Genomic DNA, 144179 nt, shown 5'->3' with positions numbered 1-144179 from the left:
CGACTATCATCATGTCTGGATCCATGATGAGGATATCAAGAAGATGGCGTTTCGAACGCGATATGGGCACTACGAATTTGTGGTAATGCCCTTTGGTCTTACGAATGCACCCGCGGCATTCATAGACCTTATGAATCGGGTGTGTCAAACAATGTTAGATAAATCGATAATTATGTTCACCGAAGACATACTCTTTACTCTAAGAGTATGAAGGAACATGAACATCACTTGCGTGAGGTGCTGAGAATGTTGCAAAAAGAGAAGTTGTATGTCAAGTTCTCTTAATGCGAATTTTGGCAAAGAGATGTGCAATTCCTCGGTCATATAATTAATAAAGAGGGGATTCAAGTGGATCCGGCGAATATTGAAGCGATAGAGAATTGGGAGCAACCGACTACGCCTACGGAAGCCTGGAGTTTTCTCGGATTGGCCGGTTATTACCGTCGGTTTATTCAAGATTTTTCCAAACTCGCTTCTGCTTTAATGAGGTTGACGAGGAAAAATGTTAAATTCAATTGGGGAAGTGAGCAAGAAATTGAAGATATGATGGTGTTTTGTGATGCCTCTATTAATGGGCATGGTTGTGTTCTTATGCAAAGAGGTAAAGTCATTGCTTATGCCTCGAGACAACTGAAGGAGCACGAGAAGAACGAAACAACCCAACCCGTATTTAAACCGGCCTGTAAAAATTTTTCTTTAACACATTAATATTTATGTCCCAATTATGTTTCCGAAAACATCTTTAATACAATAATAAGTTCAATAAACTTTTAAAACATTTAATACATAGTTTAAATGTCCGAACGGGCAAACACGACCCGACTATTTTAATGTCCAACAAAACCAAGCATGGTGATTGGGGATACGCTACCCAATCCTAATCGATCCAAAAGCACATCTTCTAAAGCAAATTACGCAAGTGCACTAGTCCCCACGCTTACCTGAGCCACCGCCTCCATGCAAATCTATAAAAATGTAAACAACGAGAGGGTAAGCTAACGCTTAGTGAGTGAGAATATACTACATACATATATATGCATAAAATGGATATGCCACACAAATAATCAAATAACGCATACCGGAGCATCCAAGCATAAAGGCAAGCTAAGCTAAGCATACCGTACGATCACTAAGCAACAAGCTAAAAATAACAACAAATATAGGTTCACCAACGATGATGTGAACAACGCCAATAAGCTACACCTGGAGGGTTAGCTACATCACAACAATACGAAAATATATAAAACAATATACAAACGTCCAAGGTTAACCCCTTATCCCAATACTGGAATCGACTACAAATTACCAACATGAACATTGGTTGAACTACACGAGCCTTAGTAAATCCGCATCCACACGAGACTACTATCTTCAATAACACAACAACATCGAAGTTGGCCGAACTACAAGAGCCTTAGTAATCTGAAACCACACGAGATCACTACCTCAATAAGATGACCGAACTAAACGCGTCATCGTGAATCCGAACTACACGAGACTCACTTCCGATAAGATGACCGAACTACATGCGTCATCGTGAATCCTCATCTACACGTGATCCACTTCTCCAATCACAACCCACATCATCGGGGTATTCCAATCCACAACACAATATCAACCCTTCGCCATTGGGGTTATGTAATCCACATCACAAGCACATGTGATAACGTACACATAAAATGTGCACCTCGCCAAAGGTGGTCAACCAAAATGCACAACCGTGCTAATTGGACCTATACGCAAGTCCATCAAATCCACCTATATGTGAAGTGAGCTCTATAGCCGAGAATCACTTCACTCGACCAGCACCCATCCTACACATACATATGCATATAGAATATTAACACTCACCTTGTCGCCTTGATGAATGCCACCGAATAATCCGCAACTCGCCGATGGAATGTACCTATTCAAATATCACAAATACAACAACACAATTAGGGAGGATTTACAAACCAACCCAAATTGACAACTAGTGCAATCTCGACCCAAATGCACCTTCAAGCACAAACCGCGCCTAAACTAACCAATAATCACTAACACTAGTGACAATGGTCCTAATAAGCCAATTAAACCCGAACATAAGTGTTAAACACTTGTCTTGCCCAATTTGACACCAAAACCCTAATTTGACCCATTTCAAAATTAGTCAACCAAACACACCCAAATGAGTTCCAACACTTCCATAATCACTAATCATAGTGATTACACTCAATTTAAAGCCCTAAACAAGGCTAAATCATCAACCAACCCAAAACCCGCCTTCATCACTAATAAACCCGAATCCTAGTTATTATCTTCCATTAACAACTAGTGGAGTTCCATCTATGAACACATAATCAAAAGCCCTAAATTTGAATGATGAACATGAATATGAAATTCGGAGTTAGAGCTTACGCTAGTCTCACCTTGTAGCTAAAAACGAGGAGAACAAAGTTGCCTCTTACGCTTAAGATCGAATCCCGCTCCTTCCTTTCCAAATCTCACTTTGAATCAAATGGGGTTTTAAAGTTTTGAGAGAAAAATAGAAAGAAAAGGAAAAAGAAATGAAAGAGATGAAATGAGTGGATGGGATTTAAGATACCAATCTGGCACTCACGCGAAATGACCAAAATGCCCTCGAACCCTCTTAAAATTACAAAATCAGGAATAAGCTTGCCAGCATCGCCGCGCCGCAGCCCACTTCCTCGTGCTGTGACATACAACGCGATCTGGTATCTTGTTTACCTGCCTTTTGAATCTAAAATGCTTGAAATTCCGCGCCGCAGCCCCTTCCTTCGCGCCGCAATCCAAAATGTGGTCTGGTGCCCCTTTATCCTTACAACGTACATCCAAATAAAAATACCTAAATATCATATACGGGGAAAAATGGGGTGTTACAACTCTCCCCCACTTAGATTCGATCACGTCCTCGTGATCCTAGTCACTTAACCAATCCGAACCGACACGCTATGGTTCTCGAACAAAAATTCCAATCCGACTTCCAACACATTTCTCATTAACCCGAAGATTAATCCATTAACTAAACACACTTGCATGCATTTCAAGACGTGCAATACACACAACATCCGAAATCTATAACGATTACTTAAAATACGCGAAACCGCCACGTGTCCTTCCAACTCCTCTAGGTAATTCTTCTTAAAGAGTCACCATTGACAACCAAATCGTCACCCGCGATTTATTAAAATCCACAAATCCGCGCACAAGAACTTGCTCAATCCCTCACATCGGGAAAACTCAACCAATCTCGTACCGAGATATCAACTCCTTAGCGTACCCTACCAAGTACAATGCTAAAAGTAAACACGTCCCAAACTAAAGTCAACCATCTAACCGATGAAGACCAAATAAAAGTGAAATCTCACGGATAACAGTTACCACTTAACATCCCTTATAGTGCGCAAACACGTCTAATACGTAACTACCGCAAATACGTGAGCAAAATACGACTATTGCATCACAATTCACACCAAAATGGTCCTTACGACCCCACCATTGGCGTATAAAACAACCAATAGATCACACAACATGAAGGCTGGCCGAAAATAACACACGCCTTAGTGAATCCGCACCACACGCGACTCACTACCTCCACCGCACAACAATCGAGATTGGTCAAACTACACGTGCCCTAGTGAATCCGAACTACACGAGAATCACTATCCCAAAAGAATAACCGCATCCACATGTGTCATTGTGAATTCGAACTACACGAGACTCACTTCCTCAAAATATAATGACCGCATCCACACGAGTCATTGTGAATCCGAGCTACACGAGACTCACTTCCACAATAAGATGACCGAACTACACGTGTCATCGTGAATACGAACTACACGCGATCCACCTCCAAAACTCAAAACAGGAATGGTACTCGCATTTCCCACCAGTACTCGCATTTCCCGATAATGTTATACCATGCCTATATAACACTACTCCCATCACACACGCTCTTTTGGCCTCCATCACGACGAGTAGTGTAACATCGCGCACTGCTACACCATAGTGAATCCTAACGGAATACACTAACCATCAACACACGCTCTTTTAGCCTCGAATAGCGAGCAGTGCAACATCGCGCACTGCTACACTATAGTGAATCCTAACGGATATCACTAACCAACACCATACGTACGCGTACACAACGCTGTAGTGACCCGAACTTTTTCATGTTAATATATTTATATATTAGATGAAATTGATATTTACATGATTAAATGTTTCCAACATGTTAAGCAATCAAACTTATTAAGACTTGATTAATTGAAATAGGTTTCATATAGAAAATTGACCACCCAAATTGACCGGCGATTCACGAACGTTACAAATTCGTAAAAACTACATGATGTTATATATATAGACATATATATGGTTAACATGAGATTATGATAAGTAAGTATCTCAATAAGTATATTAACAATGAGTGATATACATAAAAAAATGAGTTTATTGAATTAAGAAACTCAAAACGATATATATAACGATTATCGTTATAACAACGTCTTACTAAATACATATGAATCATATTAAGATATTGTTACACTATGTTTAGATATGATAAGTGATAAGTAAACATATCATTAAGTGTATTAACAATGAACTACATATGTAAAAACAAGACTACTAACTTAAGGGTTTCGAAACGAGATATATATGTAACGATTATCGTTGTAACGACATTTAAATGTATATATATATCATATTAAGATATATTAATACATCATATTATCATGATAATATAATAATTTAACATCTCATTAGATATAATAAATAATGGATTAACAACATTTAACAAGATCGTTAACTTAAAGGTTTCAAAACAACACTTACATGTAACGACTAACGATGACTTAACGACTCAGTTAAAATGTATATACATGTAGTATTTTAATATGTATTCATACACTTTTGAAAAGCCTCAAGACACTTATCAAAGTACTTCTACTTAACACAAATGCTTACAATTACATCCTCATTCATTTTCATCAACAATTCTACTCGTATGCACTCGTATTTGTACTCGTACAATACACAGCTTGTATTTACTATTAGCATATACACTCCAATGATCAGATCTTAGCAGCCCATGTGAGTCACCTAACCATGTGGGAACCATCATTTAATATCTAGCATGAAATATCTCACAAAATTACAAACTAATGGAGCCAATATGGAGACTACAAAATCACGTGTAGAATGGTACTCACAAACACATTCACTTTGCAATTTTCTTGAATCAAATTAATCTCTATCAAGTGTTCTTCCATTGTTCTAAGTGTTCTTCATCATCTTCATCAAAATCTAGCTCAATCTAGCTCAAAAATCCAAACATAAAACAGCTTACAAAACAATAACTCAAGATCACATCCGGAACACTTTCAAGTTTACTAGCTTACTTCCAATCTTGCAAATCCATTTCAAGTGATCATCCAATCTCAAAAAATCTTTCTTATTTACAGTAAGATATCTTTCTAATTCAAGGTAATACTCATATTCAAACTTTGATTCAATTCCTATAACTTTAACAATCTTATTTCGAGTGGAAATCTTACTTAAACTTGTTTTTGTGTCATGATTCTACTTCAAGAACTTTCAAGCCATCCAAGAATCCCTTGAAGCTAGATCAATTTTTGACACTTCCAGTAGGTTTACCTACTAAACTTAAGATAGTAATGATGCTCATAACATCATTCGATTCATATATATATATAACTATCTTATTCGAAGATTTGAACATGTAATCACTAGAACATAGTTTAGTTAATTCTAAACTTGTTCGCAAACAAAGTTAATCCTTCTAACTTGACTTTTAAAAGCAACTAGACACATGTTCTATATCTATATGATATGCTAACTTAATGATTTAAAACGTGAAAACACGAAAAACACTTTAAAATCGGACATACGCCATCGTAGTAACACCGTGGGCTGTTTTGGGTTAGTTAATTAAAAACTATGATAAACTTTGATTTAAAAGCTATTCTTCTGGGAAAATGATTTTTCTTATGAACATGAAACTATATCCAAAAATCATGGTTAAACTCAAAGTGGAAGTATGTTTTCTAAAATGGTCATCTAGACGTCGTTCTTTCGACTGAAATGACTACCTTTACAAAAATGACTCGTAATCTGTATTTCCGACAATAAACTTATACTTTTTCTTTTTAGATTCATAAACTTAAGTTCAATATGAAACCATAGCAACTTGAATCACACAAAACGGATTTAAAACGAAAAAGTTATGGGTAAAACAAGATTGGATAATTTTGCTTATTGTAGCTACGTGAAATTTGTAACAAATCTATATAAATCATAACTTAACTAATTTATATTATATTATACATGTATTCTAACATATATTATGTAATCATGGGATACCATAGACACGAATACAATGTTTTGACATATCATACCGACCCATCTATATATATTTCGGAATAACCATAGACACTCTATATGCAGTAATGCTGGAGTTAGCTATACAGAGTTGAGCTTGATTCTAAAATAATATATATACTTTGACTTGTGATCTAGCATGAGACTTGTATACACTGGGTTGTGAATTGATTCGAGATAATATATATTGCTTTATTTCTGTACATCTAACTGTGGACAACTAGTTGTAGGTTACTAACGAGGACTGCTGACTTACCAAATTCAAATCATTAAAACATAATAAAAATGTTGTAATTATATTTTGAACATACTTTGATTTATATGTACATATTTGTTATAAGTTAGTGAATTAACCAGTGGCCAAGCTTTACTTCCCGACGAAGTAAAAATCTGTGAAAGTGAGTTATAGTCCAAATTTTAAAAATCTAACATTTTTGGGATGAGAATACATGCAATTTTATAAATGTTTTACAAAATAGACACAAGTACGTGAAACTACCTTTTATGGTTGAATGATCGAAGCTGAATATGCCCCTTTTGCTTGGTAACCTAAGAATTAGTAAACCAGTCTACTAATTGACGCGAATCCTAAAGATAGATCTATTGGGCCCAACAAACCCCATCCGTTGTAGCGGATGCTTTAGTACTTCGAGTTTTTATATCATGTTCGATGGATGTCCCGGAATGATGGGGATATTCTTATATGCATCTTGTTAATGTCGGTTACCAGGTGTTCACCATATGAATGACTTTTATCTCTATGTATGGGATGATGTTTATGAAAAATGAAAATATGAAATCTTGTGGTCTATTATTACGATTGATAAATATATAGGTTAAACCTATAACTCACCAACATTTTTGTTGACGTTTTAAGCATGTTTATTCTCAGGTAATTGTTAAGAGCTTCCGCTATTGCATACTAAATTAAGGACAAGATTTGGAGTCCATGCTTGTATAATATTGTTTGAAAACTGCATTCGAAGACATATATTGTTGTGTAATATTATTGTAAACCATTATGTAATGGCCGTGTGAAAACGCTATATTTTTTATTATCATTTTTAAACCTTTAACGATAAAATAAAATAAAGGTTATGGTTTGTTTTAAAATTGAATGCAGTCTTTGACAAACGTCTCATATAGAGGTCAAAACCTCGCAATGAAATCAATTAATATGGAACGTTTATAATCAATATGAATGGGACATTTCAGTTGGTATCAGAGCGTTGGTCTTAGAGAACCAGAAAATTGCATTAGTGTGTCTTACCGAGTTTGTTAGGATGCATTAGTGTGTCTGGACTTCGACCGTGTTTTCTTGAAAAACGATTGCTTAACATTTTTTGTTAGAAAGTATATATTATTAACATGTAAATATTATGTAATATATAAATCTCTTAACGTGTTTGATATTGTGTGATAGATGTCTACCTCTAGTACAAATCCCATCGACTCACCTAATAATAATGAAGAGTCGAATATATTTTGGGAAGATTCACAAATTCCTGAGGAAGAACCGGAAGAGGAAGAACCGGAAGAGGAGGAACCGGAAGAGGAGGAACCGTAAGAAGAAGAGGTTTCGGAGGATGAAATATTAATACCTACAGTGAAACGATTAAACAAAAGAAAATCCTCAACCAATGGACCAAAGTTAAAAATGGTCAATGGTGTTTCCGCCAAGGAAGCAAAATATTGGGAAAATTACCAATTTTCTGATGAATCGGATCCCGACGAGGATTTCGATGATGTTATAGAAATTACCCCAACTCAATTTAACAAGGCAAAAGAGAATAATAGGGGAAAGGGCATCAAAATAGAGAAACCTGATTCCGACCCCGATGAACTTTATATGTATCGTAAACGCCCGTATTTTTTAGATTTTAACAATAATCCGGGAACATCTAGACCACCAGGTTTTTCTAAACCATTTGTGAAAATGACGGCTCGTATTAGAGGATCACCATGTATCCCTAGGAAATTAGCCAAATGAACTAAGTCCGAAGACGAAGAAACGAGTGAGTCGGAATAAAGAGTTGTAATCATGATGTGTAATATATGTATTGTAGTGTGTTGTATTTTTATGTTATATGTAAAAATTGCTTGTATTGTTTGTTAATTACCCTTTACAAATCTAATCCTTGTTTATTTTACAGTATAAAAACAAAAATGGACGTTAAGGATAGACAACCAAAAATTTTAGAAGACCTACCAGGGGATATGATTGATGAAATCTTGTCTAGAGTCGGGCAGAATACATCAGCACAATTATTTACAGCAAAATTAGTTTGTCGAACATTTGAAAGACATTCCAGGCATGCCTTAGTATATAAAAGGTTTTCCTTTGAAAGATGGGGTATATCACATTGGGAAGACTTTAAGTTACGTCAAGTTTTCTTTAAGGCATTTAGTGCGGGAAACCCAGATGCAATTTTACGCTACGGGTTACGAACCTATTTTAACTCAACATATCCCAACATAGGACTCCGTTCTTTAGAAAGAGCTTCTAACATGCAACATAAAGAAGCATGTTATGCTTACGAGTTAATAATGTTCGCTTCTCACCAAATTGAGACAAAGAACATTGGGTTGCAACTTTTAAATAAAACATTCCCACAAGTGACGGACTCGGTAGTTGAGGTGAGAAACAAGGTTTTTAGATTGTTAAGGGGCTGTTGGGCATTACGTAACCCTCGTCCTTTTGACGACATTACAACATGCTGCCTGGTCAACGGTCACAACGGTTATTTTCCACAAGATGAAGGATGGGAAATAGTCTTAGTAAAACCAGAATGCATGATTTGTTTTTGGACTTATGAATTACGTGTCTTTATTGCCTTTACTGAACGACTTGCGTATTAATTAGAATTACCTTTATAGCTGCCGTGTAGCAAAGTTATTATGTGCTATATATCATCCTATATGTATAATAAGTGGTATTGTATGTTTGTAAAAGATTGTATAAAAGATTGAATGCCAAATATTATTGTAATAAGTTTTTCATATAGAATCGTAGTAGTTGAATTGTATAGTAGTTACTAAGTATGAACTTAACGGGTAGGTACTACCCGAATTAAAACTATAAAATGCTAATATGAAGAAAAAGCTTTTATAAATAAATTCATATTATGCTACGAAATACTATTAACTACTCTTAAATTCTATATGATTAACTCCATTCTTTTGGCTATCTTTGAAGGAAATGGCACCGACGACTCGTCAGAACTTGAGCATGAGTGGGGAAGACTTCCATGTTGTGAAGACCCGTCCTAATCCATCCGGACAAAGTCCATATCGATTATAAACATTTCACAACAGTTGATTACATCACGAGGTACTTGACCTCTATATGATACATTTTACAAACATTGCATTCGTTTTTGAAAAGACAATCTTTCAACACATCGAAAGTTGACGGCATGCATACCATTTCATAATATATCTAACTATAATTGACTTAATAATAATCTTGATGAACTCAACGATTCGAATGCAACGTCTTTTGAAATATGTCATGAATGACTCCAAGTAATATCTCTAAGATGAGCAAATGCACAACGGAAGATTTCTTTCATACCTGAGAATAAACATGCTTTAAAGTGTCAACCAAAAGGTTGGTGAGTTCATTAGTTTAACATAAATAATCATTTCCATCATTTTAATAGCCCACAAGATTTTCATTTCTCATAAATATACGTCCCATGCATAGAGATAAAATATCATTCATATGGATTGAACACCTGGTAATCGATATTCACAATATACATATAAGAATATCCCCATCATTCCGGGATCCTCCTTCGGACATGATATAAATTTCGAAGTACTAAAGCATCCGGTACTTTGGATGGGGCTTGTTGGGCCAGATAGATCTATCTTTAGGATTCGCGTCAATTAGGGTGTCTGTTCCCTAATTCTTAGATTACCAGACTAAAAAGGGGCATATTCGATTTCGATCATTCAACCATATAATGTAGTTTCAATTACTTGTGTCTATTTCGTAAAACAGTTATAAAAGCAGCGCATGTATTCTCAGTCCCAAAAATATATATTGCAAAAGCATTTAAAAAGGGAGCAAATGAAACTCACATTACTGTATTTTGTAGTAAAAATACATATGACGGCATTGAACAACTGAACAATGCAGGGTTGGCCTTGGATTCACAAACCTATATCAATTGTATTCCTATTAAAACTCATGATGACAATTAACCTGTTCTTATATTTATATTATTAATATACTTCTTATATTAATAATTTATTTACTATATTCATTTATATATTCTAGATATTTAACAATTTATGTATATATTAAAATTTTGAAGTATATGATACATCGTTTGTTATAAATACCCTATAATGATGTTTAGAAATACCATATTATGTATTAAAACTTTATATTAATACATTTGTAATATTTATTTGTAATAATAATAATGATATTACTAATCATTTTATTAATGATAATATTTATATAAAATGTTAATTTTAATAAAGGATAAGATAATATCTTTACTAATAATGTTAAGTTTTAATAAAAATGACAGTTTTGATAAAATGATAACTTTGAAAATTTTAGTCATAATGACACATCCAATAGAATTGATAATAATAATCATAATTTTAATAATGATGATAATAATAATAATATTAATATTAGTAATACTCATAATAATAATAAAATAATAATAAAATAATAATAAAATAATAATAAGAATAATAATAATAATAATAATAATAATAATAATAATAATAATCATGAAAATTACTAATAATAAGGAAATAAATAAAATGAGAGAGTATACCCCTTTCCAAGCCTTTTATAAAAACAGTGCCCCAAACAGGACTCGAACTTGTGACCTCTCGCCTAGCACCCCACTCCCTTAACCACTTGTCTATATCTATTTTTCTGTATTATATTGCGCCCCAAATAGATATAACCCGTATAACAAAGCAACAGCCCAATTCTAAAAACGAATCCCTCAATAGTTCACAAGCCCAATAATGTTTTAAGGTCCATTAATAAACACGCTAATGTTACAGCTCAATTTCAATTTGAAATTGTTTAGACTTTGCAGCTTAATCAAAACCAATCATCTTTATCAATTTCTTGTGTTATTACTATCATGTACGTGATACCAATAACATTAAATCATCGGCCCTACTTTTGTGGTTCTTGGAGACAAGGCAATCTAAGATGACCCACTGCTATGCCCCAATGTATAATATTAAAACCACTTGCACATTAATAAATATATATATATGGGGTTAGTGAAAAGTACACCATGACTAAACTTTTGTATTCTATTTTCCTTAAAGCTCAAAGTTTAAAATCAATAGAACATGGTGAAGGTGGTTGCTAATAGCAGCAAATAAAAAAAAGAAAGATTTTTAGAAGGTTATAACTCGACTAATAGAGTTTAAAATGAATATTGGTGATCGGTTTTTAAGTAACCCAAAGGTGGTGAAGTTTGAAGTTTATGGGTGACAATATTGATGATTGTTCATTGCGATCTTGATGGGGAATGTTTATGGTGGTCGTGTAAGTGATGAGGGTGATGGATGATGATAGTCATACGTGTTTGATAAGGAAACGGAAACATAGAGAGTGGGGGTCTCGATGATTTGCATATGGGTTTCACGAAAGAAAAGAAGAACAAAAATATATACAAGGTGTTGGATGGTGTAAGGTGTCGGTTCTTTCTGGTGATAACGAGGTGGAGATAGCAGTGATCGATGGTTTTGGAGCTTGAGTGGTAGTGATCATAGGTGAAGGTGATGATTGTTGTTTGGTTTGATCAAAACGGAAATGAAACACATAAAGGGTTTCGGTGATGATTGGTGGTTTGCGGTTGTTGCAACAAATCAATATCTCTATATATGCATGATGACGATGGAGGTGGATTAAACGAAAGAATATGGTGGTGATGGCTTGTGGTGTTTCTTGGTGGTTCTTGAAACCCAATACCATGCATGTAAATACATATAAAGTACTAATAGTGTTATGCTAACAAGGAATGACAAGAAACGTATTACTATCATTAAGTGAGATGTGGGGTAACCTTCAATCAAGGAAAGAAGTTTATGCTGCCTTGCATTGATTGAATCATTGGGTCGACAGAATATTTGCATTAGACAAAAGAACTTAAAGAAAGAAAAGGACCTTCAACGGATTTTGTAATCTTCTATGTTAATAATCGATTCCTAAATAGTCTCATACGAATCCAGAGAACAAAGAATAAAAGTTTGATGTTGATATCAAACTGAATTCACAAAATTTTGTCTTTCTAATTTATATTACTAATAATTAATAAATATATTAATATTAATAATAATAATAATTAATGATAATATAAATAGTAATGATAATCATAATTATTAATAATAATAATAATAATAATGTTAATAATAATAATAATAAAAATGATATCTATCATAATGATATTTAATAAAAATGATAATAATAACTAATAATTTATTTAACCTATAACTAGTTTATAATTTCAACTTCTCATAAATTCGAGTTTAAACTTGTTTAATATCGATCATAAAAGTTGACCTGTCATTTGAGCTCAATTCCAACTAAAATATACAAATTAATTTAAAATTCAAAATAAGATAGTAAATGTATCTTCAACTAGTATGAAGTTTACGTAGTCTATTAATGAGCTTTTGTTTATTTTAAAATCACATAAGTTTGAATCACTTATTTAAATATCAACGAATCAACAAACGAGTATTACTATAATTGAATATTTTTTTTATATATACCTTTATTTATATATAGACATGTTTTAAATAATAATTATTATAATATCATATTTTATTTTATTTTACAAAATAAATTTTTAATGATAATATCATATACTATTTTATTTCAATTTATTATATACATACACATATCTATTTATAATTAATTGTTCGTGAATCGTTGAGAGCAGTGGGAGGTCAAATGAATGTATGAAACAGTTCAAAATTTTCAAGACTCAACATTACAGACTTTGCTTATCATGTCTGAAACATATAAATATTTAGTTTAAATTTAGTCGGAAATTCCCTGGTCATCACAGTACCTACCCGTTAAAGAAATTTCGTCCCGAAATTTGAGTGAGGTCGCCATGGCTAACAATAAAAATGTTTTCCTGGCGAATATGAGTTGATAAATAGAGTTTTATCATCATTGAGTAATATAGATAAAATGATTCGATTAGGTGAAACGTACGAATGAAACTGTCACAACAGATTGAGATAGAGATTTAACTTTTGACGTAGTCAAGGTGGAATTTAGAAAATAAGGCGCGTCTTAGCTTTTGACGTAGAGGGTTGAATTCCGAAATTCAAGGGATTTAAAAGAAAATCTTCGAAATATAAAAGATTTGATTTTTCGGTGAATAAGGAAATTAGTATCTCTATAATTAAATACGGTGATCTGCCTTGATTACTCTGTCTGATATTTTCATTATAAATTTACCTTTTTCGTTCCATTAGTTTCCACCACTTCTATACCTTCTTTCTCAGTTCATATATCTAAAAGATCATAACAATGCTTAATCCGGTTCTAATCCTTGTTCTTATTATGACTATCGCAATGATCGTTCTTCTTTTCCAACTCCCACCGAAAGAATCTGTTTATTTCTACTATGCTCTAGGGATTATTGTATTTATAATCCTCCCGTGTCTTTATATTGCTATACGCACTGATATCCACAGTTTGTAATTTCGGTGTTGTTGTTGGATTTTATACCTTCCCTTATATTTCAATGTCCCTGCTTCTGTCTGTTATAATTATTGTCATCCACAGTTAATACTCCCTCCTATTTGCTGCGATTTATACTCTAATTTCTATTTCAGAGCTTTGTCCCTTCGTTTCTTCTTCTGACGATTTGGCATCTCTTGTAATGGTCCAGAATTCGCAGATATAATTTTTAGAATGAACATTGTTAATGTTCTAAATACGAATGAACGTAATAGCACGATTTGATTTTTCAAATTACCAGATTCACTGAGAATAGAACTATCAAGAATATACTTCCTTGATATGTTCAGAAATTAAGCAGAATGACAGAGTTATGTAACATGGCACATGATGACGTTATGATCTGTGAATCATCACATTCCATTTAGAAACTCAGCATGAATTACTGTAATATAATCACATTGATCAAGTGTCATTATATTGTACTAATCATGCATCAGTTCCCAACATTACTTCAATAACATTCATATTTTAAGCTTGAAAGTTTACAGAATATAGAAACTAACAGTTTCTATATGATGTAACACTGATAACACGAAGAGATTAATGATTCCAGATAAGAGTAGTTATGAAAATATCTTCAGAAATATGGAGGATATTTATAATAAAAGATACGATGATATCTTGGAATTTCTAATATCGATGGTTGATGAAGAAAGATTTTTCCGCAAGATTTTAACATGAGTACGGAGCAAGATATTCGATAAACACTTCAGTAGGCATTGACTCATTTGGATTCTTTGAAGTCAAACTTATTCTTTGTGATATGTCTACGGTTTCCTTCATAGTTTCGCATAATCTGCTTTTCGGTACTAAATTTTCTATTGAGTGTTTCCAATACTCCATCCTTTATCATCAAACTTTCGACGGTTAAGGTCGTGTACAGTTTTTGCTGCTGTATTCAGCTTTTTCAGAATTTGCGGTATTGATTTGTAGACTGGGTGCTTTTCAAAATTTCAGAATAAGAGACCATAATTCTAAAAAATAAATGTTATACATATATCTGTTGATGTAGATATGTTGTGCGTTTTCAAAGTACTGATTGCTGACTCCCGATAATTGGCATGGCAGTTCTCGTTACAAGATGCGGATGAGTATAAGATAAGGTTTCAATGAATAAATATAATGATTTATCGGAGAGATTTAAACCAAGAAGCAACGAGGTTGCTGGTACGTCTACTAGTAATATGGTAGAATATGAAAGGTTCCTTGGTAACTTTAAAAGAGCACGCATATATATCAATGTTATAATAAGGTTGTTTCGAACGAAAAGTCGAAGTTGTCTTGCTGGAGCTGTGACAAAATTCGCTACTTTGAAAAGGGATAATCAAGTTATTTTGGGTAATAATAACACTAAAGAATTAGCACAACTACGTGTTAAACGTTTACTCAGGTTCCGAATGTTTTTAGGTACATAATTATATGCATCGATCTTTTCTTTCGTAGATGAAGTGCGGTTGGTTTATCCTCTCGATTGATGTGTTTTCAAGTATCATGAAAAGTTTGAACGCAGATCGTAATTGTCAAGATATAATTTGAAGTTTAGGATGAAATCAAGTGGCAAACTGGAAGAATTATTTAGTTTCATATTTTATAATCAATATTTTAATTCATTTTAATTGTCCAACATTATTAGTCCACAGTTAACAATTCAATAATTCATATATATATATATATATATATATATATATATATATATATATATATATATATATATATATATATATATATATATATATATATATATATATATATATATATATATATATATATATATTCGAATTAATTAATACGTATCGTGACCCGTGTACATGTCTCAGACTCGATCAGAACTCAAAGTATATATAGTATTATAGAATCAACCTCAACCCTGTATAGCTAACTCCCGCATTACTGCATATAGAGTGTCTATGGTTATTCCAAATAATATATATAGATGCGTCGATATGATATGTCAAAACCTTGTATACATGTCCCGATATTTAAAGTGCGTAAAATAAATACAGAAATTAAATGACGATAAATAAAATGCATAAAGTAAATAACAGAAATTAAATGACGATAAATAAATTTGCGAGAATTAAAATTGCGATAAAATAAATTGCGATAATTAAATTGCGATAAATAAATTGCGATAATTAAAATGTAATCAGTTAGCTAGGAACAGTTAGAGTGGATTCTTAACAAAAATTTTCTCATAGTTAAATTGTTTGTTTCTAACAAATTTTATTTTGTCCAATGTTTACTTCATTATGCCACTTGTTGGATTCTGATAGGTCAAAATCCAAATATGAAATTGAATGAAAATAGTTATTATGTGGTGAACGAATACGTATATCGGTGAATGTAAATAGGATAGTAAACGACTGTTGAATCAGATTCGAAGAATGTACAGTGTAACTCTTTAATGTGAAATCTAAATATTCCTCGGGTATTACCTACCCATTAAAATATTTTCACCATTAATAGTTTGTACGAAAGAAATTTGTAATTACAATCTTTATGAAAACATATATACATATATATTTTCTTCAGATGTAATCATAGATTTAATGAGTTAATATGATATTAAACTCATTTGCTTTACCATTAGAACAAGAATATATAATCTCTAAAACATTAGAGATTACATAATCGCCATGTCGTATGAAGATAAATGATGTAGAACGAAGATAATCGATGTAGGACATCATGTAGTATGATGATTATGCTGGAGGTACAGACTGAGAGTTTGAGACGTGTAGTGTTGGGGCTTGTGCTGTGATGTTGTTGTTGGTGGTACTGGTGTTGCCGGTGCTGTTGCTGATGGTACTGTTGGTGCCGATGATGTTGTTGAAGCTGGTAAATTTTGCACCATATTCTCCAAAAATCATTACTCAGGAGCGAAGCTCGTTGACTTCTTCGATTACTTCGGGATGATTGTCGGTAAGAACGAGTGAATGAATAAGGTTTAGAATTGTGGATAGAATATAATTGTGGCGAGATACTCTGGGAATGAGTGTGAAAATGGTGCTTCAAATGGGTTCGCCGGTAAGTGCTTCAGGTTCTTTGCCAAGAGGTGAATTTGGTTGATGGAAAGGATCGCCTTCTTCACGTCTCTATTGATTAAGTCAACTACGAACCCATCAGATGAATTGGTTGATTCATTCTGGTGACACTGCTTTCGGAGCTTAGATGAAACTCCATATCGTAATAGCTATCGGAATCCGAGGAATTCGAATTGGTTGAGGGATTCATCTCGTACGATCAGATGAAGGATTTTCGATAAGAAATAGATTATAGGATATAGATTAGTACCCTGCAATACATAATTTACATATGCATATATAATACTAAAATCCCATAAGTTACGGAGGAATCTACAGAATCTGTCAGGCAAATGTAACAATAACAGATAATCTAAGATATAAATTGCCAGATACGCTAAGATATGAATTTTATCTATACACTATTCATGCAGTCAATGTAGTAAAACGTGTCTAGACTAAGAATAATGAGCAGGTAATTTTCTAAGGATGATAAGCAGATGATTTCCGACAAAAATGATAAGCAAAACTTTTGACATACAGACACGGTCAAAGTCCAGACTCACTAATGCATCCTAACGACTATCAGTTAGATACACTAATGCAAGACCTGGTTTGCTAAGACCACCGCTCTGATACCAACTGTGAAGATCCGTCCTAATCCATCCGGACGAAGTCCATATCAGTTATAAACGTTTCACAACAGTTGATTACATCGTGAGGTACTTGACCTCTATATGATACATTTTACAAACATTGCATTCGTTTTTTAAAAGACAATCTTTCAACACATCGAAAGTTGACGGCATGCATACCATTTCATAATATATCTAACTATAATTGACTTAATAATAATCTTGATGAACTCAACGATTCGAATGCAACGTCTTTTGAAATATGTCATGAATGACTCCAAGTAATATCTCTAAGATGAGCAAATGCACAGCGGAAGATTTCTTTCATACCTGAGAATAAACATGCTTTAAAGTGTCAACCAAAAGGTTGGTGAGTTCATTAGTTTAACATAAATAATCATTTCCATCATTTTAATAGACCACAAGATTTTCATTTCTCATAAATATACGTCCCATGCATAGAGACAAAATATTATTCATATGGATTGAACACCTGGTAATCGACATTCACAATATACATATAAGAATATCCCCATCATTCCGGGATCCTCCTTCGAACATGATATAAATTTCGAAGTACTAAAGCATCCGGTAATTTGGAAGGGGCTTGTTGGGCCCGATAGATCTATCTGTAGGATTCGCGTCAATTAGGGTGTCTGTTCCCTAATTCTTAGATTACCAGACTAAAAAGGGGCATATTCGATTTCGATCATTCAACCATATAATGTAGTTTCAATTACTTGTGTCTATTTCGTAAAACAGTTATAAAAGCAGCGCATGTATTCTCAGTCCCAAAAATATATATTGCAAAAGCATTTAAAAAGGGAGCAAATGAAACTCACATTACTGTATTTTGTAGTAAAAATACATATGACGGCATTGAACAACTGAACAATGCAGGGTTGGCCTTGGATTCACGAACCTATATCAATTGTATTCCTATTAAAACTCATGATGACAATTAACCTGTTCTTATATTTATATTATTAATATACTTCTTATATTAATAATTTATTTACTATATTCATTTATATATTCTAGATATTTAACAATTTATGTATATATTAAAATTTTGAAGTATATGATACATCGTTTGTTATAAATACCCTATAATGAGGTTTAGAAATACCATATTATGTATTAAAACTTTATATTAATACATTTGTAATATTTATTTGTAATAATAATAATGATATTACTAATCATTTTATTAATGATAATATTTATATAAAATGTTAATTTTAATAAAGGATAAGATAATATATTTACTAATAATGTTAAGTTTTAATAAAAATGACAGTTTTGATAAAATGATAACTTTGAAAATTTTAGTCATAATGACACATCCAATAGAATTGATAATAATAATCATAATTTTAATAATGATGATAATAATAATAATATTAATATTAGTAATACTCATAATAATAATAAAATAACAAAATAATAATAATAATAATAATAATAATAATAATAATAATAATAATAATAATAATAATAATAATAATAATGAAAATTACTAATAATAAGGAAATAAATAAAATGAGAGAGTATACCCCTTTCCAAGCCTTTTATAAAAACAGTGCCCCAAACAGGACTCGAACTTGTGACCTCTCGCCAAGCACCCCACTCCCTTAACCACTTGTCTATATCTATTTTTCTGTATTATATTGCGCCCCAAATAGATATAACCCGTATAACAAAGCGACAGCCCAATTCTAAAAACGAATCCCTCAATAGTTCACAAGCCCAATAATGTTTTAAGGTCCATTAATAAACACGCTAATGTTACAGCTCCATTTCAATTTGAAATTGTTTAGACTTTGCAGCTTAATCAAAACCAATCATCTTTATCGACTTCTTGTGTTATTACTATCATGTACGTGATACCAATAACATTAAATCATCGGCCCTACTTTTGTGGTTCTTGAAGACAAGGCAATCTAAGATGACCCACTACTATGCCCCAATGTATAATATTTACGGCACTCTAAACCACTTGCACATTAATAAATATATATATGGGGTTAGTGAAAAGTACACCATGACTAAACTTTTGTATTCTGTTTTCCTTAAAGCTCAAAGTTTAAAATCAATAGAACATGGTGAAGGTGGTTGCTAATAGCAGCGAATAATATCAGTTTAACAGTAAAAAAAAATAAGGTTCGTGGTAGCTTATGGTAGTTGATGGAAAGTGGTTATTGGGCGACGGTAGTAGCGAAAACAGAAAAAAAAAAAAAAACTGCACCGTGTACAGTGGTGGTTTCATGATAGTGTTCAACTTGCAGCAGTTTGGAATATTTTTAGAAGGTTATAACTCGATTAATAGAGTTTAAAACGAATGTTGGTGATCGGTTTTTAAGTAACCCAAAGGTGGTGAAGTTTGAAGTTTATGGGTGACAATATTGATGATTGTTCATTGCGATCTTGATGGGGAATGTTTATGGTGGTAGTGTAAGTGATGAGGGTGATGGATGATGATAGTCATACTTGTTTGATAAGGAAACGGAAACATAGAGAGTGGGGGTCTCGATGATTTGCATATGGGTTTCACGAAAGAAAAGAAGAAAAAAATATATACAAGGTGTTGGATGGTTGTTAGGATGGTGTAAGGTGTCGGTTCTTTTTGGTGATAACGAGGTGGAGATAGCAGTGGTCGATGGTTGTGGAGCTTGAGTGGTAGTGATCATAGGTGAAGGTGACGATTGTTGTTTGGTTTGGTCAAAATGGAAATGAAACACATAAAGGGTTTCGGTGATGATTGGTGGTTTCCGGTTGTTGCAACAAATCAATATCTCTATATATGCATGATGACGATGGAGGTGGATTAAACGAAAGAATATGGTGGTGATGGCTTGTGGTGTTTCTTGGTGGTTCTTGAAACCCAATACCATGCATGTAAATACATATAAAGTACTAATAGTGTTATGCTAACAAGGAATGACAAGAAACGTATTACTATCATTAAGTGGGATGTGGGGTAACCTTCAATAAAGGAAAGAAGTTTATGCTGCCTTGCATTGATTGAATCATTGGGTCGACAGAATATTTGCATTAGACAAAAGAACTTAAAGAAAGAAAATGACCTTCAACGGATTTTGTAATCTTCTATGTTAATAATCGATTCCTAAATAGTCTCACACGAATCCAGAGAACAAAGAATAAAAGTTTGATGTTGATATCAAACTGAATTCACAAAATTTTGTCTTTCCAATTTATATTACTAATAATTAATAAATATATTAATATTAATATTAATATTAATAATAATAATAATTAATGATAATATAAATAGTAATGATAATCATAATTAATAATAATAATAATAATGTTAATAATAATAATAATAAAAATGATATCTATCATAATGATATTTAATAAGAATGATAATAATAACTAATAATTTATTTAACCTATAACTATTTTATAATTTCAACTTCTCATAAATTCGAGTTTAAACTTGTTTAATATCGATCATAAAAGTTGACCTGTCATTTGAGCTCAATTTCAACTAAAATATAAAAATTAATTTAAAATTCAAAATAAGATAGTAAATGTATCTTCAACTAGTATGAAGTTTACGTAGTCTATTAATGAGCTTTTGTTTATTTTAAAATCACATAAGTTTGAATCACTTATTTAAATATCAACGAATCAACAAACGAGTATTAGTATAATTGGATATTTTTTTTATATGTACCTTTATTTATATATAGACATGTTTTAAATAATAATTATTATAATATCATATTTTATTTTATTTTACAAAATAAATTTTTAATGATAATATCATATACTATTTTATTTCAATTTATTATATACATACACATATCTATTTACAATTAATTGTTCGTGAATCGTTGAGAGCAGTCGGAGGTCAAATGAATATATGAAACAGTTCAAAATTTTCAAGACTCAACAGTTCAAAATATCAACTAAATCTTTATATGTTTCAGACATGATAAGCAGTACAGGATGTTCCTATAAAGAATTCACTGCCTACAAACATTTGGAATTTGATGGAACCGAGGGTCCAATCGGATTGAAACGGTGGACCGAGAAGGTTGAATCGTTGTTTGCCATAAGTAAATGTACTGAAGAGGACAAACAAAAGTACGCTACGCATACCTTCACAGGTACGGCGTTAACATGGTGGAATACCTATCTCAAGCAGGTCGGACAAGATGCTGCTTACGCACTACCGTGGTCAGCATTCAAGCAATTGATGAACGAGCAGTATCGTCCATGAAATGAGGTCAATAAGCTCAAGGTAGAGCTTAGAGGTTTACGAACGTAAGGTTTCGATATCACCACGTACGAACGACAATTCACAGAGTTGTGCCTATTGTTTCCCAGAACGTTCAAAGACGAAGAAGAGAAGATCGACGCATTTGTAAAAGGGTTACCGGAAAGGATTCAAGAAGATGTGAGTTCACACGAGCCCGCCTCCATACAAAAGGCAAGTCGAATGGCTCATAAATTAGTGAACCAGATCGAAGGAAGGATTAAAGAGCAGGTGACCGAAGAGGCTAACATGAAACAAGTCAACAGAAAGTGGTAAGAAACCAATGACAAGAGTCACCAATACAACAACAACAATCACAACCACAATCACAATAACTATCCCAAAAATCGCAACATCAATCGCAACAACAACTTCAACAAATGTCCCAACAACAACAACTACAATAACCGTCCCAACAATAATAACAACAACAACAATAACAACAATCTCAATAACAACAATGGCAACAAAAACCAAAAACAGCCATGCCAAAAGTGTGAAGAGCATCACCCGGGGTTCTGCACGACATTTTGCAACAGGTGTAAAAGAAATGGTCATAGCGTGACGAAGTGCAAGATCTACAGACCAATGCATAACAGAACTAAAAGAACAAATAATGTCGGAACAAATAACACCGCCATAGTTTGTTTTGGATGTGGAAAACTGGGCCACTTTAGTAGAAATTGCCCGAATCAGGGGAATACTAATGGGCAGGGCCGCGGAAGATTTTTCAATATTAATACGGTAGAAGCACAGGAAGACCCATAGCTTGTTACGGGTACGTTTCTTATTGACAATAAATCTGCTTATGTTTTATTTGATTCGGTGCGGATAGAAGCTATATGAGTAGAGATTTTTGTGCTAAACTAAGTTGCCCACCGACGCCCTTGGATAATAAATTTTTACTCGAATTAGCAAACAGTAAATTAATTAGAGCAGATAATATATGTCGGAATTGAGAAATTAAACTGGTTAGCGAAACATTTAAGATTGACTTGATACCAGTAGAGTTAGGGAGTTTTGATGTGATAATCGGTATGGACTGGTTGAAAGAAGTGAAAGCAGAGATCGTTTGTTACAAAAATTCAATTCGCATTATACGAGAAAAAGGAAAACCCTTAATAGTGTACGGAGAAAAGAGCAACGCGAAGTTAAATCTTATTAGTAACCTGAAGGCACAAAAACTAATAAGAAAAGGTTGCTATGCTGTGCTAGCACACGTCGAGAAAGCCAATTCCGAAGAAAAGAACATCAATGATGTTTCCGTCGCAAAAGAATTTCCCGAGGTATTTTTGAAAGAATTACCGGGACTACCTCCACACCGATCCGTTGAATTTCAAATAGACCTTGTACCGGGAGCTGCACCAATAGCTCGTGCTCTATACAGACTCGCACCCAGTGAAATGAAGGAACTTCAGAGACAATTACAAGAACTTTTAGAGTGTAGTTTCATTCGACCAAGTACATCACTGTGGGGAGCTCCTGTTTTGTTTGTCAAGAAGAAGGATGGTACATTTAGGTTGTGTATCGACTACCGAGAGTCGAACAAACTTACCATCAAGAATCGCTACCCACTACCGAGAATCGGCGACTTATTTGATCAACTACAAGGCTCGTCAGTTTATTCGACGATTGATTTACGTTCTGGGTATCATCAAATGCGGGTGAAGGAGGATGATATTCCAAAAACTGCTTTTAGGACGCGTTACAGTCATTACGATTTTATGGTTATGCCGTTTGGGTTGACTAACGCACCAGCTGTGTTCATGGACCTCATGAACCGAGTGTGTGGACCATACCTTGACAAGTTTGTCATTGTTTTCTGAAAGGACCCGTCCTAATCCACCTGGACGAAGTCATCAGAATTTGGTTCCATTGCGAGGTGTTGTCCTAAATATGCCATGAATGACTCCATGTAATATGAGCAAATGCACAGCGGAAGATTTCTTTCATACCTGAGAATAAACATGCTTAAAAGTGTCAACCAAAAGGTTGGTGAGTTCATAGGTTTATCATAACAAACATTTCAATATATTAATAGACCACAAGATTTCCGTTTATAAATATATGTACACTCGCAAGTGTATAAAAGTATTCTATAAGATGTAGGCACCTGGTAACAAGCCTTAACGTTCATGTTTTACCCTCTGAAGTACACCATATCATGTATGTTTAAAATAACCTCGAAGTACTAAAGCATCCCATAGTCAGGATGGGGTTTGTCAGGCCCAATAGATCTATCTTTAGGATTCGTGCCTACCGTACATAGACAAGTAGTTTAATGTTACCAAGCTAAGGATATATTTCTGGTTTAAACCCACATAGAATTAATTTTAGTACTTGTGCCTATTTCGTAAAACATTTATAAAACAGCGCATGTATTCTCAGCCCAAAAATATATATTGCAAAAGCAATTAAAAAGGGAGCAAATGAAACTCACTATACAATGTTTTGTAGCAAAAATATGCATACGACGGAACTGAACAATGCAGGGTTGGCCTCGGATTCACAAACCTTGATAAATCTCTAAAGCTCACAAGTCAGAAAGTTCCTCCAAAATTCTCAATAACATCTTTGCATATAATTTATCTTGCGACGATTCCCTGATCGTTCTCACTCGGTTCTACTCTTTCTATTTTTTTTTTTAATAATTTCCTCTGTGAATCATAAGTATTTATTTGGTTGGATTGGTGAATGGGTTTCTTGTATACATAATGAGTTTTAAGTTGAACAATTTTTGTAGAATATGGAGTGCGTGACTTATATGTACATATATATAGCTGTAATAGATATATGTAATAGATAGAATATAGATAATAAAAATAATAATATATAGAGATAGTGGGGTGGTTATGAGTATGGGGGAAACATGTGCAATATAGATGAAATAAGATATAGATAGAATATGAATATAGTGAAGACTTTGGAATCTAGCTTTGTAGGTTTGTAAGATGGAGGATGGTTTGTCGAGTAAAGTAATATCACAGTATCATATATTTTTCAAAAGTGATTCATTATGCATGTGTATATATATTGCTAATATATTTAGAAAGAAAACATACAGTATCAAACAAAAGTGAAAAGGAAAAAAAAATAGTGATGTGTGTAGTTGTTAGAACAAAACAAAAATATAAGACTACATCTATATATGCTCTAAACGTGTATGACAAAATATCTAGTCATCATTCAACATCCATGTGATTAAAGAGAAAGATGGGGATCCATCTTATTTGTTTCGTCTGTCACAAGTTCCACAACAAAAAGAAAAATTATTGAAATTCGGTGTATGTATGAAACAAAGTTTAATATATAAGTGTAAAAATTTACATGTGCAAGAATAATAATATTACATTAATTATCCATCATCATTTGTAATGACAACAACTCATAAAGACAAGCCCAAATTAGATCTGTGATTTTAATTTGGATTTATTGTGTCGACACTGTTATCCATCATGAATTACGGACTGGTATCTCGGGTTCCGTTGCTAATAACTGACGGTTAAATATAAATAAAAAAATTCCTACTTTTTATATGTTAATACAAATATTTATTTTTGGGTCTAAGCTTATTAAACTATCAATAAAAAGGTTTGTCTACCTATAAAATTTATTTATATATATATATATATATATATATATATATATATATATATATATATATATATATATATATATATATATATATATATATATATATATATATATATATATATATATATATATATATATATATATTTATAAACAACTGTTCGTGAATCGTCGGAATCAGTCAAAGGTTAGATGGTATAATGAAATAGTTCCAAAGGTTTTTTTTTTTTTCGAGACTCAATATTACAGACTTTTCTTATCTTATCGAAATCATATAGGATTTAAGTTTAAATTTGGTCAAAAATTTCTGGGTCGTCACAGTACCTACCAGTTAAAGAAATTTCGTCTCGAAATTTGATCGTTGTCATCATGGCTAACCATAAGAATATTTTCATGACGAATATGAATTGATAACTAGAGTTTTATCATTATTGAGTAATATAGATAAAACAATTCGATTTCGCGAAGAGTATAAATGAAGCTATATAAAAAAAATAGTGAAACGAGAAAGACAAGTTCCATCATAACTTTTGACTAGTCATGGTTGAATTTAGAAAATAAGGTTCGTCTTAACTTTTGACGTCGCCTTGGTTGAATACCGGAATTCAAGGGATTTAAAAGAAAATCTTGGAAATCTATACGATTTGATTCTTCGGCGAATAAGGAAATTAAGATCTCTCTAATTAAATACGGTGATCTGCTTCGATTATTCTATCTGATATTTCCATTATAAATTAAACTCCTTCGTTCCATTATTTTCACCATTCCTATACTTTCTTTCTTAGTTCATACATCCAAAAGATTGTGAAAATGCTTAGTCCAGTTCTAATCCCTAATATTTTCCTAATTATCATTTCTGTCATCCTTCTTTTCAATCTTCCACCAAAAAAATCTGTTTACTTCTACTATTACCTTGGGATGATACTATTCTTAATTATACCATGTCTTTATATTGTTATTCGTATTAATATTCACAGTTTGTAACCTCCGTGTCGTTATTGGGTTTTATATTTTCTCTTATATTTTGGAGCTCTTTGCCTTTTTATTATCCTCCCGACCTCTAGTAAAGCGAGTAACGGTCCAGAATTCATAAGTATGGAATTTCAGATAAACATCATGTTTTAAATAAGAAAGAATGTATTAGCACGATTTGATTTGTCAAATTACCAGAATCACTGAGAATAGAACGATCGAGAATATATTTTCTTGATATGTTCAGAAGTTAATCAGAATGAAAAAGTTATGTAACATGACACATGATGACGTTATAATCTGTGAATCATCATGTTCCATTTAGAAACTCAGCATGACTTACTGTAATATAATCACGTTGATCAAGTGTCATTATATTATACTAACTCATGCATTAATTTCCAACACTACTTCAAAATCATTCATAATTCAAACTCAAATTTTAAAGAAATTTAGAAACTAAAGTAGTTTCCTTTATGATGTAATATAGATAGAAGGAGGAGATAAATAATTTCGGACAAGAATATCTATGAAAATATCCTCAGAAATATCGAAGATATTTATGATAATATTTTGGAATTTCTAAGTTCGATGGTTGATGGAGAAAGATTTTCCGCAAGATTTTAATATGAGTACGGAGCAAGATATTCATTGAAGGTTTCATCGGATCCAGAATTACTTGGATTCTTTGAACATATGATATGTTACTTGTATTTGGCCTTGGTCTCCTTCATGGTTTGCTCAATCTGTTTTTTTTTCAGCACCAAATTTTCTATCGAGCGTTCCTAACACTCCCTTCTTTATCATCAAACTTTTGGCCATTTAGACCATCTACAATTTTTTTCTGTTTCCTCTGCATTTAATGCTACGATATCTGAATCATTGGTTATCAATCCGAGGTGGTTTTAGGAGAATTGTGTTTTTAGATGATTAAACGCTGATGGTTATATGGTGGAATATAAAAGGTTCCCCGATAACAATAAAAGAGTACACATATATATCAAGGTGTTAATAAGGTTGTTTCGAACAAAAATTCGAAGTTATCTTGCTGGAGCTATGACAAAATTGACTAATTTGGAAAGTAATTGCAATGTTATTTTCGGTAATAGCAATGCCAAAGGAGCTAGCACAGATACGTGTTAAGCGTTTACTCGGGTTCCAAGTGTTTTCAGGTGTATATCTATATGCATCAATCCTTTCTTCCGTAGAAGAAGTGCGGTTGGTTCATCCTCTCGATTGAGATGTTTTCAAGAATCATGAAAGGTTTGAACGCAGATTGCAATTGAAAGGTTTGAATGCAGATTGCAATCGTCAAGATACAAATGAGGTTTAAGATGAAATCAAGTGGCAAACTTGAAGAATTGTTTAGTTTCATATGTTATAATCAATATTTTAATTCATTTTAATTGTCTAATATTGACAGTCTACAGTTAGCAGTCTAATATTTCATATATAGTTTAATATATAATATTAGAATTAATTAATACATATCGTGACCCGTGTACATGTCTCAGACTCGATCACAACTCAAACTATATATATTATTGTAGAATCAACCTCAACCCTGTATAGCTAACTCCAGCATTACTGCATATAGAGTGTCTATGGTTATTCCAAATAATATATATAGATGCGTCGATATGATATGTTAAAACCTTGTATACGTGTCCCGATATGTAAAGTGCGTAAAGTAAATAACAGAAATTAAATGACGATAAATAAAGTGCGTAAAGTAAATAACAGAAATTAAATGATGATAAATAAAATTGCGAGAATGTAAATTGCGATAATTAAATTGCGATAAATAAAATGTAATCAGTTAGCTAGGAAAAATTAGCTAGGAACAGTTAGCATGGATTCTTAACAAAATTTCTCATAGTTAATTTGTTTGTTTCTAACAAATTTTATTTTGTCAAATGTTTTCTTCATTATGCCACTTGTTGGATTCTGATAAATCAAAATCTAAATATGAAATTGGATGAATATGGTTATTCTGTGGTGAACGGATTTGTATATCGTGGATGTAAGTAGGATAGTAAATGACTGTTGAATTAGATTTGAAGTACAGTGTAATTATTATTGTGAAACCTAAATATTCCTCGGGTATTACCTACCCGTTAAAATATTTTCACCATTAACAGTTTGTACGAAATAATTTTTAATTACAATCTTTATGAGAATATATATACATATATATTTTCTTCAGATGTAACTATGGATTTAATGAGTCAAATGATATTAATCTCATTTGATTTATCGTTAGAACTAGAATACATAATCTCTAAAATATTAGAGATTACCTAATCGCCATGCCGAACGAAGATAAATGAGGTAGAACAATACGTAGAACGATGATTATACTCGAGGTATAGTGTGCGATGTTGAGGCATGGATTGTTGATGGTACTGGTGCTGCTATTGATGGTACTGTTGGTGTCGGTGATGTTGCTGAAGCTGGTAAATTTTGCACCATATTCTCCAGATTTATTACTCGAGTGCGAAGTTCGTTGACTTCTTTCATTATTCCGGGATGATTGTCGGTAAGAATGAGTGACTGAATAAGGTTTAGAATCTAAGATAGTATGTAATCATGATGAGATATTCGGGAAATGAGAGAGAAAATAGCATCATGAACAGGTTCGAGGGTAAGTGCTTCAGGTTCTTTGCCAAGAGTGCAGGTTGGTGGGTGGAAGGGATCGCCTTCTTCTCGTCTCCATCGGTTAAGTCGACTACGAACCCAGCAGATGAATTGGGAATGGCTGATTGGTTGATTCATTCTAATGATGCTGCCTTCGGAGCTTAGGTGAACATCCATGTCGGAATAGCTGTCGGAATAACTATCGGAATAGCTATCGAAATCTGAGGGACTCGAACTTGTTGAGGGATTCATCTCGTACGATCAGATGAAGGATTTTCGATAAGAAATAGATTATAAGATGTAGATTAGTACCCTGCAATACATAATTTACATATTCATATATAATACTAAAATCCCATAAGTTACGGAGGAATCTACGAAAGTTGTCAGGCAAAGTCTACAGTAACAGATATGCTAAGATATGAATTATCAGATACACTAAGATACGAATTTTATCTATACACTATTCATGCAATCATTGCAGTAAGATGTGTCTAGACTAAGAATGATAAGCAGGTAATTTCCTAAGGATGATAAGCAGATGATTTCCGACTTGAAATGATAAGCAAAACTTTTGACATGCAGACACGGTCGAAGTCCAGACTCACTAATGCATCCTAATGACTTATCAGTTAGACACACTAATGCAAGACCCGGTTCACTAATACCACTGCTCTGATACCAACTGAAAGGACCCGTCCTAATCTACCTGGATGAAGTCATCAGCATTTGGTTCCATTGCGAGGTGTTGTCCTAAATATGCCATGAATGACTCCATGTAATATGAGCAAATGCACAGCGGAAGATTTCTTTCATACCTGAGAATAAACATGCTTAAAAGTGTCAACCAAGAGGTTGGTGAGTTCATAGGTTTATCATAACAAACATTTCAATATATTAATAGACCACAAGATTTCCGTTTATAAATATATGTACACTCGCAAGTGTATAAAAGTATTCTATAAGATGTAGGCACCTGGTAACAAGCCTTAACGTTCATGTTTTACCCTCTGAAGTACACCAGATCAGGTGTGTTTAAAATAACCTCGAAGTACTAAAGCATCCCATAGTCAGGATGGGGTTTGTCAGGCCCAATAGATCTATCTTTAGGATTCGCGCCTACCGTACATAGACAAGTAGTTTAATGTTACCAAGCTAAGGATATATTTCTGGTTTAAACCCACATAGAATTAATTTTAGTACTTGTGCCTATTTCGTAAAACATTTATAAAACAGCGCATGTATTCTCAGCCCAAAAATATATATTGCAAAAGCAATTAAAAAGGGAGCAAATGAAACTCACTATACAATGTTTTGTAGCAAAAATATGGATATGACGGAACTGAACAATGCAGGGTTGTCCTCGGATTCACAAACCTTGATAAATCTCTAAAGCTCACAAGTCAGAAAGTTCCTCCAAAATTCTCAAGAACATCTTTACATATAATTTATCTTGCGACGATTCCCTGATCGTTCTCACTCGGTTCTACTCTTTCTATTTTTTTATAATTTCCTCTGTGAATCATAAGTATTTATTTGGTTGGATTGGTGAATGGGTTTCTTGTATACATAATGAGTTTTAAGTTGAACAATTTTTGTAGAATATGGAGTGCGTGACTTACATGTACATATATATAGCTGTAATAGATATATGTAATAGATAGAATATAGATAATAAAAATAATAATATATAGAGATAGTGGGGTGGTTATGAGTATGGGGGAAACATGTGCAATATAGATGAAATAAGATATAGATAGAATATGAATATAGTGAAGACTTTGAAATCTAGCTTTGTAGGTTTGTAAGATGGAGGATGGTTTGTCGAGTAAAGTAATATCACAGTATCATATATTTTTCAAAAGTGATTCATTATGCATGTGTATATATATTGCTAATATATTTAGAAAGAAAACATACAGTATCAAACAAAAGTGAAAAGGAAAAAAAAAATAGTGATGTGTGTAGTTGTTAGAACAAAACAAAAATATAAGACTACATCTATATATGCTCAAAACGTGTATGACAAAATATCTAGTCATCATTCAACATCCATGTGATTAAAGAGAAAGATGGGGATCCATCTTATTTGTTTCGTCTGTCACAAGTTCCACAACAAAAAGAAAAATTATTGAAATTCGGTGTATGTATGAAACAAAGTTTAATATATAAGTGTAAAAATTTACATGTGCAAGAATAATAATATTACATTAATTATCCATCATCATTTGTAATGACAACAACTCATAAAGACAAGCCCAAATTAGATCTGTGATTTTAATTTGGATTTATTGTGTCGACACTATTATCCATCATGAATTACGGACTGGTATCTCGGGTTCCGTTGCTAATAACTGACGGTTAAATATAAATAAAAAAATTCCTACTTTATATATGTTAATACAAATATTTATTTTTGGGTCTAAGCTTATTAAACTATCAATAAAAAGGTTTGTCTACCTATAAAATTTATTTTATATATATATATATATATATATATATATATATATATATATATATATATATATATATATATATATATATATATATATATATATATATATATATATATATATATATATATATATATATAAACAACTGTTCGTGAATCGTCGGAATCAGTCAAAGGTTAGATGGTATAATGAAATAGTTCCAAAGGTTTTTTTTTTTTTTTCGAGACTCAATATTACAGACTTTGCTTATCTTGTCGAAATCATATAGGATTTAAGTTTAAATTTGGTCAGAAATTTCCGGGTCGTCACATTTTCATCGATGACATACTTATTTACTCAAATAATGACCAAGAGCACAAAGAACATTTGAGAAAAATGCTAGAGTTGTTAAGGAAATAAAAACTGTACGCTAAGTTTTTAAAGTGTGCATTTTGGTTGGAAGAAGTTCAATTTCTCGGACACATAGTGAACAAAGAAGGTATTCAGGTGGATCCATCAAAGATTGAAACTGTAGAGACCCATTCTAATCCATCCGGACGAAGTCCATATCAATTATAAACGATTCACAACAGTTGATTACATCGCGAGGTACTTGACCTCTATATGATACATTTTACAAACATTTCATTCGTTTTTGAAAAGACAATCTTTCATTACATAAAAAGGTGACGGCAGGCATACCATTTCATAATATATCCAACTATAATTGACTTAATAATAATTTTGATGAACTCAATGACTCGAATACAACGTCTTTTGAAATATGTTATGAATGACTCCAAGTAATATCTCTAAGATGAGCAAATGCACAGCGGAAGATTTCTTTCTTACCTGAGAATAAACATGCTTTAAAGTGTCAACCAAAAGGTTGGTGAGTTCATTAGTTTATCATAATTAATCATTTCATAATTTTAATAGACCACAAGATTTCATATTTCCATTTCTCATAAACATACATCCCATGCATAGAGACAAAAATATCATTTATATGGATTGAACACCTGGTAACCGACGTTAACTTAATGCATAGAATATCCCCAAAATAGAACCTCTCGTCTGTATAATAATCTCGAAGTACTAAAGCATTCGTACCCCGAATGGGACTTGTCAAGGTCCATAGATCAATCTTTAGGATTCGTGTCAATCAGGGGCCATTTCCCTAAATTCTTAGGTTACCAGACTTGAAGGGCGATATTCGGTTAATAATCCAACCATATAATGTAGTTTTTGATCACTTGTGTCTATTGAAATGTCCCGTTCTTATTGATTAAAAACGTTCCATATTAATTGATTTCGTTGCGAGGTTTTGACCTCTATATGAGACGTTTTTCAAAGACTGCATTCATTTTTAAAACAAACCATAACCTTTATTTCATAAATAAAGGTTTAAAAAGCTTTACGTAGATTATCAAATAATGATAATCTAAAATATCCTGTTTACACACGACCATTACATAATGGTTTACAATACAAATATGTTACATCGAAATCAATTTCTTGAATGCAGTTTTTACACAATATCATACAAACATGGACTCCAAATCTTGTCCTTATTTTAGTATGCAACAGCGGAAGCTCTTAATATTCACCTGAGAATAAACATGCTTTAAACGTCAACAAAAATGTTGGTGAGTTATAGGTTTAACCTATATATATCAAATCGTAACAATAGACCACAAGATTTCATATTTCAATACACATCCCATACATAGAGATAAAAATCATTCATATGGTGAACACCTGGTAACCGACATTAACAAGATGCATATATAAGAATATCCCCATCATTCCGGGACACCCTTCGGATATGATATAAATTTCGAAGTACTAAAGCATCCGGTACTTTGGATGGGGTTTGTTAGGCCCAATAGATCTATCTTTAGGATTCGCGTCAATTAGGGTGTCTGTTCCCTAATTCTTAGATTACCAGACTTAATAAAAAGGGGCATATTCGATTTCGATAATTCAACCATAGAATGTAGTTTCACGTACTTGTGTCTATTTTGTAAATCATTTATAAAACCTGCATGTATTCTCATCCCAAAAATATTAGATTTTAAAAGTGGGACTATAACTCACTTTCACAGATTTTTACTTCGTCGGGAAGTAAGACTTGGCCACTGGTTGATTCACGAACCTATAACAATATATACATATATATCAAAGTATGTTCAAAATATATTTACAACACTTTTAATATATTTTGATGTTTTAAGTTTATTAAGTCAGCTGTCCTCGTTATTAACCTACAACTAGTTGTCCACAGTTAGATGTACAGAAATAAATCGATAAATATTATCTTGAATCAATCCACGACCCAGTGTATATGTATCTCAGTAGTGATCACAACTCAAACTATATATATTTTGGAATCAACCTCAACCCTGTATAGCTAACTCCAACATTCACATATAGAGTGTCTATGGTTGTTCCGAAATATATATAGATGTGTCGACATGATAGGTCGAAACATTGTATACGTGTCTATGGTATCTCAAGATTACATAATATACAATACAAGTTGATTAAGTTATGGTTGGAATAGATTTGTTACCAATTTTCACGTAGCTAAAATGAGAAAAATTACCCAATCTTGTTTTACCCATAACTTCTTCATTTTTAATCCGTTTTGAGTGAATCAAACTGCTATGGTTTCATATTGAACTCTATTTTATGAATCTAAACAGAAAAAGTATAGGTTTATAGTCAGAAATATAAGTTACAAGTCATTTTTGTAAAGGTAGTCATTTCAGTCGAAAGAACGACGTCTAGATGACCATTTTAGAAAACATGCTTCCACTTTGAGTTTAACCATAATTTTTGGATATAGTTTCATGTTCATAATAAAAATTATTTTTCCAGAATAACAACTTTTAAATCAAAGTTTATCATAGTTTTTAATTAACTAACCCAAAACAGCCCGCGGTGTTACTACGACGGCGTAAATCCGGTTTTACGGTGTTTTTCGTGTTTCCAGGTTTTAAATCATTAAGTTAGCATATCATATAGATATATAACATGTGTTTAGTTGATTTTAAAAGTCAAGTTAGAAGGATTAACTTTTATTTTCGAACAAGTTTAGAATTAACTAAACTATGTTCTAGTGATTACAAGTTTAAACCTTCGAATAAGATAGCTTTATATGTATGAATCGAATGATGTTATGAACATCATTACTATCTCAAGTTCCTTGGATAAACCTACTGGAAATGAGAAAAATAGATCTAGCTTCAAAGGATCCTTGGATGGCTTGAAAGTTCTTGAAGCAGAATCATGACACGAAAACAATTTCAAGTAAGATTTCCACTCGAAATAAGATTGTTATAGTTATAGAAATTGAATTAAAGTTTGAATATGATTATTACCTTGTATTAGAAAGATAACCTACTGTAAGTAACAAAGGTTTCTTGATCTTGGATGATTACTTGGAATGGATTTAGAAAACTTGGAAGTAAACTTGCAATCTTGGAAGTATTCTTGATTTTATGAAACTAGAACTTTTAGAATTTATGAAGAACACTTAGAACTTGAAGATAGAAATTGAGAGAGATCAATTAGATGAAGAAAATTGAAGAATGAAAGTGTTTGTAGGTGTTTTTGGTCGTTGGTGTATGGATTAGATATAAAGGATATGTAATTTTGTTTTCATGTAAATAAGTAATGAATGATTACTCATATTTTTATAATTTTATGAGATATTTCATGCTAGTTGCCAAATGATGGTTCCCACATGTGTTAGGTGACTCAAATGGGATGCTAAGAGCTGATCATTGGAGTGTATATACCAATAGTACATACATCTAAAAGCTGTGTATTGTACGAGTACGAATATGGGTGCATACGAGTAGAATTGTTGATGAAACTGAACGAGGATGTAATTGTAAGCATTTTTGTTAAGTAGAAGTATTTTTATAAGTATCTTGAAGTCTTTCAAAAGTGTATGAATACATATTAAAACACTACATGTATATACATTTTAACTGAGTCGTTAAGTCATCTTTAGTCGTTACATGTAAATGTTGTTTTGAAACCTTTAGGTTAACGATCTTGTTGAATGTTGTTAACCCATTGTTTATTATAACAAATGAGATGTTAAATTGTTATATTATCATGATATTATGATATATAATATATCTTAGTATGATATATATACAGTTAAATGTCATTACAACTATAATCATTACATATATGTCTCGTTTCGAAATCATTAAGTTAGTAGTCTTATTTTTACATATGTATTTCATTGTTAATACACTTAATAATATATTTACTTATCATTTAACATAATTAACCAAGTGTATCAATATCTTAATATGATTCATATGTACCTAGTAAGACGTTGTTATAACGATAATCGTTATATATATCGTTTTCGAGTTTCTTAAATTAATAGTCTCATTTTTATGTATATAACTCATTGTTAAAATACCTAATGAGATACATACTTATAATAAAATCATGTTAACTATATATATAACCATATATATGTCATCGTATAGTTTTTACAAGTTTTAACGTTCGTGAATCACCGGTCAACTTGGGTGGTCAATTGTCTATATGAAACCTATTTCAATTAATCAAGTCTTAACAAGTTTGATTGCTTAACATGTTGGAAATACTTAATCATGTAAATAACAATTTCATTTAATATATATATAAACATGGAAAAGTTCGGGTCACTACAGTACCTACCCGTTAAATAAATTGCGTCCCGAAATTTTAAGCAGTTGGAGGTGTTGACGTATCTTCTGGAAATAAATGCGGGTATTTCTTCTTCATCTGATCTTCATGCTCCCAGGTGAACTCGGGTTCTCTACGAGCATTCCATCGAACCTTAACAATCGGTATCTTGTTTTGTTTAAGTCTCTTAACCTCACGATCCATTATTTCGACGGGTTCTTCAATGAATTGAAGTTTTTCATTGATTTGGATTTCGTCCAACGGAATAGTGAGATCTTCTTTAGCAAAACATTTCTTCAAATTTGAGACGTGGAAAGTGTTATGTACAGCCGTGAGTTGTTGAGGTAGCTCCAGTTGGTAAGCTACTGGTCCGACACGATCTATAATCTTGAATGGTCCAATGTACCTTGGATTTAGTTTCCCCCGTTTACCAAATCGAACAACGCCTTTCCAAGGTGAAACCTTAAGCATGACCATTTCTCCAATTTCAAACTCTATATCTTTTCTTTTACTGTCCGCGTAGCTCTTTTGTCGACTCTGGGCGGTTTTCAATCTTTGTTGAATTTGGATGATTTTCTCGGTAGTTTCTTGTATTATCTCCGGACCCGTAATCTGTCTATCCCCCACTTCACTCCAACAAATCGGAGACCTGTACTTTCTACCATAAAGTGCTTCAAACGGTGCCATCTCAATGCTTGAATGGTAGCTGTTGTTGTAGGAAAATTTTGCTAACGGTAGATGTCGATCCCAACTGTTTTCGAAATCAATAACACAAGCTCGTAGCATGTCTTCAAGCGTTTGTATCGTCCTTTCGCTCTGCCCATCAGTTTGTAGATGATAGGCGGTACTCATGTCTAGACGAGTTCCCAATTCTTGCTGTAATGTCTGCCAGAATCTTGAAATAAATCTGCCATCCCTATCAGAGATAATAGAGATTGGTATTCCATGTCTGGAGACGACTTCCTTCAAATACAGTCGTGCTAACTTCTCCATCTTGTCATCTTCTCTTATTGGTAGGAAGTGTGCTGACTTGGTGAGACGATCAACTATTACCCAAATAGTATCATAACCACATGCAGTCCTTGGCAATTTAGTAATGAAATCCATGGTAATGTTTTCCCATTTCCATTCCGGGATTTCAGGTTGTTGTAGTAGACCTGATGGTTTCTGATGTTCATCTTTGACCTTAGAACACGTCAAACATTCTCCTACATATTTAGCAATATCGGCTTTCATACCTAGCCACCAAAAATGTTTCTTAAGATCCTTGTACATCTTCCCCGTTCCAGGATGTATTGAGTATCTGGTTTTATGAGCTTCTCTAAGTACCATTTCTCTTATATCTCCAAATTTTGGTACCCAAATTCTTTCAGCCCTATACCGGGTTCCATCTTCCCAAATATTAAGATGCTTCTCCGATCCTTTGGGTATTTCATCCTTTAAATTTCCCTCTTTTAAAACTCCTTGTTGCGCCTCCTTTATTTGAGTAGTAAGGTTAGTATGAATCATTATATTCATAGATTTTACTCGAATGGGTTCTCTGTCCTTTCTGATCAAGGCGTCGGCTACCACATTTGCCTTCCCCGGATGGTAACGAATCTCAAAGTCGTAATCATTCAACAATTCAATCCACCTACGCTACCTCATATTCAGTTGTTTTTGATTAAATATGTGTTGAAGACTTTTGTGGTCGGTATATATAATACTTTTGACCCCATATAAGTAGTGCCTCCAAGTCTTTAATGCAAAAACAACCGCGCCTAATTCCAAATCATGCATCGTATAATTTTGCTCGTGAATCTTCAATTGTCTTGACGCATAAGCAATCACCTTCATCCGTTGCATTAATACACAACCGAGACCTTGCTTTGATGCGTCACAATAAATCACAAAATCATCATTCCCTTCAGGCAATGACAATATAGTTGCCATAGTTAGCTTTTTCTTCAATAATTGAAACGCCTTCTCTTGTTCATCCTTCCATTCAAATTTCTTCCCTTTATGCGTTAATGCAGTCAAGGGTTTTGCTATTTTGGAGAAATCTTGGATGAATCTTTTGTAGTAACCAGCCAATCCTAAAAATTAACGTATATGCTTCGGAGTTTTTGGGGTTTCCCACTTTTCAACGGTTTCGATCTTTGCCGGGTCCACCTGGATACCTTCTTTGTTCACTATGTGACCGAGGAATTGAACTTCTTCCAACCAAAATGTACACTTTGAAAAATTAGCGTACAGTTTTTCTTTCCTCAATACTTCTAGCACTTTTCTCAAATGTTCTTCGTGCTCTTGATCATTCTTTGAGTAAATAAGTATGTCATCGATGAAAACAATGATAAACTTGTCAAGATATGGCCCACACACTCGGTTCATAAGGTCCATAAACACAGCTGGTGCGTTAGTCAATCCAAACGGCATAACCATAAACTCGTAATGACCATAACGCGTCCTAAAAGCAGTTTTTGGAATATCATCCTCCTTTACTCGCATTTGATGATATCCAGAACGTAAATCGATCTTCGAATAAACCGACGAGCCTTGTAGTTGATCAACTAAGTTGTCAATTTTCGGCAGTGGATAACGGTTTTTGATGGTAAGTTTGTTCAACTCTCTGTAGTCAATACACAACCTAAATGTACCATCCTTCTTCTAGACAAACAAAACAGGAGCTCCCCATGGTGATGTGCTTGTTTGAATGAAACCACGTTCTAATAGTTCTTGCAGTTAGCTTTGCAGTTCTTTCATCTCGCTGGGTGCGAGTCTATAAGGAGCACGAGCTATTGGTGAAGCTCCTGGTACAAGATCTATTTGAAATTCAACAGATCGATGTGGAGGTAGTCTCGGTAATTCTTTCGGAAATACATCGGGAAATTCTTTTGCGACGGGAACATCATTGATGCTCTTTTCTTCAGTTTTTACTTTCTCGACGTATGGTAGAACAGTATAGCAACCTTTTCTTATTAGTTTTTGTGCCTTCAAATTACTAATAAGATGTAGCTTCATGTTGCCCTTTTCTCCGTACACCATTAAGGGTTCTCCTTCTTCTCGTACAACGCGAATTGTATTTTTATAACATACGATCTCTGCTTTCACCTTCTTCAGCCAGTCCATGCCAACTATTACATCAAAACCCCCTAACTCTACTGGTATCAAATCAATCTTAAATATTTCGCTACCCAGTTTAATTTCTCGATTCCGGCATATATTATCTACTAAAATTAATTTACCGTTTGCTAATTCGAGTAAAAATTTACTATCCAACGGAGTCAATGGACAACTTAATTTAGCACAAAAATCTCTACTCATATAGCTTCTATCCGCACCCGAATCAAATAAAATGTAAGCAGATTTATTGTCAATAAGAAACGTACCCGTAACAAGCTCCGGGTCTTCCTGTGCCTCTGCCGCATTAATATTGAAAACTCTTCCGCGGCCTTGTCCATTTGTGTTCTCCTGGTTCAGGCAATTTCTAATAATGTGGCCCGGTTTTCCACATTTATAACAAACTACATTGGCATAACTTGCTCCGACACTACTTGCTCTGCCATTACTCGTTCCGACACCATTTGTTCCTTTCGTTCTGTTAACCCCTGGTCCGTAGACCTCACACTTCACCGCGCTATGACCATTTCTTTTACACTTGTTGCAAAATTTGGTGCAGAACCCCGAGTGATACTTTTCACACCTTTGGCAAAGCTGCTTTTGATTGTTGTTGTTGTTGCGGTTGTTATTGTTGTTGGGATGATTGTTGTAGTTGTTGTTGTTGTTATTGTTGTTGTTGTTATTGTTGTTGTTGTTGTTGTTGTTGTTGTTGTTGTTGTTGTTGTTGTTGTTGTTGTTGTTGTTGTTGTTGTTGTTGTTGTTGTTGGGTCGTTTGTTGTAGTTACGATTGATGTTGCGATTGTTGGGATAATTGTTGCGATTATTATTGTAATTGCTGTTGTTGTTGTATTGGTGATTCTTATCACCGTTTTCCTCCCACTTTCTTTTGACTTGCTTCACATTGGCCTCTTCAGCCGTCTGTTCTTTAATTCTTTCCTCAATCTGGTTCACTAGTTTGTGAGCCATTCTACATGCCTGTTGTATGGAGGCGGGCTCGTGTGAACTTATACATTCTTGGATTCTTTCCGGTAATCCTTTCACAAACGCGTCGATCTTCTCTTCCTCATCTTCGAACGCTCCCGGACACAACAGGCACAATTCTGTGAATCGTCTTTCGTACGTGGTAATATCAAATCCTTGGGTTCGTAACCCTCTAAGTTCTGTCTTGAGCTTATTGACCTCGGTTCTGGGACGGTACTTCTCATTCATCAAGTGCTTGAATGCTGACCACGGTAGTGCGTACGCATCATCTTGTCCCACTTGCTCTAGATAGGTATTCCACCATGTTAACGCAGAACCTGTGAAGGTATGCGTAGCGTACTTCACTTTGTCCTCTTCAGTACACTTACTTATGGCAAACACCGATTCGACCTTCTCGGTCCACTGTTTCAATCCGATCGGTCCTTCGGTTCCATCAAATTCCAAAGGTTTGCAGGCAGTGAATTCTTTGTAGGTGCATCCTACACGATTTCCTGTACTGCTAGATCCAAGGTTATTGTTGGTATGTAGCGTAGCCTGTACTGCGGCTATGTTTGAAGCTAGAAAAGTACGGAATTCCTCTTCATTCATATTCACGGTGTGTCGAGTAGTCGGTGTCATTTCCTTCAAAATTGTCAAATGGAACAAGTTAATCATACAGAATATTAAGAGTAGTTAATAGTATTTCGTAGCATAATATGAACTCATTTATAAAAGCTTTTTCTTCATATTAGCATTTTATAAGTTTAAATTCGGGTAGTACCTACCCGTTAAGTTCATACTTAGTAGCTAATATACAATTCAACTACTACAATTCTATATGAAAAACTGATTATAATAATATTTCGCGTTCAAACTTTTATACGATATTTTACAAACTTACAATACCGCTTATTTTACATAAATCATGAAATATAGCACACAATAACTTTGATACAAGATAGTTGTGAAGATAATTCAAGCTAGTACACAAGTCGTTCAGCAAAGGCAATAAAGACACGTAATTCATACGTCCAGAAACAAGTCATGCATTCTGGTTTTACTAGGACTACTTCCCATCCTTGGTCTTGTGGAACATAACCGTTATGGCCGTTGATAAGACAGCGTGTTGTAACGTCGTCAAAGGGACGAGGGTTACGTAATGACCAACAGTCTCGTAATAACCTAAAAACCTCATTTCTTACCCCAATTACCGACTCCGTCACTTGTGAGAACGTTTTGTTTAATAGTTGTAGCCCGATGTTCTTTTTCTCACTTTGGTGAGAAGCGAACATTACTAACCCGTAAGCATAGCATGCTTCTTTATGTTGCATGTTAGCCGCTTTTTATAAATCATGAAGTCCTATATTCGGATACATTGAATCAAAATAATTTCTTAACCCGTTGCGTAAAATAGCATTTGGGTTCCCCGCAATATATGCGTCAAAGTAAACACATCGTAACTTATGGGTTTCCCAATGTGATATCCCCCATCTTTCAAACGAAAGTCTCTTATAAACCAAGACATTCTTGGAACGTTCTTCGAATGTCTTACAAACTGATTTCGCCGTAAATAGTTGTGCCGAAGAATTCGGACCGACTCTAGACAAGATTTCATCAATCATGTCTCCGGGTAGGTCTCTTAAAATATTGGATTGTCTATCCATTTTGTGTTTTTATACAGTAAAATAAACAAGAGTTAGATTCATAAAAAAAAATACTTATTAATACAAGCAATTTTTACATATATCATAAAGCATAAGCACACTATATTACATATATTACACCACACGAATACAACTATCTTATTCCGACTCGCTCGTTTCTTCTTCTTCGGTTTTGGTTCGTTTTGCCAAGTTTCTAGGGATATATGATGTTCCCCAAATACGAGCTGTCGTTTTCCACAACGGTTTAGAAAAACCTGGTGCTTTAGAGGTTCCCGGGTCATTGTTACAACTTAAGGGCTTCGGGGGTTGACGATACATACAAAGTTCATCGGGGTTGGAATTAGATTTCTCTATTTTTATGCCCTTTCCTTTATTATTTTCTTTTGCCTTTTTAAATTCAGTTGGGGTAATTTCTATAACATCATCGGAATTCTCGTCGGAATCCGATTCATTAGAGAATTGGTAATCCTCCCAATATTTTGCTTCCTTGGCGGAAACACCATTGACCATAATTAACCTTGGTCGGTTGGTTAAGGATTTTATTTTACTTAATCGTCTTATTATTTCCCCCACCGGTTCTATTTCCTCCTCCGGTTCCTCCTCTTCCGGTTCTGATTCTTCTTCCGGTTCTGATTCTTCTTCCGGTTCTTCTTCGGGAACTTGTGAATCAGTCCAATATATATTTGACTCTTCGTTATTATTAGGTGAGTCAATGGGATTTGTGCTAGAGGTAGACATCTATCACACAATATCAAACATGTTAAGAGATTAATATATCACATAATATATACATGTTAATAATATATAGTTTCCAACAAAAATGTTAAGCAATCATTTTTAAAGAAAACATGGTCGAAATCCAGACTCACAAATGCATCCTCACAAACTCGATAAGACACACTAATGCAAATTTTTTGGTTCTCTAAGACCACCGCTCGGATACCAACTGAAATGTCCCGTTCTTATTGATTAAAAACGTTCCATATTAATTGATTTCGTTGCGAGGTTTTGACCTCTATATGAGACATTTTTCAAAGACTGCATTCATTTTTAAAATAAACCATAACCTTTATTTCATAAATAAAGGTTTAAAAAGCTTTACGTAGATTATCAAATAATGATAATCTAAAATATCATGTTTACACACGACCATTACATAATGGTTTACAATACAAATATGTTACATCGAAATCAGTTTCTTGAATGCAGTTTTTACACAATATCATACAAACATGTACTCCAAATCTTGTCCTTATTTTAGTATGCAACAGCGAAAGCTCTTAATATTCACCTGAGAATAAACATGCTTTAAACGTCAACAAAAATGTTGGTGAGTTATAGGTTTAACCTATATATATCAAATCATAACAATAGATCACAAGATTTCATATTTCAATACACATCCCATACATAGAGATAAAAATCATTCATATGGTGAACACCTAGTAACCAACATTAACAAGATGCATATATAAGAATATCCCCATCATTCCGGGACACCCTTCGGATATGATATAAATTTCGAAGTACTAAAGCATCCAGTACTTTGGATGGGGTTTGTTAGGCCCAATAGATCTATCTTTAGGATTCGCGTCAATTAGGTTGTCTGTTCCCTAATTCTTAGATTTCCAGACTTAATAAAAAGGGGCATATTCGATTTCGATAATTCAACCATAGAATGTAGTTTCACGTACTTGTGTCTATTTTGTAAATCATTTATAAAACCTGCATGTATTCTCATCCCAAAAATATTAGATTTTAAAAGTGGGACTATAACTCACTTTCACAGATTTTTACTTCGTCGGGAAGTAAGACTTGGCCACTGGTTGATTCACGAACCTATAACAATATATACATATATATCAAAGTATGTTCAAGATATATTTACAACACTTTTAATATATTTTGATGTTTTAAGTTTATTAAGTCAGATGTCCTCGTTAGTAACCTACAACTAGTTGTCTACAGTTAGATGTACAGAAATAAATCGATAAATATTATCTTGAATCAATCCACGACCTAGTGTATACGTATCTCAGTATTGATCACAACTCAAACTATATATATTTTGGAATCAACCTCAACCCTGTATAGCTAACTCCAACATTCACATATAGAGTGTCTATGGTTGTTCCAAAATATATATAGATGTGTCGACATGATAGGTCGAAACATTGTATACGTCTATGGTATCTCAAGATTACATAATATACAATACAAGTTGATTAAGTTATGGTTGGAATATATTTGTTACCAATTTTCACGTAGCTAAAATGAGAAAAATTACCCAATCTTGTTTTACCCATAACTTCTTCATTTTAAATCCGTTTTGAGTGAATCAAACTGTTATGGTTTCATATTGAACTCTATTTTATGAATTGAAACAGAAAAAGTATAGGTTTATAGTCGGAAAAATAAGTTACAAGTCGTTTTTGTAAAGGTAGTCATTTCAGTCGAAAGAACGACGTCTAGATAACCATTTTAGAAAACATACTTCCACTTTGAGTTTAACCATAATTTTTGGATATAGTTTCATGTTCATAATAAAAATCATTTTTCCAGAATAACAACTTTTAAATCATAGTTTATCATAGTTTTTAATTAACTAACCAAAAACAGCCCGCGGTGTTACTACGACGGCGTAAATCCGGTTTTACGGTGTTTTTCGTGTTTCCAGGTTTTAAATCATTAAGTTAGCATATCATACAGATATAGAACATGTGTTTAGTTGATTTTAAAAGTCAAGTTAGAAGGATTAACTTTTATTTGCGAACAAGTTTAGAATTAACTAAACTATGTTCTAGTGATTACAAGTTTAAACCTTCGAATAAGATAAGTTTATATGTATGAATCGAATGATGTTATGAACATCATTACTACCTCAAGTTCCTTGGATAAACCTACTGGAAATGATAAAAATGGATCTAGCTTCAAAGGATCCTTGGATGGCTTGAAAGTTCTTGAAGCAGAATCATGACACGAAAACAATTTCAAGTAAGATTTCCACTCGAATTAAGATTGTTATAGTTATAGAAATTGAATTAAATTTTGAATATGATTATTACCTTGTATTAGAAAGATAACCTACTGTAAGTAACAAAGGTTTCTTGATCTTGGATGATTACTTGGAATGGATTTAGAAAACTTGGAAGTAAACTTGCAATCTTGGAAGTATTCTTGATTTTATGAAACTAGAACTTTTGGAATTTATGAAGAACACTTAGAACTTGAAGATAGAACTTGAGAGAGATCAATTAGATGAAGAAAATTGAAGAATAAAAGTGTTTGTAGGTGTTTTTGGTCGTTGGTGTATGGATTAGATATAAAGGATATGTAATTTTGTTTTCATGTAAATAAGTCATGAATGATTACTCATATTTTTGTAATTTTATGAGATATTTCATGCTAGTTGCCAAATGATGGTTCCCACATATGTTAGGTGACTCATATGGGATGCTAAGAGCTGATCATTGGAGTGTATATACCAATAGTACATACATCTAAAAGCTGTGTATTGTACAAGTACGAATACGGGTGCATACGAATAGAATTGTTGATGAAACTGAACGAGGATGTAATTGTAAGCATTTTTGTTAAGTAGAAGTATTTTGATAAGTGTATTGAAGTCTTTCAAAAGTGTATGAATACATATTAAAACACTACATGTATAAACATTTTAACTGAGTCGTTAAGTCATCGTTAGTCGTTACATGTAAAATGTTGTTTTGAAACCTTTAGGTTAACGATCTTGTTGAATGTTGTTAACCCATTGTTTATTATAACAAATGAGATGTTAAATTGTTATATTATCATGATATTATGATATATAATATATCTTAGTATGATATATATACAGTTAAATGTCGTTACAACGATAATCGTTACATATATGTCTCGTTTCGAAATCATTAAGTTAGTAGTCTTATTTTTACATATGTATTTCATTGTTAATACACTTAATAATATATTTACTTATCATTTAACATAATATACCATATCAATATCTTTATATGATTCATATGTACCTAGTAAGACGTTGTTATAACGATAATCGTTATATATATCGTTTTCGAGTTTCTTAAATTAATAGTCTCACTTTTATGTATATAACTCATTGTTAAAATACCTAATGAGATACATACTTATAATAAAATCATGTTAACTATATATATAACCATATATATGTCATCGTATAGTTTTTACAAGTTTTAACGTTCGTGAATCACCGGTCAACTTGGGTGGTCAATTGTCTATATGAAACCTATTTCAATTAATCAACTCTTAACAAGTTTGATTGCTTAACATGTTGGAAACACTTAATCATGTAAATAACAATTTCATTTAATATATATATAAACATGGAAAAGTTCGGGTCACTACATCTATTTCGTAAAACATTTATAAAATCAGCGCATGTACTCTCAGCCCAAAAATATAAAGGGTAAAAAGGCAAATGAAACTCACCATATTGTATTTTGTAGTAAAAATACAAATGACGATATTGAACAAGACAGGGTTGGCCTCGGATTCACGAACCTATATCATTCATGTATATATTAATACATATAATGGTAATCAAATAGTTTCATCTATAATATTTATGTATTTAGTGTTGTAATTTGTATAGAATTTGTACTATATTTTGTCTATATGTTATTTCTTAAATTATATACTATATATAATATATATGTTTAATTTGTATATATATATATATATTTAAATAGGTTAATATGTTTAATACATAATTATAAGTAATATAAATATATTTTATGTATAAAATCTTTATTTGTTATAAAATAATAATGATAATGAAAATGATAATTTTAATAAAAAAATGGTAGTTTTAATAATTATTAGAATTTTTATAATAATGATACTTTAAATAAATATGATAGTAAAAATAATAATAATAATAATAACTATAATAAAAAGACTACCTCAATGTATCTAGGCTTTAAAAACATATAAACGTCGCTGCCTAGGCTCGAACTCGCGACCTCTCGTTCAAACCAACCATGCCTAACCATCTGTCTGTCTGTTAACTTTCTGATTTAATACCCAATATAATTAACATAACCCGTTTTCTATGTCAAACCTGAATAGCCCAACAGCAAATCTAAACTTTGGATCTCAACCCAACAAGAAAAGCATTTTAACTCGGCCCAACAGTCAATTTAATTAGCCCAACTGAAAATAGGAAGCTAACGGCCCAAAGTCACAATCTATATGAGTTTTAGTTTCGATGTATCTGTGCGATTGAAAAAGAAACCAGAATATGTCAACTGGACTCGTCACTATCCTATGGCATCACCTCATCATCATCATCATCATAATTTTAATCAACATCTAATTCTAATCATAATCATCCTACGGTTTTATCACAATCATCATCATAAAGTATCGATTATCATCATCATTAATCATGTATTTCATCACCAACATAATTTCATAAAATCATAATATTATCATCGTTACTAATCCCGCTATTCATCATCATCTACTCGTCATTGATTAACATATCACCAAATCATCATAGTATTATCTCATCATACACCGTTAACATTTATCACAATCATCATCGTATCATCCTTTCTCCCTTTCATTCTCATTTACGTACAAACAGAAGGGAAAAGAAAAAAAAAGACTGCAGCTGCAGTCGATGACTACACAGGTGGTGAAATAGCCCAAGTTGTAAGTCCGTTAAGGTTTTTAAGCCCAAAGATATGAGTCAGTCCAACAAAACAAGAGTCGATATCTTTTATTTTTATAAAGGGAGCTAGTGGTGATGTAAGTGGTTGTCGGCCCCCATGAAAAAGAAATAAAGCGATTATTAAAGTCTTGGGTAGGCTAACGGCTGAAACAAAAACAAGAATAAAAATATAGCAGCAAAAAGGAAGTGGGTATTCGAATGGTGTTGACTGTTTTTCATCGAGTATCAAAACAATAAAAAGGTTTCGATTGATGATGGTATTCTTGTTCATGTTGACCGTAGCCATACTAGCCTTTGATCCTTGATGGTGGTGATCGGTTTTAAACAGAAATAGAGGAAGCATCGTACCAAGTATAGCCATCATCCTTCGAGCAATAGAAACAAGGATGGTGTTTTTGTGGTTGTAACCCGATTAGTAACAGTATTCGTATAAGAAAATAGAAAGTAGCAGTAGTTCGATTGTTGTGTGATCAAGATGATGAAAGTGGTGGTTTTAAACAAGACAGAGAGGAAGAGAGAGGTATAGAAAGGTGTTGGTTGTGATGGTTGTTTTTGGATGTCGACGAACAAAACAGAAAGGCAGAATCATAGTAGCAGTTTTAAATGATGAATGATGATGGTGATTGTGGACAAAGGTGATGAGAGGTGGTGGTGGTTTCGAGGTGGTGGGTGAAGAGTGATGTGGTGTTATTGGTTTACTAAGATGTCGATGGTGATTCTTCATGGTGGTTGTTCACAATGATAAAGATGGTGGAAGATGGTGGGTGGCGGTTGTAGGTGATAGTTGATCAAAGACAATAGTGGTGGGTGTCGCATAACAACTCAACAAGCGGTTTTGTGTTGTGATGTTGGGTCAATAATTGAAGAAACAAGGTGACTGGTGGAGATGGCGGTTGAGATGATGACTCACGATTGTGAGGCTGGGAGAACCAAATAAGGAGAAATGGTGTTTGATTCTCATGACACATGTGTATGTCTTATATATACAATTAAAATCAGTAAATGGAATAAAAGATCAAGCACAGTACGTCCATGTGTTTGTATACATAAGGAAATAGATATATAGATGAAATCACTAACACATTAATAACTTTAATAATATCCAGTTGTGTATATGTTGATTCAAAGACAAACAATGAAGGACAAATGACTATCAATTAACAACAGTGAAAATCAATTAAGAATAGTGCTCAATAGTAATGCAGTCTTTAATTTAAAATTTAAGTGTCGGTTCTTTGTCATGGATAGTATATCGTGTCCCGTTGATAATTAGTGACCAATAAAAGTCTTCGGAAAAATCCCAAAATTTTAATTTAAGTACCTTTATTTATTTAGGTCATTATGGTATAAAGTTTGATCATTAATTTAATAATTAAAAATTACATCGACGGTCCCTCTCATTTATGGGTAAAATATAAAAAGTGTAAAAATTAAATAACTAAATCCTAAATATATTTTTAGTAAGCCTAAAATTTATAGAATTCATTTTCGGATCACCGTTTATTTTACAATCATCTAAGTTCGAATTTAACTTGCTTAATATCGATCGACTGACAAACGAGTGTTATTTTCGCTTACTTAATAAGTTTGAAACTATATAAATATATATTCAATATACTTTACATATATATAGATTTATTTTATCATATATTATTTTATTTACAATATTAATTAACTCATATAATATTTTAATTTATAATAATTAATATATATATATATATATATATATATATATATATATATATATACATATAGTTGTTCGTGAATCGTCGGGAATGGTCAAAGGTTAATTGAACACATGAACATAGTTTTCAAAGTTTTTGAGATTTCAACATTACAGACTTTGCTTATCGTGTCGGAAACATATAAAGATTAAGTTTAAATTTGGTTGAAAATTCCCGGGTCATCACAGTATCTACCCGTTAAAGAAATTTCGTCCCGAAATTTGAGTGAGGTCATCATGGCTAACAATAAGAATGTTTTTCTGATGAATATGAGCTGATAAATAGAGTTTTATCATTATTGAGTAATATAGATAAAACGATTTGATCATGTAAAGCGTACGAGTGAAGCTGTTACAAAGATTGAGATAGAGCTTTAACTTTTTGACGTAGTCACGGTGGATTTTCGGAATTCCAGGGATTTAAAGAAAATCTTCGAAATCTAAGAGATTTGATTCTTCGGCGAATAAAGAGATTAAGATCTCTATAATTAAATACGGTGATCTGCCTCGATTTTTCTATCAGATATTTCACTATAAATTAACTTCTTCCATTCCGTTACTTTTACCATTACTATACCCAATTCCCAAATTCAAAGGTTTATGAAAATGCTAAATCCAGTTCTAATCCTTGTCCGTAGCCTTACTATCACAACCATCATTCTCCTTTTCCAACTTTCATCAGAGGAATCTGCTTATTTCTACTTTGCCCTTGGGGTTATAGTGCTTTTAATCCTCCAGTGTCTTTATGTTGCTATAAACATTGATATACACGGTTTGTAATTTATGTGTTGTTATCGGGCTTTATATCTCCCCTTATACTTCGAAGTCCTTGCTTCTGTTTTCTATAATCATTGTCATCCCCAGTTAATACTCCCCCCTATTTGCTGCGATTTATACTCCAATTTCTATTTTCGAGCTTTGTCCCTTCGTTTCTTCTTCTTGCGATTGGGCATCTCTTGTAATGGTCCAGAATTCGTAGATATAAGTTTCAGAATGAACATTGTTAATGTTCTAAGAAAGAAACGGTAATAGCATATTTTGACTTGTCAAATTACCAGAATTCAAGGAAAGATAAGACTATCAAGAAAAATATTTTCTTGATATGTTTATAGATTAGACAGAACGTAAGAGTTGTGTAACATGGCACATGATGACGTTATGATCTGTGAATCATCACGTTCCATTTAGAAACTCAGCATGACTTAATGTAATATAATCACGTTAATCAAGTGTCATTATATTATACTAACTCATGCATTAGTTCCCAACACTACTTCAGAATTCATTCATAGTTTATACTTAGATTTTACAGAAATTTCCAGTATAATGTATTACAGATAACACGAAGAGGTATATAATTTCGGACGAGAATATTTATGAAAATATCCTCAGTGATATCGTAGATATTTATGATGATATTTTGGAATTTCTAAGTTCGAAGGTTGATGAAGAAAAATTTTCTGCAAGATTTTAACATGAACTCAGAGAAAGATATTCGTTGAAGATTTCATTGGATCCAGAATTACCTGGATCCTTTGAATATAGGGTTTAGTCCTTGTATTTGTCCTTGGTCTCCTTCATGGTTAGCTCAATCTGTTTTTCAGTACCAATTTTTCTATCGAGCGTTCCTAACACCCCTTTCTTTATCATCAAACTTTTGGCCGTTTAGACCATCTACCATTTTTCTGTTTTCTCTGCTTTTAATGCTATGATATCTGAATCATCGGTTATCAATTCGAGGTGGTTTCAGGAGAATTGTGTTTTTAGATGATTAAACGCTGATGGTAATATGATACAATATGAATGGTTCCCCGGTAACATAAAAGAGCACGCATATATATCAAAGTTATAATATGGTTGTTTCGAACGAAAAGTAGAAGTTGTCTTGCTGGAGCTGTGACAAAATTTGCTACTTTAAAAGGAATTGTCAAGTTCTTTTGGGTAATAATAACACTAAGGAATTAGCACAACTACGTGTTTCCGAGAGTTTTTCAGGTGCATAACTATATGCATAAATCTTTCCTTTCATAGATAAAGTGCGGTTGGTTCATCCCTTCGATTAAGGTGTTTTCAAGAATCGTGAAAAGTTGGAACGCAGATTGTAATCGTCAAGATACAATGAGGTTTAGGATGAAATCAAGTGGAAAACTTGAAGAATTGTTTAGTTTCATATGTTATAATCAATATTTTAATTCATTTTAATTGTCCAATGTTGGTAGTCCTCAGTTGATAGTCCACAGTTAGCAATTCAATAATTCATATATAGTTTAATATTCAAATTAATTAATATGTATCGTGACCCGTGTACATGTCTCGGACTCGATCACAACTCAAATTATATATGTTATTGTAGAATCAACCTCAACCATGTATAGCTAACTCCAGCATTACTGCATATAGAGTGTCTATGGTTATTCCAAATAATATATATAGATGCGTCGATATGATATGTCAAAACCTTGTATACGTGTCCCGATATTTAAAATGCATAAATAACCATATTTAAATGATGATAAATAAAGTGAGTAAAGTAAATAACAGAAATTAAGTGACGATAAATAAAATTACGAGAATCAAAATTGCTATAATTAAATGTAATAAAGAATTATCAGTTAGCTAGGAACAGTTAGCTAGGATTTTGTTAGCGTGGATTCTTAACAGAATTTCTCATAGTTAATTTGTTTGTTTCTAACAAATTTTATTTTGTCCAATGTTTTCTTCATTATGCCACTTGTTGGATTCTGATAGGTCAAAATCCAAATATGAAATTGAATGAAAATGATTATTCTACGGTGAACGGATACGTATATCGGTGGTTGTAAGTAGGATAGTAAATGAATGTTGAATCAGATTCGAAGAATGTACAGTGTAACTTATTAATGCGAAATCTAAATATTCCTCGGGTATTACCTACCCGTTAAAATATTTTCACCATTAACAGCTTGTGCAATAAAAATTTTAATTACAATCTTTATGAAAATATATATATATATATATATATATATATATATATATATATATATATATATATATATATATATATATATATATATATATATATATATATATATATATATATATATATATATATATATATATATATATATTTTCTTCAGACGTAATCATGGATTTAATGAGTCAATGTGATATTAAGCTCATCAGATTTACGGCCACAACTAGAGTACATAATCTCTAAAACATTAGAGATTACATAATCTCCATGAAGGACGGAGATAGTTTATGTAGAACGATTCGTAGAACGATGATTATGCTTGAGGTATAGATTGTGAGGTTGAGATGTGTGATGATGTTGTTGCTGTTGGTTTTGGTTATGCTGCTGGTGCTGCTGATGGTGGTACTGTTGCTATCGGTGCTACAAGTGTTGTTGGTGCTGAGGTTGGTGATGAGGTTGGTGTAGTAAGTATAGCTTGTAAATCACGCACCATTCTTATCAGGGTTTCTATGCTACCCTCTATCATTTCTATCCATCCACTCATCTGATTCGATAGATCTTGATTATCAATTTGAAGTTTCCTAACTTCTTCTAATATTCCCCTTCGATTGGTATTCGGAAGTAGAGGTTGAATATTTTCTGAGATTGCAGCAATGCAACCTTCGAGGTGGAAAACTTTAGCAAGAAGGGTGAATACAGTGTTGCGCATAGGTTCACCAGTGTGTACATCATTTTTTCCGATGTTAGGAGGTAAGTTTGGTTAGCGGTAGGGATCGCCTTCTTCATTTCTCCATCGAGTGAGTAAGTCTCGGACCCACCCCCATCTCCTCTAGAAAGAAAAATAGCTAAACGGTGGAGACACTTCGGGTTCATTGACTTCGGAGTCTACTTCAATACGCATCTCGAAATTACTTCCGGAACTAATGGAATCCAAGCTAGGTGTAGGATCCATCTCTTATGATCAGTTAGAGGATTTTCGATATGAAATGATTTTTTGGTTATTGAATAATATTCTAATTATATAGAATATCTAATATAGTACAGAAGATCCCACAGACTACGGAGGAAATTAAGGAAACGTGTCAGATAAAGTCTACAGTAACAGATACGCTAAGATATGGATTGTCAGATACGCTAAGATATGAATTTTATCTATACACTATTCATGCCGTCAATGCAGTAAAACGTGTCTAGACTAAGAATAATAAGCAGGTAATTTCCTGAGGATGATAAGCAGATGATTTCCGACAAAAATGATAAGCAAAACTTTTGACATGCAGACACGGTCGAAGTCCAGACTTACTAATGCATCCTAATGACTATCAGTTAGACACACTAATGCAAGACCTAGTTCGCTAAGACCACCGCTCTGATACCAACTGTAGAGACCCGTTCTAATCCATCCGGACGAAGTCCATATCGATTATAAATGATTCACAACAGTTGATTACATCGCGAGGTACTTGACCTCTATATGATACATTTTACAAACATTTCATTCGTTTTTGAAAAGACAATCTTTCATTACATCAAAAGTTGACGGCAGGCATACCATTTCATAATATATCCAACTATAATTGACTTAATAATAATTTTGATGAACTCAATGACTCGAATGCAACGTCTTTTGAAATATGTCATGAATGACTCCAAGTAATATCTCTAAGATGAGCAAATGCACAGCGGAAGATTTCTTTCGTACCTGAGAATAAACATGCTTTAAAGTGTCAACCAAAAGATTGGTGAGTTCATTAGTTTATCATAATTAATCAATTCATAATTTTAATAGACCACAAGATTTCATATTTCCATTTTTCATAAACATACGTCCCATGCATAGAGAAAAAAATATCATTCATATGGATTGAACACCTGGTAACCGACGTTAACTTAATGCATAGAATATCCCCAAAATAGAACCTCTCGTCTGTATAATAATCTCGAAGTACTAAAGCATTCGTACACCGAATGGGACTTGTCAAGGTCCATAGATCTATCTTTAGGATTCGCGTCAATCAGGGGCCATTTCCCTAAATTCTTAGGTTACCAGACTTGAAGGGCGATATTCGGTTAATAATCCAACCATATAATGTAGTTTTTGATCACTTATGTCTATTTCGTAAAACATTTATAAAATCAGCGCATGTATTCTCAGCCCAAAAATATAAAGGGTAAAAAGGCAAATGAAACTCACCATACTGTATTTTGTAGTAAAAATACATATGACGATATTGAACAAGATAGGGTTGGTCTCGGATTCACGAACCTATATCATTCATGTATATATTAATACATGTAATGGTAATCAAATAGTTTCATCTATAATATTTATGTATTTAGTGTTGTAATTTGTATAGAATTTGTACTATATTTTGTCTATATATTATTTCTTAAATTATATACTATATATAATATATATGTTTAATTTGTATATATATATTTAAATAGGTTAATATGTTTAATACATAATTATAAGTAATATAAATATATTTTATGTATAAGATCTTTATTTGTTATAAAATAATAATGATAATGAAAATGATAATTTTAATAAAAAAATGGTAGTTTTAATAATTATTAGAATTTTTATAATAATGATACTTTAAATAAATATGATAGTAAAAATAATAATAATAATAATAATAATAATAACTATAATAAAAAGACTACCTCAATGTATCTATGCTTTAAAAACATATAAACGTCGCTGCCTAGGCTTGAACTCGCGACCTCTCATTCAAACCAACCATGCCTAACCATCTGTCTGTCTGTTAACTTTCTGATTTAATACCCAATATAATTAACATAACCCATTTTCTATGTCAAACCTGAATAGCCCAACAGCAAATCTAAACTTTGGATCTCGGCCCAACAAGAAAAGCATTTTAACTCGGCCCAACAGTCAATTTAATTAGCCCAACTGAAAATAGGAAGCTAACGGCCCAAAGTCACAATCTATATGAGTTTTAGTTTCGATGTATCTATGCGATTGAAAAAGAAACCAGAATATGTCAACTGGACTCGTCACTATCCTATGGCATCACCTCATCATCATCATAATTTTAATCAACATCTAATTCTAATCATAATCATCCTACGGTTTTATCACAATCATCATCATTAAGTATCGATTACCATCATCATTAATCATGTATTTCATCACTAACATAATTTCATAAAATCATAATCTTATCATCGTTACTAATCTCGCTATTCATCATCCTTTACTCTTCATTGATTAACATATCACCAAATCATCATAGTATTATCTCATCATACACCGTTAACATTTATCACAATCATCATCGTATCATCCTTTCTCCCTTTCATTCTCATTTACGTACAAACAGAAGGGAAAAGAAAAAAAAATAAAAAGGACTGCAGCTGTAGTCGATGACTACACAGGTGGTGAAATGGCCCAAGTTGTAAGTCCGTTAAGGTTTTTAAGCCCAAAGATATGAGTCAGTCCAACAAAACAGGAGTCGATATCTTTTGTTTTTATAAAGGGAGCTAGTGGTGATGTAAGTGGTTGTCGGCCCCCATGAAAAAGAAATAAAGAGATTATTAAAGTCTTGGGTAGGCTAACGGCTGAAACAAAAACAAGAATAAAAATATAGCAGCAAAAAGGAAGTGGGTATTCGAATGGTGTTGACTGTTTTTCATCGAGTATCAAAACAATAAAAAGGTTTCGATTGATGATGGTATTCTTGTTCATGTTGACCGTAGCCATACTAGCCTTTGATCCTTGATGGTGGTGATCGGTTTTAAAACAGAAATAGAGGAAGCAATGTACCAAGTATAGCCGTCATCCTTCGAGCAATAGAAACAAGGATGGTGTTCTTATGGTTGCAACCCAAGTAGTAATAGTATTCGTATAAGAAAACAGAAAGTAGCAGTAGTTCGATTGTTGTCTGATCAAGATGATGAAAGTGGTGGTTTTAAACAAGACAGAGAGGAAGAGAGAGGTATAGAAAGGTGTTGGTTGTGATGGTTGTTTTTGGATGTCGACGAACAAAACAGAAAGGCAGAATCATAGTAGCAGTTTTAAATGATGAATGATGATGGTGATTGTGGACAAAGGTGATGAGAGGTGGTGGTGGTTTCGAGGTGGTGGGTGAAGGGTGATGTGGTGTTATTGGTTTACTAAGATTTCGATGGTGATTCTTCATGGTGGTTGTTCACAATGATAAAGATGGTGAAAGATGGTGGGTGGCGGTTGTAGGTGATAGTTGATCAAAGACAATGGTGGTGGGTGTCGCATAACAACTCAACAAGCGGTTTTGTGTTGTGATGTTGGGTCGATAATTGAAGAAACAAGGTGACCGGTGGAGATGGCGGTTGAGATGATGACTCACGATTGTGAGGCTGGGAGAACCAAATAAGGAGAAATGGTGTTTGATTCTCATGACACATGTGTATGTCTTATATATACAATTAAAATCAGTAAATGGAATAAAAGATCCAGCACAGTACGTCCATGTGTTTGTATACATAAGGAAATAGATATATAGATGAAATCACTAACACATTAATAACTTTAATAATATCCAGGTGTGTATATGTTGATTCAAAGACAAACAATGAAGGACAAATGACTATCAATTAACAACAGTGAAAATCAATTAAGAATAGTGCTCAATAGTAATGCAGTCTTTAATTTAAAATTTAAGTGTCGGTTCTTTGTCATGGATAGTATATTGTGTCCCGTTGATAATTAGTGACGAATAAAAGTCTTCGGAAAAATTCCAAAATTTTAATTTAAGTACCTTTATTTATTTAGGTCATTATGGTATAAAGTTCGATCATTAATTTAATAATTAAAAATTACATCGACGGTCCCTCTCATTTATGGGTAAAATATAAAAAGTGTAAAAATTAAATAACTAAATCCTAAATATATTTTTAGTAACCCTAAAATTTATAGAATTCATTTTTGGATCACCGTTTATTTTACAATCATCTAAGTTCGAATTTAACTTGCTTAATATCGATCGACTGACAAACGAGTGTTAATTTCGCTTACTAAATAAGTTTGAAACTATATAATTATATATTCAATATACTTTACATATATATAGATTTATTTTATCATATATTATTTTATTTACAATATTAATTAACTCATATAATATTTTAATTTATAATAATTAATATATATATATATATATATATATATATATATATATATATATATATATATATATATATATATATATATATATATATATATATATATATATATATATATGTATATATATATATATATATGTATGTATCTATTTACATATAGTTGTTCGTGAATCGTCGGGAATTGTCAAAGGTTAATTGAACACATGAACATAGTTTTCAATGTTTTTGAGATTTCAACATTACAAACTTTGCTTATCGTGACGGAAACATATAAAGATTAAGTTTAAATTTGGTTGAAAATTCCCGGGTCATCACAGAAACCGTTGAAAAAAGGGAAACCCCGAAAACTCCGAAGCATATACGCCAATTTTTAGAACTGGCTGGTTACTACAGAAGATTAATCCAAGATTTTTCCAAAATAGCAAAGCCTTTGACTGCATTAACGCATAAAGGGAAGAAATTTGAATGAAAGGATGAGCAGGAGAAAGCGTTTCAATTGTTGAAGAAAAAGTTAACTACGGCATCTATTTTGTCATTGCCTGAAGGGAATGATGATTTTGTGATATATTGTGACGCCTCAAAGCAAGGCCTCGGCTGTGTATTAATGCAACGAATGAAGGTAATTGCTTATGTGTCCAGACAATTGAAGATTCATGAGCAAAATTATACGACTCACTATTTGGAATTAGGCGCTGTTGTTTTTGCATTAAAGACTTGGAGGCACTACTTATATGGGGTCAAAAGTATTATATATATACCGACCACAAAAGTCTCCAACATATATTTAATCAGAAAAACTGAACATGAGACAGCGTAGGTGGATTGAACTGTTGAATGATTACGACTTTGAGATTCGTTACCACCCGGGAAAGGCAAATGTGGTAGCCGACGCCTTGAGCAGAAAGGATACAGAACCTATACGAGTAAAAGCTATGAACATAAATTATTCATACTAACCTTACTACTCAAATAAACGAGTTTTAATAGGGAGTTTTAAAAGAGGAAAGTTTGAAGAATGAAATACCCAAAGGATCAGAGAAACATTTTAATATTCGGGAAGACCGAACCCGGTATAGGGCTAAAAAATTTGGGTACCAAAGTTTCCAGATGTGAGAGAAATGGTACTTAAGGAAGCACATAAAACCAGATACTCAATACATCCCGGAGCGGGAAAAATGTATAAAGATCTCAAGAAGCACTTTTGGTGGCCGGGTATGAAAGCCGATATTGCTAGATATGTGGGAGAATGTTTGACGTGTTCTAAGGTCAAAGCTGAATGTCAAAAACCATCAGGTCTACTTCAACAACCTGAAATCCTAGAATGGAAATGGGAAAACATTACCTTGAATTTTATTACTAAATTGCCAAGGACTGCAAGTGGTTATGAAACTATTTGGGTAATAGTCGATCGTCTCACCAAGTCAGCACACTTTCTGCCAATGAGAGAAGATGATAAAATGGAGAAGTTAGCGAGATTATACTTAAAGGAAGTTGTCTCTAGATATGGAATACCAATCTCTATTATCTCTGATAGAGATGGCAGATTTGTTTCAAGGTTTTGGCAGACATTACAGGAAGCATTGGGAACTCGTCTAGACATGAGTACTGCCTATCATCTACAAACTGATGGGCAGAGTTATAGGATGACACAGAGGCTTGAAAACATGCTACGAGCATGTGTTATTGATTTTGGAAACAGTTGGGATCGACATCTACCGTTAGCAGAATTTTCCTACAACAACAGTTACCATTCAAGTATTGAGATGTCGTCGTTTGAAGCACTTTATGGTAGAAAGTGTAGGTCTCCGATTTGTTGGAGTGAAGTCAGAGATAGAAAAATTACGGGCCTGGAGATAATCCAAGAAACTACAGAGAAAATCATTCAAATTCAACAACGGTTGAAAACCGCTCAGAGTCGACAAAAGAGCTACGCGGACCTTAAAAGGAAAGATATAGAATTTGAAATTGGAGAGATGGTCATGCTTAAGGTATCACCTTGGAAAGGCGTTGTTCGATTTGGTAAATGAGGGAAATTAAATCCAAGGTACATTGGACCATTCAAGATTATTGATCGTGTCGGACCAGTAGCTTACCGACTTGAGTTACCTCAACAACTCGCGGCTGTACATAACACCTTCCACGTCTCGAATTTGAATAAATGTTTTGCTAAAGAAGATCTCGCTATTCCGTTAGACAAAATCCAAATCAACGAAAAACTTCAATTCATCGAAGATCCCGTCGAAATAATGGATCGCGAGGTTAAAAGACTTAAGCAAAATAAGATACCAATTGTTAAGGTTCGATGGAATGCTCGTAGGGGACCTGAGTTCACCTTGGAGCGTGAAGATCAGATGAAGAAGAAATACCCGAACCTATTTCCAGAAGATTCGTCAACACCTTCAACGGCTTAAAATTTCGGGACGAAATTTATTTAACAGGTAGGTACTGTAGTGACCCAAACTTTTCCATGTTTATATATTTATATATTAAATGAAATTGATATTTACATAATTAAATATTTCCAACATGTTAAGCAATAAAACTTGTTAAGACTTGATTAATTGAAATAGGTTTATATAGACAATTGACCACCCAAATTGACCGGCGATTCACGAACGTTACAAATTCGTAAAAACTACATGATGTTATACATATAGACATATATATGGTTAACATGAGATTATGATAAGTAAGTATCTCAATAAGTATATTAACAATGAGTGATATACATAAAAAAATGAGTTTATTGAATTAAGAAACTCGAAACGATATATATAACGATTATCGTTATAACAACGTCTTACTAAATACATATGAATCATATTAAGATATTGTTACACTATGTTTAAATATGATAAGTGATAAGTAAACATATCATTAAGTGTATTAACAATGAACTACATATGTAAAAACAAGACTACTAACTTAAGGGTTTCGAAACGAGATATATATGTAACGATTATCGTTGTAACGACATTTAAATGTATATATATCATATTAAGATATATTAATACATCATATTATCATGATAATATAATAATTTAACATCTCATTAGATATAATAAATAATGGATTAACAACATTTAACAAGATCGTTAACTTAAAGGTTTCAAAACAACACTTACATGTAATGACTAACGATGACTTAACGACTCAGTTAAAATGTATATACATGTAGTGTTTTAATATGTATTCATACACTTTTGTTTCATGACCCGTCCTAATCCATAAGGACGAATACATTACATTTGGTTACATCGCGAGGTTCTGACCTCTATATGATACATTTTACAAACATTGCATTCGTTTTTTTTAAAGATAAACTTTCATTACATCGACAGTTGACGGCATGCATACCATTTCATAATATATCCAACTATAATTGACTTAGTAATAATCTTGATGAATTAGACGACTCGAATGCAACGTCTTTTGAAATATGTCATGAATGACTCCAAGTAATATCTATAATATGAGCAAATGCACAGCGAAAGATTTTTTTAATACCTGAGAATAAACATGCTTTAAAGTGTCAACCAAAAGGTTGGTGAGTTCATTAGTTTATCATAATCGATCATTTCCATAATTTTAATAGACCACAAGATTTCATTTTTCATAAATAACCTTATACTCGCAAGTGTATAAAAATCATTCGTATGTTGAACACCTGGTAACTGACATTAACATAATGCATATAGAATATCCCCCGCATACTCGCAAGTATGCCATAAATATTGGCAATCGCAATGACCATTTAAATCGAAGTACTAAAGCATTCAAAATTCCAGAATGGGGTTTGTTAGGCCCATAGATCTATCTTTAGGATTCGCGTCAATTAGGGACCATTTCCCTAATTCTTAGGTTACCAAGTTAAAGGGGCAATATTCGGTATAGTAATCCAACCATAGAATGTAGTTTTAAGTACTTGTGTCTACTTCGTCAAACATTTATAAAAACGGCACATGTATTCTCAGTTCCAAAAATATATATTGCAAAAGCATTTAAAAAGGGAGCAAATGAAACTCACCTAATGTATTTTGTAGTAAAAATACATATGACTATATTGAACAAAGCAGGGTTGGCCTCGGATTCACAAACCTATATCATTTGTATATCTATATTAAAACATATAATCAAAACTGAACAAATTTACTTATTATATCTTTAATTTATATATTATGTATGTTTAATTTGTGTATATGTTCATAGTTGTTAATATTTATATAGTTATATTTATATATTTATATTTATATACATACTTGTTTAATATTATATTTAAAAATTGATAATTTATTATTTGTAAGTATTTATATAAATAATATTAGTAGGTTATATATATATATAGTGTGGTGATTTTCATTATAATAATAACAATATAGTGATACGTAATATTAATTTTATTGTAATGCATTATTATATATATAAAAATATCTATTTGTAATAATACTAGTATTGATAAGAATGATAATGATAATAATAAAAAAATTGATAATAATAACAGTGTTAATAATAATACAATTCAGATTTATCATAAGTTTCGTATATAATCTCTAAACTTATGACTACAGTTTCTATAACTTAAATTCGTAATCCTAATCATAATAATAATAGTAATTCTTATACTAATAATAATCATACTAATAATAATATTTAGTGATAATACTAATACTAGAAATGTTAATGATATTATTATTAGTGATACTAACAATAATACTAAATAATATTACTTTTATTAACATTGCTAAAGATAACTATAATAATACTTAAGTGATAACTTTAACAATAATAAATTCATTAATAATTCTTATAAGTTTAATAATAATGATAATAATAATAATAATAATAGTTATACTATTTATAATTATGATAACAATAATAATAACAATAATAGTAATAATAGACATAATAATAATAATAATAATAATAATAATAATAATAATAATAATAATAATAATAATAATAATAATAATAATAATAATAATAATAATAATAATAATAATAATAATAATAATAATAAAAAAAAAATAATAATAATTTTTAAAATAAAAACTACCTTTGAATAAGCTTTGTAAAAAGAAATGCCCAAGCTTAGAATCGAACCGAAGACCTCTTGAACACCCGACACTTGCCCAAACCAATTGAACTATAGCTAATTTTCTGATTTAATCCCACGAATAATTCTATTTAAACTGTTTTTCTGTCTCATCTTCTTCTTCCTCAATTTCAATTCTCATCGACTCACATTTAATTCCTAATCTTCACTAATTATTTGATGTAACACAGAATCGTTGTCTATTTGTGATATCAATTAACAGAAAAGAAATAAAAAAAATAAAAAAATGAAAAGAACAGGCTGCTCGACGCTGTTATGAACAAAAAAAATTATTTGATTTTGCAAATGGTTACGATTTTGATAAATGTTATAACACGAATTATTTTGTAAAGTGTTTATAGAAACTAATGGAATCATAAATTTTAACTAAATCATAACATATAACACTAATTTGAGTGAAGAACATTGGTTGACTTTTTAAGGACAAAACTTTGACTTCGAAATTAGTTATTGACTTTGAAAATTAATACCTGAAAATTTGCAGATAGATTGTATAAACGATTCCTAATAACTCTGCATTTAAGAATTTTAAAAATCCATTCAAATTCAAGGGTTGAGTAAAAAGCTACACGAGCAGGGGACTAGTCTGCGAGTTCTATTTTTTCTGTTTTCTTTTTATAATTGTAGTAAATAACATATAGAGTGAGATTGAATAATTGATGGGGAACATGAATTTGTCACGGGTTTTCTTTGTAGCGAGATTAATTCGACCATGACATCAATCATAACAGCAGATGAAGAAAAAAAGAAGAAAAAGATAAAACTGATATATATCTTATATGGAATTCGTACAATCCAAAGATCCTAATATCAGTTAAAAAATCTAAAGGTGATTATGATATCTACTGAATGCATACCAGTTGCATATATATGTATATAACCGTATATATATAAATAGCCATATATATAATTGTATTATATTTATGTATATTTGATTTTTTATATATATTTATATAACTGTTTATATATATATATATATATATATATATATATATATATATATATATATATATATATATATATATATATATATATATATTTATATATATATTTATATATACATATATAATTGAAATTTATATATTTAGTTGTATTTATATAAATCTGTATTTGTATATTTGTATTTATTTATTTATCTGTTATTTATTTATATCAGTACTTATATAATATCTAATCAATATTAATAACCATGATATATTTAGGTAATAATAATAATTCTAATAATACTAATAATGCAATAATTTTATTAATAACACTAATATTAATAATAATAATAATAATAATGATAATGTTATTAATGATAATAATAATGATTTTTAATGATAGTAATATCTAATGCTAATACAAATATTAATTATGATATAATAAGTTTCCATTTTCAACTTTTCATATTAAAATACTAATATTACTAATACTGATATTGATATAAATAAAAGTAATAAATATATTTTCAACTTGTAATTACCTTTAATATATTAATATTGAAGTTTATTAATTGTTTCATATTATATTATATAAAATAACATACTATGAATATTTAATCTTATATACAATATATATAGTATTATTTATGTCTAGAATTTATATATATATATATATATATATATATATATATATGTATATATATATATATATATATATATATATATATATATATGTATATATTCATTTTAATAATCGCTTAATTATTTTGTATATTACTTTATATTTTCAATTCATTGGTTAGGTTGTATTACTTCAAATTAATATATACACCTATATTTATATAATCTATACATTTATTTACTTATTTAGTTACATACAATTGTTCGTGAATCGTCGGGAATAGTCAAAGGGAAAATGCATTCATATAATCTGTTCCAAAATTTTTGAGAGTCAACATTACAGACTTTTCTTATCGTGTCGAAAACTTATAAAGATCAAGTTTAAATTTGATCAGAATTTCCGGGTCGTCACAGTACCTACCCGTTAAAGAAATTTTCTCCCGAAATTTGAGTGTGGTCATCATGGCTAACAATAAAAATGTTTTCTTAACGAACATGAGTTGCTAAATAGAGTTTTATCATCATCGAGTATAAGTGAAGCTATCACAAAAGAGTGAAATGATGAAAATAAGATTTTTCTTGACTTTCGAAGTAATCATGTTTGAATTCCGGAGTTCATGGGATTTGAAGAAAAACTTTGAAATCTGAATAAGATCTGATTTCCTTGGGATTAAGGAAATTAGGATCTGTCTAATTAAATGCAGAAATCTACCTTGATTTCTTTATCGGTTATTTCACTATAAATTAACTTCTTCCGTTCCATTACTTTTACCACTCCTATATTCAATTCCCAAATTCAAAAGATTGTGAAAATGCTTAATCCAGTTCTGATTCTTGCCCTTATCCTTACTATCACAACAATTATTCTCCTTTTCCAACTACCACCTGAGGAATCTATTTTCTTCTACTTCGCCCTTGGGGTTATAATGTTTTTAATTCTCCCGTGTCTTTATGTGGTAATAAACATTGATATACACGGTTTGTAATTTATATGTTGTTATCGGGCTTTATATTATCCCTTCTATTTTGGAGTTTCATACTTTTGTTTTCTATTCCCAACTTTAAGTCAAGCGAATAATGGTTCATAATTCGTAGGTATAGAGTTTTGAATGATTATAACGTTCTAAGCACGAAGGAACGTATTTTCACGATTTGATTGGTTAGATTTCCAGAATTACTAAGAATGGAACTATCAAGAATATAATTTCTTGTTATGTTAAGAGATTAAGCAGAATGAAAGAGTTATGTAACATGGCACATGATGACGGTAGGGACTGTGAATCATCATGTTCCATTAGAAACTCAGCATGACTTACTGTAATATAATCACGTTGATCAAGTGTCATTATATTATACTAACTCATGCATCAATTTTCAACACTACTTCAAAATCATTCATAATTCAAACTCGAATTTTAGAGAAATTTAGAAACTAAGGTAGTTTACTTTATGATGTAATATAGATAGTACGAAGAAATAAATAATTTCGGACGAGAATACTTATGAAAATATCTTCAGAAATATCGAAGATATTTATGATGATATTTTGAATTTTCTAAGTTCGATGATTGATGGAGAAAGATTTTTTGCAAGATTTTAACATGTGTACGGAGCAAGATATTCGTTGAAGGTTTCATCGGATCCAGAATTACCTGGTTTCTTTGAATATATGGTATGGTCCTTGTATTTGTCCTTGGTCTCCTTCGTGGTTAGCTCAATCCATTTTCTAGTTCCAACATTTCTGAGCTTTTCAAACATACTATTCTTTATCATCAAACTTTCGACGATTAAGGTCGTTTATAGTTGTCTACAGTTTCTGCTGTTTCATTCAGCTTTTACAAAAGTTGGAGTATCGATTCGCAAACTGGGTGCTTTTCAGAATTTCAGAATGGAAGATCATAGTTCTAAGAGATGAATGTTATATGTATACATATAACTGTTGATGTAGAAACGCTGCGAGATTCGAAATACTGTTTGCTAATTCTCGGTAATTGATATGACAATTCTCGTTATAAGATGCCGATGAGTTCATAATAAGACTTCAATAGATAATTATAGTGATTTATTGGAGAGATTTAAGCCAAGAAGCAACGAGGTTGCTGGTATGTCTGCTGGTATTATGGTGGGATATAAAAGGTTCTCCGGTAACAATAAAATAGTACGCATATATATCAAGGTTATAATAAGGTTGTTTCGAACGTAAAGTCGAAGTTGACTTGCTGGAGCTGTGACAAAATTGGCTAATTTGGAAAGAGATTGCAAAGTTATTTTTTGGTAATAATAACGCTAAAGGAATTAGCACAGATACGTTTTAAACGTTTACTCAGGTTTCGAGTGTTTTCAGGTGCATGACTATATGTATCAATCTTTTCTTCCGTAGATGAAGTATGGTTGGTTCATCCTCTCGATTGAGGTGTTTTCAAGAATCATGAAAGGTTTGAACGCAAATTGTAATCGTCAAGATACAAATGGGGTTTAAGATGAAATCAAGTGGCAAACTTGAAGAATTGTTTAGTTTCATATGTTATAATCAATATTTTAATTCATTTTAATTATCCAATGTTGGTAGTCCACAGTTAACAGTCCACAGTTAGTAACTCAATAATTCATATATAGTTTATAATATTCGAATTAATTAATACGTACCGTGACCCGTGTACATGTCTCAGACTCGATCACAACTCAAAGTATATATATTATTATAGAATCAACCTCAACCCTGTATAGCTAACTCCAGCATTACTTCATACGTGTCCCGATATTTAAATGCGTAAATAACAGTATTTAAATGGAGATAAATAAAGTGCGTAAAATAAATAACAGAAATTAAATGACGATAAATAAAATTGCGAGAATTAAAATTGCGATAATTAAATGTAATACGGAATTAACAGTTAGCTAGGAACAGTTAGCTAGGATTTTGTTAGCGCGGATTCTTAACAGAATTTCTCATAGTTAATTTGTTTGTTTCTAACAAATTTTATTTTTGTCCAATGTTTTCTTCATTATGTCACTAGTTAGATTCTGATAGGTCAAAATCCAAATATGAAATTGAATGAAAATGGTTATTCTGCGGTGAATGGATTCGTATAGCTGTGGTTGTAAGTAGGATAGTAAATGACTGTTGAATCAGATTCGAAGAATGTACAGTGTAACTTATTAATGTGAAATCTAAATATTCCTCGGGTATTACCTACTCGTTAAAATATTTTCACCATTAACAGTTTGTACAATAAATTTTAATTACAATCTTTATGAAAACATATATACCTATATATTTTCTTCAGATGTAATCATGAATTTAATGAGTCAATGTGATATTAAACTCATTAGATTTACGGCTAGAACTAGAGTACATAATCTCTAAAACATTAGAGATTGCATAATCGCCATGAAGGACGAAGATAGTTTATGTAGAACGATTCGTAGAACGATGATTATGCTTGAGGTATAGATTGAGAGGTTGAGACGTGTGATGATGTTGTTGTTGTTGGTACTGGTTATGCTGCTGGTGCTGCTGATGGTGGTACTGTTGCTGTCGGTGCTATAAGTGTTGTTGGTGCTGAGGTTGGTGATGATGTTGGTGTAGTAAGTATAGCTTGTAAATCACGCACCATTCTTGTCAGGGTTTCTATCCTACCCTCTATCATTTCTATCCATCCACTCATCTGATTCGATAAATCATGATTATCAATTCGAAGTTCCCTAACTTTTTCTAATATTCCCCTTCGATTGGTATTCGGAAGTAGAGGTTGAATATTTTCTAAGATTGCAGTAATGCGACCTTCGAGGTAGAAAACTTTAGAAAGAAGGGTGAATACAGTGTTGCGCATAGGTTCACTGGTGAGTACATCGTTTTCTCCGATGTTAGGAGGTAAGTTTGGTTCGCGGTAGGGCTCGCCTTCTTCATTTCTCCATCGAGTGAGTAAGTCTCGGACCCACCCCCATCTCCTCCAGAAAGAAAAATAGCTAAACGGTGGAGACACTTCAGGTTCATTGACTTCGGTGTCTACTTCAATAAGCATCTTGAAATTGCTTCCGGAACTAATGGAATCCAAGCTAGGTGTAGTATCCATCTCTTATGATCAGTTAGAGGATTTTCGATATGAAATGATTTTCAGTTATCGGATAATATTCTAATTATATAGAATATCTAATATAGTACAGAAGATCCTGTAGATTACGGAGGAAATTAAGGAAACGTGTCAGATAAAGTCTACAGTAACAGATACGCTAAGATATGGATTTGTCTATACACTATTCATGCAATCAATACAGTAAGATGTGTCTAGACTAGGAATGATAAGCAGGTAATTTCCTAAGGATGATAAGTAGATGATTTTTGACATGAAATGATAAGCAAAACTTTTGACATGCAGACACGGTCGAAGTCCAGACTCACTAATGCATCTAAACAACTATCAGTTAGACACACTAATGCAAGACCTGGTTCGCTAAGACCACCGCTCTGATACCAACTTTCATGACTCGTCCTAATCCATAAGGATGAATACATTACATTTGGTTACATCGCGAGGTTCTGACCTCTATATGATATATTTTACAAACATTGCATTCATTTTTTTTAAAAGACAAACTTTCATTACATCGACAGTTGATGACATGCATACCATTTCATAATATATCCAACTATAATTGACATAGTAATAATCTTGATGAACTCGACGACTCGAATGCAACGTCTTTTGAAATATGTCATGAATGACTCCAAGTAATATCTCTAATATGAGCAAATGCATAGCGGAAGATTTCTTTAATACCTGAGAATAAACATGCTTTAAAGTGTCAACCAAAAGGTTGGTGAGTTCATTAGTTTATCATAATCGATCATTTCCATAATTTTAATTGACCACAAGATTTCAATTTTCATAAATAACCTTACACTCGCAAGTGTATAAAAATCATTCGTATGATGAACACCTTGTAACCGACATTAACATAATGCATATAGAATTTCCCCCGCATACTCGTAAGTATGCCACAAATATTGGCAATCGTAATCACCATTTAAATCAAAGTACTAAAGCATTCCAAATTCCAGAATGGGGTTTGTTAGGCCCATAGATCTATCTTTAGGATTCGCGTCAATTAGGGGCCATTTCCCTAATTCTTAGGTTACCAAGTTAAAGGGGCAATATTCGGTATAGTAATCCAACCATAGAATATAGTTTCAAGTACTTGTGTCTATTTCGTCAAACATTTATAAAAACGGCGCATGTATTCTTAGTTCCAAAAATATATATTGCAAAAGCATTTAAAAAGGGAGCAAATGAAACTCACCTAATGTATTTTGTAGTAAAAATACATATGACTATATTGAACAAAGCAGGGTTGGTCTCAGATTTACAAACCTATATCATTTATATATCTATATTAAAACATATAATCATAACTGAACAAATTTACTTATTATATCTATAATTTATATATTATGTATGTTTAATTTGTGTATATGTTCATAGTTGTTAATATTTATATAGTTATATTAATATATTTATATTTATATACATACTTGTTTAATATTATATTTAAAAATTGATAATTTATTATTTGTAAGTATTTATATAAATAATATTAGTAGGTTATATATATATAGTTTGGTGATTTTCATTATAATAATAACAATATAGTGATACGTAATACTCATTTTATTGTAATGTATTATTATATATATAAAAATATCTATTTGTAATAATACTAGTATTGATAAGAATGATAATGATAATAATAAAAAAATTGATAATAATAACAGTGTTAATAATAATACAATTCAGATTTATCATAAGTTTCGTATATAATCTCTAAACTTATGACTACAGTTTCTATAACTTAAATTCCTAATCCTAATCATAATAATAATAGTAATTCTTATACTAATAATAATCATACTAATAATAATATTTAGTGATAATACTAATACTAGAAATATTAATGATATTATTATTAGTGATAATGTTACGACCCGGAAAATTTCGACTAATTTTAAATCAAACTCTCGATACGATATTATATCTTTGACACGATAAGCAAAGTCTGTTAGGTGGAGTCTCAAAATTTTTGAACTGTTTTCATATATTCAATTGACCTTCGACTATTCCCGACGATTCACGAACCACTATCTGTAAATAAATACTTATATATCTAAATATATATATTAATTTGAAATAGAAACTTATATGATTTAATTCACCTGTGTAAATAAAATAATATAGGTTATTACTATAAATCTATATATATGAAAAGTATATTGAATGTATACAAATATATATGATTTAGAATTTATTTAATAAACGCTTGTAGCACTTGTTTGTCATCTTGATAGTTATTAAGCAAGTTAAATTTGAACTTATGTGATTATAAAATAAACGGCGATCCGAAAATGAGTTAGATAAGTTTTAGGCTTATTAAAAATATATTCAGGAGCTAGTTAATTAATTTCAACATTTTTTTATATTTTTCCCAGGATGGGGAGTGGACAGTGAGTTAATTTTTGTTTAATAGTTAAGGATCGAATTTTATTCCATAATGACCGAAATAAATAAAGACATTTAATTTAAAAATATGGGATTTTTTCGAAGACTTTTATTCACCACTAATTAACAACGAAGTATGAAATTTCAGTCCGTGAAAGACGACGGCAAACAATTCTACACGTTTATATTACTTTGATTATTATTATATTATTAATAATATTATTATATATATATTTATGTCCTCAATTGGATCCGTGAATTCAATCAAAATACTATTTTTGTTTGATCTTTGACTTAATTTGGATAATTAATTGAATATACTATTTTTGATTGATCTTTGAAATTATTTATGTGCATTCCTCCACACCATTACATGCATAATATATTTTATATATACATTAGTTACTTTGATGTCAAAAGGGAGACCACAACCAATCTATCTGTTTTCCTTCTCCTTCTTCAAAGAACACCGACAACCATCAAATTCTTAATCACCTTTGAACTATTTGATTTCTTGCTACTACTTACTATTCCGATCACCACCTTATAACAACCATTGTCGACTAGACCCAAGACCACACTTGTGAATACTATTATTATTTTTTTGCTACCAAACCAACAACGAAAACAACCTCTATTGAATCACTTCCGGTCACCATAACCGAACCCCAATCACCACCAAAAATCACATCTCTCTATCTCATCTAACTCTCTCCCTCTCTTCCTTTTGAACATTCTACAATCACACCATAATCACCACACCCAAACCTAATTTTGGTTCAGTTTAAACTCGCTCAACGAACCACCACCTTCATGCTCGATCAACACCTTCAACCCTCACATGATTTTCAAGTATCATCACGAAAACACAATCACACCACAAGAATCCACTTGAATTGTTGCAGTTTCTATTTAATCCGAGAACCACTCATATTTGTTGCTGCTCAGGCCACCCAACCGTCACCACCATCACCTTATACTACCTCACCACCCTAGTCGATCACCCTACAAATGCCACCGGCTACCACAGCCATCGCAACTACTCTCTCTCTCATTCCCTCTCTCCTAATCGTATCCAAGAAAACCACCATCAACTCGTTACTATTTCTTTTGAAACTACGAGCAACCACCACCCATTAAAAACCCCATCGACCACCTTATCAAACTGCTACAACTACTACACTGCTACTGTAATTTTTGCTTGATAATCTGTTACTGTCGAATACCATAAACACCTCAATCAACAAACCCTATTATATTATTGTTAAATTGCTACTCGTTTTGCTTTTCTTGTACATTGTAACGAAATTGGTGATGAAATAATGTTGATAATAATCAACAACGATGATGAGGGACTGTTTTACAATAGGAGATAATGATGTCGACAGATTACAAGCAAATGACCCCACTTGTTGATCTATGATAATGATTTAAGATAATGATGATAGAGATAAGATAATGAAATAAAGCTAAAGTGGACATACTTCCTTGGATTCTAATACACCAGTACATGTTCGATTAATAAATCAAATTATATAATTTGGTATTGGGTCACGACTACTAGTTTATGTTGGGCTGATATGTTTTTTTTTTTTTGTTGGGCTGAAAACAAGGAAATGATACATGATATTGATGAGGGTAGTAAATAAAGAACGTGATAATAATCATAAGATATCACAACGTGTTGATGTAGGATTATGATTATGATTAGGACGGATAAGGGTTAGAACATGATGATGTTGTTATGATAATTGACGAAGACGATGACATAGATGGTAATATATATCGATGATAATGGCTAACGAGTTATTGATGAGAATGTTGATCATGATTATTAAGTAATGATGATGATGGTGAGAACGATTGTGATAAGGATGGTGATTAATAATGATGGCATGATGATGAGGGTTATACATGGAATAACCAAAGATGATGATGTTTGATTAAGAAGAAGGAATAAGGAAAACAGTCAATACGAGTTAGATAAATTAGTGAGGGTAATAATAATAGAAAAACAAATACAGACGGATGGTTCAGGGTGTTTCTGTCATACGAGAGGTCCTGAGTTCGAACCCAGGGCTCGGCTGTTTATTTTTTGAAGCCTTTTAAGGTAGAATTTATTATTTATATTATTATTATCATTATTTTTATTACTAGTATTATCATTATTATTATTTTTATAACAAATAAATATTATGCATATAAAATTATACTTATAATAAACATTTTTTTTTAAACATTCATATATAACAAATGATGTATTTTAATATAATATTAATCATATATAAATATTAATATAACTATATAAATATTAGACATTTTAAAGATACAAACAAATTAAACATATATAATATATAATTTAAGATATAATAAATTTGTCTGATTACAATATTATGTGTTAATATATAAATAAATGGTATAGGTTCGTAAATCCAAGGCCAACCCTACTTTTTGTTCAAATGCCGTTATATGTATTTTTACTACAAAATACAGTATGGTGAGTTTCATTTGCTCCCTTTTTAATAGCTTTTGCAATATATATTTTTGAGTTGAGAATACATGCGCTGTTTTATAAATGTTTTACGAAATAGGCACAAGTACTAAAACTAATTCTACGTGGGTTTAAACCAGAAATATACCCTTAGCTTGGTAACATTAAACTACTTGTCTATGTACGGTAGGCGCGAATCCTAAAGATAGATCTATTGGGCCTGACAAACCCTATCCTGACTATGGAATGCTTTAGTACTTCGAGGTTATTTTAAACACACCTGATCTGGTGTACTTCAGAGGGTAAAACAAGAACGTTAAGGCTTGTTACTGGGTGCCTACAGCTTATAGAATACTTTTATACACTTGCGAGTGTATATATATTTTTATAAACGGAAATCTTGTGGTCTATTTACATATTGAAATGATTGTTATGATAAACCTATGAACTCACCAACCTTTTAGTTGACACTTTTAAGCATGTTTATTCTTAGGTATGAAAGAAATCTTCAGCTGTGCATTTACTCATTTTAAGGATATTACTTGGAGTCGTACATGACATATTTAGGTCAGTACCTCGCAATGGGACCAGATGTTGATAACTTTGTCCAGGTGGATTAGGACGGGTTATCACAGGTGGTATCAGAGCGGTGGTCGTAGCGAACCAGGTCTTGCATTAGTGTGTCTAACTAGTAGTTGTTAGGATGCATTAATGAGTCTGGACTTCGGCATAGTAGTTGTTAGGTTATATTAAAGAGTCTAGAATTGAACCTGGTCTGCATGTTAAAAGTTTTTGCTTACCACCATTCGTCGAAAAATATCTACTTATCATTGTCGATCTCGACACGTCTTATTGCAATTAATGCATAGATGGTGTACAGATAAATTCACATCCTATCCCATTAAATTTTGTCTGACACATTTCCTTAATTCTCTCCGTAATCTACGGGATCTTCTGTACTATACATAAATATTCTATGTAATTAGAATATCATCCGATATCCGAAAATCTTTTCATATCGAAAAATCCTTTATTCACTCGTACACAATGAAACTCACAACTAGTTCAAATTCCTCGGATTTTGACAACTATTCCGATATGGATGTTCACCTAAGCTTCGGAAGCAGCATCACCAGAATGAATCAACCAATCAGCCATCCCCAATTCGACTGATGGATTCGTAGTCTATTAAACCATTGGAGACAAGAAGAAGGCGATCCCTTACATCCACCACATTCCCCTCTTGGCGAAGAACCTGAAGCACTTATCAGCGAACCTGTTCGTAATACCATTTTCTCTCTTATTTCTAGAATATCTTGCCATGATTATATACTATCTCAAATTCAAAACCTTATTCACTCGCTCGTTCCTACCGAAAATTATCCTGGAGTAATAAGTCAACGAGCTTCGCACCCGAGTTGTAGTCTTGAAAAATATGGTGCAAAACGTACTAGCTTCAGCAACATCACCGACACTAACAGTACCACCAACATCAGTACCAGCAGCACCAGTACCACTAACAACAACATCCGCATCACACATCTCGACACCATAATCTATACCTCGAACATCAATATCATACGCACCATAGATACCAAGGAGTACCAACAACAATAACCGATGAAGTATTGATCCATAACTTCATTAATATTCTGTGAAGAATATGTAGTTCCTAATAGTCTTAGAGATTACTTATTCTAGCTCAAACCAAAATTCATATGAGTTTAATATCATATTAACTCATTAAATCTATGATTACATCTGAAGAAAATATATATGTATATATGTTTTCATAAAGATTGTAATTAAAAAAAAAATTCTTTTGTACAAACTGTTAATGGTGAAAATATTTTAACGGGTAGGTAATACCCGAGGAATATTTAGATTTCACAATAATAAGTTATACTGTACATTCTTTTCAATCTGATTCAACGGTCAATTACTATCCTACTTACATTCACCGATATACGTATCTGTGCACCACCGAATAACTATTTTCATTCAATTTCATATTTCGATTTTGACTCATCAAAAATTCAACAAGTGGCATAATGAAGAAAACATTGGATAAAATAAAATTTGTTAGAAACAAGCAAATTAACTATGAGAAATCTTATTAAGAATCCACGCCAATTGTTCCTAGCTAATTGTTCCTAGCTAACTGGATATATTTTAATTATCGCAATTTATTCTCGCAATTTTATTTATCGTCATTTAATTTATGTTATTACGCACTTTAAATAATTGGGACACGTATACAAAAGTTTTGACATATCATAGTAACTGTATATATGTATAATAATATTCTTGGTACATCCTAACACAATAAGTATACAATACGTTTTGATAAATCCTAAGACAATACGTACACAATACGTCTTAGTTAATTCTAAGACAATACGTATATAATACGTCTCTGGGTTGATGCAAAGACAATACGTATACAATACGTCGTGGGGTAATCCTAAGATTATATATATATATATAAACTGATTATTGGACTATCAACATTGGACAATTAAAAATGAATTAAAATATTGATTATAACATATGAAACTAAACAATTCTTCAAGTTGCCACTTGATTTCATCTTAAACCTCATTTGTATCTTGACGATTACAATCCGTAAAACCTTTCACGAATCTTAGAAACACCTCAATCGAGAGGATGATCCAACTACACGTATCTGTGTCAGATCCTTTAGCATTGTTATTACCAACAATAACTTTGCAATTCCTTTCCAAATTAGCCAATTTTGTCACAGCTCCAGTAAGTCAACTTCGATTTTTCATCCGAAACAACCTTATTATAACCTTGATATATATATATATACGTGCTCTTTTATTGTTACCGGGAACCTTTTATATACCACCATACTACCATAAGCGTTTAATCATCTAAAAACACAATTCTTCCGAAAACACCTCGGATTGATAACCAACGATTCAGATATGGCTGCATTAATTGCAGAGGAAACAGTAAAATTGTAGATGGCCTAAATGGCTAAGAGTTTGATGATAAAGAATGGAGTGTTGGGAACACTCGATAGAAAATTTGGTACCGAAAAAAAAACGGATTGAGCTAACCGTGAAGGAGACCAAGGACAAAGACAAGGACCAAACTCTATATTCAAAGAATCCAGGTAATTCTGGATCCGCCGAAACCTTTAGAGAATATCTTGTTCCGAAGTCATGTTAAAATCTTGCGAAAAATCTTTCTTCACCAACCTTCGAACTTAGAAATTCCAAAATATCATCATAAATATCTTCGATATTTCTGAGGATATTTTCATAAGTATTCTTGTCCGAAATTTTCTACCTCTTCGTGCTTTCTGTATTCCATTATATTAGAAACTTCTGTAAAATCTAATTATAAATTATGAATGAATTGTGGAGAAATGTAGAGAATTGAAGCATGAGTTAGTATAATATAATGGCGCTTGGCCAACGTGATTATATTACAGTAAGTCATGCTGAATTTCTAATGGAACGTGATGATTCACAGACTATACCGTCATCATGTGCCATGTTACATAACTCTTTCATTCTACTTAATCTCTAAGCATATCACGGGAATATTTTCTTGATATTTCTATTCTCCCGTAATTCCAACAGTTGCTAATAATTCGTGCTAATACATTTTCCTTCTGATTAGAAGATTTCCTTAAATCCCTTGAATTCCGAAATTCACCATGACTACGTCAAAAGATAAATCTCTATCTCGATCTTTTGTGATAGCTCCACTTATACGCTTCAAGTAATCGAATTGTTTTATCCATATTACTCAATGATGATAAAACTATATTTATCAATTCATATTCGTCATGAAAACATTTTTATTGTTAGCCATGACGACCTCGATCAAATTTCGGGACGAAATTTCTTTAACGGGTAGGTACTGTCACGACCCGGAAAATTTCGACTAATTTTAAATCAAACTCTCGATACGATATTATATCTTTGACACGATAAGCAAAGTCTGTTAGCTGGAGTCTCAAAAATTTTGAACTGTTTTCATATATTCAATTGACCTTCGACTATTCCCGACGATTCACGAACCACTATCTGTAAATAAATACTTATATATCTAAATATATATATATTAATTTGAAATAGAAACTTATATGATTTAATTCACTTGTGTAAATAAAATAATATAGGTTATTACTATAAATCTATATGAAAAGTATATTGAATGTATACAAATATATATGATTTAGAATTTATTTAATAAACGCTTGTAGCACTTGTTTGTCATCTTGATAGTTATTAAGCAAGTTAAATTCGAACTTATGTGATTATAAAATAAACGGCGATCCGAAAATGAGTTAGATAAGTTTTAGGCTTATTAAAAATATATTCAGGAGCTAGTTAATTAATTTCAACATTTTTTTATATTTTACCCAGGATGGGGAGTGGACAGTGAGTTAATTTTTGTTTAATAGTTAAGGATCGAATTTTATTCCATAATGACCGAAATAAATAAAGACATTTAATTTAAAAATATGGGATTTTTTTGAAGACTTTTATTCACCACTAATTAACAACGAAGTATGAAATTTCAGTCCGTGAAAGACGACGGCAAACAATTCTACATGTTTATATTACTTTGATTATTATTATATTATTAATAATATTATTATATATATATTTATGTCCTCAATTGGATCCGTGAATTCAATCAAAATACTATTTTTGTTTGATCTTTGACTTAATTAGGATAATTAATTGAATATACTATTTTTGATTGATCTTTGAAATTATTTATGTGCATTCCTCCACACCATTACATGCATAATATATTTTATATATACATTAGTTACTTTGATGTTAAAAGGGAGACCACAACCAATCTCTCTGTTTTCCTTCTCCTTCTTCAAAGAACACCGGCAACCATCAACTTCTTAATCACCTTTGAACTATTTGATTTCTTGCTACTACTTACTATTCCGATCACCACCTTATAACAACCATTGTCGACTAGACCCAAGACCACACTTGTGAATACTATTATTATTGTTTTGCTACCAAACCAACAACGAAAACAACCTCTATTGAATCACTTCCGGTCACCATAACCGAACCCCAATCACCACTAAAAATCACATCTCTCTATCTCATCTAACTCTCTCCCTCTCTTCCTTTTGAACATTCTACAATCACACCATAATCACCACACCCAAACCTAATTTTGGTTCAGTTTAAACTCGCTCAACGAACCACCACCTTCATGCTCGATCAACACCTTCAACCCTCACATGATTTTCAAGTATCATCACGAAAACACAATCACACCACAAGAATCCACTTGAATTGTTGCAGTTTCTATTTAATCCGAGAACCACTCATATTTGTTGCTGCTCAGGCCACCCAACCGTCACCACCATCACCTTATACTACCTCACCACCCTAGTCGATCACCCTACAAATGCCACCGGCAACCACAGCCATCGCAACTACTCTCTCTCTCTTATTCCCTCTCTCCTAATCGTATCCAAGAAAACCACCATCAACTCGTTACTATTTCTTTTGAAACTACGAGCAACCACCACCCATTAAAAACCCCATCGACCACCTTATCAAACTGCTACAACTACTACACTGCTACTGTAATTTTTGCTTGATAATCTGTTACTGTCGAATACCATAAACACCTCAATCAACAAACCCTATTATATTATTGTTAAATTGCTACTCGTTTTGCTTTTCTTGTACATTGTAACGAAATTGGTGATGAAAGAATGTTGATAATAATCAACAACGATGATGAGGGACTGTTTTACAATAGGAGATAATGATGTCGACAGATTACAAGCAAATGACCCCACTTGTTGATCTATGATAATGATTTAAGATAATGATGATAGAGATAAGATAATGAAATAAAGCTAAAGCGGACATACTTCCTTGGATTCTAATACACCAGTACATGTTCGATTAATAAATCAAATTATATAATTTGGTATTGGGTCACGACTACTAGTTTATGTTGGGCTGATATGTATTTTTTTTGTTGGGCTGAAAACAAGGAAATGATACATGATATTGATGAGGGTAGTAAATAAAGAACATGATAATAATCATAAGATATCACGACGTGTTGATGTAGGATTATGATTGTGATTAGGACGGATAAGGGTTAGAACATGATGATGTTGTTATGATAATTGACGAAGACGATGACATAGATGGTAATATATATCGATGATAATGGCTAACGAGTTATTGATGATAATGTTGATCATGATTATTAAGTAATGATGATGATGGTGAGAACGATTGTGATAAGGATGGTGATTAATAATGATGGCATGATGATGAGGGTTATACATGGAATAACCAAAGATGATGATGTTTGATTAAGAAGAAGGAATAAGGAAAACAGTCAATACGAGTTAGATAAATTAGTGAGGGTAATTATAATAGAAAAACAAATACAGACGGATGGTTCAAGGTGTTTCTGTCATACGAGAGGTCCTGAGTTCGAACCCAGGGCTCGGCTGTTTATTTTTTGAAGCCTTTTAAGGTAGAATTTATTATTTATATTATTATTATCATTATTTTTATTACTAGTATTATCATTATTATTATTTTTACAACAAATAAATATTATGCATATAAAATTATACTTATAATAAACATATTTTTTTTAAACATTCATATATAACAAATGATGTATTTTAATATAATATTAATCACATATAAATATTAATATAACTATATAAATATTAGACATTTTAAAGATACATACAAATTAAACATATATAATATATAATTTAAGATATAATAAATTTGTCTGATTACAATATTATGTGTTAATATATAAATAAATGGTATAGGTTCGTAAATCCAAGGCCAACCCTACTTTTTGTTCAAATGCCGTTATATGTATTTTTACTACAAAATACAGTATGGTGAGTTTCATTTGCTCCCTTTTTAATTGCTTTTGCAATATATATTTTTTGGCTGAGAATACATGCGCTGTTTTATAAATGTTTTACGAAATAGGCACAAGTACTAAAACTAATTCTACGTGGGTTTAAACCAGAAATATACCCTTAGCTTGGTAACATTAAACTACTTGTCTATGTACGGTAGGCGCGAATCCTAAAGATAGATCTATTGGGCCTGACAAACCCCATCCTGACTACGAGATGCTTTAGTACTTCGAGGTTATTTTAAACACACCTGATCTGGTGTACTTCAGAGGGTAAAACAAGAACGTTAAGGCTTGTTACCAGGTGCCTACAGCTTATAGAATACTTTTATACACTTGCGAGTGTATATATATTTTTATAAACGGAAATCTTGTGGTCTATTTACATATTGAAATGATTGTTATGATAAACCTATGAACTCACCAACCTTTTAGTTGACACTTTTAAGCATGTTTATTCTCAGGTATGAAAGAAATCTTCCGCTGTGCATTTGCTCATTTTAAGGATATTACTTGGAGTCGTACATGACATATTTAGGTCAGTACCTCGCAATGGGACCAGATGTTGATAACTTTGTCCAGGTGGATTAGGACGGGTTATCACAGGTAATAACAATAATACTAAATAATATTACTTTTATTAACATTGCTAAAGATAACTATAATAATACTTAAGTGATAACTTTAACAATAATAAATTCATTAATAATTCTTATAAGTTTAATAATAATGATAATAATAATAATAGTTATACTATTTATAATTATGATAACAATAATAATAACAATACCCAAAGAAATGCCCAAGCTTAGAATTGAACCCAAGACCTCTTGAACACCCGACACTTGCCCAAACCAATTGAACTGCAGCTAATTTTCTGTATTAATCCCACGAATAATTCTATTTAAAATGTTTTTATGTCTCATCTTCTTCTTCCTCAATTTCAATTCTCATCGACTCACATTTAATTCCTAATCTTCACTAATTATTTGATGTAACACATAATCGTTGTCTATTTGTGATATCAATTAATAGAAAAGAAATAAAATAAAAATAAAAAAAATGAAAAGAACGGGCTGCTCGACGCTGTTATGAACAAAAAAAATAAATTATTTGATTTTGCAAATGGTTACGATTTTGATAAATGTTATAACACGAATTAGTTTGTAAAGTGTTTATAGAAACTAATGGAATCATAAATTTTACCTAAATCATAACATATAACACTAATTTGAGTGAAGAACATTGGTTGACTTTTTAAGGACAAAACTTTGAATTCGAAATTCGTTATTGATTTTGAAAATTAATACCTGAAAATTTGCAGATAGATTGTATAAACGATTCCTAATAACTCTGCATTTAAGAATTTTGAAAATCCGTTCAAATTCAAGGGTTGAGTAAAAAGCTACACTAGTAGGGGACTAGTCTGCGAGTTCTATTTTTTTCTGTTTTCTTTTTATAATTGCAGGAAATAACATATAGAGTGAGATTGAATAATTGATGGGGAACACGAATTTGTCACAGGTTTGGTTTGTAGCGAGATTAATTCGACCAAGACATCAATCATAACAGCAGATGAAGAAAAAAAAGAAGAAAAAGAAAAAACTGATATATATCTTATATGGAATTCGTATAATCCAAAGATCCTAATATCAGTTAAAAAATCTAAAGGTAATTATGATATCTACTGAATGCGTACCAGTTGCATATATATGTATATAACCGTATATATATAAATTGCCATATATATAATTGTATTATATTTATTTATATTTGATTTTTTTATATATATTTATATAACTATTTATATATATATTTATATATACATATATAATTGAAATTTATATATTTAATTGTATTTATATAAATCTATATTTGTATATTTGTATTTATTTATTTATCTATTATTTATTTATATCAGTACTTATATAATATCTAATCAATATTAATAACCATGATATATAGGTAATAACAAAAATTCTAATAATACTAATAATGCAATAATTTTATCAATAATACTAATATTAATAATAATAATAATAATGATAATGTTATTAATGATAATAATAATAATGATTTTTAATGATACTAATATCTAATGATAATATAAATATTAATTATGATATAATAAGTTTCCAGTTTCAACTTTTCATATTAAAATACTAATATTACTAATACTGATATTGATATAAATAAAAGTAATAAATATATTTTCAACTTGTAATTACCTTTAATATATTAATATTACAGTTTATTAATTGTTTCATATTATATAATATATAAAATAACATACTTTGAATATTTAATCTTATATATAATATATATAGTATTATTTATGTCTAGAATTTATATATATATATATATATATATATATATATATATATATATATATATATATATATATATATATATATATATATATATATATATATATATATATATATATATATATATATATATATATATTTATATATGTATATTCATTTTAATAATAGCTTAATTATTTTGTATATTACTTTATATTTTCAATTCATTGGTTAGATTGTATTACTTCAAATTAATATATACACCTATGTTTATATAATCTATACATTTATTTACTTATTTAGTTACATACAATTGTTCGTGAATCATCGGGAATAGTCAAAGGATAAATGCATTCATGTAATCTGTTCCAAAATTTTTGAGACTCAACATTACAGACTTTGCTTATCGTGTCGAAAACTTATAAAGATCAAGTTTAAATTTGATCGGAATTTCCCGGTCATCACATTTTGAAAGGTTTCAAGACACTTATCAAAGTACTTCTACTTAACAAAAATGCTTACAATTACATCCTCATTCATTTTCATCAACAATTCTACTCGTATGCACTCGTATTTGTACTCGTACAATACACAGCTTCTAAATGTATTTACTATTGGTATATACACTCCAATGATCAGCTCTTAGCAGCCCATGTGAGTCACCTAACCATGTGGGAACCATAATTTAACATCTAGCTTGAAATATCTCACAAAATTACAAACTAATGGAGCCTATATGGAGACTACAAAATCACGTGTAGAATGGTACTCACAAACACATTCACTTTGCAATTTTCTTGAATCAAATTAATCTCTCACAAGTGTTCTTCCATTATTCTAAGTGTTCTTCATCATCTTCATCAAAATCTTGCTCAATCTAGCTCAAAAATCCAAACATAAAACAACTTATAAAACAACAACTCAAGATCACATCAGGAACACTTTCAAGTTTACTAGCTTACTTCCAATCTTGCAAATCCATTTCAAGTGATCATCCAATCTCAAGAAATCTTTCTTATTTACAGTAAGACATCTTTCTAATTCAAGGTAATACTCATATTCAAACTTTGATTCAATTCCTATAACTTTAACAATCTTATTTCGAGTAGAAATCTTACTTGAACTTGTTTTTGTGTCATGATTCTACTTCAAGAACTTTCAAGCCATCCAAGAATCCTTTGAAGCTAGATCAATTTTTGACCCTTCCAGTAGGTTTACCTACTAACTTAAGGTAGTAATGATGTTCATAACATCATTCGATTCATATATATATAACTATCTTATTCGAAGATTTGAACATGTAATCACTAGAACATAGTTTAGTTAATTCTATACTTGTTCACAAACAAAGTTAATCCTTCTAAATTGACTTTTAAAAGCAACTAGACACATGTTCTATATCTATATGATATGCTAACTTAATGATTTAAAACCTGAAAACACGAAAAACACCGTAAAACCGGACATACGCCGTCGTAGTAACACCGCGGGCTGTTTTGGGTTAGTTACTTAAAAACTATGATAAACTTTGATTTAAAAGCTATTCTTCTGGAAAAATGAATTTTCTTATGAACATGAAACTATATCCAAAAATCATGGTTAAACTCAAAGTGGAAGTATGTTTTCCAAAATGGTCATCTAGACGTCGTTCTTTCGACTGAAATGACTACCTTTACAAAAACGACTTGTAATCTATATTTCTGACTATAAACTTATACTTTTTATATTTAGATTCGTAAACTTAAGTTCAATATGAAACCATAGCAACTTGAATCACTCAAAACGGATTTAAAACGAAGAAGTTATGGGTAAAACAAGATTGGATAATTTTGCTTGTTGTAGCTACGTGAAATTTGTAACAAATCTATACAAATCATAACTTAACTAACTTATATTGTATTATAAATGTATTCTAACATATATTATGTAATCTTGGGATACCATAGAAACGAATACAATGTTTTGACATATCATATCGACCCATCTATATATATATCGGAACAACCATAGACACTCTATTGCAGTAATGCTGGAGTTAGCTATACAGGGTTGAGGTTGATTCCAAAATAATATATATACTTTGAGTTGTGATCTAGCCTGAGACTTGTATACACTGGGTCGTGGATTGATTCGAGATAATATATATTACTTTATTTCTGTACATCTAACTGTGGACAACTAGTTGTAGGTTACTAACGAGGACTGCTGACTTAACAAACTCAAATCATTAAAATGTAATAAAAATGTTGTAATTATATTTTGAACATACTTTGATTTATATGTACATATTTGTTATAGGTTGGTGAATCGATCAGTGGCCAAGTCTTACTTCCCGACGAAGTAAAAATCTGTGAAAGTGAGTTATAGTCCCAATTTAAAAAATCTAATATTTTTGGGATGCGAATACATGCAATTTTATAAATGTTTTACAAAATAGACACAAGTACGTGAAACTACTTTCTATGGTTGAATGATCGAAGCCGAATATGCCCCTTTTGCTTGGTAACCTAAGAATTAGTAAACCAGTCTATTAATTGACGCGAATCCTAAAGATAGATCTATTGGGCTCAACAAACCCCATCCGTTATGTCCGATGGATGTCCTGGAATTATGGAAATATTCTTATAGGCATCTTGTTAATGTCGGTTACCAGGTGTTCACCATATGAATGATTTTTATCTCTATGTATGGGATGATGTTTATGAAAAATGAAAATATGAAATCTTATGGTCTATTATTACGATTGATAAATATATAGGTTAAACCTATAACTCACCAACATTTTTGTTGTCGTTTTAAACATGTTTATTCTCAGGTAATTGTTAAGAGCTTCCGCTGTTGCATACTAAATTAAGGACAAGATTTGAAGTCCATGCTTGTATAATATTGTTTGAAAACTGCATTCGAATACATATATTGTTGTGTAATATTATTGTAAACCATTATGTAATGGTCGTGTGAAAACGCTATATTTTTTATTATCATTTTTAAACCTTTAACGATAAAATAAAGGTTATGGTTTGTTTTAAAATCGAATGCAGTCTTTGAAAAACGTCTCATATAGAGGTCAAAACCTCGCATCGAAATCAATTAATATGGAACGTTTATAATCAATATGAACGGGACATTTCAAATGCCAACACAATCGAGCAAGAATTGCCCATATCGCACATAGGCACAAAACAACAATTCTCTAAAAGAGAATCCGACACGCACATCCCTTAGCCGAGGGATCTCACCTTGCTCGTCAAACACGTCCATTGTCTCTCAACGAGATTCACCACATTAGCACCTCGGTGGTAACTCAATCTAAACCATAAGTACAATTTATTCCAAACCGTACTTTTAGCCCAATCGACCAAATCTAGGTCCCGTTACAAGTTCCGGATATACTAAGAGCATCATCCGAAATTTCACACTAAAACCTCCTCGTGTGGGAGTGTAACTCCCCCACTTGGAACTACGTTCCATAACCGCATCTTGTACAACCGTACAATGCTACTAAGGGTAGACTTTACTAACAATTGGGTTCACACACCCCATCACCACATCTTGCTCCAACCGTGAGCATACGAAGGATTTTAACCTATCCTCAAACACTTCGAACGAAGAGTTTACCACAATCACACAAACTTCATTCTTGCAACTTTCCAATTGCTATAGTTTGTCAATCTCCACCTAGTCACTCATGTACCTAAGGGTTTCTCTCCGGTACCCTAAGTACAATGTAACCGCAAGACCATCGGAGTCGAACACCACGCTAGTAGGTATGAAAGAGGCACCTAACATCGCGTCACGTAGACTCCATTACCAACATACATCGAGATTCAAAACACTCGACCTCAAGGGTTTCACCCACCCGATGAACCTCATGGTTTATCAAATTCAACACGAATGTAACCACACGCTTAGCGATCGAACACCAAAGCCCATACTCATGGCTTGGTAGAAACATTTCCCAACACTAAGGAATGCTTGGTTGCACCAAGTCTTACGCCCTTCATCCGTCAATCAAAATGTCACCGTAGGGTAATTTCATTAGGAACGCCACCCATAACAATACTATGCACAACACAAGGCATTTAACAAACCCGAACTCAATCGGCACAAAAAAAAATAATCAAAGGACATATTTATTAAAACGAAAAGTAACTTGACGTCTTCTCGTCACACTCGTCCCTGCAAACTCGGGACACTCCGGCCTACGATGTCCTTCCTCTTGGCAATTGAAGCACACCGTGCCATCACCCTTTGGCACCGAACATTCCCAAGACTTGTGACCCCTCACGCCACAATTGTAACATCTAGATGCACTAGAATCTGATATACTCGTCCGTGTACCACCCGTGCTCACACTTGCACCCTTACTTGGAGCACCATACGAAACAATCCTTCTCTTACTTGAAGGTTCACCAATCTTCGATCGTGAATACGACTCGAAACCCCTAGCCACGGCGAATAATTCCGCATACAATTTCGCGTGAACTCTACTAATTTTGTTCTTCAAGTCATCATTTAAAGTTCGATAGAAATCCTCCATCAACACACGATCATTCCCTAAATACTCCGGGAAAAAACGAGATTTCGCCATAAAGGTCGTCTTGAGAGTATTCAAATCCATAGAACTCTGTTGCAAATTTCGCAACCCGCTGCGCAATTCTGACAAATCGGCTGAAGTCCAGAACTCCTCGAAGAATTTCTCCTTAAACTCATCCCACGATAACACCATAAACGGTTCACCACCGACAAGATCAATCTTACCATCCAACCAATCCTTCGCCCTTCCTCGCAAAAAACTAGTAGCAAGTCTTGTCCTCTTCTCGAAAGGGCATTCAATAGTACGAAAACACCCTTCGACATCCGAGATCCATGTTGTGCTAACCAAAGGATCCGGTTTTTCGTCATACATCGGGGGTTTAGTCCTCATGAAGCTCTTAAGACAACGCTCCATTTCACCACTACTTTGAAGTTCGGAATACTTCCTATCCATTTCTTCTCGAAACGCACCCATTTGCTCCGCAACGGCGGCCGCAACTCTAGCGTTAAACTCCTCGTCATTCGTCTCTATCTCGTTTCGCGTCGTCATTCTAAAGAATGCAAAACGATTAGTCCACGAACGTATAAAACCACACACACAACACCGCCCCATCTTGCTAAACACTCGTCGTACATCACTTGTTAGACACGATTTGAAATGTCCCATTCTTATTGATTAAAAACGTTCCATATTAATTGATTTCGTTGCGAGGTTTTGACCTCTATATGAGACGTTTTTCAAAGACTGCATTCATTTTAAAACAAACCATAACCTTTATTTCATCAATAAAGGTTTAAAAAGCTTTACGTAGATTATCAAATAATGATAATCTAAAATATCCTGTTTACACACGACCATTACATAATGGTTTACAATACAAATATGTTACAACAAAATAAGTTTCTTGAATGCAGTTTTTACACAATATCATACAAACATGGACTCCAAATCTCGTCCTTATTTAAGTATGCGACAGCGGAAGCTCTTAATAATCACCTGAGAATAAACATGCTTAAAACGTCAACAAAAATGTTGGTGAGTTATAGGTTTAACCTATATATATCAAATCATAATAATAGACCACAAGATTTCATATTTCAATACACATCCCATACATAGAGATAAAAGTCATTCATATGGTGAACACCTGGTAACCGACATTAACAAGATGCATATATAAGAATATCCCCATCATTCCGGGACACCCTTCGGATATGATATAAATTTCGAAGTACTAAAGCATCCGGTACTTTGGATGGGGTTTGTTAGGACCAATAGATCTATCTTTAGGATTCGCGTCAATTAGGGTGTCTGTTCCCTAATTCTTAGATTACCAGACTTAATAAAAAGGGGCATATTCGATTTCGATAATTCAACCATAGAATGTAGTTTCACGTACTTGTGTCTATTTTGTAAATCATTTATAAAACCTGCATGTATTCTCATCCCAAAAATAATAGATTTTAAAAGTGGGACTATAACTCACTTTCACAGATTTTTACTTCGTCGGGAAGTAAGACTTGGCCACTGGTTGATTCACGAACCTATAACAATATATACATATATATCAAAGTATGTTCAAAATATATTTACAACAGTTTTAATATATTTTGATGTTTTAAGTTTATTAAGTCAGCTGTCCTCGTTAGTAACCTACAACTAGTTGTCCACAGTTAGATGTACAGAAATAAATTGATAAATATTATCTTGAATCAATCCACGACCCAGTGTATACGTATCTCAGTATTGATCACAACTCAAACTATATATATTTTGGAATCAACCTCAACCCTGTATAGCTAACTCCAACATTCACATATAGAGTGTCTATGGTTGTTCCGAAATATATATAGATGTGTCGACATGATAGGTCGAAACATTGTATACGTGTCTATGGTATCTCAAGATTACATAATATACAATACAAGTTGATTAAGTTATGGTTGGAATAGATTTGTTACCAATTTTCACGTAGCTAAAATGAGAAAAATTATCCAATTTTGTTTTACCCATAACTTCTTCATTTTAAATCCGTTTTGAGTGAATCAAATTGCTATGGTTTCATATTGAACTCTATTTTATGAATCTAAACAGAAAAAGTATAGGTTTATAGTCGGAAAAATAAGTTACAAGTCGTTTTTGTAAAGGTAGTCATTTCAGTCGAAAGAACGACGTCTAGATGACCATTTTAGAAAACATACTTCCACTTTGAGTTTAACCATAATTTTTGGATATAGTTTCATGTTCATAATAAAAATCATTTTCTCAGAATAACAACTTTTAAATCAAAGTTTATCGTAGTTTTTAATTAACTAACCCAAAACAGCCCGCGGTGTTACTACGACGGCGTAAATCCGGTTTTACGGTGTTTTTCGTGTTTCCAGGTTTTAAATCATTAAGTTAGCATATCATATAGATATAAAACATGTGTTTAGTTGATTTTAAAAGTCAAGTTAGAAGGATTAACTTTTGTTTGCGAACAAGTTTAGAATTAACTAAACTATGTTCTAGTGATTACAAGTTTAAACCTTCGAATAAGATAGCTTTATATGTATGAATCGAATGATGTTATGAACATCATTACTACCTTAAGTTCCTTGGATAAACCTACTGGAAAAGAGAAAAATGGATCTAGCTTCAATGGATCCTTGGATGGCTCGAAGTTCTTGAAGCAGAATCATGACACGAAAACAAGTTCAAGTAAGATCATCACTTGAAATAAGATTGTTATAGTTATAGAAATTGAACCAAAGTTTGAATATGATTATTACCTTGTATTAGAATGATAACCTACTGTAAGAAACAAAGATTTCTTGAGGTTGGATGATCACCTTACAAGATTGGAAGTGAGCTAGCAAACTTGAAAGTATTCTTGATTTTATGAAACTAGAACTTTTGGAATTTATGAAGAACACTTAGAACTTGAAGATAGAACTTGAGAGAGATCAATTAGATGAAGAAAATTGAAGAATGAAAGTGTTTGTAGGTGTTTTTGGTCGTTGGTGTAAGGATTAGATATAAAGGATATGTAATTTTGTTTTCATGTAAATAAGTCATGAATGATTACTCATATTTTTGTAATTTTATGAGATATTTCATGCTAGTTGCCAAATGATGGTTCCCACATGTGTTAGGTGACTCACATGGGCTGCTAAGAGCTGATCATTGGAGTGTATATACCAATAGTACATACATCTAAAAGCTGTGTATTGTACGAGTACGAATACGGGTGCATACGAGTAGAATTGTTGATGAAACTGAACGAGAATGTAATTGTAAGCATTTTTGTTAAGTAGAAGTATTTTATAAGTGTATTGAAGTCTTTCAAAAGTGTATAAATACATATTAAAACACTACATGTATATACATTTTAACTGAGTCGTTAAGTCATCGTTAGTCGTTACATGTAAGTGTTGTTTTGAAACCTTTAGGTTAACGATCTTGTTAAATTTTGTTAACCCAATGTTTATAATATCAAATGAGATTTTAAATTATTATATTATCATGATATTATCATGTATGAATATATCTTAATATGATATATATACATTAAATGTCTTTACAACGATAATCGTTACATATATGTCTCGTTTAAAAATCATTAAGTTAGTAGTCTTGTTTTTACATATGTAGTTCATTGTTAATATACTTAATGATATGTTTACTTAACATAGTATCATGTTAACTATATATATATATCCATATATATGTCATCATATAGTTTTTACAAGTTTTAACGTTCGTGAATCACCGGTCAACTTGGGTGGTCAATTATCTATATGAAACATATTTAAATTAATCAAGTCTTAACAAGTTTGATTGCTTAACATGTTGGAAAAATTTAATCATGTAAATATCAATCTCAATTAATATATATAAACATGGAAAAGTTCGGGTCACTACAGTACCTACCCGTTAAATAAATTTCGTCCCGAAATTTTAAGCTGTTGAAGGTGTTGACGAATCTTCTGGAAATAGATGCGGGTATTTCTTCTTCATCTGATCTTCACGCTCCCAGGTAAACTTGGGTCCTCTACGAGCATTCCATCGAACCTTAACAATTGGTATCTTGTTTTGCTTAAGTCTTTTAACCTCACGATCCATTATTTCGACGGGTTCTTCGATGAATTGAAGTTTTTCGTTGATTTGGATTTCATCTAACGGAATAGTGAGATCTTCTTTAGCAAAACATTTCTTTAAATTCGAGACGTGGAAAGTGTTATGTACAGCCGCGAGTTGTTGAGGTAACTCTAGTCGGTAAGCTACTGGTCCGATACGATCAATAATCTTGAATGGTCCAATATACCTTGGATTTAATTTCCCTCGTTTACCAAATCGAACAACGCCTTTCCAAGGTGCAACTTTAAGCATGACCATCTCTCCAATTTCAAATTCTATATCTTTTCTTTTAATGTCAGCGTAGCTCTTTTGTCGACTTTGGGCGGTTTTCAACCGTTGTTGAATTTGGATGATCTTCTCGGTAGTTTCTTGTATAATCTCCGGACCCGTAATCTGTCTATCCCCCACTTCACTCCAACAAATCGGAGACCTGCACTTTCTACCATAAAGTGCTTCAAACGGCGCCATCTCAATGCTTGAATGGTAGCTGTTGTTGTAGGAAAATTCTGCTAACGGTAGATGTCGATCCCAACTGTTTCCGAAATCAATAACACATGCTCGTAGCATGTCTTCAAGCGTTTGTATCGTCCTTTCGCTCTGCCCATCAGTTTGTGGATGATAGGCAGTACTCATGTCTAGACGAGTTCCTAATGCTTGCTGTAATGTCTGCCAGAATCTTGAAATAAATCTGCCATCCCTATCAGAGATAATAGAGATTGGTATTCCATGTCTGGAGATGACTTCCTTCAAATACAGTCGTGCTAACTTCTCCATCTTGTCATCTTCTCTTATTGGAAAGAAGTGTACTGATTTGGTGAGACGGTCAACTACTACCCAAATAGTATCAAAACCACTTGCAGTCCTTGGCAATTTAGTGATGAAATCCATGGTAATGTTTTCCCATTTCCATTCCGGGATTTCGGGTTGTTGAAGTAGACCTGATGGTTTCTGATGCTCAGCCTTGACCTTAGAACACGTCAAACATTCTCCTACGTATTTAGCAACATCGGCTTTCATACCCGGCCACCAAAAATGTTTCTTGAGATCCTTGTACATCTTCCCCGTTCCAGGATGTATTGAGTATCTGGTTTTATGAGCTTCTCTAAGTACCATTTCTCTCATATCTCTAAATTTTGGTACCCAAATCCTTTCAGCCCTATACCGGGTTCCGTCTTCCCGAATATTAAGATGCTTCTCTGATCCTTTGGGTATTTCATCCTTTAAATTTCCCTCTTTTAAAACTCCTTGTTGCGCCTCCTTTATTTGAGTAGTAAGGTTATTATGAATCATTATATTCATAGATTTTACTCGAATGGGTTCTCTGTCCTTCCTGCTCAAGGCATCGGCTACCACATTTGACTTCCCCGGGTGGTAACGAATCTCAAAGTCGTAATCATTCAATAATTCAATCCACCTACGCTGCCTCATATTCAGTTGTTTCTGATTAAATATGTGTTGAAGATTTTTGTGGCCGGTATATATAATACTTTTGACCCCATATAAGTAGTGCCTCCAAGTCTTTAATGCAAAAACAACCGCTCCTAATTCCAAATCATGCGTCGTATAATTTTGTTCGTGAATCTTCAATTGTCTAGACGCATAAGCAATCACCTTCGTTCGTTGCATTAATACACAACCGAGACCTTGCTTTGATGCGTCACAATAAATCACAAAATCATCATTCCCTTCAGGCAATGACAATATAGGTGCCGTAGTTAGCTTTTTCTTCAATAACTGAAACGCTTTCTCTTGTTCATCATTCCATTCAAATTTCTTCCCTTTATGCGTTAATGAAGTCAAGGGTTTTGCTATTCTGGAAAAGTCTTGGATGAACCTTCTGTAGTAACCAGCTAGTCCTAAAAACTGGCGTATGTGTTTCGGAGTTTTCGGGGTTTCCCACTTTTCAACAGTTTCTATCTTTGCCGGATCCACCTTAATACCTTCTTTGTTCACTATGTGACCGAGGAATTGAACTTCTTCCAACCAAAATGCACACTTTGAAAACTTAGCCTACAATTCTTCCCTCCTCAATACTTCTAACACCTTTCTCAAATGTTCACCGTGTTCTTGGTCATTCTTTGAGTAAATAAGTATGTCATCAATGAAAACAATGACAAACTTGTCAAGGTATGGTCCACACACTCGGTTCATAAGGTCCATGAACACAGCTGGTGCATTAGTTAAACCAAACGGCATGACCATAAACTCGTAATGACCGTAACGTGTTCTGAAAGCAGTATTTGGAATATCATCTTCTTTCACCCGCATTTGATGATACCCGGAACGTAAGTCAATCTTTGAATAAACAGACGAGCCTTGTAGTTGATCAAATAAGTCGTCGATTCTTGGTAGTGGGTAGCGGTTCTTGATGGTAAGTTTGTTCAACTCTCGGTAGTCGATACACAACCTGAATGTACCATCTTTCTTCTTGACAAACAAAACAGGAGCTCCCCACGGTGATGTGCTTGGTCGAATGAAACCACGCTCTAAAAGTTCTTGTAATTGGCTTTGCAGTTCTTTCATCTCGCTCGGTGCGAGTCTGTAAGGAGCACGAGCTATTGGTGCAGCTCCTGGTACAAGATCTATTTGAAATTCAACAGATCGATGTGGAGGTAATCCCGGTAATTCTTTCGGAAATACATCAAGAAATTCTTTTGCGACGGGAACATCATTGATGCTCTTTTCTTCAGTTTGTACTTTCTCGACGTGTGCTAGAACAGCATAGCAACCTTTTCTTATTAGTTTTTGTGCCTTCAAATTACTAATAAGATGTAGCTTCGTGTTGCCCTTTTCTCCGTACACCATTAAGGGTTTTCCTTTTTCTCGTATAATGCGAATTGCATTTTTGTAACAAACGATCTCCGCTTTCACTTCTTTCAACCAGTCCATACCAATTATCACATCAAAACTCCCTAACTCTACTGGTATCAAATCAATCTTAAATGTTTCGCTAACCAGTTTAATTTCTCGATTCCGACATATATTATCTGCTGAAATTAATTTACCATTTGCTAATTCGAGTAAAAATTTACTATCCAAAGGCGTCAATGGACAACTTAATTTAGCACAAAAATCTCTACTCATATAGCTTCTATCCGCACCCGAATCAAATAAAACGTAAGCAGATTTATTGTCAATAAGAAACGTACCCGTAACAAGCTCCGGGTCTTCCTGTGCCTCTGCCGCATTAATATTGAAAACTCTTCCATGGCCTTGTCCATTCGTGTTCTCCTGGTTCGGGCAATTTCTAATAATGTGGCCCGGTTTTCCACATTTATAACAAACTACATTGGCATAACTTGCTCCGACACTACTTGCTCCGCCATTACTCGTTCCGACACCATTTGTTCCTTTCGTTCTATTAACCCCTGGTCCGTAGACCTCACACTTCGTCGCGCTATGACCATTTCTTTTACACTTGTTGCAAAATTTGGTGCAGAACCCCGAGTGATTCTTTTCACACCTTTGGCATAGCTGCTTCTTATTGTTGTTGTTGTTGCGGTTATTATTGTTGTTGGGATGATTGTTGTAGTTGCTGTTGTTGTTGTTGTTGTTGTTGTTAGGCCGTTTGTTGTAGTTACGATTGATGTTGCGATTGTTGGGGTAATTGTTGCGATTATTGTTGTAATTGCTGTTGTTGTTGTATTGGTGATTCTTATCACCGTTTTCCTCCCACTTTCTTTTGACTTGCTTCACATTGGCCTCTTCAGCAGTCTGTTCTTTAATTCTTTCTTCAATTTGGTTCACGAGTTTGTGAGCCATTCTACATGCCTGTTGTATGGAGGCGGGCTCGTGTGAACTTATATCTTCTTGGATTCTTTCCGGTAATCCTTTCACAAACGCGTCGATCTTCTCTTCCTCATCTTCGAATGCTCCCGGACACAATAGGCACAATTCTGTGAATCGTCTTTCGTACGTGGTAATATCAAATCCTTGGGTTCGTAACCCTCTAAGTTCTGTCTTGAGCTTATTGACCTCGGTTCTGGGACGGTACTTCTCGTTCATCAAGTGCTTGAATGCTGACCACGGTAGTGCGTACGCATCGTCTTGTCCCACTTGCTCTAGATAGGTATTCCACCATGTTAACGCAGAACCTGTGAAGGTATGCGTAGCGTACTTTACTTTGTCCTCTTCAGTACACTTACTTATGGCAAACACCGATTCGACCTTCTCGGTCCACCGTTTCAATCCGATCGGTCCTTCGGTTCCATCAAATTCCAAAGGTTTGCAGGCAGTGAATTCTTTGTAGGTGCATCCTACACGATTTCCTGTACTGCTAGATCCAAGGTTATTGTTGGTATGTAGCGCAGCCTGTACTGCGGCTATGTTTGAAGCTAGAAAAGTACGGAATTCCTCTTCATTCATATTCACGGTGTGTCGAGTAGTCGGTGCCATTTCCTTCAAAATAGTTAAATGGAATAAGTTAATCATACAGAATATTAAGAGTAGTTAATAGTATTTCGTAGCATAATATGAACTCATTTATAAAAGCTTTTTCTTCATATTAGCGTTTTATAAGTTTAAATTCGGGTAGTACCTACCCGTTAAGTTCATACTTAGTAGCTAATATACAATTCAACTACTACAATTCTATATGAAAAACTGATTATAATAATATTTCGCGTTCAAACTTTTATACAATATTTTACAAACTTACAATACTGCTTATTTTACATAAAGCATGAAATATAGCACACAATAACTTTGATACAAGATAGTTGTGAAGATAATTCTAGCTAGTACACAAGTCGTTCAGCAAAGGCAATAAAGACACGTAATTCATACGTCCAGAAACAAGTCATGCATTCTGGTTTTACTAGGACTACTTCCCATCCTTGGTCTTGTGCAACATAACCGTTATGGCCGTTGATAAGACAACGTGTTGTAACGTCGTCAAAGGGACGAGGGTTACGTAATGTCCAACAGTCCCGTAATAATCTAAAAACCTCATTTCTTACCCCAATTACCGACTCCGTCACTTGTGGAAACGTTTTGTTTAATAGTTGTAGCCCGATGTTCTTGTTCTCACTTTGGTGAGAAGCGAACATTACTAATCCGTAAGCATAACATGCTTCTTTATGTTGCATGTTAGCCTCTTTTTCTAAATCACGAAGTCCAATATTCGGATATATTGAGTCAAAATAATTTCTTAACCCGTTGCGTAAAATAGCATTTGGGTTCCCCGCAATATATGCGTCAAAGTAAACACATCGTAACTTATGGGTTTCCCAATGTGATATCCCCCATCTTTCAAACGAAAGTCTCTTATAAACCAAGACATTCTTGGAACGTTCTTCGAATGTCTTACAAACTGATCTCGCCTTAAATAGTTGTGCCGAGGAATTCTGGCCGACTCTAGACAAGATTTCATCAATCATGTCTCCGGGTAGGTCTCTTAAAATATTGGGTTGTCTATCCATTTTGTGTTTTTAAACTGTAAAATAGACAAGAGTTAGATTCATAAAAAAATACTTATTAATACAAGCAATTTTTACATATATCATAAAGCATAAGAACACTATATTACATATATTACACCACACGAATACAACTATCTTATTCCGACTCGCTCGTTTCTTCTTCTTCGGTTTTGGTTCGTTTTGCCAAGTTTCTAGGGATATATGATGTTCCCCTAATACGAGCCGTCGTTGTCCACATTGGTTTAGAAAAACCTGGTGGTTTAGAGGTTCCCGGGTCATTGTTACAACTTAAGGACTTCGGGCGTTGACGATACATATAAAGTTCATCGGGGTTGGAATTAGATTTCTGTATTTTTATGCCCTTTCCCTTATTATTTTCTTTTGCCTTTTTAAATTCAGTTGGGGTAATTTCTATAACATCATCGGAATTCTCGTCGGAATCCGATTCATCGGAGAATTGGTAATCCTCCCAATATTTTGCTTCCTTGGCGGAAACACCATTGACCATAATTAACCTTGGTCGGTTGGTTGAGGATTCTCTTTTACTTAACCGTTTTATTATTTCCCCCACCGGTTCTATTTCTTCTTCCGGTTCCGATTCTTCTTCCGGTTCCGATTCTTCTTCCGGTTCCGACTCTTCTTCCGGTTCCTCTTCGGGAACTTGTGAATCAGTCCACGAATCATTCCAATTTACATTTGACTCTTCATTATTATTAGGTGAGTCAATGGGACTTGTTCTAGAGGTAGACATCTATCACATAATATCAAACACGATAAGAGATTAATATATCACATAATATTCATATGTTAAAAATATATAGTTTCCAACAAAAATGTTAAGCAATCATTTTTAAAGAAAACACGGTCGAAGTCCAGACTCACTAATGCATCCTAACAAACTCGATAAGACACACTAATGCAAATTTTCTGGTTCTCTAAGACCAACGCTCTGATACCAACTGAAATGTCCCGTTCTTATTGATTAAAAACGTTCCATATTAATTGATTTCGTTGCGAGGTTTTGACCTCTATATGAGACGTTTTTCAAAGACTGCATTCATTTTAAAACATACCATAACCTTTATTTCATCAATAAAGGTTTAAAAAGCTTTACGTAGATTATCAAATAATGATAATCTAAAATATCCTGTTTACACACGACCATTACATAATGGTTTACATTACAAATATGTTACAACAAAATAAGTTTCTTAAATGCAGTTTTTACACAATATCATACAAACATGGACTCCAAATCTCGTCCTTATTTAAGTATGCGACAGCGGAAGCTCTTAATAATCACCTGAGAATAAACATGCTTAAAACGTCAACAAAAATGTTGGTGAGTTATAGGTTTAACCTATATATATCAAATCATAATAATAGACCACAAGATTTCATATTTCAATACACATCCCATACATAGAGATAAAAGTCATTCATATGGTGAACACCTGGTAACCGACATTAACAAGATGCATATATAAGAATATCCCCATCATTCCGGGACACCCTTCGGATATGATATAAATTTCGAAGTACTAAAGCATCCGGTACTTTGGATGGGGTTTGTTAGGCCCAATAGATCTATCTTTAGGATTCGCGTCAATTAGGGTGTCTGTTCCCTAATTCTTAGATTACCAGACTTAATAAAAAAGGGCATATTCGATTTCGATAATTCAACCATAGAATGTAGTTTCACGTACTTGTGTCTATTTTGTAAATCATTTATAAAACCTGCATGTATTCTCATCCCAAAAATAATAGATTTTAAAAGTGGGACTATAACTCACTTTCACAGATTTTTACTTCGTCGGGAAGTAAGACTTGGCCACTGGTTGATTCACGAACCTATAACAATATATACATATATATCAAAGTATGTTCAAAATATATTTACAACACTTTTAATATATTTTGATGTTTTAAGTTTATTAAGTCAGCTGTCCTCGTTAGTAACCTACAACTAGTTGTCCACAGTTAGATGTACAGAAATAAATTGATAAATATTATCTTGAATCAATCCACGACCCAGTGTATACGTATCTCAGTATTGATCACAACTCAAACTATATATATTTTGGAATCAACCTCAACCCTGTATAGCTAACTCCAACATTCACATATAGAGTGTCTATGGTTGTTCCGAAATATATATAGATGTGTCGACATGATAGGTCGAAACATTGTAAACGTGTCTATGGTATCTCAAGATTACATAATATATAATACAAGTTGATTAAGTTATGGTTGGAATAGATTTGTTACCAATTTTCACGTAGCTAAAATGAGAAAAATTATCCAATTTTGTTTTACCCATAACTTCTTCATTTTAAATCCGTTTTGAGTGAATCAAATTGCTATGGTTTCATATTGAACTCTATTTTATGAATCTAAACAGAAAAAGTATAGGTTTATAGTCGGAAAAATAAGTTACAAGTCGTTTTTGTAAAGGTAGTCATTTCAGTCGAAAGAACGACGTCTAGATGACCATTTTAGAAAACATACTTCCACTTTGAGTTTAACCATAATTTTTGGATATAGTTTCATGTTCATAATAAAAATCATTTTCTCAGAATAACAACTTTTAAATCAAAGTTTATCATAGTTTTTAATTAACTAACCCAAAACAGCCCGCGGTGTTACTACGACGGCGTAAATCCGGTTTTACGGTGTTTTTCGTGTTTCCAGGTTTTAAATCATTAAGTTAGCATATAATATAGATATAGAACATGTGTTTAGTTGATTTTAAAAGTCAAGTTAGAAGGATTAACTTTTGTTTGCGAACAAGTTTAGAATTAACTAAACTATGTTCTAGTGATTACAAGTTTAAACCTTCGAATAAGATAGCTTTATATGTATGAATCGAATGATGTTATGAACATCATTACTACCTTAAGTTCCTTGGATAAACCTACTGGAAAAGAGAAAAATGGATCTAGCTTCAATGGATCCTTGGATGGCTCGAAGTTCTTGAAGCAGAATCATGACACGAAAACAAGTTCAAGTAAGATCATCACTTGAAATAAGATTGTTATAGTTATAGAAATTGAACCAAAGTTTGAATATGATTATTACCTTGTATTAGAATGATAACCTACTGTAAGAAACAAAGATTTCTTGAGGTTGGATGATCACCTTACAAGATTGGAAGTGAGCTAGCAAACTTGAAAGTATTCTTGATTTTATGAAACTAGAACTTTTGGAATTTATGAAGAACGCTTAGAACTTGAAGATAGAACTTGAGAGAGATCAATTAGATGAAGAAAATTGAAGAATGAAAGTGTTTGTAGGTGTTTTTGGTCGTTGGTGTATGGATTAGATATAAAGGATATGTAATTTTGTTTTCATGTAAATAAGTCATGAATGATTACTCATATTTTTGTAATTTTATGAGATATTTCATGCTAGTTGCGAAATGATGGTTCCCACATGTGTTAGGTGACTCACATGGGCTGCTAAGAGCTGATCATTGGAGTGTATATACCAATAGTACATACATCTAAAAGCTGTGTATTGTACGAGTACAAATACGGGTGCATACGAGTAGAATTGTTGATGAAACAGAACGAGAATGTAATTGTAAGCATTTTTGTTAAGTAGAAGTATTTTGATAAGTGTATTGAAATCTTTCAAAAGTGTATAAATACATATTAAAACACTACATGTATATACATTTTAACTGAGTCGTTAAGTCATCGTTAGTCGTTACATGTAAGTGTTGTTTTGAAACCTTTAGGTTAACGATCTTGTTAAATGTTGTTAACCCAATGTTTATAATATCAAATGAGATTTTAAATTATTATATTATCATGATATTATCATGTATGAATATATCTTAATATGATATATATACATTAAATGTCTTTACAACGATAATCGTTACATATATGTCTCGTTTAAAAATCATTAAGTTAGTAGTCTTGTTTTTACATATGTAGTTCATTGTTAATATACTTAATGATATGTTTACTTAACATAGTATCATGTTAACTATATATATATATCCATATATATGTCATCATATAGTTTTTACAAGTTTTAACGTTCGTGAATCACCGTTCAACTTGGGTGGTCAATTGTCTATATGAAACATATTTCAATTAATCAAGTCTTAACAAGTTTGATTGCTTAACATGTTGGAAACATTTAATCATGTAAATATCAATCTCAATTAATATATATAAACATGGAAAAGTTCGGGTCACTACACGATTTGCACCCGTAATAAGGTTTGCAAGTCCTTATTACGCACACACGCCGTATCGACTCGTTAGTACAACGACCGTCTCGCTCGATGATATAAACCAACACAACAAAAATTCTATGCGATATAATTACACGTAAGAATTACAACACTAGCCACAATCTTAGTTAGTTAACCTACAAATAAGGCACTAACTACAACCCGTTTCGACCCGTTCACCTACAAGTCCCGCAACAAATAAGCACACACAAAAGTCTAAGTCTAGGCACCTATCTCAAGTCACCTAAATCCCTTAGACCATGCTCTGATACCACTTGAAACAACCCAACCCGTATTTAAACTGGCCTGTAAAATTTTTTCTTTAATACATTAATATTTAGGTCCCAATTATGTTTCCGAAAACATCTTTAATACAATAATAAGTTCAATAAACTTTTAAAACATTTAATACATAGTTTAAATGTCCGAACGGGCAAACACGACCCGACTATTTTAATGTCCAACAAAACCGATCATGGTGATTGGGGATACGCTACCCAATCCTAATCGATCCAAAAGCACATCTTCTAAAGCAAACTACGCAAGTCCACTAGTCCCCACGCTTACCCGAGCAACCGCCTCCATGCAAATCTATAAAAATGTAAACAACGAGAGGGTAAGCTAACGCTTAGTGAGTGAGAATATACTACATACATATATATGCATAAAATGGACACGCCACACAAATAATCAAATAACGCATACCGGAGCATCCAAGCATAAAGGAAAGCTAAGCTAAGCATACCGTACGATCACTAAGCAACAAGCTAAAAATAACAACAAATATAGGTTCACCAACGACGATGTGAACAACGCCAATAAGCTACACCCGGAGGGTTAGCTACATCACAACAATACGAAAATATATAAAACAATATACAAACGTCCAAGGTTAACCTCTTAACCAAATACCGGAACCGACTACCAATTACCAACATGAAGATTGGCCGACCTAAACGAGCCTTAGTAAATCCGCATCCACACGAGACTACTATCTTCAATAACACAACAATATCGAGGTTGGCCGAACTACACAAGCCTTAGTAATCCGCAACCACACGAGATCACTACCTCAATAAGATGACCGAACTACACGCGTCATCGTGAATCCGAACTACACGAGACTCACTTCCTATAAGATGACCGAACTACACGCGTCATCGTGAATCCGCATCCACACGTGATCCACTTCTCCAATCACAACCCACATCATCGGGGTATTCTAATCCACAACACAATATCAACCCTTCGCCATTGTGGTTATGTAATCCACATCACAAGCACATGTGATAACGTACACATAAAATATGCACCTCGCAAAAGGTGGTCAACCAAAACGCACAACCGTGCCAATTGGACCTATACGCAAGTCCATCAAATCCACCTATATGTAAAGTGAGCGCTATAGCCGAGAATCACTTCACTCGACCCGCACCCATCCTACACATACATATGCACATAGGATATTAACACTCAGCTTGTCGCCTTGATGAATGCCACCGAATAATCCGCAACTCGCCGATGGAATGTATAACGACCCTCAAGTTTCCAACATTTATATATCCTTTCATCATTTAATTTGCCCAAACAATATAATTAAACTTAACGATTTAACTATAATCAATAAGCGTTAAAAAAATTATAAAAATGTATAATTAACTTTGTGTGATAAACAACAAGTTAATAAAAGATAAAAATAAAGGGTTAATAAACCTTTGTGAACAAAATAAATAACCTTAAACTTTATACATTTAAATAATTAAATTAGGATAATTAAGGAATCATTTAAGCTAAATTAAAGTACAAGGACTAGAGTGAAAAAGTTAACCCTAATTCCCCTAAACCCTAGCTGAAATTTTAAGGGGTATAATTACCCTTTTGCCCTCCATATTTTCGCCCCAAAATACCTCCTCCACCTCCTCATTTAACCCTAACTTCTTCCCTAAGTATTACTTGTTAAACTCTAATTATAGAACCCTCCAATCTCTCCTATAAATAGGGACCTATGCTAGAGCTATTCTTGTACCAAATCATTCTTACAATTCTCTCTCAAATCTATCCCTCCCTCTCTCCTAATTTCGGCCAAGAAGAATCAAAAATCACCACCCCATCTTCAAGATCTTCAAGTGATCTTCAAGCAATCTTCAAAGGATCTTCATCGCGTTCTTCGTGTTCATCAAGATCTTCAAGGTGTTCTTCAAATCTTTAAGGGTTTGATCTTCATCTTCAAGTGTTCGTCAACTTTTTCTTGTTAATCTTCATAGATCTTCATCAAGGTAAAACCCTAGATCCAAAACTCTTAAAGTTTACTTTCAATTCATGTTATATTCATAATTACATTCATAAATAGATCATATACAATTATATTGTTCATGTAAAAAAAATAAATATACATATACATGCATATATTTCGATTACAAATATATATATATATATATATATATATATATATATATATATATATATATATATATATATATATATATATATATATATATATATATATATATATATATATATATATATAATGTATGATCTACAAACCCTAAATATCTAACCCTAATTTATTTAAACCTAATCAAATCTCATTAATTGAATATATAGTTACTTACTAAAATTAATTAGAGTATTCCAAGTATCTTTAGTTATTAAGCTTGCTAACCATGTTTTAAGTATGACTAAATTCGTATTTATTAGAACACTAATTTTTCAAAAACTTAAAAAGTCTTATTCTCTTATTTTGAGTTCATATTTGGATTCCCCTTTCAAAACCAATCAAAATGCATATAAATATCATGCGATTTGGATTAAAATTGACTTAGATATGGTTAAAACAATTTTTGAAGTTTCCATATAAAATAAATCCGAACTTTTTCATAAATTTTTATAAAAATCATTAACTTACTTAATAAGATAACTATTGGACATATTAAATTAATAAATTTATATTTTAAAGTTATCTTGTTTAAATAAATTTACAATATATATACACGACACATATATTGTACATATATTATTAAACCTCTAAATTAACTTTAACCTAAACCTAATTAATTAAACCTAAACCCTAGGACATTAATTAAACCCTAATCATTTATTACAAACCCTAATCATTAAAATACCACTTTAATTAACTAACCCTGATTAATGAAACCATAATACTACTTATACTATTAATTAACATGTATACACTATTAATATTATTAACACCTAAAACCTATTACTTATATTATAACACGTAAAGACATTTTGGGATATGTATTAGAGATGTATAGATCTTCGAACTTTCTGGACGAATGGTTTCTATGAAACTCTAGGCGGAAGGGTTTGGATTTCCGATTTAAAGGGTCCTATAGCTCAAGCCCCTAGACCTGAAATGGCCATTCGAATAGAAAGGGGTGATTGAAAGCTTATCTAATACGACAAGTATCCTAAAATGGAAAACACTCTTTAAGTAGAAACTTTCTAAGTATAGAAACTTACTAAAATAGGGAACCTACTAAAATAAGAAACTTTCTAAAAATGGAAACTTTCTAAAAATAGAAACTTACTAGGAATAGAAACTTAGTGAAACAAACTATACATAAACAAGTACTTAAACTCAAACATGGGCAAAACACTTAACTACTCTTAAATGTCAATAGGTTGACTTTCCTGCTCACTCATTCAACTCTCTATTCCGAGGAATAACTCTCTCTCTACTTACTAAGGTGAACTTTGTAGTGACCCGAACTTTTCCATGTTTATATATATTAATTGAGATTGATATTTACATGATTAAATGTTTCCAATATGTTAAGCAATCAAACTTGTTAAGACTTGATTAATTGAAATATGTTTCATATACACAATTGACCACCCAAGTTGACCGGTGATTCACGAACGTTAAAACTTGTAAAAACTATATGATGACATATATATGGATATATATATATAGTTAACATGATACTATGATAAGTAAACATATCATTAATTATATTAACAATGAACAACATATGTAAAAACAAGACTACTAACTTAATGATTTTTAAACGAGACATATTTGTAACGATTATCGTTGTAAAGACATTTAATGTATATATATCATATTAAGAGATATTCATACATGATAATATCATGATAATATAATAATTTAAAATCTCATTTGATATTATAAACATTGGGTTAACAACATTTAACAAGATCGTTAACCTAAAGGTTTCAAAACAACACTTACATGTAACGACTAACGATGACTTAACGACTCAGTTAAAATGTATATACATGTAGTGTTTTAATATGTATTTATACACTTTTGAAAGACTTCAATACACTTATCAAAATACTTCTACTTAACAAAAATGCTTACAATTACATCCTCGTTCAGTTTCATCAATAATTCTACTCGTATGCACCCGTATTCGTACTCGTACAATACACAGCTTTTAGATGTATGTACTATTGGTATATACACTCCAATGATCAGCTCTTAGTAGCCCATGTGAGTCACATAACACATGTGGGAACCATCATTTGGCAACTAGCATGAAATATCTCATAAAATTACAAAAATATGAGTAATCATTCATGACTTATTTACATGAAAACAAAATTACATATCCTTTATATCTAATCCATACAACAAAGACCAAAAACACCTACAAACACTTTCATTCTTCAATTTTCTTCATCTAATTGATCTCTCTCAAGTTCTATCTTCAAGTTCTAAGTGTTCTTCATATATTCTACAAGTTCTAGTTACATAAAATCAAGAATACTTTCAAGTTTGCTAGCTCACTTCCAATCTTGTAAGGTGATCATCCAACCTCAAGAAATCTTTGTTTCTTACAGTAGGTTATCATTCTAATACAAGGTATTAATCATATTCAAACTTTGGTTCAATTTCTATAACTATAACAATCTTATTTCAAGTGATGATCTTACTTGAACTTGTTTTCGTGTCATGATTCTGCTTCAAGAACTTCGAGCCATCCAAGGATCCGTTGAAGCTAGATCCATTTTTATCTTTTCCATTAGGTTTATCCAAGGAACTTAAGGTAGTAATGATGTTCATAACATCATTCGATTCATACATATAAAGCTATCTTATTCGAAGGTTTAAACTTGTAATCACTAGAACATAGTTTAGTTAATTCTAAACTTGTTCGCAAACAAAAGTTAATCCTTCTAATTTGACTTTTAAAATCAACTAAACACATGTTCTATATCTATATGATATGCTAACTTAATGATTTAAAACCTGGAAACACGAAAAATACCGTAAAACTGGATTTACGCCGTCGTAGTAACACCGCAGGCTGTTTTGGGTTAGTTAATTAAAAACTATGATAAACTTTGATTTAAAAGTTGTTATTCTGAGAAAATGATTTTTATTATGAACATGAAACTATATCCAAAAATTATGGTTAAACTCAAAGTGGAAGTATGTTTTCTAAAATGGTCATCTAGACGTCATTCTTTCGACTGAAATGACTACCTTTACAAAAACGACTTGTAACTTATTTTTCCGACTATAAACCTATACTTTTTCTGTTTAGATTCATAAAATAGAGTTCAATATGAAACCATAGCAATTTGATTCACTCAAAACGGATTTAAAATGAAGAAGTTATGGGTAAAACAAGATTGGATAATTTTTCTCATTTTAGCTACGTGAAAATTGGTAACAAATCTATTCCAACCATAACTTAATCAACTTGTATTGTATATTATGTAATCTTGAGATACCATAGACACGTATACAATGTTTCGACCTATCATGTCGACACATCTATATATATTTCGGAACAACCATAGACACTCTATATGTGAATGTTGGAGTTAGCTATACAGGGTTGAGGTTGATTCCAAAATATATATAGTTTGAGTTGTGGACAACTAGTTGTAGGTTACTAACGAGGACAGCTGACTTAATAAACTTAAAACATCAAAATATATTAAAAGTGTTGTAAATATATTTTGAATATACTTTGATATATATGTATATATTGTTATAGGTTCGTGAATCAACCAGTGGCCAAGTCTTACTTCCCGACGAAGTAAAAATCTGTGAAAGTGAGTTATAGTCCCACTTTTAAAATCTAATATTTTTGGGATGAGAATACATGCAGGTTTTATAAATGATTTACAAAATAGACACAAGTACGTGAAACTACATTCTATGGTTGAATTATCGAAATCGAATATGCCCCTTTTTATTAAGTCTGGTAATCTAAGAATTAGGGAACAGACACCCTAATTGACGCGAATCCTAAAGATAGATCTATTGGGCCTAACAAACCCCATCCAAAGTACCGGATGCTTTAGTACTTCGAAATTTATATCATATCCGAAGGGCGTCCCGGAATGATGGGGATATTCTTATATATGCATCTTGTTAATGTCGGTTACCAGGTGTTCACCATATGAATGATTTTTATCTCTATGTATGGGATGTGTATTGAAATATGAAATCTTGTGGTCTATTGTTACGATTTGATATATATAGGTTAAACAGGATATTTTAGATTATCATTATTTGATAATCTACGTAAAGCTTTTTAAAACCTTTATCTATGAAATAAAGGTTATGGTTTGTTTTAAAAATGAATGCAGTCTTTGAAAAACGTCTCATATAGAGGTCAAAACCTCGCAACGAAATCAATTAATATGGAACGTTTTTAATCAATAAGAACGGGACATTTCAGTTGGTATCCGAGCGTTGTTCTTAGAGAACCAGAATTTTGCATTAGTGTGTCTTATCGAGTTTGTTAGGATGCATTAGTGAGTCTGGACTTCGACCGTGTTTACTTGAAAAATGATTGCTTAACAAATTTTGTTGGAAACTATATATTTTTAACATGTGAATATTATGTGATATATTAATCTCTTAACGCGTTTGATATTATGTGATAGATGTCTACCTCTAGAACAAGTCCCATTGACTCACCTAATAATAATGAAGAGTTAAATGTAAATTGGAATGATTCGTGGACTGATTCACAAGTTCCCGAAGAGGAACCGGAAGAAGAGTCGGAACTGGAAGAAGAATCGGAACCGGAAGAAGAATCGAAACCGGATGAAGAAATAGAACCGGTGGGGGAAATAATAAAACGGTTAAGTAAAAGAAAATCCTCAACCAACCGACAAAGGTTAATTATGGTCAATGGTGTTTCCGCCAAGGAAGCAAAATATTGGGAGGATTACCAATTCTCTGATGAATCGGATTCCGACGAGAATTCCGATGATGTTATAGAAATTACCCCAACTGAATTTAAAAAGGCAAAAGAAAATAATAAGGGAAATGGCATAAAAATAGAGAAATCTAATTCCAACCCCGATGAACTTTATATGTATCGTCAACCCCCGAAGTCCTTAAGTTTTAACAATGACCTGTGAACCTCTAAACCACCAGGTTTTTCTAAACCAATGTGGAAAACGACGGCTCGTATTAGGGGAACATCATATATCCCTAGAAACTTGGCAAAACGAACCAAAACCAAAGAAGAAGAAGAAACAAGCGAGTCGGAATAAGATAGTTGTATTCGTGTGGTGTAATATATGTAATATAGTGTGCTTATGCTTTATGATATATGTAAAAATTGCTTGTATTAATAAGTATTTTTTTATGAATCTAACTCTTGTCTATTTTACAGTATAAAAACACAAAATGGATAGACAACCTAATATTTTAAGAGACCTACCCGGAGACATGATTGATGAAATCTTGTCTAGAGTTGGTCAGAATTCTTCGGCACAACTATTTAAGGCGAGATCAGTTTGTAAGACATTCGAAGAACGTTCCAAGAATGCCTTGGTTTATAAAAGGCTTTCGTTCGAAAGATGGGGGATATCACATTGGGAAATCCATAAGTTACGATGTGTTTACTTTGACGCATATATTGCGGGGAACCCAAATGCTATTTTACGTAATGGGTTAAGAAATTATTTTGACTCAATATATCCGAATATTGGACTTCGTGATTTAGAAAAAGCGACTAACATGCAACATAAAGAAGCATGTTATGCTTACGGATTAGTAATGTTCGCTTCTCACCAAAGTGAGAACAAGAACATCGGGCTACAACTATTAAACAAAACGTTCCCACAAGTGACGGAGTCGGTAATTGGGGTAAGAAATGAGGTTTTTAGATTGTTACGGGACTGTTGGACATTACGTAACCCTCGTCCCTTTGACGACGTTACAACACGCTGTCTTATCAACGGCCATAACGGTTATGTTCCACAAGACCAAGGATGGGAAGTAATCCTAGTAAAACCAGAATGCATGACTTGTTTCTGGACGTATGAATTACGTGTCTTTATTGCCTTTGCTGAACGACTTGTGTACTAGCTAGAATTATCTTCACAACCATTTTGTATCAAATTTATTGTGTGCTATATTTCATGCTATATGTAAAATAAGCGGTATTGTAAGTTTGTAAAATATTGTGTAAAAGTTTGAACGCGAAATATTATTATAATCAGTTTTTCATATAGAATTGTAGTAGTTGAATTGTATATTAGCTACTAAGTATGAACTTAACGGGTAGGTACTACCTGAATTTAAACTTATAAAACGCTAATATGAAGAAAAAGCTTTTATAAATGAGTTCATATTATGCTACGAAATACTATTAACTACTCTTAATATTCTGTATGATTAACTTGTTCCATTTGACTATTTTGAAGGAAATGGCACCGACTACTCGACACACCGTGAATATGAATGAAGAGGAATTCCGTACTTTTCTAGCTTCAAACAAAGCCACAGTACAGGCTGCGCTACATACCAACAATAACCTTGGATCTAGCAGTACAGGAAATCGTGTAGGATGCACCTACAAAGAATTCACTGCCTGCAAACCTTTGGAATTTGATGGAACCGAAGGACCGATCGGATTGAAACGGTGGACCGAGAAGGTCGAATCGGTGTTTGCCATAAGTAAGTGTATCGAAGAGGACAAAGTGAAGTACGCTATGCATACCTTCACAGGTTCTGCGTTAACATGGTGGAATACCTATCTAGAGCAAGTGGGACAAGACGATGCATACGCACTACCGTGGTCAGCATTCAAGCACTTGATGAACGAGAAGTACCGTCCCAGAACCGAGGTCAATAAGCTCAAGACAGAACTTAGAGGGTTACGAACCCAAGGATTTGATATTACCACGTACGAAAGATGATTCACAGAATTGTGCCTATTGTGTCCGGGAGCATTCGAAGATGAGGAAGAGAAGATCGACGCGTTTGTGAAAGGATTACCGGAAAGAATCCAAGAAGATATAAGTTCACACGAGCCCGCCTCCATACAACAGGCATGTAGAATGGCTCACAAACTAGTGAACCAGATTGAAGAAAGAATTAAAGAACAGACTGCTGAAGAGGCCAATGTGAAGCAAGTCAAAAGAAAGTGGGAGGAAAACGGTGATAAGAATCACCAATACAACAACAACAGCAATTACAACAATAATCGCAACAATTATCCCAACAATCGCAACATCAATCGCAACTACAACAAACGGCCCAACAACAACAACAACAACAACAACAGCAACTACAACAATCATCCCAACAACAATAATAACCGCAACAACAACAACAATCAGAAGCAGCTATGCCAAAGGTGTGAAAAGTATCACTCGGGGTTCTGCACTAAATTTTGCAACAAGTGTAAAAGAAATGGTTATAGCGCGGTGAAATGTGAGGTCTACGGACCAGGGGTTAATAGAATGAAAGGAACAAATGGTGTCGGAACGAGTAATGGCGGAGCAAGTAGTGTCGGAGCAAGTTATGCCAATGTAGTTTGTTATAAATGTGGAAAACCGGGCCACATTATTAGAAATTGCCCAAACCAGGAGAACACGAATGGACAAGGCCGCGGAAGAGTTTTCAATATTAATGCGGCAGAGGCACATGAAGACCCGGAGCTTGTTACGGGTACGTTTCTTATTGACAATAAATCTGCTTACGTTTTATTTGATTCGGGTGCGGATAGAAGCTATATGAGTAGAGATTTTTGTGCTAAATTAAGTTGTCCATTGACGCCTTTGGATAGTAAATTTTTACTCGAATTAGCAAATGGTAAATTAATTTCAGCAGATAATATATGTCGGAATCGAGAAGTTAAACTGGTTAGCGAAACATTTAAGATTGATTTGATACCAGTAGAGTTAGGGAGTTTTGATGTGATAATCGGTATGGACTGGTTGAAAGAAGTGAAAGCAGAGATCGTTTGTTACAAAAATGCAATTCGCGTTATACGAGAAAAAGGAATACCCTTAATGGTGTACGGAGAAAAGGGCAACACGAAGCTACATCTTATTAGTAATTTGAAGGCACAAAAACTAATAAGAAAAGGTTGCTATGCTGTTCTAGTACACGTCGAGAAAGTACAAACTAAAGAAAAGAGCATCAATGATGTTCCCATTGCAAAAGAATTTCCCGATGTATTTCCGAAAGAATTACCGGGATTACCCCCACAGCGATCCGTTGAATTTCAAATAGATCTTGTACCAGGAGCTGCACCAATAGCTCGTGCTCCTTACAGACTCGCACCCAGCGAGATGAAAGAACTGCAAAGCCAATTACAAGAACTTTTAGAGCGTGGTTTCATTCGACCAAGCACATCACCGTGGGGAGCTCCTGTTTTGTTTGTCAAGAAGAAAGATGGTACATTCATGTTGTGTATCGACTACCGAGAGTTGAACAAACTTACCATCAAGAACCGCTACCCACTACCGAGAATCGACGACTTATTTGATCAACTACAAGGCTCGTCTGTTTATTCAAAGATTGACTTACGTTCCGGGTATCATCAAATGCGGGTGAAAGAAGATGATATTCCAAAGACTGCTTTCAGAACACGTTACGGTCATTACGAGTTTATGGTCATGCCGTTTGGTTTAACTAATGCACCAGCTGTGTTCATGGACCTTATGAACCGAGTGTGTGGACCATACCTTGACAAGTTTGTCATTATTTTCATTGATGACATACTTATTTACTCAAAGAATGACCAAGAACACGGTGAACATTTGAGAAAGGTGTTAGAAGTATTGAGGAAGGAAGAATTGTACGCTAAGTTTTCAAAGTGTGCATTTTGGTTGGAAGAAGTTCAATTCCTCGGTCACATAGTGAACAAAGAAGGTATTAAGGTGGATCCGGCAAAGATAGAAACTGTTGAAAAGTGGGAAACCCCGAAAACTCCGAAACACATACGCCAGTTTTTAGGACTAGCTGGTTACTACAGAAGGTTCATCCAAGACTTTTCCAGAATAGCAAAACCCTTGACTGCATTAACGCATAAAGGGAAGAAATTTGAATGGAATGATGAATAAGAGAAAGCGTTTCAGTTATTGAAGAAAAAGCTAACTACGGCACCTATATTGTCATTGCCTGAAGGGAATGATGATTTTGTGATTTATTGTGACGCATCAAAGCAAGGTCTCGGTTGTGTATTAATGCAACGAACGAAGGTGATTGCTTATGCGTCTAGACAATTGAAGATTTACGAACAAAATTATACGACGCATGATTTGGAATTAGGCGCGGTTGTTTTTGCATTAAAGACTTGGAGGCACTACTTATATGGGGTCAAAAGTATTATACATACCGAACACAAAAGTCTTCAACACATATTTAATCAGAAACAACTGAATACGAGGCAGCGTAGGTGGATTGAATTATTGAATGATTACGACTTTGAGATTCGTTACCACCCGGGGAAGGCAAATGTGGTAGCCAATGCCTTGAGCAGGAAGGACAGAGAACCCATTCGAGTAAAATCTATGAATATAATGATTCATAATAACCTTACTACTCAAATAAAGGAGGCGCAACAAGGAGTTTTAAAAGAGGGAAATTTAAAGGATGAAATGCCCAAAGGATCGGAGAAACATCTTAATATTCGGGAAGACGGAACCCGGTATAGGGCTGAAAGGATTTGGGTACCAAAATTTAGAGATATGAAAGAAATGGTACTTAGAGAAGCTCATAAAACCAGATACTCAATACATCCTGGAACGGGGAAGATGTACTGTAACGACCCGGATTTTTCCGATCGTTTTACACTTATAAGATTAATATTTACATAAATTAAAACTTACCAACATGATAAGCAATCTAAATTGTTGAGATTTATGATTTTGAAAAGAGTTTTACATAACGTTTAACCGTCTAGTTTGACCGATGATATCACGAACTATACAATATATGTTAATTATACATTTGTGTATATATATGTATATATACATATTTAACATGATTTAAGGATGTTTAAATATCTCATTTTGTATTAATAATAATAAGTTATAAGTATATTTTGAAACTACTAACTTAAGCTTTCAAAACGATAACTATACGTAACGTTATTTGACATAAATACTTACGACCTATAATGTTTATACATATATCGTATATATAATGTATTTAATCACTTTTAAAGACTTAAATACATAACCCAATAACCACCCAGAAACTACAAACCGTGTGTATCAATACGTATGGCGACGTAAAGACACGGGAGAATTAGAAACATTATAATTCCAAGAAAATCATAAAAGTGAATAGATTCTTCTAGCGGTAGATGAAAGAGAAGAATGAAAGATATGAAAGTTAGAAGTATAACAAAAATCAGAACGGGATGAAGCATTTTAAGGGATACCTTAAGGTATGAATTAGAGGAGGAAGAGTAAGAGATGTGAGGTATGGAAGTAAGAAAGAGAAGGAGGTGGATTTATAGTGAAATATCCGACAGAGAAATCGAAACAGATTATCGCATTAAATCAAAGGAGATCCTGTTTTCTAAATCATCGAAGAACCAAATCTTATTACATAAGATTTTCTTTAAATCCCTTAAATTCTGGAAATCAATCCTAATCTCGACATCGGTTAAAACAATTCTATATTCACTCATTTCATTCTTTTGTGATAACTTCACTCGTGCGCTTCACATGACCGAATCGTTTTATCCATATCTTCCAATAATGATAAAACTCTATTAATACCTCATATCCGTCATGAAAACATTCCTATTGTTATTTATGACAACCTCTACCAAATTTCGGGACGAAATTTCTTTAACGGGTGGGTACTGTAACGACCCGGATTTTTCCGATCGTTTTACACTTATAAGATTAATATTTACATAAATTAAAACTTACCAACATGATAAGCAATCTAAATTGTTGAGATTTATGATTTTGAAAAGAGTTTTACATAACGTTTAACCGTCTAGTTTGACCGATGATATCACGAACTATACAATATATGTTAATTATACGTTTGTGTATATATACATATTTAACATGATTTAAGGATGTTTAAATATCTCATTTTGTATTAATAACAATAAGTTATAAGTATATTTTGAAACTACTAACTTAAGCTTTCAAAACGATAACTATACGTAACGTTATTTGACATAAATACTTACGACCTATAATGTTTATACATATATCGTATATATAATGTATTTAATCACTTTTAAAGACTTAAATACATAAAACAATATAAGTATATTCACAAAAGATAGCTATATTTGAATCCTCATTCCATTTTTCACAAGATTTCTATACGTATATCTAGAGTATATGTACTCGTATCATACCTAGCTTCTATACGTATTTACTATTGGTATATACACATCAAATCACCACCAACCAGCCCTTGTTCATGCCTTATGTATAAGGTAACTACTTTTGTTATTTAGTATGACAATTTCACATGATTAAAAGATCTTTTCACAAAATTACAAATTTATACACCTTTTACACCACCATAAATACATGCATCCATTTTCAATTTTTGGAACATCATTTCTCTAGCTAAACACACACACTTACTAGCCTCATGTCTCTCTAAGAACTCCAGCAAAAATCCTCTCAAGAATCACCTTAAACACCACCATAAAAAGATCAACAAAAACACTACAAAAATACAACTTTCAATTCAAGTTTATGTCTTAAGTTGCTTCCAATCTTTCATCCAATTTCATCACTCTTTTGGTTCTAGGTTTTTACTCCTCTTTTACAGCAATCTTGTCCAAGTAACTTGAGGTAGTAACTTTGTTCATAACCTTATTCGATTCATATATATATAGCTATCTTATTGTATGGTATACAATTTTAACAACAAAAACATAGTTTGAATGATTTCAAACTTGTTTGCAAACTAAATAGATCCTTCTAACTTAACTTTTAAAATACTTCAAGACCTGTAATATAACTTAAATATATGCTAATTTAACAAGGTATAACTTGGTTTTTCAAAGAATACCTTAAAAAACTGTTTTTATGACGTCGGAGTGCAACCGGGGGCTGTTTTGGGTTGTATAATTAAAAACCATCTTGAACTTTGAATTGGAGGTTTATATTCTGGAAAAATGATATTTCTTATGAATATGTTAACACATAAAAATTTCATGATTTAATTCATAGTATAAGTATTTTTAGAAAAATGGTCATTAAATGATATTTTTGTAACAAAAATGATTAACTTCATAAGTTTCACCAAAATTTGACCTATGACCTATGATTTAGAATACAAACTAAGGTATTTACAGTTCATATTCTTAAAGAGGGACTCGATCCAAGGAAGTGGAAAGTTGAATCAACGAAAACGGAGTTGTAACGAAGAAATTATGACCAAAACAAAATCGGATATCCAAGACTAGTTTAGCCACGAAAATAATTGGAGAAAATTAAATAAATCACATCTTCCTAAAGTAACATGATATTTTATACATATGTACTCATAATTTAATTTTATATGGTTCAGGATCACCCGTAAACAATACGAGAAGATTAATCATAAGATCCCATGATTGTACGCAACACGTCATTTGACAACACCGGTACTTTATGTACGCAACACATCATTTGACAACACCGGTACCATAGGTCAAGATTAATCTCGACCAATACATATACGATGGGGGTTTTATTTATTTCATTGGGGGTTTATTAAACAACTAAATATGAACCATTAAAATTGAATTACTAACATCGGACTGCTAACTACGGACTAAGGAATTATTAAAAGTATTATAAGTATATATATGTGACGATTGTTTAAAAAGAAAAGGTATTGATATATTATATATGGATAGGTTCGTGATATCAATCGGAGACCAAGTCGAAATTACATATCTTCAAGACAAAAGTGAGTATATAGTCCCACTTTTAAACTCTAAATATTTCGGGATGAGAATACATGTATTTTATGTTTTACGCTATGGACACAAGTAACTGAAAAATATATTCTACGTTGAGTTGTACCACTGGCATACTTCCCTGTAGCTTGGTAACTAATATTTACAGCGGTATTGTAAACGCGAATCCTGTTGATAGATCTATCGGGCCTGACAACCCCAACCGGACTGGACGACCAGTATTCAGCGGTTGCACAGTACTTCGTTTCGTGACTACACCTTGGTACGGTGTAGTAAGATTTCATAATAAAGGGAATATGCGACGTGATTAAATGTTAAGTATGGTTACCAAGTGCTCAACCACTTAGAATATTTTTATTAAAATGTTTATATATGAAATCTTGTGTTCCATTGTTATAACGCTGCTAGCATCAAACCTATATATCTCACCAACTTTATGTTGACGTTTTAAAGCATGTTATTCTCAGGTATGAATTAAGTCTTCCGCTGTGCATTAGCTCATGTTAAGGATACTACTTGGGACCTTTTAAGCCATGATACAAAGACGTTGCATTCGAGTCATTGGAGTTCAATAGAGAATATAAATAAGTAAATGACAGATTAGGTCATTTGGATATTATGAAATGTTAGACGAAAATGTCAAATATTGATGTAATGATAGTTTGCCTTTTAAGAATAAATGCAACGTTTGTAAAATGTATCATATAGAGGTCAAGTACCTCGCAATGTTATCATATGTTATTGTATTCGTCCCTAAGGATTGGGTCGGGTCGTCTCATGTGGTATCAGAGCGTTGGTCTTAGCGAACCAGGCCTTGCATTAGTGTGTCTAACTGGTAGTTGTTAGGATGCATTAGTGAGTCTGGACTTTGACCGTGTATACATGTCAAAAGTTTTGCTTATCATATCTAGTCGAAAATCATCTGCTTATCATCCTTAAGAATTGCCTGCTTAGTATTCTTAAGTCTAGACACGTCTTACTGCATTTGGTGCATCGATAGTGTATAGACAAAATTCATATCCTAGCGTATCTGTTGCTATAGACATTGCCTGACGAATTTCAAAGATTCTCCGTAATTCACGGGATTTTGAGTATTATAAATACATATGTAAATTATGTATTGAAGAATACCAAACCCAACTCCTATAATCTATTCCAAACCAAAAATTCATTTCCCCGACTGTACAAGATGAACTCCGCGTCCAGTTCGAATTCCTCCGACTCCGACAGATACGCTGATATGGATTTCCATTCGGGCTCCGAAGGCAGCGTCACTGGAATGGATCAACCAATTTCTCATCATCTATTCTGGATGAATTGGGGATGGGTTCGTAGTAAACTAAATTATTGGAGACAAGAAGAAGGTGATCCCTTTCACCCACCGAATTGCCCCATTGGCGACGAACCTGAAGCACTTACCGGCGAACCTGTTCGAGAAACCATTTTCTCTCTCATTTCTCGAGTATCTCATCACGATTATATCCTATCCCATATTTCGGATCTTGTTCATTCGCTCACTCCAACCGCCAATCATCCTGGTGTACTAGCAGAAATTAACGAACTTCGCGCTCGTGTGACGGCTTTGGAGAACACGGTGCGAAGGTTACAAACACCAGCAGCAGCACCAGCAGCATAACCAGTACCGTTAACAACATCAACCTCGCAATCTTCAGTACCAGTAGCATCATCGACGTCAACGACATCATCAGCATCAACACCAACCGTATCATTACCACCACCAACAATCACATCCGCACCACGTACCTCAACATCATCATCTGAACTTCGAATATGATCTTTGTTCTACATATCATTCTACACCGATTACCTCTTCTTTACGTATCGTTCTTCGTTCGACATGACGATTATGTAATCTCTAATGTTTTGGAGATTATGTAATCTAGTAATAACGATAAATCAAATGAGTTGAATATTTTATTGACTCATTAAATTCATAGTTACCTCCGAAGAAAATATATATGCAAATATATTTTCATAAAGATTGTAATTAAAAATTTCATTCGTACAAACTGTTAATGATGAAAATATTTTAACGGGTGGGTAGTACCCAAGGAATATTTAGAATTCACATTAACAAGTTACACTGTACATTCTTCGAATCTGATTCAACGATCATTTATTATCCTACTTACAATTACCGATATACGTATCCGTTCACCCCAGATTAACCATTTCCATTTAAATTTCATATTTGGATTTTTACCTATCCGAATCCAACAAGTGGCATAATGAAGAAACATTGGCAAAATAAAAATTGTTAGAAACAGATGAATTAATTAATTGAAATTGTGATAGGATTACACGCTAACTGTTCCGGCTAACTGTTCCCAGCTAACTGATTAATATTTAATTTATCGCAATTTACATTCTTGCAATTTTAATTTCTGTACTTTACATACCGTCGGGACACATGTACAACAACACGTCGGATTAATTCTGAGACAACACGTTGTATAATGGGTCATGATATATATTTATTTATTTTACGCATTTTAAATAACGGGACACGTATACAAGGTTTCGACTTATCATATTGATCCATCTATATATATATTTCGGAACAACCATAGACACTCTATATGTGAAGGTGGGAGTTGGCTATACAGGGTCGGAGTTGATTCCAAAATATATATATACTTTGAGTTGTGATCGACACCGAGACCAGTACACGGGTCACGATACGTATTAAGTAATTCGAATATTATATATTTAGTTCATATATGAATTTATTGAACCATTGGACAATCGGACTATTGGACTGCTAACTTTGGACAATTAAAAATGAGTTAAAATGATGATTATTACATATGAAACTAAACAATCCTTCAAGTTTGCCACTTGATTCTATTTTAAACCTCATTTGTATCTTGACGATTACAATTCGCATTCACAACTTTTCATGATTCTTGAAAACATCTCGATCGAGAAGATCAACCAGCCGCACCTCGTCTACGGAATAAAGATTTATGCATACAGTTATGCACCTAAAAATTTTTGAACTCGAAGTTATAGTTAAAACGTATCCGCATCGAATTCCTTATCATCCATTAGCAAAAACAATCACGCGATTCCTTTTCAATTAACTAATTTTGTCACAGCTCCACTTCGATATCTCAGTAAGACTACTCTTATTACAATCTCGATATATATATATACGTTGTTCTTTCGCCATCGTTACCGGAGAACCTTTTATATTCCATCATATTACCATCAGCGTTTAATCATCTAAAAATACAATTCTCCTTAAACCATCTTGGTTTGATAACCAATGACCCAGATCCGATAACTTTGAAAATACTGACGAAGCAGCATGTTGTAGAAGGTCTTAATGACCAAATGTTGATGATAAAAGAAGGAAGTGTTAGGAACGCTCGATAGAAAATTGGTACTGAAAACCGGATTGAACAAACCATGAAGGAGACTCTGAACAAGTTACAAGGACTAAACTTGTACATAAAGAATTATGACGATTCTGTAGCAAACACCTTGCTTCTGAATCTAAACCCTTACGGGTCAATCTTCATCATCATCCTTCGACATTAGAAATTCCAAGATATTATCATATCTTTCATTATAAATATCCTCAATATTTCTGAAGATATTTTCACCACTATCCTTATCTGAAATCATTTATCTCTCTGTAATATCTGCTTTACAATATAAAGGAAACTGTGTTAGTTTCTAAATCCTTCAAGTTTAAAATAGGAATGTTCTGAAGCAGTGTTGGGAACTGATGCATGAACTAGTATAATATAATGAAACTTGATCAACTTCATTATATTACAGTAAGTCATGTTAAGTTTCTAATGGAATATGATGATTCACAGTACCGTCATCATGTGCCATGTTACACGACTTTTACATTCTATCCAATTCCGAAACATATTAAGAACAAATCATCTTGATAGTTCTATTTTCCTGGATATTCTGGTAATTTGACAAATCAAAATCGTGCCATTACCATTCCTTTCTTAGAGCATTAGCTATGTTCATTCCGAATTTTATACCTACAAATTTCGAACTATTGATCGCTTGACTCAAGGACGGGAAGAAGAAACGAAGGGACAAAGTCCCAAAATAGAAATTGAGGTATAGATTACAGCAAATAGGAGAGAGTATTAACTATGGATGACAATGATTATGGAAAACAGAAGCAGGAGCATCGAAATATAAGGAAAGATATCAAACCCAATAACCACCCAGAAACTACAAACCGTGTGTATCAATACGTATGGCGACGTAAAGACACGGGAGAATTAGAAACATTATAATTCCAAGAAAATCATAAAAGTGAATAGATTCTTCTAGCGGTAGATGAAAGAGAAGAATGAAAGATATGAAAGTTAGAAGTATAACAAAAATCAGAACGGGATGAAGCATTTTAAAGGATACCTTAAGGTATGAATTAGAGGAGGAAGAGTAAGAGATGTGAGGTATGGAAGTAAGAAAGAGAAGGAGGTGGATTTATAGTGAAATATCCGACAGAGAAATCGAAACAGATTATCGCATTAAATCAAAGGAGATCCTGTTTTCTAAATCATCGAAGAACCAAATCTTATTACATAAGATTTTCTTTAAATCCCTTAAATTCTGGAAATCAATCCTAATCTCGACATCGGTTAAAACAATTCTATATTCACTCATTTCATTCTTTTGTGATAACTTCACTCGTGCGCTTCACATGACCGAATCGTTTTATCCATATCTTCCAATAATGATAAAACTCTATTAATACCTCATATCCGTCATGAAAACATTCCTATTGTTATTTATGACAACCTCTACCAAATTTCGGGACGAAATTTCTTTAACGGGTGGGTACTGTAACGACCCGGATTTTTCCGATCGTTTTACACTTATAAGATTAATATTTACATAAATTAAAACTTACCAACATGATAAGCAATCTAAATTGTTGAGATTTATGATTTTGAAAAGAGTTTTACATAACGTTTAACCGTCTAGTTTGACCGATGATATCACGAACTATACAATATATGTTAATTATACGTTTGTGTATATATACATATTTAACATGATTTAAGGATGTTTAAATATCTCATTTTGTATTAATAACAATAAGTTATAAGTATATTTTGAAACTACTAACTTAAGCTTTCAAAACGATAACTATACGTAACGTTATTTGACATAAATACTTACGACCTATAATGTTTATACATATATCGTATATATAATGTATTTAATCACTTTTAAAGACTTAAATACATAAAACAATATAAGTATATTCACAAAAGATAGCTATATTTGAATCCTCATTCCATTTTTCACAAGATTTCTATACGTATATCTAGAGTATATGTACTCGTATCATACCTAGCTTCTATACGTATTTACTATTGGTATATACACATCAAATCACCACCAACCAGCCCTTGTTCATGCCTTATGTATAAGGTAACTACTTTTGTTATTTAGTATGACAATTTCACATGATTAAAAGATCTTTTCACAAAATTACAAATTTATACACCTTTTACACCACCATAAATACATGCATCCATTTTCAATTTTTGGAACATCATTTCTCTAGCTAAACACACACACTTACTAGCCTCATGTCTCTCTAAGAACTCCAGCAAAAATCCTCTCAAGAATCACCTTAAACACCACCATAAAAAGATCAACAAAAACACTACAAAAATACAACTTTCAATTCAAGTTTATGTCTTAAGTTGCTTCCAATCTTTCATCCAATTTCATCACTCTTTTGGTTCTAGGTTTTTACTCCTCTTTTACAGCAATCTTGTCCAAGTAACTTGAGGTAGTAACTTTGTTCATAACCTTATTCGATTCATATATATATAGCTATCTTATTGTATGGTATACAATTTTAACAACAAAAACATAGTTTGAATGATTTCAAACTTGTTTGCAAACTAAATAGATCCTTCTAACTTAACTTTTAAAATACTTCAAGACCTGTAATATAACTTAAATATATGCTAATTTAACAAGGTATAACTTGGTTTTTCAAAGAATACCTTAAAAAACTGTTTTTATGACGTCGGAGTGCAACCGGGGGCTGTTTTGGGTTGGATAATTAAAAACCATCTTGAACTTTGAATTGGAGGTTTATATTCTGGAAAAATGATATTTATTATGAATATGTTAACACATAAAAATTTTATGATTTAATTCATAGTATAAGTATTTTTAGAAAAATGGTCATTAAATGATGTTTTTGTAACAAAAATGATTAACTTCATAAGTTTCACCAAAATTTGACCTATGACCTATGATTTAGAATACAAACTAAGGTATTTACAGTTCATATTCTTAAAGAGGGACTCGATCCAAGGAAGTGGAAAGTTGAATCAACGAAAACGGAGTTGTAACGAAGAAATTATGACCAAAACAAAATCGGATATCCAAGACTAGTTTAGCCACGAAAATAATTGGAGAAAATTAAATAAATCACATCTTCCTAAAGTAACATGATATTTTATACATATGTACTCATAATTTAATTTTATATGGTTCAGGATCACACGTAAACAATACGAGAAGATTAATCATAAGATCCCATGATTGTACGCAACACGTCATTTGACAACACCGGTACTTTATGTACGCAACACGTCATTTGACAACACCGGTACCATGGGTCAAGATTAATCTTGACCAATACATATACGATGGGGGTTTTATTTATTTCATTGGGGGTTTATTAAACAACTAAATATGAACCATTAAAATTGAATTACTAACATCGGACTGCTAACTACGGACTAAGGAATTATTAAAAGTATTAAAAGTATTATAAGTATATATATGTGACGATTGTTTAAAAAGAAAAGGTATTGATATATTATATATGGATAGGTTCGTGATATCAATCGGAGACCAAGTCGAAATTACATATCTTCAAGACAAAAGTGAGTATATAGTCCCACTTTTAAACTCTAAATATTTCGGGATGAGAATACATGTATTTTATGTTTTATGCTATGGACACAAGTAACTGAAAAATATATTCTACGTTGAGTTGTACCACTGGCATACTTCCCTGTAGCTTGGTAACTAATATTTACAGCGGTATTGTAAACGCGAATCCTGTTGATAGATCTATCTGGCCTGACAACCCCAACCGGACTGGACGACCAGTATTCAACGGTTGCACAGTACTTCGTTTCGTGACTACACCTTGGTACGGTGTAGTAAGATTTCATAATAAAGGGAATATGCGACGTGATTAAATGTTAAGTATGGTTACCAAGTGCTCAACCACTTAGAATATTTTTATTAAAATGTTTATATATGAAATCTTGTGTTCCATTGTTATAACGCTGCTAGCATCAAACCTATATATCTCACCAACTTTATGTTGACGTTTTAAAGCATGTTATTCTCAGGTATGAATTAAGTCTTCCGCTGTGCATTAGCTCATGTTAAGGATACTACTTGGGACCTTTTAAGCCATGATACAAAGACGTTGCATTCGAGTCATTGGAGTTCAATAGAGAATATAAATAAGTAAATGACAGATTAGGTCATTTGGATATTATGAAATGTTAGATGAAAATGTCAAATATTGATGTAATGATAGTTTGCCTTTTAAGAATAAATGCAACGTTTGTAAAATGTATCATATAGAGGTCAAGTACCTCGCAATGTTATCATATGTTATTGTATTCGTCCCTATGGATTGGGTCGGGTCGTCTCATGTACAAGGATCTCAAGAAACATTTTTGGTGGCCGGGTATGAAAGCCGATGTTGCTAAATACGTAGGAGAATGTTTGACGTGTTCTAAGGTCAAAGCTGAGCATCAAAAACCATCAGGTCTACTTCAACAACCCGAAATCCCGGAATGGAAATGGGAAAACATTACCATGGATTTCATCACTAAATTGCCAAGGACTGCAAGTGGTTTTGATACTATTTAGGTAATAGTTGATCGTCTCACCAAATCAGCACACTTCCTGCCAATAAGAGAAGATGACAAGATGGAGAAGTTAGCACGACTGTATTTGAAGGAAGTCGTCTCCAGACATGGAATACCAATCTCTATTATCTCTGATAGGGATGGCAGATTTATTTCAAGATTCTGGCAGACATTACAGCAAGCATTAGGAACTCGTCTAGACATGAGTACTGCCTATCATCCACAAACTGATGGGCAGAGCGAAAGGACGATACAAACGCTTGAAGACATGCTACGAGCATGTGTTATTGATTTCGGAAACAGTTGGGATCGACATCTACCGTTAGCAGAATTTTCCTACAACAACAGCTACCATTCAAGCATTGAGATGGCGCCATTTGAAGCACTTTATGGTAGAAAGTGCAGGTCTCCGATTTGTTGAAGTGAAGTGGGGGATAGACAGATTACAGGTCCGGAGATTATACAAGAAACTACCGAGAAGATCATCCAAATTCAACAACGGTTGAAAACCACCCAAAGTCGACAAAAGAGCTACGCTGACATTAAAAGAAAAGATATAGAATTTGAAATTGGAGAGATGGTCATGCTTAAAGTTGCACCTTGGAATGGCGTTGTTCGATTTGGTAAACGAGGGAAATTATATCCAAGGTATATTGGACCATTCAAGATTATTGATCGTGTCGGACCAGTAGCATACCGACTTGAGTTACCTCAACAACTCGCGGCTGTACATAACACTTTCCATGTCTCGAATTTGAAGAAATGTTTTGTTAAAGAAGATCTCACTATTCCGTTAGATGAAATCCAAATCAACGAAAAACTTCAATTCATCGAAGAACCCGTCGAAATAATGGATCGTGAGGTTAAAAGACTTAAGAAAAACAAGATACCAATTGTTAAGGTTCGATGGAATGCTCGTAGAGGACCCGAGTTTACCTGGGAGCGTGAAGATCAGATGAAGAAGAAATACCCGCATCTATTTCTAGAAGATTCGTCAACACCTTCAACAGCTTAAAATTTCGGGACGAAATTTATTTAACGGGTAGGTACTGTAGTGACCCGAACTTTTCCATGTTTATATATATTAATTGAGATTGATATTTACATGATTAAATGTTTCCAATATGTTAAGCAATCAAACTTGTTAAGACTTGATTAATTGAAATATGTTTCATATAGACAATTGACCACCCAAGTTGACCGGTGATTCACGAACGTTAAAACTTGTAAAAACTATATGATGACATATATATGGATATATATATAGTTAACATGATACTATGATAATTAAACATATCATTAAGTATATTAACAATGAACTACATATGTAAAAACAAGACTACTAACTTAATGATTTTTAAACGAGACATATATGTAACGATTATCGTTGTAAAGACATTTAATGTATATATATCATATTAAGAGATATTCATACATGATAATATCATGATAATATAATAATTTAAAATCTCATTTGATATTATAAACATTGGGTTAACAACATTTAACAAGATCGTTAACCTAAAGGTTTCAAAACAACACTTACATGTAACGACTAACGATGACTTAACGACTCAGTTAAAATGTATATACATGTAGTGTTTTAATATGTATTTATACACTTTTTAAAGACTTCAATACACTTATCAAAATACTTCTACTTAACAAAAATGCTTACAATTACATCCTCGTTCAGTTTCATCAACAATTCTACTCGTATGCACCTGTATTCGTACTCGTACAATACACAGCTTTTAGATGTATGTACTATTGGTATATACACTCCAATGATCAGCTCTTAGCAGCCCATGTGAGCCACCTAACACATGTGGGAACCATCATTTGGCAACTAGCATGAAATATCTCATAAAATTACAAAAATATGAGTAATCATTCATGACTTATTTACATGAAAACAAAATTACATATCCTTTATATCTAATCCATACACCAACGACCAAAAACACCTACAAACACTTTCATTCTTCAATTTTCTTCATCTAATTGATCTCTCTCAATGTAGTGACCCGAACTTTTCCATGTTTATATATATTAATTGAGATTGATATTTACATGATTAAATGTTTCCAACATGTTAAGCAATCAAACTTGTTAAGACTTGATTAATTGAAATAGGTTTCATATAGACAATTGACCACCCAAGTTGACCGGTGATTCAATACGTTAAAACTTGTAAAAACTATATGATGACATATATATGGTTATATATATAGTTAACATGATATTATGATATGTAAACATATCATTAAGTATATTAACAATGAACTACATATGTAAAAACAAGACTACTAACTTAATGATTTTGAAACGAGACATATATGTAACGATTATCGTTGTAACGACATTTAATGTATATATATCATATTAAGAAATATTCGTACATCATAATATCATGATAATATAATAATTTAAAATCTATTTTGATATTATAAACATTGGGTTAACAACATTTAACAAGATCGTTAACCTAAAGGTTTCAAAACAACATTTACATGTAACGACTAACGATGACTTAACGACTCAGTTAAAATGTATATACATGTAGTGTTTTAATATGTATTCATACACTTTTGAAAGACTTCAAGACACTTATCAAAATACTTCTACTTAACAAAAATGCTTACAATTACATCCTCGTTCAGTTTCATCAACAATTCTACTCGTATGCACCCGTATTCGTACTCGTACAATACACAGCTTTTAGATGTATGTACTATTGGTATATACACTCCAATGATCAGCTCTTAGCAGCCCATGTGAGTCACCTAACACATGTGGGAACCATCATTTGGCAACTAGCATGAAATATCTCATAAAATTACAAAAATATGAGTAATCATTCATGACTTATTTACATGAAAACAAAATTACATATCCTTTATATCTAATCCATACACCAACGACCAAAAACACCTACAAACACTTTCATTCTTCAATTTTCTTCATATAATTGATCTCTCTCAAGTTCTATCTTCAAGTTCTAAGTGTTCTTCATAAATTCCAAAAGTTCTAGTTTCATAAAATCAAGAATACTTTCAAGTTTGCTAGCTCACTTCCAATCTTGTAAGGTGATCATCCAACCTCAAGAAATCTTTGTTTCTTACAGTAGGTTATTATTCTAATACAAGGTAATAATCATATTCAAACTTTGGTTCAATTTCTATAACTATAACAATCTTATTTCAAGTGATGATCTTACTTGAACTTGTTTTCGTGTCATGATTTTGCTTCAAGAACTTTGAGCCATCCAAGGATCCATTGAAGCTAGATCCATTTTTCTCTTTTCCAGTAGGTTCATCCAAGGAACTTAAGGTAGTAATGATGTTCATAACATCATTCGATTCATACATATAAAGCTATCTTATTCGAAGGTTTAAACTTGTAATCACTAGAACATAGTTTAGTTAATTCTAAACTTGTTCGCAAACAAAAGTTAATCCTTCTAACTTGACTTTTAAAATCAACTAAACACATGTTCTATATCTATATGATATGCTAACTTAATGATTTAAAACCTGGAAACAAGAAAAACACCGTAAAACCGGATTTACGCCGTCGTAGTAACACCGCGGGCTGTTTTGGGTTAGTTAATTAAAAACTATGATAAACTTTGATTTAAAAGTTGTTATTCTGAGAAAATGATTTTTATTATGAACATGAAACTATATCCAAAAATTATGGTTAAACTCAAAGTGGAAGTATGTTTTCTAAAATGGTCATCTAGACGTCGTTCTTTCGACTGAAATGACTACCTTTACAAAAACGACTTGTAACTTATTTTTCCGACTATAAACCTATACTTTTCTGTTTAGATTCATAAAATAGAGTTCAATATGAAACCATAGCAATTTGATTCACTCAAAACGGATTTAAAATGAAGAAGTTATGGGTAAAACAAGATTGGATAATTTTTCTCATTTTAGCTACGTGAAAATTGGTAACAAATCTATTCCAACCATAACTTAATCAACTTGTATTGTATATTATGTAATCTTGAGATACCATAGACACGTATACAATGTTTCGACCTATCATGTCGACACATCTATATATATTTCGGAACAACCATAGACACTCTATATGTGAATGTTGGAGTTAGCTATACAGGGTTGAGGTTGATTCCAAAATATATATAGTTTGAGTTGTGATCAATACTGAGATACGTATACACTGGGTCGTGGAATGATTCAAGATAATATTTATCGATTTATTTCTGTACATCTAACTGTGGACAACTAGTTGTAGGTTACTAACGAGGACAGCTGACTTAATAAACTTAAAACATCAAAATATATTAAAAGTGTTGTAAATATATTTTGAACATACTTTGATATATATATGTATATATTGTTATAGGTTCGTGAATCAACCAGTGGCCAAGTCTTACTTCCCGACGAAGTAAAAATCTGTGAAAGTGAGTTATAGTCCCACTTTTAAAATCTAATATTTTTGGGATGAGAATACATGCAGGTTTTATAAATGATTTACAAAATAGACACAAGTACGTGAAACTACATTCTATGGTTGAATTATCAAAATCGAATATGCCCCTTTTTATTAAGTCTGGTAATCTAAGAATTAGGGAACAGACACCCTAATTGACGCGAATCCTAAAGATAGATCTATCGGGCCCAACAAGCCCCATCCAAAGTACCGGATGCTTTAGTACTTCGAAATTTATATCATATCCGAAGGGTGTCCCGGAATGATGGGGATATTCTTATATATGTATCTTGTTAATGTCGGTTACCAGGTGTTCACCATATGAATGATTTTTATCTCTATGTATGGGATGTGTATTGAAATATGAAATCTTGTGGTCTATTGTTACGATTTGATATATATATAGGTTAAACCTATAACTCACCAACATTTTTGTTGACGTTTAAAGCATGTTTATTCTCAGGTGAATATTAAGAGCTTCCGCTGTTGCATACTAAAATAAGGACAAGATTTGGCGTCCATGTTTGTATGATATTGTGTAAAAACTGCATTCAAGAAACTGATTTCGATGTAACATATTTGTATTGTAAACCATTATGTAATGGTCGTGTGTAAACATGATATTTTAGATTATCATTATTTGATAATCTACGTAAAGCTTTTTAAACCTTTATTTATGAAATAAAGGTTATGGTTTGTTTTAAAAATGAATGCAGTCTTTGAAAAACGTCTCATATAGAGGTCAAAACCTCGCAACGAAATCAATTAATATGGAACGTTTTTAATCAATAAGAACGGGACATTTCAGTTGGTATCCGAGCGTTGGTCTTAGAGAACCAGAAAATTTGCATTAGTGTGTCTTATCGAGTTTGTTAGGATGCATTAGTGAGTCTGGACTTCGACCGTGTTTAGTTGAAAAATGATTGCTTACCAAATTTTGTTGGAAACTATATATTTTTAACATGTGAATATTATGTGATATATTAATCTCTTAACGCGTTTGATATTATGTGATAGATGTCTACTGTAACATCCCGCGTTTTTCCGTTAAATTTATTTTTAACACCGTCTTTTTTTTTTTAAACATAATCTTTCGTATTTAAATTAATAGTTTCCGTGAGTAACGTTCATTATATTTCCGCTATTTAATTTTGACATCACCCAATTACTCGAGCGTTTTAAAAATATTCGATCGGTTAAATCCCGCACCCGCTTTGAAACTCGAGGGACCGGAGTTGCCAAATGGGCAAACTAGTTGACTAGGTCAACTAGTCAACCCATTTCACCACCATTCAATCCCTCCATCTCTCTCTCTTTCTCTCTAGCAAGAACACACACAAACACCCAATTCAATAAATCATCATCTAAATCCGGATCGGGAAGCAAACTTCAAAACAAATTACATATTTGGAATCCTCTCTTCATCCTCTACAATTTGATACCAACTTCATCTCGTTTGGGTAACATTTCTAAAACTCTAGATTTCTTTAAATTCGTGTTTTTGACTTGAAATTGTGTTAGTTAGTGTCTATGGCTCGTGTATAACATGAATATATGTTTTGTTTGCTCGATTTGTCGATTTGGAGTAACTAATATGAACTTTGAAATGGGTTTGCTTAATCTTGCATTTTGGAAGATTAAATGTTGTTAGATTGTTAAAGTGCATGTTTTAATTGTGTTACTAGTATCATTAGCCACATTTGGATGTGTAGGTTGATTAAGAAAACTTCAAAAACCCGATTAATGATTTTGTGATGTTTGACTAGGGTTTGATAGTTCTTGACATGAATTTTTGGATGCTTGAATGCCATGGAATGTTAATTGTTAGTGTTTAGTTGTAATGTATGCCTCATTACCTTCAAAACGGCATATCATATGTGTGAATTGGATTCCCGGAACTCAAAATACGTTTTACGAACTTGAAACTTTGAAAATAAACCTTTCTTGATCAATTGACGAGTTTTCGGTTATTGTAAATGATGTTTTTGATTAAAGATATGTGGTTAGTTGTATTCCTTGTCGAAATAGCTTTCCGATGATATAAAATACATGTTCTAATTGTTTGCGGATCATAAAATGTGAATGTTTGTGTGTTGGTTCGTGCACACTTGGAAAAACTGACCAGAATTCTCTGGCCAGGTAGTGGCGCGGCGCGCCACATACCCGCGCGGCGCGCAGAATCGCCTGGCCAGATTCTGCTCACTTTGTCACATTTCACGCGAAATGTTTGACTAGCTACCGACCTCCGATTCACATGAAACTTGTTCTAATATGCTTATATATGAATAAAAACCTCAGAAAAATAGTTCGGGACCGAACCCGAACGTGTTGACTTTTTCGTTGACTTTGACCAAGTTTGACTTTTAGTCAAACTTAACCAAACTTTTATACAATCATTCTAACATGCTTTTATACTTGTTTCTTGTATGAAACTTGACAACGTGATTCACATGCTATACTTAATCGAGTCGTAACGAGCCATAGGACTAATTGAACACATTTCACCCGACCTTGTGTCGTAACCGGTAAATTGATATAACTTACTTGTTTAGGTCAAGGCTAAGCAACTTTCATGCATACGTTACTTTGTGAAGTACTTTTATACTCGTGCACTCGAGGTGAGATCATAGTCCCACCTTTTCAACAACTTTTTATACTTTAAATTGTGGGCTGAGAAACATATACTTTGTTACATTTTGTACTACTTGCTTTTATACTTTGAACACAAGTACAAGGAAAACAAACATTCCACAGCGAGTTAGAACAAAAATCCTCAATTCGATTATCATTAGTTACACTTGCAGGGTGTAAGCGAGAACTTATATTGTGTGGCCATACGGGTTTGACAAACCCTCATTACGGACGGTTCGCTACCGTCTACGGATGAAATATATTTTCGGGAAACAGTGTATGTTCTAACACTATTGTGATGGGGTTCTATGGAAGGAAACGTTAAGTCTTGATAATTGGGTGCTCGCGAACCAACTTTTGGAATGCAACTTTTGGATGATCAATTTATGGAAATACTAAATCTTGTGGTTCAAAATATAACTTTTACTAATACACCTATGATTTCACCAACGTTTTTGCGTTGACAGTTTTCTATATGTTTCTCAGGTTCATACTTGGCTATTTGACACATGCTTCCGCGTACACTCATACTTGCTTGGGGTCAAGCATACATGCATACACTCTGATTATTTGCTTGGAGTCAAGATACATACATGCATACGCTAGTGATAGCACCTTTGGATTCAAACTTTTGTTTACATACTTACGCTATTTTTAGCAACTGTGGTTTCAAACTAATTATGTCGCAAGTTATTCATTCATACCTTATAACTTTGTAAACTTAAACTTATTGTCGATCCGTTTGCTAAACTAAACTTTGTACCTTTCAAATGAACGCGACATAATTTTGGTCAAACGAGTCTCATATAGGGACTACGACCACGCAACGGGACCTAAGTAGTCGGCGCCGTCAATGACGATTTGGTCGGGTCGCTACAGATGGTATCAGAGCGTTGGTTGTAGGGAACTAGGACGTGCATTAGTGTGTCTAACAGAGTCGTTAGGACGCATTAGTGAGTCTAGACTACAACCGGATAGTTAGCATTTGCATTCTGACATACATTTGCTATAGATAGCACTTACGTGACTACTTGTGCATTATACTTGAATCATTCTTAGGCAAACTTTTTAATGGTACCCAACCTTCACCATACGAACTCGTATTCCGCCAATTTTTGGTAAAACACGTGAATTCAAGATTCATACGCGTACGGATGACCGCGACTTCGTTAGCCACTCTAGCTCGGGAACTCTAATTCTTTGGTTGTTATCCACCCCGTCTTAGCTTACTATCCATGAGTATTGTAAAGTCACCGTCACTACTCTAGATGAGTATCGTCATCACTATTTATCGCTACGGTTGCGTACTACTTGTTATCATGACTCGTTACTCTTTTCATACCTAAATACATTATTGTTTGAATCGAACCGATTTGACGTTAACAATCGTTTATACACTTCCCGCGGGGAAACGCTTCCTTAGATTTGCAGAAATTCTTTCGATTTAATATGAGTCACGTTTGAGACGTCGTTACATTTTGTTCATTTTAGATTTTCGCGATGACACGAACTTGAATCTATAGAGTGATGTGGGAATGGAGGTATGAGTTAGCGTAATATAACGACACTCGATCAACGTGGTTATATTACGGTAAGACATACCAAAGTTCTAGTGACGTGTGATGGTGGTTAGACTCGATCAACCTAAACACCACCATGTGCCATGTACATGACTTCATCCGTTCAGGTTTGGACATCCGAAAACTCCGAGAATATTTATAACAACCATACCGGGGACACACCTTCAATTATTGTCAAATTATATTTATGCTTCCGAATGAATTACCGATTCCATTCGACTTCAACCGTATGTCACACGGGTATACTAGCTCGTCCTCGCACAGTCTTATTGACTAACTACAACTTACTCGTTATGCTCACATCGGGGCGGAAACTTCTTTTGCATCACCCTCGTACTTCCGGTTCAGGAGGTCCTTATTCTAAATTCCCAATGGAGAGAGACTCTCCACGTTATACTAGTATTCACCTCGAGGGTGAATAGTTCCGACGAACGTTTTTCTTTCAGAAACCGATGAGGACTTGCCCCGACGAACGTTTTTGGAAACTGATAAATTTTTCGCTACGCGAATTTTCTTGAGAAACTTGTCCTAACAAACTTGTCTAAATATACCTTACGGAATGTACTCCGTAGACTTCGGAGTGCCTCACAAAAAGCCTCGGGACCACGTTTAGACATGGGTACCGCGTACCATCCACAACCCGACGGACCGAACAAACATACGATTTAAGTCTTGAAAACCATAATACGAATTTGTATTACCAACTTCAAATTTACTTGAGAAAAGTATTTTCCTTAACCGAATCCTCATACTACAATGATTTTCATTCGAGTTTTAACGTCACACCTTTTGAAACCACATGTGTCCGGAAACGTCATTCTCCTTTGTCGAACCAAGTAAACGATGATCAATTCACCGGGGCCGAGGTTATTCATGAGCAACCGAGAAAATTTGTTCATATTCAGGTAAAACCCTACGCGACTCGTAATCACCAAGAGCTACGCCGATGTTAGACGTAAACATTTCAATTTCCGCGTGGGAAACCGCGTCACGTTAAGAGTCGCACCTTGGAAAGGTACAATCCATTTCGGAAAACGTAGGAAGCTAAATCCGCGGTATTTTGATCCTTTAAATTCTTGGGGTGTTTTGGACCCGTCGCTAGCCGTTTAAACCTTTCCGACTCATTTTGGGGTCTCCGTTATCCTACATTTGACGTATCAACTCAAAGACGTGTTTTGCGAAACGAGAACTTGTTATCTTCTTTGATGAACTCACTATCGACGATGAACCTCACTTCCTAGGAGGACCGGAAACCATAAAATCATGGAACCAAACCTTAAAACGACATACGACCCCGACCTTCAGGTTCGTTGAAATACCCTAGGACGTACTTCTCCCTCTTTCGTAGAATTGGCAACACAAGATCTCGAGGAAGATTCAACAACTACCACTTCCAACTAAATTTCGGGACGAAATTTCTTTTGAGGTGTGGATAATGTAACATCCCGCGTTTTTCCGTTAAATTTATTTTTAACACCGTCTTTTTTTTTTTTTAAACATAATCTTTCGTATTTAAATTAATAGTTTCCGTGAGTAACGTTCATTATATTTCCGCTATTTAATTTTGACATCACCCAATTACTCGAGCGTTTTAAAAATATTCGATCGGTTAAATCCCGCACCCGCTTTGAAACTCGAGGGACCGGAGTTGCCAAATGGGCAAACTAGTTGACTAGGTCAACTAGTCAACCCATTTCACCACCATTCAATCCCTCCATCTCTCTCTCTTTCTCTCTAGCAAGAACACACACAAACACCCAATTCAATAAATCATCATCTAAATCCGGATCGGGAAGCAAACTTCAAAACAAATTACATATTTGGAATCCTCTCTTCATCCTCTACAATTTGATACCAACTTCATCTCGTTTGGGTAACATTTCTAAAACTCTAGATTTCTTTAAATTCGTGTTTTTGACTTGAAATTGTGTTAGTTAGTGTCTATGGCTCGTGTATAACATGAATATATGTTTTGTTTGCTCGATTTGTCGATTTGGAGTAACTAATATGAACTTTGAAATGGGTTTGCTTAATCTTGCATTTTGGAAGATTAAATGTTGTTAGATTGTTAAAGTGCATGTTTTAATTGTGTTACTAGTATCATTAGCCACATTTGGATGTGTAGGTTGATTAAGAAAACTTCAAAAACCCGATTAATGATTTTGTGATGTTTGACTAGGGTTTGATAGTTCTTGACATGAATTTTTGGATGCTTGAATGCCATGGAATGTTAATTGTTAGTGTTTAGTTGTAATGTATGCCTCATTACCTTCAAAACGGCATATCATATGTGTGAATTGGATTCCCGGAACTCAAAATACGTTTTACGAACTTGAAACTTTGAAAATAAACCTTTCTTGATCAATTGACGAGTTTTCGGTTATTGTAAATGATGTTTTTGATTAAAGATATGTGGTTAGTTGTATTCCTTGTCGAAATAGCTTTCCGATGATATAAAATACATGTTCTAATTGTTTGCGGATCATAAAATGTGAATGTTTGTGTGTTGGTTCGTGCACACTTGGAAAAACTGACCAGAATTCTCTGGCCAGGTAGTGGCGCGGCGCGCCACATACCCGCGCGGCGCGCAGAATCGCCTGGCCAGATTCTGCTCACTTTGTCACATTTCACGCGAAATGTTTGACTAGCTACCGACCTCCGATTCACATGAAACTTGTTCTAATATGCTTATATATGAATAAAAACCTCAGAAAAATAGTTCGGGACCGAACCCGAACGTGTTGACTTTTTCGTTGACTTTGACCAAGTTTGACTTTTAGTCAAACTTAACCAAACTTTTATACAATCATTCTAACATGCTTTTATACTTGTTTCTTGTATGAAACTTGACAACGTGATTCACATGCTATACTTAATCGAGTCGTAACGAGCCATAGGACTAATTGAACACATTTCACCCGACCTTGTGTCGTAACCGGTAAATTGATATAACTTACTTGTTTAGGTCAAGGCTAAGCAACTTTCATGCATACGTTACTTTGTGAAGTACTTTTATACTCGTGCACTCGAGGTGAGATCATAGTCCCACCTTTTCAACAACTTTTTATACTTTAAATTGTGGGCTGAGAAACATATACTTTGTTACATTTTGTACTACTTGCTTTTATACTTTGAACACAAGTACAAGGAAAACAAACATTCCACAGCGAGTTAGAACAAAAATCCTCAATTCGATTATCATTAGTTACACTTGCAGGGTGTAAGCGAGAACTTATATTGTGTGGCCATACGGGTTTGACAAACCCTCATTACGGACGGTTCGCTACCGTCTACGGATGAAATATATTTTCGGGAAACAGTGTATGTTCTAACACTATTGTGATGGGGTTCTATGGAAGGAAACGTTAAGTCTTGATAATTGGGTGCTCGCGAACCAACTTTTGGAATGCAACTTTTGGATGATCAATTTATGGAAATACTAAATCTTGTGGTTCAAAATATAACTTTTACTAATACACCTATGATTTCACCAACGTTTTTGCGTTGACAGTTTTCTATATGTTTCTCAGGTTCATACTTGGCTATTTGACACATGCTTCCGCGTACACTCATACTTGCTTGGGGTCAAGCATACATGCATACACTCTGATTATTTGCTTGGAGTCAAGATACATACATGCATACGCTAGTGATAGCACCTTTGGATTCAAACTTTTGTTTACATACTTACGCTATTTTTAGCAACTGTGGTTTCAAACTAATTATGTCGCAAGTTATTCATTCATACCTTATAACTTTGTAAACTTAAACTTATTGTCGATCCGTTTGCTAAACTAAACTTTGTACCTTTCAAATGAACGCGACATAATTTTGGTCAAACGAGTCTCATATAGGGACTACGACCACGCAACGGGACCTAAGTAGTCGGCGCCGTCAATGACGATTTGGTCGGGTCGCTACATCTACCTCTAGAACAAGTCCCATTGACTCACCTAATAATAATGAAGAGTCAAATGTAAATTGGAATGATTCGTGGACTGATTCACAAGTTCCCGAAGAGGAACCGGAAGAAGAGTCGGAACCGGAAGAAGAATCGGAACCGGAAGAAGAATCGGAACCGGATGAAGAAATAGAACCGGTGGGGGAAATAATAAAACGGTTAAGTAAAAGAAAATCCTCAACCAACCGACCAAGGTTAATTATGGTCAATGGTGTTTCCGCCAAGGAAGCAAAATATTGGGAGGATTACCAATTCTCCGATGAATCGGATTCCGACGAGAATTCCGATGATGTTATAGAAATTACCCCAACTGAATTTAAAAAGGCAAAAGAAAATAATAAGGGAAAGGGCATAAAAATAGAGAAATATAATTCCAACCCCGATGAACTTTATATGTATCGTCAACCCCCGAAGTCCTTAAGTTGTAACAATGACCCGGGAACCTCTAAACCACCAGGTTTTTCTAAACCAATGTGGAAAATTACGGCTCGTATTAGGGGAACATCATATATCCCTAGAAACTTGGCAAAACGAACCAAAACCAAAGAAGAAGAAACGAGCGAGTCGGAATAAGATAGTTGTATTCGTGTGGTGTAATATATGTAATATAGTGTGCTTATGCTTTATGATATATGTAAAAATTGCTTGTATTAATAAGTATTTTTTTATGAATCTAACTCTTGTCTATTTTACAGTTTAAAAACACAAAATGGATAGACAACCCAATATTTTAAGAGACCTACCCGGAGACATGATTGATGAAATCTTGTCTAGAGTCGGTCAGAATTCCTCGGCACAACTATTTAAGGCGAGATCAGTTTGTAAGACATTCGAAGAACGTTCCAAGAATGTCTTGGTTTATAAGAGACTTTCGTTTGAAAGATGGGGGATATCACATTGGGAAACCCATAAGTTACGATGTGTTTACTTTGACGCATATATTGCGGGGAACCCAAATGCTATTTTACGCAACGGGTTAAGAAATTATTTTGACTCAATATATCCGAAAATTGGACTTCGTGATTTAGAAAAAGCGGCTAACATGCAACATAAAGAAGCATGTTATGCTTACGGATTAGTAATGTTCGATTCTCACCAAAGTGAGAACAAGAACATCGGGCTACAACTATTAAACAAAACGTTTCCACAAGTGACGGAGTCGGTAATTGGGGTAAGAAATGAGGTTTTTAGATTGTTACGGGACTGTTGGACATTACGTAACCCTCGTCCCTTTGACGACGTTACAACACGCTATCTTATCAACGGCCATAACGGTTATGTTCCACAAGACCAAGGATGGGAAGTAGTCTTAGTAAAACCAGAATGCATGACTTGTTTCTGGACGTATGAATTACGTGTCTTTATTGCCTTTGCTGAACGACTTGTGTACTAGCTAGAATTATCTTCACAACTATCTTGTATCAAAGTTATTGTGTGCTATATTTCATGCTTTATGTAAAATAAGCGGTATTGTAAGTTTGTAAAATATTGTGTAAAAGTTTGAACGCGAAATATTATTATAATCAGTTTTTCATATAGAATTGTAGTAGTTGAATTGTATATTAGCTACTAAGTATGAACTTAACGGGTAGGTACTACCCGAATTTAAACTTATAAAACGCTAATATGAAGAAAAAGCTTTTATAAATGAGTTCATATTATGCTACGAAATACTATTAACTACTCTTAATATTCTGTATGATTAACTTGTTCCATTTGACTATTTTGAAGGAAATGGCACCGACTACTCGACACACCGTGAATATGAATGAAGAGGAATTCCGTACTTTTCTAGCGTCAAACATAGCCGCAGTACAGGCTGCGCTACATACCAACAATAACCTTGGATCTGGCAGTACAGGAAATCGTGTAGGATGCACCTACAAAGAATTCACTGCCTGCAAACCTTTGGAATTTGATGGAACCGAAGGACCGATCGGATTGAAACGGTGGACCGAGAAGGTCGAATCGGTGTTTGCCATAAGCAAGTGTACTGAAGAGGACAAAGTGAAGTACGCTACGCATACCTTCACAGGTTCTGCGTTAACATGGTGGAATACCTATCTAGAGCAAGTGGGACAAGATGATGCTTACGCACTACCGTGGTCAGCATTCAAGCACTTGATGAACGAGAAGTACCGTCCCAGAACCGAGGTCAATAAGCTCAAGACAGAACTTAGAGGGTTACGAACCCAAGGATTTGATATTACCACGTACGGAAGACGATTCACAGAATTGTGCCTATTGTGTCCGGGAGCATTCGAAGATGAGGAAGAGAAGATCGACGCGTTTGTGAAAGGATTACCGGAAAGAATCCAAGAAGATATAAGTTCACACGAGCCCGCATCCATACAACAGGCATGTAGAATGGCTCACAAACTAGTGAACCAGATTGAAGAAAGAATTAAAGAACAGACTGCTGAAGAGGCCAATGTGAAGCAAGTCAAAAGAAAGTGGGAGGAAAACGGTGATAAGAATCACCAATACAACAACAACAGCAATTACAACAATAATCGCAACAATTATCCCAACAATCGCAACATCAATCGCAACTACAACAAACGGCCCAACAACAACAACAACAACAACAGCAACAGCAACTACAACAATCATCCCAATAACAATAATAACCGCAACAACAACAATAATCAGAAGCAGCTATGCCAAAGGTGTGAAAAGTATCACTCGGGGTTCTGCACCAAATTTTGCAACAAGTGTAAAAGAAATGGTCATAGCGCGGCGAAGTGTGAGGTCTACGGACCAGGGGTTAATAGAACGAAAGGAACAAATGGTGTCGGAACGAGTAATGGCGGAGCAAGTAGTGTCGGAGCAAGTTATGCCAATGTAGTTTGTTATAAATGTGGAAAACTGGGCCACATTATTAGAAATTGCCCGAACCAGGAGAACACGAATGGACAAGGCCGCGGAAGAGTTTTCAATATTAATGCGGCAGAGGCACAAGAAGACCCGGAGCTTGTTACGGGTACGTTTCTTATTGACAATAAATCTGCTTACGTTTTATTTGATTCGGGTGCGGATAGAAGCTATATGAGTAGAGATTTTTGTGCTAAATTAAGTTGTCCATTGACGCCTTTGGATAATAAATTTTTACTCGAATTAGCAAATGGTAAATTAATTTCAGCAGATAATATATGTCGGAATCGAGAAATTAAACTGGTTAGCGAAACATTTAAGATTGATTTGATACCAGTAGAGTTAGGGAGTTTTGATGTGATAATCGGTATGGACTGGTTGAAAGAAGTGAAAGCAGAGATCGTTTGTTACAAAAATGCAATTCGCATTATACGAGAAAAAGGAAAACCCTTAATGGTGTACGGAGAAAAGGGCAACACGAAGCTACATCTTATTAGTAATTTGAAGGCACAAAAACTAATAAGAAAAGGTTGCTATGCTGTTCTAGCACACGTCGAGAAAGTACAAACTGAAGAAAAGAGCATCAATGATGTTCCCATTGCAAAAGAATTTCCCGATGTATTTCCGAAAGAATTACCGGGATTACCCCCACATCGATCCGTTGAATTTCAAATAGATATTGTACCAGGAGCTGCACCAATAGCACGTGCTCCTTACATACTTGCACCCAGTGAGATGAAAGAACTGCAAAGCCAATTACAAGAACTTTTAGAGCGTGGTTTCATTCGACCAAGCACATCACCGTGGGGAGCTCCTGTTTTGTTTGTCAAGAAGAAAGATGGTACATTCAGGTTGTGTATCGACTACCGAGAGTTGAACAAACTTACCATCAAGAACCGCTACCCACTACCGAGAATCGACGACTTATTTGATCAACTACAAGGCTCGTCTGTTTATTCAAAGATTGACTTACGTTCCGGGTATCATCAAATGCGGGTGAAAGAAGATGATATTCCAAAGACTGCTTTCAGAACACGTTACGGTCATTACGAGTTTATGGTCATGCCGTTTGGTTTAACTAATGCACCAGCTGTGTTCATGGACCTTATGAACCGAGTGTGTGGACCATACCTTGACAAGTTTGTCATTGTTTTCATTGATGACATACTTATTTACTCAAAGAATGACCAAGAACACGGTGAACATTTGAGAAAGGTGTTAGAAGTATTGAGGAAGGAAAAACTGTACGCTAAGTTTTCAAAGTGTGCATTTTGGTTAGAAGAAGTTCAATTCCTCGGTCACATAGTGAACAAAGAAGGTATTAAGGTGGATCCGGCAAAGATAGAAACTGTTGAAAAGTGGGAAACCCCGAAAACTCCGAAACACATACGCCAGTTTTTAGGACTAGCTGGTTACTACAGAAGGTTCATCCAAGACTTTTCCAGAATAGCAAAACCCTTGACTGCATTAACGCATAAAGGGAAGAAATTTGAATGGAATGATGAACAAGAGAAAGCGTTTCAGTTATTGAAGAAAAAGCTAACTACGGCACCTATATTGTCATTGCCTGAAGGGAATGATGATTTTGTGATTTATTGTGACGCATCAAAGCAAGGTCTCGGTTGTGTATTAATGCAACGAACGAAGGTGATTGCTTATGCGTCTAGACAATTGAAGATTCACGAACAAAATTATACGACGCATGATTTGGAATTAGGCGCGGTTGTGTTTGCATTAAAGACTTGGAGGCACTACTTATATGGGGTCAAAAGTATTATATATACCGACCACAAAAGTCTTCAACACATATTTAATCAGAAACAACTGAATATAAGGCAGCGTAGGTGGATTGAATTATTGAATGATTACGACTTTAGGATTCGTTACCACCCGGGGAAGGCAAATGTGGTAGCCGATGCCTTGAGCAGAAAGGACAGAGAACCCATTCGAGTAAAATCTATGAATATAATGATTCATAATAACCTTACTACTCAAATAAAGGAGGCGCAACAAGGAGTTTTAAAAGAGGGAAATTTAAAGGATGAAATACCCAAAGGATCGGAGAAGCATCTTAATATTCGGGAAGACGGAACCCGGTATAGGGCTGAAAGGATTTGGGTACCAAAATTTGGAGATATGAGAGAAATGGTACTTAGAGAAGCTCATAAAACCAGATACTCAATACATCCTGGAACGGGGAAGATGTACAAGGATCTCAAGAAACATTTTTGGTGGCCGGGTATGAAGGCCGATATTGCTAAATACGTAGGAGAATGTTTGACGTGTTCTAAGGTCAAAGCTGAGCATCAGAAACCATCAGGTCTACTTCAACAACCCGAAATCCCGGAATGGAAATGGGAAAACATTACCATGGATTTCATCACTAAATTGCCAAGGACTGCAAGTGGTTTTGATACTATTTGGGTAATAGTTGATCGTCTCACCAAATCAGCACACTTCTTGCCAATAAGAGAAGATGACAAGATGGAGAAGTTAGCACGAATGTATTTGAAGGAAGTCATCTCCAGACATGGAATACCAATCTCTATTATCTCTGATAGGGATGGCAGATTTATTTCAAGATTCTGGCAGACATTACAGCAAGCATTAGGAACTCGTCTAGACATGAGTACTGCCTATCATCCACAAACTGATGGGCAGAGCGAAAGGACGATACAAACGCTTGAAGACATGCTACGAGCATGTGTTATTGATTTCGGAAACAGTTGGGATCGACATCTACCATTAGCAGAATTTTCCTACAACAACAGCTACCATTCAAGCATTGAGATGGCGCCGTTTGAAGCACTTTATGGTAGAAAGTACAGGTCTCCTATTTGTTAGAGTGAAGTGGGGGATAGACAGATTACGGGTCCGGAGATTATACAAGAAACTACCGAGAAGATCATCCAAATTCAACAACGGTTGAAAACCGCCCAAAGTCGACAAAAGAGCTACGCTGACATTAAAAGAAAAGATATAGAATTTGAAATTGGAGAGATGGTCATGCTTAAAGTTGCACCTTGGAAAGGCGTTGTTCGATTTGGTAAACGAGGGAAATTAAATCCAAGGTATATTGGACCATTCAAGATTATTGATCGTGTCGGACCAGTAGCTTACCGACTTGAGTTACCTCAACAACTCGCGGCTGTACATAACACTTTCCACGTCTCGAATTTGAAGAAATGTTTTGCTAAAGAAGATCTCACTATTCCGTTATATGAAATCCAAATCAACGAAAAACTCCAATTCATCGAAGAACCCGTCGAAATAATGGATCGTGAGGTTAAAAGACTTAAGCAAAACAAGATACCAATTGTTAAGGTTCGATGGAATGCTCATAGAGGACCCGAGTTCACCTGGGAGCGTGAAGATCAGATGAAGAAGAAATACCCGCATCTATTTCCAGAAGATTCGTCAACACCTTCAACAGCTTAAAATTTCGGGACGAAATTTATTTAACGGGTAGGTACTGTAGTGACCCGAACTTTTCCATGTTTATATATATTAATTGAGATTGATATTTACATGATTAAATGTTTCCAACATGTTAAGCAATCAAACTTGTTAAGACTTGATTAATTGAAATAGGTTTCATATAGACAATTGACCACCCAAGTTGACCGGTGATTCACGAACGTTAAAACTTGTAAAAACTATATGATGACATATATATGGTTATATATATAGTTAACATGATATTATGATATGTAAACATATCATTAAGTATATTAACAATGAACTACATATGTAAAAACAAGACAACTAACTTAATGATTTTGAAACGAGACATATATGTAACGATTATCGTTGTAACGACATTTAATGTATATATATCATATTAAGAAATATTCGTACATCATAATATCATGATAATATAATAATTTAAAATCTATTTTGATATTATAAACATTGGGTTAACAACATTTAACAAGATCATTAACCTAAAGGTTTCAAAACAACATTTACATGTAACGACTAACGATGACTTAACGACTCAGTTAAAATGTATATACATGTAGTGTTTTAATATGTATTCATACACTTTTGAAAGACTTCAAGACACTTATCAAAATACTTCTACTTAACAAAAATGCTTACAATTACATCCTCGTTCAGTTTCATCAACAATTCTACTCGTATGCACCCGTATTCGTACTCGTACAATACACAGCTTTCAGATGTATGTACTATTGGTATATACACTCCAATGATCAGCTCTTAGCAGCTCATGTGAGTCACCTAACACATGTGGGAACCATCATTTGGCAACTAGCATGAAATATCTCATAAAATTACAAAAATATGAGTAATCATTCATGACTTATTTACATGAAAACAAAATTACATATCCTTTATATCTAATCCATACACCAACGACCAAAAACACCTACAAACACTTTCATTCTTCAATTTTCTTCATCTAATTGATCTCTCTCAAGTTCTATCTTCAAGTTCTAAGTGTTCTTCATAAATTACAAAAGTTCTAGTTTCATAAAATCAAGAATACTTTCAAGTTTGCTAGCTCACTTCCAATCTTGTAAGGTGATCATCCAACCTCAAGAAATCTTTGTTTCTTACAGTAGGTTATCATTCTAATACAAGGTAATAATCATATTCAAACTTTGGTTCAATTTCTATAACTATAACAATCTTATTTCAAGTGATGATCTTACTTGAACTTGTTTTCGTGTCATGATTTTGCTTCAAGAA

Source organism: Rutidosis leptorrhynchoides, chromosome 1 (assembly GCF_046630445.1).
Source record: "Rutidosis leptorrhynchoides isolate AG116_Rl617_1_P2 chromosome 1, CSIRO_AGI_Rlap_v1, whole genome shotgun sequence".
Classification (NCBI taxonomy): domain Eukaryota; kingdom Viridiplantae; phylum Streptophyta; class Magnoliopsida; order Asterales; family Asteraceae; genus Rutidosis; species Rutidosis leptorrhynchoides.
This window is presented reverse-complemented; position numbering follows the sequence as displayed.